The sequence below is a fragment of the Sus scrofa genome, chromosome 14, assembly GCF_054392235.1.
Source record: "Sus scrofa isolate SSC_HxYL_T2T_F1_AM1 chromosome 14, Sscrofa_HxYL_maternal_Yorkshire_Landrace_v2.0, whole genome shotgun sequence".
NCBI lineage: Eukaryota > Metazoa > Chordata > Mammalia > Artiodactyla > Suidae > Sus > Sus scrofa.
Window position 1 is genome coordinate 22,268,338 of NC_139396.1, and position 144,179 is coordinate 22,412,516.

Below are 144,179 nucleotides of genomic sequence, written 5' to 3' on the forward strand. Positions count from 1 at the left end.
CAACACTTGAAGATGGTTTTGGGGCAGCAGAACCGGAAGAGTTCTGTGTGTGCCGTGGGCTCCCGGAGGATGGGGGCTGGGGGAGGAGGGTCTGCTGAGAAAGCCTTTTCTTTCTTTCCTTTTTCTTTTCTTTTTAGGGCCATACTCACAGCATATGGAGGTTCCTAGGCTAGGGGTCGAATTGGAGCTGCAGCTGGCAGCCTACACCATAGCCACAGCAAGGGGGAATCCAAGCTGAATCTGTGACCTACACCATAGCTCACGGCAACGCTGGTTCCTTAACCCACTGATTGAGGCCAGGGATCGAACCTGAGTCCACAAGGATAGTAGTTGGGTTCGTTACTGCTGAGCCACGACGGGAACTTCGAGAGAGACTTTTCTGCTAGCTGCATCCATGCCATGCTGAAACCGGTCCCTTTAGGACGCAGTGAGCTCTGTGCATTCCTCCAGCGGGGCTGGAGGAATCTCGAAGGGGGTTGGATGGGAGTGCTCCAAGGTTTTCTGACTCTGGCACCAGGCTCTGCACCTGGGCAAAACAGCAGCTGCCCAGTGAGGACTTATATTACTAAAGCCATGAGTATTTCCTATAGAAACTCTAAGGAGGAGTGATGAGCACATTTCCACTTAGCACGTATTTTTTGAGTACCTGGTGAGCCCGTAAGTGTAGGGGACATCGGTCAACCCTTCCAGACCTTGGAGCTTATACTTTAGGGCCAGAAAGCAGGCTTGTGATGAATGTGATGAAGGAAATCAACCTTTTCAGGAGATGAAGATGAACAGGGGCCTGCAGCCACCTTAGACTTGGCCACCAGCCTGCACCCCTGTGAGGAGGTGACATGAGATGAGACCATGGGCCTGAGAAGGAGGAAACCAATGGGGGTGGGGGGAGTGCAGTGGCCAGGCCAGGAAGAAGGGTGACATGGCTGGACGTGCTGAGTATGGGCCTAAGTGGCCAAGATGAGAGGGGGCTCAGGTCAAACCAAGGAGTGCTTGAAGGCCAGGTGGGGAAGGAGGCTTTGGGATGTGACCGAGAGGGAGATGGCTCGCCCGTGTCAGCCTGCCTGCAGGGTGGGGAATGGACCATGAGGAGGGCCAGGCAGAAGGAAAACGAACTAGGTAAGGCTTCTATCCACGTGAGGACAGGTGGTGGGCCTTCCACCTGGGAGTGGCCGGGGACACAGAAGCCATGGTTTTGGAATACATTTTAGAGGAGAACTGATGAGCAATCCCTGCAGCTGGTTTTGTATATAAGTTCATTGGTACCTTTTTTTTTTTTTTTTTTTTTTTTTGATTCCACATGTAAGCAGTATCATATGGTATTTGTCTTTCTTTTTCTGACTTATTTCACTTATGATGCTCTCTAGGTCCACCCACGTTGGTGCAAATGGCATAGTTTCATTCTTTTTATGGCTGAATAGTATTGTATTGCATATGTGTGTCACATCTTCTTTATCTAGTCATCAGTTGATGACCATTTAGGCTGGTTCCATGTCTTGGCTATTGTGAATAGTGCTGCAGTAAACACAGGGATGCATGCATATTTTTTGAATTACAGTTTTGCCTGGATAGATGCCTGGGAGTGGGATTGCTGGGTCATCTGACAGCTCTGTTTTTCACTTTTTTGAGGAACCTCCATACTGTTTTCCACAGTGGCTACACCAACTTACATTCCCACCGACAGTATAGGAGGGTACCATTTTCTCCACACCCTCTCCAGCATTTATCATTTACGGACTTATTAATGATGGCCACTCTAAGGAGTGTGAGGTGGGACCTCATGGTAGGTTTGAGCTTTAGCATAAGATGGCTTTACATACGGTGAAAAATAACTGGCAATGTTGAAACAGACCAAAAGAAAAATAGGTAGCAAGTTCTAGGCACTGTTGAGGAGACTCTTATCCCAATGGTTTTTTGTTTTTTGGTTTTTTTTTTTTTGTCTTTTTGCCTTTTCTAGGGCCACTCCTGTGGCTTATGGAGGTTCCCAGGCTAGGGGTCTAATCGGAGCTGTAGCCACCGGCCTACGCCAGACCCACAGCAATGGGGGATCCGAGCTGTGTCTGCAACCTACACCATAGCTCATGGCAACGCTGGATCCTTAACCTACTGAGCGAGGCCAGGGATCGAACCTGCAACCTCATGGTTCCTAGTCGGATTCGTTAACCACTGTGCCACAACAGGAACTCCCCCAGTGGGTGTTAAAAAGAGTTTGAGCTACAGACTTCCCCTGGGGTCCAAGGAAGATTTAAGCAATGCCTGTGAGCAAGTGCAGGTGGGGAGGGGGGTGGTCAGTGGACACATGGAGGGGAGTACACAGCATGGGGAAGCTGCTGTCTATACCCACTTACCATCGTGAGCGAGACCTAGAATCTGAGGAACAGAGCTGAGAACACTGCAGTGTGTGTGGTAATACAGCTTCTCGGGACGGTGGCTGCAAACGAGGTGACCACCTCCTGTCCCCAAGACCAGTGTTGTGGAGAAGGTTCCAGGTGTTGCCTGGTGGGACCTGCTCCTGAGAAGGCTTAAGCAGGACATCACAGATGTGGTTCATCCTTCCCACACAGAAGAGCCCAAGAAGCAGTCCTCAGCTGTCCTTGAAATAAACCATCACTGCTGTCGAAACCGCTACCGACAGCAATGGCCCAGTGCATCTTTCTCAGGCCCTCGCCCAGCATCATTTCCAACACAGGAAATCACATGGTCAGAAAAGGGCTGCTCGGCCAGGCCTTGCTGACACGGAGGGCGGCCAGGCCTTCAGCCTCCCGGGGAAGCCGGAGAAGTGCACCCTCCTGGGCGGCGAGTCTGAAATGGACCATCAGCCATTCATGGGCCTGGAGGATGGGCCCGGCTAGCTGCCTCTTGGCCTGTCCCCTGTCTTGTCACATTGATTCTCGTCCACCTGAGAGGCACAGCAGAGGGCCAGCACCCATGTAAACAGTGGCAAACTGATGAATTTTAAAAGTGTTGGTCATTAAGATTTATATAAATTTAAAAAATAGTGATTAACACAATATTGTTTTGGAAGACTCGCAGTTTTCGTTGACCCCCATGAGGGGTGGCTGCTTTGTAAGAAGTGCCAAGCAGTGGGGGGAGCTGAGCACGAGGGTGCATCTGAGGCAGGTGTGCAAGACAGCGTGTCCCACAAGCAGAGAGAGCATGTGAGCAAGGAGGCAGGAGAGGGCAGCTGTGGCCTGGGGACCAAGCCTGCTTGGAATGAGGCTGCTGGGCAGAAAGGGACGGGGTGGACTGCAGGGCGCTGTGCTGTGGGGCTGCAGGGCAGATGAAGCAGGAAGGGGGGGCAGGGCATGTCCGGGCGGCAGGCCAGCGTGTTTACAGCCATGTGGCCAGGGTGATGTGTTAGAATGGACCATGGTAAAGGATACAGAGAGAACAGAGTACACCCCAAGGCCATTTGGAAGACAAGCCCAAGAGAAGACAAGGACTCTGGAAGGATTCTGGCTTCCTGGAGGGGGCAGCGCCTGGGCTGGGGAAGGCAGACAGGCAGGCTCAGTCTCAGATGCTGTCAGGGGCCCAGCATCAGCATCACCCCAGTTGTTGGCCCTGCAGCTTGACTGGCCACGGTGTTTAACAGAGTCCAGATGTGACGCATAGGTGCATGGAGGATGGAGAAGTGCCCAGCCTCAGGGGACAGGAGCTGGAAATGCAGGTGGGCTCACAGGCCAGAGCAGATAGGTGAGGCCCTGAATGTCCTATTGCAGGAACAGAGCGAAGCATAAGAAAGGAGTGCCAGGGGCTCACTCTTTGGAGGGGGGGTGAGGGCGGGGGCTGAATCTGCAACAAAATCGGCACAGAGGGATTAGCCTGAGAAGAAGAAAGAAGCAGAAAAGAAATATTGCTCCCCAAAGACATACCAACTCACTATCTCTCCAGAGATATTTTCTGGCTAAAAGCAGAAGTCTTTGGTCAAAGAGCAATTGTGGGCTGTAATTTTAAGAGAAAATAAAACCTTGCTGAGAGATGAATGTTCAGAAGCTTCAGCAAAGAAAAAGGAAGCATTGCTAGTCAAAAGTTAAGAGAAACAAACAAGAAAATTATTTGTACATTCAAACTGTAATAAAACCCCATGTCTTTTTAAGGACTCACTCAGGAATATTGATTTGACAATATTGCCTGGGGAAAATTCTGTTCCTCTACAAGGCAGGTATGTTCTACAGCCCTTTTGGGGTGATTCATATCGAGAAGAGGCTGTTTCACATAGTCGTGTGTGTGTGTGTCTGTGTGTTTGTGTGTCTGTGTCCCTGTGTGTGTCTGTGTGTTTGTGTGTCTGTGTTTCTGTGTTTAACATGAAAGGGTATGTGCTTTGCTCCCGAGATGCACATTTGCAGTCAGTTAGATACATTTCCATTGATGAAAAGCCCCCTTTGGTTATAATATACACCATTTTGGATACTTTTTTGGACTGGCAATATAGATCCTTCTCATCTACAAACACAGCTGCTCAGTCTTCTTGTCAAAAGTGCATTCCCTGGGAGTTCCCGTCGTGGCTTAGTGGAAATCAGCCTGACTAGCATCCATGAGGACACAGGTTCAATCCCTGGCCTCGCTCAGTGGGTTAAGGATCTGGCGTTGCTGTGAGCTGTGGTGTAGTTCACAGACGAGGCTTGGATCCGGCGTTGCTGTGGCTGTGGCATAGACCAGCAGCTACAGCTCCAATTCAACCCCTAGCCTGGGAACCTCCATATGCTATGGGTGTGGCCCTAAAAAAAAAAAAAGACAAAAAAAAAGTGCATTCACTGACTTCACACATCCACCCAAGCGTGTGCCTGTTGTGCACAAAAAGTATCTAATTTGGTGACAAGTATCCTCGTCGCATGTGGAACCTGCACTGTTTCTTCAGTATTGGCCTTGAGGATGGTAGCAAGCGGGCATCAGGAAGTAGTCTGGAGGGGACACCCTGTCGCCAAGGCCTGGGGCTCTGGGAGGATGTCAGTTTTCATACCTCAAGGCAGCTGCTTGCCCATCCTGCCTCCTGGCCAAACATTTTACGTGGTACATAAACGTGCCCAGCACTTCTCTCTAGTGTCCAGCTATGGGCGATGACACAGTTTCCCCCCCAATGTTCAGGCAGAAGGAGTCCAGCGACATCTTCAGTGCATGTAACCGACTATCCTGTTTCTTTCCAACTCTCTTCATCTGGTGAGAACAGAGGCCTTGTCTGGGTTCTGCCCCTGTGCCCCACTGCCCACTGGGAGAGGTTTTGAGCCCTGTTTTGCAAGGGGACTTCTCTTTTTAGTCAGTTAGAACGCTCGGTCCCCACCAAAAAAAAAAAAAAAAAAAAAAATTCAATGCAGGTTTTCTGGTTCAGTATTGAGAGGGCGTTTTTGGAAACCTAATGATTATGTGGGTGGAAAGGATGAGGGCACCTTCCAGGGCACCCAAGTCCCGCAGGGAAGAGCTTCAAGGACTAGTGGGCCAGGACTGGAGGGTAGGTGCTCTCACAACTACCTGCGCCCGGGTCCTGACCTCTGCCCCATCTTTGTTTTGCCAGGTGGACCCCTGTGTGTGCCGTAGGTGTCAGGAGAAGGCGCAGGCATGGCAGACAGTGCCAACCACTTGCCCTTCTTCTTTGGCAACATCACCCGGGAGGAGGCTGAAGACTACCTGGTCCAGGGGGGCATGAGCGACGGGCTCTACCTGCTTCGCCAGAGCCGCAACTACCTGGGTGGCTTCGCGCTGTCGGTAGCGTATGACAGGAAGGCGCATCACTACACCATCGAGCGCGAGCTGAATGGGACCTATGCCATCTCGGGCGGTAGGACCCACGGCAGCCCGGCCGAGCTCTGCCACTACCACTCCCAGGAGCTGGACGGCCTCGTCTGCCTGCTCAAGAACCCTTTCAACCGGCCGCCAGGGGTGCAGCCCAAGACCGGCCCCTTTGAGGACCTGAAGGAGAACCTCATCCGGGAATACGTGAAACAGACATGGAACCTCCAGGTGGGCGGCGGCGGGAACCCCTCGGCGCGCGGTCTCCTGAGTTCCCGGGCACTGGCGTTCACGCAGGCACCCAGCTCCATGAGAGCCAGGCAGTGGGGCCCCAGATAAGCACCCTTCTCCTTAGTCATCCACGTGGCCCCAAAAGTGCCTCACTCCAAGAAGACAGCCTTTCCTCTTTTGCGGTCGCATTTTCGAGGGTGGCCCTTTTGTGCCAGCGATGTGGGTTTCTCCACCGCAGGAAACCACTGTCACCCAATTCATGCTGGGCCTCTTGGAGGAGGCATCACAAGAATATACTGGTTTTTATTTACCTGAGAGGGTCATACTGTACACTCTTTTCGGCTTTGATCCTCTCGCTAGATAACATCTCTTGCAGAACTTCTGGTGTCAGCAGATACATGCTGCATCAGTCAGTTACTGACTGCCTGAGACTCCCTTCTATGCATCATAACTTATTTAACTAGTGCCAATTAACCAGTACCCATTGATGGACAACTTCGGTGCTTATACATAATGCTGCTAGTAACATCCTTCTAACCCTTTTTGCAATATCTACAGGATAACCCTGAGCAGGTTGCATTTGCCACAGAGAATGATTTGGACATGTTGATAAGTTGTCATCCAGAAAGGTCTCAGAGCTGTGACAGCTTACATTCCTGCCACACTCTCAACAGCACTGATATCAGGAGCCAGCAGGCTGATCGACGGCCTCCTGCTCCGACTTATATGCTCAACCATTTCCTTCCGTTTCCTGGATGTATGCCCCGGGCATTTTTCTGTGTTGTCTGATCCACAGGGATGTATGACAGCTCAGGCTTTTTCAGGATTCTGTACACCGATTCCTATATTGCTTTAATAGGTTCTACAATGAATGCAATCTTGCAGATAGATAATAATACTATGAGTTCAGTATTTTTCATTTAGTATTAATTGGATATGTCTTAAACCATCCTTTTTAAAAATTTTAAATTATTTTTCTTTTAAAAAAATTACTATTATTGAAGTATAGTTAATTGAAAATGTTTCTTCCTGTTCTGTTGTATAGCAGAGGGACCCAATCACACACATTTCCCTGTGCTATACAGTCGGCCCCCATTGCCCATCCATTCCAAATATAACAGTTTGCATCCAAAAAACTCCCCAAATGCCCATCCTTCCCGCCCCCTCCCCTTTCCCCTCTGGGAACCTCAAGTCTGCTCTCCTTGGCCATGATCTATTTTTGTTTTTTTAGATATAGGATCATCTGTTCCATTTTTTTTTTTTTTTTTTTTTTTTTTTTTGCTTTTTAGAGCTGCGCCCGCGGCATGTGGACGTTCCCAGGCTAGGGGTCAAATTGGAGCTACAGCTGCTGACCTACACCACAGCCACAGCAACACAGAATCTGAGCCGTGTCTGTGACCTATACCACAGATTATGGCAACGCTGGGTCCCTGACCCACTGAGTGAGTCCAGAGATCGAACCCGCATCCTCGTGGGTACCAGTTGGATTCGTTTTCACTGAGCCACAATGGGACCTCCTTCTCTTATTCTTTTTTAAGTCAGATAAGTCAGGCTTGTTGAAGCGTAACTTACAAACCATGAAATTCATCCTCTTTAAAAGTGTCCAGTTCTATGATTTTTCAGCAAACACATGGCACATGTAGTCATCCCCCCAAGTCAAATATGCATTTCTGTCCCTATAGTTTTTCCTTGTCAAGAATGTCATATAAGTGGGCTCCATAGCAAGCAGTCTTTTCAAACTGGCCTTTTATACTTGGTGTAAGGCATTTGCGAGTCAGCCATGTGTCAGTGGTCCATTCTTTGTTATGGCTGAGTAATATTCCACACTATTGCTTTTGCCCTCTGCCTACTTTGAACTTGATATCTCTTTGGTACATAACTGTTACTGCTTTTGTTTTTCACCCCATCTCTGAGGCATGAAAAAATTTCCAGACTCACCTTTTCTTCTGTCTTCCCTCCTTGCATCCATCTCCTCCTTTGGGTTGGTTATGTTTTGATTTTTACTTCTTCTGGTTCTTTTTGTAAGTTAACAATTAACTTGGGTTCTTCATTTTCTGCTGCGAAGGATCTCTGTTTCTCTCCTCCTGGAATGATGAGGAAGAGAATTCACGTGGCTGTCAACCTTTTTTTCTCCTTTTTCTTTCTTTCTGCTTTGTCATTTCTGCATTGTCAAGGGTCATCTCCTTTCTGTGACCTTACAGGCAGCAGCGTGCATGAGCCCTCAGAGTGAAACCTTGCAGAGGCAGACAGAAAAAAGCATGCCATCTTAAGGCTTCCTGACTGCTGTTAAATGATCAGAGTCTAATACAGAACAATCAGCTCTAAGAGGAAGAGGGCAGGAAAACCATTCTTGAGACCTCATGGACTATACCAGAAGGTTTCTACAGCTCGATGTGGCTTTTCTTTTTTTTTTCTTTCCATTTTTTTTTTTTTTTTATTGCTCAAATGAATTTATCACATCTTCGATGTGGCTTTTCAAAGGCCAACCTCTGTATTCTAAAATCTGTTTTCTTAGTTATTACACTTGAAGGTACTTAAGTAACGTAGTAGATCTATCGGCTTTATCTATCGAATGAGCAAATAGATGAGATTGCATTTTCCTGGGTCAGGCTTAAGACAGACTGGAAACGCTTTCTTGTCACTTTCACTTAGCATGGCTCCACTCTCCTCTCCTCGTGGCAGGGTCAAGCCCTGGAGCAGGCAATTATCAGCCAGAAACCTCAGCTGGAGAAGCTGATTGCCACCACAGCCCATGAAAAAATGCCCTGGTTCCACGGAAAAATCTCTCGGGATGAATCTGAGCAGATTGTCCTGATAGGATCAAAGACAAATGGGAAGTTTTTGTAAGTATTCTGTCTTTCCCTTCGCTCCTGAGCACCAGGCCTACTGGGGACAGTTAGGGGTAACTCAGCCTCCCCATTCCTGGACTCCTGGTGACCCTGGGAAGGGATCAAGTGCCATCCTCTGAGACACACGTGTTGGTCACATAGACACCTAAAATCAAAGCCATCCCATGGAATTCTGCATTTAGCCACTCGCCCCCAGGGCGAATACTCCTCTTGGGCACTGAGGGACTTCATGTAAAGAAAATCTATTCAGCCTCACTTTCTGCTTTTCACGACAAACATGGGATGTGTAACACTGTCTCTGGCTCGCCATCCAAGCTAAAAATGCCGCAGTGTGTTTGCTTGCATTGGCCCTGAGATCTCAAACTTTACTTCTCTTTTTACTTGGAGAGGAATGTCCCTAGGGTGGAGAGTAAAGCGAATTTGCTGGGAAAGGTTAGTGCAGGTGCTTGATCCCAAGCACGCATGCAGACACCAGCCTCATAATCTCGGGAATGAGGTGTGGGCGTTCCCTGATGGCCTAGTGGTTAAAGATTCAGTGGTGTTATTGCTGTGGCTCCGATTCGATCCCTGGTCTGGGAACTTCCACATGTTGTGGGTGTGCCCCCCCCAAAAAAAGAAAAGAAAAGAGATGTGCATCTGGAAGTCTGTTCACTGTTATCCTCAGTGGTCAGTGCACCTCCATCCTGGAGGTTCTGGAGACACAGGCCATCCCAGGGTGCGGTCATTGGTCCAGAGGAGGGAAGGAGCTGTCTTGGGCAGGTGTCGACCGTATTCCCCCAAGGTGCTTCCAGCTGAGGCACACTCACCTGTGCTGGTCACTGCTCAGTGGTCACCACTCCCTCCCCCCGCCCCCCGAAGAGGGTCTGACTGGGTGCCGCGTCCGCATCTTGGACACTGACCCAGCAATGCAGCCCCATGACCAGCAATATGGAGTCACATCACGGGCATTATAAACTTTTCCTAGAAACAGAAGTGTTTTCTCTGAATAGCCATCTAAATAAGAATTTTCTTTAGACTTTACCGTAATAGTTCTTGTTTAAGAAATGATTTTAGGGAGTTCCCATTGTGGCTCAGTGGTTAACGAACCCAACTAGTATCCATGAGGGTGCAGGTTCGGTCCCTGGCCTTGTTCAGTGGGTTAAGGATCTGGCATTGGGGTAGGTCAGCTTGGATTCTGCGTTGCTGTGGCTGTGGTGTAGGCTGACAGCTGCAGCTCCGATTCCACCCCTTCGACCCCTACCCTGGGAACTGCCATATGCTGTGAGTATGGCCCTAAAAAGACAAAAAAAAAAAAAAAGGAATGATTTTAGGAGTTCCCATCGTGGTTCAGTGGAAACAAATCAGACTATCATCCATGAGAATTCAGGTTCAATCCCAGGCCTTGCTCAGTGAGTTAAGGATCCAGCGTTGCCATGAGCTGTGGTGTAGGTCGCAGACAAGGCTTGGATCTGGTGTTGCTGTGGCTGTGGTGTAGGCCGGTGGCTATAGCTCCAACTGGACCTCTAGCCTGGGAACCTCCATATGCCACAGGCGGGGCCCTAAAAAGACAAAAAAGAAGAAGAAAAGAAAAAAGAAAGAAAAGAAATAATTTTAAACACAATACTCTTTTTTAAAAAGTGACCTAAAAAAAAAATACACAGCAGACCAGGTTGGCACACAACATGACTGGTATGCAGTAGCAGCTGCTGGCAGAAATCCTGTGGCGGGGAGACATTTTTTTCCCCCTCAGTGTGGCATTTACTAGCTCATTTTCCCCCAAGGTTTGGACTTTTACCACCTTCTCTGGAGTGATTTCCATCAGCAGTGTCGTGGGACTGCATCCCAGCCTCTTGGTGTGCTTTGTCAGCCCCACGTTGTGTCATCGGAATAGCCAGGCCAGCTGCCCTCTCATAGGTTCCCACGCCTGCTCCCAGCCAGGCTCGCTGGGGGACAGCTGTGCTCAGGGAGGCCACGTGCTCCCCACTTAGACAAAGGGAGCAGCCGCCCTGGGACGGACTGCAGTTTCGGAGTCCTTCCCGCGGGGTCTTCTTGGTCCTCGTCCAGGTTTTCCTAAAGAACATGTCTCCTGCCCACTTTCCCATCATCTACGACAGCTTGTCCCTCTGTGGATCAGCATCTCCTGGTGTTCGCAGTTGTATGAGGCACTGGACGCCAGTACCGTCATGGGCGCTGGGCATCTGCCATGGGGAGCCTACATCTCAGTGGCAGAAGTAGCCACTGGACAAGGGAACAAGAGCTGCAAAGTATGTCAGAGCATTTAAGGATGGGACTAGAGCCTGCCGTGGTTGAGGTACCTGGGTTCTGTTTTATGCTGGGTGGTGAGGAAGGAGACATTTGAGCAGAGACCTGAAGGCAGCTGGGAACCTGCTGACACAGGAACAGCATGTGGCAGGAGTGTGCCAGGCCACCAGGAGGCCACCGTGGCAGATGCAGAGTGAGAGGGGGAGGATGGAGATGAGGGCCAGGCTGCCCAGGGCTCTCGGGCAGTAGGAGAACTTTGCTTTGGACAGATTGGTCCATCCACCTTCAGGAAGGTATTAAGGCAGATCCAGCTGAAGCTCAATGGGGTTCCATCTGGCTGGGTGCAGAGAAGAGCCCGTGCAAAGGTGCATAGGTGAGCACGCTCACCGACCACACTGTGTGTGTTTGTATCCATTTGACCCAAAGTGCAATGTCCATTTTCCTGTAGTGATTTGGGGACCTGCCCCTTCTTCTTTGTGAGCAAGGAACCTTTTGTGCCTGTTGGAAGAAGGCATGGCCTGGGTGCTGACGTGCAGCCCTGCTGCTTGGCTTCGCTCTGCCCCAAGGTCAGGGCCAGGCGCTGTGTCTCCTGTGTGTGCAGGCAGGCTCTTACTGTTGGGAGCAGCAGTTCATTTGTATCCTCTGTTGTCCCCAGTGAGGAGGAAGGCAGATTTCAGGATACGTGGTGCTGCACTTGGTCAAAGGGCCTGACACCAACTGTCTCTTATCCTGATGTTGACAGTTCTTTGTCCAACCGCGCCCACCCCCCCCCCCCCGCCGCCCTTTTCTCTTTAGGGCCACACCCGCAGCATATGGAGGTTCCCAGGCTAGGGGTCTAATTGGAGCTACAGCTGCCGGCCTACACCACAGCCACAGCAATGCCGGATCTGAGCCGCATCTACAACCTACACCACAGCTCATGGCAACGCCAGATCCCCGATCCACTGAGCAAGGCCAGGGACTAAACCTGCATCCTCATGGATACTAGTCAGATTCATTTTCACTGCGCCACAATGGGAACTTCCTGTCCAACCCCATCTTGCTGCTTGATTTTACCCACTTGGGGTGGATGATACTGGTCGTCATTGCTTACAGTCTATACTGGTCCATTCCCAGCCCTTCCGGACACGGTTTGGCTCCAGTTGGCCACCTGCCATGTGCTTCTCACACACCCTCTGCTCCCCTCATCCCTGCAGACTCAGAGGTGCTTACTTCCTGTGTGACCCTATCAGAGACTTTTCAAGGCTGGTGGCCTTTCCAGGACCTGCCTGTAACAGACATTAAGAACCTAGGAGGCTTTCAGATCCAGACACAGAACCTAATCTTTGTGATTCCTAATCTGGGCTTCATTAGATTTAAAATAAGTTAATGCATATCGAGCGCTTTGTAGAAGGCTAATAAATATAAGTGATTTTGTGTCATTAATAAACATAGGAGGAAAAGCCAAGGGACACCCATGGCTGATGGAAATGCCTGCACTTCCCATTTAGGAATAACTTGGAGAGTCAAGTGTGAAGATTCATCTGGAATCTCTGATTTACATTACAGTTCAGTGTAGCAAGACACCCTCCTTGGGAAAACAGTACTCTTGCTGCCCACAGAAAACATGGATGGAAAGACAGCATATTTCAAAAAGTCTGAGACCTAGATGAGGTTCTAAATCTTCATTAAGGCAAAAAAATAAAGGAGTTCCTGTTGTAGCTTCATGAATATGAATCCAACTAGTATCTATGAGGTCCACGCCTTGGATCCGGTGTTGCTGAGGCTGTGGTGTAGGCTGGCAGCTACGGCTCTGATTTGGTCCCCAGCCTGGAAACCTCCATATGCTTCGGCTGCAGCACTAAAAAAAGCAAATAAATAAATAAATCCTCACTAATGCAGCTTAAAATGCAGATAGTATGTCCTGGAGATTTCTAACCATCCAGAAGAACTGTGCCTGGGGAATGCTGGCCAACTCAGATTTGTTTGTTTTCCTCTTGAATTATGGCATGCAGTCCATGTGCAGTGGCAGAACCCCTGAGCCAGAAGGAACCTCACTGCTAAAGGTCTAAGTCCCTTGATTTTTACACAAGGACTTGGGCACAGGAGAGCTTACCCCAGGCTGTCAGGCAAATAGGAGCTGAGGGCTGGAATGCAGGGTCCCTGAAGTGGCAGAGCTGAGAGGAGGCAGCAGCAAAAGCCACACCCAGGGTGTACATAGTGTGTGGTTGCCTCTTCATTGTCAAAAATTTGGTAATATTTTCTGGGTATCAAGAAAGAAAACAGAGGAGTTCCCGTTGTGGCTCAGCAGGCTAAGAACCTGACTAGTGTCCACTAGGACAAGGGTTCGCTCCCTGGCCTCGCTCAGTGGGTCAAGGATTTGGCATTGCCATATGCTGCGGTGTAGTTCACAGATGCGGCTCAGATCCAGCATTGCCGTGGCTGTGGTATAGACTGGCAGGTGTAGCTCTTATTCAACCCCTAGCCTGGGAACCTCCATATGTCACAGGTGCAGCCCTAAAAAGGGGAGAGAGAGAGAGAGAGAGAGAGAGAGAGAGAGAGAGAAAGAAAGAAAGGGAAACTGAGTCCTTCCTGTAGGTTCACAACTCATTCTGAGTAATACATGTATATTTTTAGGATTGTTGTCAACTCTGGGAAAGGAAATTGGAGTAGCAGAGGGGGTCTTCTCTGGCTGCGATTAAATATCTCTTACAAATCGTACAAAACCCTATGGCCACGTGGTCACATTGCTGGGCCCTGCTTGGGCCGGATGAGGCCAAGAGGACGGGCCGTGGTCAGCAAGCCTCTGAGCATCCCATGCAGAAATATCTCACCCTATGGTTCATGCAGGGCAGCTTAGAGCTCTGGTGCACAAAAGCTTCCCTAAGCACCCATCATGTCTGCTGAAATGTAACGTGCTGTGCACCCTTTATGTCATCGCGTAATGTATCTCAGAATGAAAAAGCTCTGAAAATTCCATGTTCTGCAAATGAAAAATGATAGAATTGTCACTATCATTGTGTTTAGCACTCAGGTAAATATTTTATTGATTTTTGGCTAAAAGTCCTTACAGGTCGAGCGAGTTGGACGGGACCTTTAAAATACACAGATAAGGAGTTCTTGTGGCTTAGTGGGTTAAGAATTCTCAGTGTCCAGGAGGATTCAGGTTTGATCCCTGGCCTCACTCAGTGGGTTAAGCCAAAAGCTGCAGCTTAGGCCACCCATATGGCTCAATCCAGCATTGCTGTGGCTGAGGCGTAGGGCTACAGCTGCAGCTCTGATTCAACCTCTAGCCTGGGAACTTCCATATGTCGCAGGTGTGGCACTAAAAATTAAAAAAAAAAAAAAAAAAAAAAAAAAAAAAAAAAAAAAAAAAGCAAATAATGGCTCTCCAAATGCTTGAATCAACATCTCACAGAAAAGGAGGGATTTCAGATTTGTCAAATGAGTCATCAAACCAATGTCACCGAGGCCATATTCACTGTCGTTCCTACTTTCTGACTTTAGAAAGATGCTATTTAAAAAAGAAGCTACAGAGTTCCCTTTTGGCACAGTAGGTTAAGGATCTGGTGTTGTCACTCCAGTGGTTCAGGTCACTCCTGTGGCATGGGTTTGATCCCTGGGCTGGGAACTTCCACATGCCCCGAGTGTGGCCCAGAAAAAAAAGAAACTGCAGGAATAGCTTTTCATTCCACAAAATATCAATGCATTCCACCAGATGGGTGCCATGCATTGTGATAGGACTGTGACAAACAACACAGGTTTTGGTCCCTGCCCGCACCATGCTTACAGCCTAAGGGGAGATGTTAAATTCAGAAAGATGTACGGCAAAGCGTGTGATGGGTGATGGGCAGGTAGGTCCTATTCCATCCACTATGGTTATCGCTTCTAATTAGTGACGCTGTTGACTGTCCCAGTGGTATCTTTATTTTATTTCCGTTCACTTGTTTACTGTCCATTAGTCTCACTTGTTCTGAATGTCAGCAGTGCCTTGTCATGGATTCTACTGCTCAGAACAGGGACTCAGTGGTAGGCATCTTTCTGGGGAAAGGGATGTTTCAGCTGTGCTCTGAGCAGTGAGGAGAATAGAATTAGTGGAGAAAGAAAAGAAAGTGGTCCCAGGCTGGAGGACGTGTCATTGCAGAGTCTTAGAGGTCAGCTCTGTGACCCAAGTGTGGCCTGGCCAGGAGCGGGCCAGGAGTGACAAACGGTGGTGGGGAGGCAGTCAGACCAGACAGGAAGTCTCTACTGATCCTAACAGGTGGAGCAGGGAATGGATTGTCCACTTGGGGAGTGAGAGGAGGCTCCTAACGTGATGGGAGGGGGTATAGCACTGTCTTGGGGTCAACAGGACTCTCAGGCTGGATGATCATCCTATTTATGCGCCAACTGTAGGATTTGCCAAATGTTCCTTAACCTGGCTGATTCGATCTAGCTGAGGGTGAGGGGGTGGAAGGGCAGGCCTGGAGTCCAGCAGGAGGGAGGAAAAGCTATAGCCGGACAAGTGTGTGTGTAGCAGGGAGGGGTCGGTATGCCTGAGATACTGGGCAAGAGTGGTGGAAGGTGAGAGGTGGCATCACTGGTGCTGACTGCAGGTCTTATTTTGGAAAGGCCTGGTGAATGCCAAGCCAGTGTGGCCATTTGGATAGGAGGTGGAGGGTGCTGAAGGTGAACCCAGGAGAGAAGGGTTTCGGGGTAGGGGTGACAGAATGTCTAGGGAGTAGGTGCTGCTAAGCCAACCCTCCTGGGCCAAACAGGCGGGGCTCTCAGATAGGGGAGACTCCTGAGGTCCTCAGGAAAACTCTGACCCCGGGCCTACCCCCTAGGGAGTGAAGAATAGGGATGAGGGTTCTGCAGAGGGAGAGATGGCAGAGTCAGGTCTCAGACCAAGCACAGTAGTTTGCAGATGTCAAGAACCAATGTTGCCTATGCAGTAGCTGAGTGAGGTGGGCGGGGGGGCAGGAAGGGAGAACTGAGGCTGAAAGGTATCCGGGAGAGTGGGGTTCTGAGAGTCAGAGAGGCACACCTGCTGGGGAGTGTGCGTGGAGGATGGGAGATGTGGCCTGTGGGCTTCGCTGGTCCTGAGGTCATAGAGTGCTACATCCCCTGCGCCCTTTGCTGGCCTGTGGTTGTGGTACGTGATGGGTGGGACTCCTTAACACACTCCTTTCCCATGACAGCTCTTATTGTAACGTATTCAAATTCTCCCAAGTAGCCTGGGGCCCTATATGCACAGAAACAAGACAGTGCAGAGGCCTCTGGAGCAGGTACCAACTGGGGGTGCCATTTGCCCTTCACAGGCCCTCAATAGTCAGCCACCTTTCCAGCCCCCCTGGGACACCTGAGTCCCCTGTGTGACATGTTCTTAGGTGCTCTGCAACATTAGCCATTTGCCGTTTTCCAGGCAGAGTATGACACTCTCATTATTTTCTCCCTTCCTCTCTGCTTTTCCTTTCCCTTCCCCACTGTATTCTTTTCCATTACAGCCCTATACCCCTCCCATCGTCTCCTCCCTTACACACACACACACACACACACACACCCACACACACGCACACACCATGCCTCTTACATTGCCAGCCCTTTGGGAGGCCCACTAGGAGAATCTGCAGGTACAGCCAAGAACAGGCAACAAGCATAGGTGGTCCAATAAGGGTATAACCAAGTGGGCCCTAGTAGATTTGGTGATAGTGGCTTTCTAAGGAAAAGGTTGCGTCCACTCAGAATCACGGATGTGCAAGACCACGTGACGCTTGTCCAGAATGAACCTGGCTTGGGAACCCCAGATGACATACCTGCCACCCTTGACTCTTAGAATAATACCTTTGACCAGGGCCCTCCCCACTGACCTCATCCTGTGGACTGGGTGGCAGGTGGATGCCTCTCTTTGGAAACAGCTCTTAGTAATCCTTTTCAGTGCAAGTACAACTTGGTAATAAGGTAGCCATAAAAAAATGTGTTCATGATATGGCACATTTTTCAGAGACATTGAGATCAATTGTAAGAATGTACACTTATATTCCCAATGAACAGGGAACAAATGTAAATTAGGAGAAAGGATGAAGAATGCAAGCAGAGCCTTCAGTTGGGTTCCATAGGATGGACATAAAGTCCAGAGCAGATGATGTAAGCATTAGTCCTCAACCTTCTGTGTTTATGTGAACCACCTGGAAGCTGGTTAAACCCCCCTGCCCCACTGCCCACCAAGTTTTTAACTCACTATGTCTGGGTAATGGCTCAGGAATTTGGATTTCTAATAAGTTCCTAAGTGATGCTGAGGCTGCTGGGGTGGGGACCACATTTGAGCCTGTTCAAGATGCTGAATGCCTACCTAAGCTATCTGATTAAGAATAGTGATCATTTAAGATTTTCCAAGTTCACTGAAGGGTCTGTAACCATGTGTGCAGTAGGGAATGTTCCCATGACACACTGCAAATGCTGTATTATTTGACTGGTTGAGACAGAGTTAACCTTGAAACTGCTTCTATTTGTAGAAACTTTAGTTCAGACAAGCATAGCCACCTAATAATGCTGTGATTTAGACAGTTTAATTCATCTCTCTGACCTCAGTTTACTGAATGATAAAAAGAGGAAACTAGTGTGTTACCTGAGTTGTTATAGAGATGAACAAGATAAAAAGTATTTAAAGCTAAGCCAGTGGTTGTCCTCTATCTGTACTTCCTACAATCATGGATTCTTTTCTTTTATCCTTCTTTCATATTTCTTCTTTCAGAGGCTCTTATTAAACATATGTTAGACCTTTTTAATTCATCTTCTGTATTCATTCTTATTTTCTGTTGCCTTTTCTCTGTGTGCTGCACTATGTAATGTTCTTGGATTTGTCTTCCAGTTCATTAATTTTCACTTCATCTGTATCTAATCTGCTATTAAATTCATCCACTGTTTTTTCCGCACTAATTATATTAAAAATTTTTTTCTAACAGTTCTATTTGTTATTTCTTAAATAGTCCTATACATTTTTGAGATTGTTTGCTAGTTTTTGTGATTCCATCCTTTGGTTCTTTGAACATTTCATTTTATATTCCGTAAATAATGATTTCAAAGTGGAAAGTCCTTGGCAGTCTATATCTCTGTCTCTCCTGCTGTCTTTCCTGCTCTGCCCTTTTTCTCAGAACGTATTGTTTCGTTATGTTTCGGGTAATCTTTGTGCATTAGTATTTGATTGATATTCATCTGCAGGACTCCTGAACATCCTGTGCTGGGAATGTTGACTTCCAGAGTTGAAGAGGTTTTCTTCCCAGTCCTTGCTTTCATGGGGCAAACTCAGGTTTGGGTGCCCACCTTGCTGCTGGCCCAGGATGTTGTTCTCCTGTCCACTGCAACACTGATATTGGTGTTTGTCCTTAGGTGAAACTCACATTTTTTTTTGGCTTGTATTTGCTACTCATTTTCCCCGGCTCAAGTTTTAATTCACTTTCTATTATAGACTTAAATTTTGAAAGCAATCTGTGGGTTTAGAAAAAAACCTTACTCTGTTCATTGTTGAAGGAGACTGGATGACCCTCATATGCCACAATAAAAGCTGAGTTCTGTGAGCACTCTCAGGTACCGGAATCCTTGATCAGAGTGTACCATTTTATTTGACATGTGTGGTTGTGTCGCCACAGGTCTGCATGAAGAGACGAGATGTGTCTGAAGTCAAAAGTTTAAAGGGGGTTGTGAAGTGATGTCAGCGTCACTTCGTTGGTCTGACCAAGGTCCCCATGAAGCTGGAGGAGAAGCAGCATGACCTAGTTTCACCTTATGATCTAGAGCCGAGGGAGAGAGAAGGGAATTTGTGATGAAACTTTTAAAAAGGCAGAGGTGTGAAAGAATAGCTTGACCTGTGAACGCATTTGGCCCTGTGTTCCATACTGATCCTGCTTGTAGGGAATGCTCACGTGTCTCGGTTTTTCTACAATACAAGGCAGAAGCACCAGAGAGTTGCATTTTCTTTGTCTTCCATGGATCATGAGGGCAGGTACCTCTCCCGACTCTAGGGGAGGGGCTCTTGGCGTTACACTGGCAAGCACACTTCTGGGCATGACACTTTCACATCCTCTCCTTGCCAGCTCTGCAGCTCTTGTCTTGAGAAGCCCCTCTTGGGCCCAGGCGGCAGTATCTGACCACCTGATACGGTGTCGGCCCCGGAAAGGAACCCTTCCCTGTCTCTCTGTACAGCCCATCCCAGCCATAGGTGCACAGCTCATCCCAGCAGCCTCCTTCCCCTCTAGCCAGCCATGCGCTGCTGTGCCATGGAAAAAAACATGCATGGGACAGGAATGCCTGGTGGGCTAGCATGCACCCTAGACATTCTTTTCTGTGTGCGGCAGACACATGACAATGTCCTGGGACCTTGGGGGTCACCTTGAGGGTCCTGCCACCTCCCAAGTCCTCACTCCCTCCTCAGTGTCTGGGCATCATTACCAAAAAGTTTTCTCTGATCCAGGAGGTTATAGGAGAGCCAAGAAGGAGTTCAGCCCCTCCAGGCGGTGCCTGGCAGAACACTCTCCCCACCTCAACTTTGCCAAGCGCCTTGTGTCTGTGAGCTGCAAGGCCTGATCATTGCAGAGCCTGAGACTGTCCACCCCCAGAGGCAAGGTAGCTCTCTTGCCCTCTCACCAGCGACCTCAATTCTGTCTTTTTTCCTTTTTAACCTTTAAAGCACTTGGAGTAACCACCACCAGATGTAGTTTAGTTCCTTATGCTATAGTTGGGAAAAAATACTTCTTCTTTTTTTTTTTTGGTCATTTTAGGGCCACACCCCCAGCATATGGAGGTTCCCAGGCTAAGGGTTGAATCGGAGCTGCAGCTGCTGACCTACACCACAGTCACAGCAATGCCAAACCTGAGTTGCAGCTTTCAGCAACACCGGATCCTTAACCCACTGAGTGAGGCCAGGGATTGAACCTAAATCTTCATGGATACCAGTCGAGTTTGTAACCCACTGAGCCACAGTGGAACTCCTGACGGTCTTGAGGCCAATTTGGACAACTTCACAGTTCAAAGCACTGAAGTCCTACACCCTCTAGTAGCAAGATACACATCTGTTGTGAGCCTGCTTCTTCCAAGAGGCTTATTAAGAAAAAATATTCTAGGGCTTCTCAAACAGTTGACCTGGAGGGCAGAAGCCAGCAACCCCAGGAGAGTCTCTTTGGGCATCTGTGTGACAAACCTCATGGGTGTCCCCAGGGCAGAGGGGAGCTTTCTGAGGACCAAGAGGGGGCCAAGATGAGGAACTATTTTAGCTTCCAAACCAGTATTTTCCGTATATTAGAGTAAAAATAGCCCAGCCCAGGATGCGCCTGCTGCCAGCAGACACTTCACAGTTGCTGGCCGTTAGTGTCACCAAGCCTCTGGTCTTTGCCACCTACAGATGTTGGGCCTGTGGGTTTCCCTTCTCTGCCCTCGTTTCCTGCCAGCTGCCTTGGGGGCTGCTCAGACTGCATGTCCAGGGCCTGTCCCTGTATTTTCTGGTCCTTAGGCTGTGCTCACCAGGTAGCTGTCACTGCTGGCATCCTGGAAGTTGGCTGTCTGGCTCTGGCTGGAGCTCTGGGAAAGAAACTCCTCTGGGACCTGTTCTCTGGGGAAGCCAGAAGGAAATGTGTGCCTGTCTAAAAGCAAAAGATGCTCTATTTCTGCCTTGCACCAGCTCTCTTTTAATGCTGTTTTTATTAGGAAAGATCAAACACACAAAAGAGTGCATCACTCTACAGGTGCAGCTTAATGGATAAATGTAAGGCAAACGCCACTGGAGTCAAGAACTAAAACATGACCAGCATCGCAGAAGGCCCTTCACTCAGACCCCAGCTCTTTGAGGACACCACTTCCTGCACCCTGTGTCCAGCATGTCCTAGCTTTTTTCTTCTCTTCTCTTTCTCTGCCACCTAGACCCTAGGTGTACATCTTTCAACAAAAACATTTGCTTTTGCCCGTTGGGGAACTTCATGTGTACGCAGTCACAGTCTATGTTTTAATGCTCGGGAGAGTCATCTGCGCTTTGTATCATTGCCATTGGTTCATTCTATTCTGTGACATCCTGTGGCCTGAAGACCCGACTTCTTTGCACCTGTGCGGTCGGTAAACACTTGGATTGTTTACAGTTTTTGGCAATCACAGATAAAGCTGTTAGAAGCATCCTAGCACATTTTATAGCTGCAGAATGCACACATTGTGTGTATCTTGGAGTGGATTGCTGACCTGCAGGGGATAAATAGGTTCAAATTCAAGAGAGAATTCCAAATCATTTTCCAAAATGATTGAACCAATTCAGGCCCCACTGGTAGGATACAAGGGTGCCTGTTACCCCCCCCCCACTTCTCAGCAATATTTAGGATTTTCAGTCTTTTTAGTTGTTGCCAGTCTGAAGGGTATATGATGGTGTTAATTTGCATTTCCTGATTTCTAATGAGGTGATTGCACCGTCTCCCCGAGCATTCTGCCATCCTCTGTCTCAGCTTTACCAACAAGAGTCCATCAAGGTTTAAGGCAAAATGGACAGGTGGAGACTGGACATGGATCCAGAAAACCAGAGTTCAGTTGATCGTTTCCAGGACCCTGAGGTCCAAGACTCAAAGGGCTCTAAATCAAGGAGAGCAGAATTGTGGAATGGCCTGTGGACATTGCTGTCCCAAAGTCCCCTTTTATATGCATATGCATAAATTCTTAATGCTTCATAGTAAGAATTTTTGTTGTTGTTGTTGTTGGTTGCAAAGGAAAGGTTGCTTTATTCAGGAGGTCAGGAACCTGGAGAGAAAGGAGACTCATGTCCAAAAACCAACCCTAAAGATTCTGTTTGACTGTGAAAGTTTTGCCTTTTTGCCTTTTTCTAGGGCCGCACCTGCGGCATATGGAGGTTCCCAGGCTAGGGGTTGAATCGGAGCTGTAGCCGCCCGTCTACACCAGAGCCACAGCAACGCGGGATCCGAGCCGCGTCTGCGACCTATACCACAGCTCACGGCAACGCCGGATCCTTAAACCACTGAGCAAGGGCAGGGATCAAACCCACAACCCCATGGTTCCTGGTGGGATTCGTTAACCACTGAGCCACGATGGGAACTCCCGACCATGAAAGTTTTTAAAGGGAGACTCATTTGGGGGGAAGGTCAGAGTCTTCATTATCTGCCACTGTGTGCAGACTTTCTTCTGATTAGTTGGTGGTGAGGTAACAGGGTGGAATCTTGTGCTCAGCATGAAGTTGCCATCCTCCACCAGGTGGGGGCCTTAGTTCCTCGAGAAGAGCTCAGAGGTATTGTTATGCATATTCCTTGAGGAGGAACTAGGACCCTGCCCCATTTTTTGCACAATTTTTTTGATGCTAAATATAAACAGATTTATTTTTATAAATTTAATTGTTATTGTTATTTCCCCCAACACCCTTTTTTTCCCCCACTGTACAGCATGGGGACCCAGTTACACATACATGTGTACATAAATTTTTCTCCCATTGTCGTGCTGCGTTGTAAGTATCTAGACATAGTTCTCAGTGCTACATGGCAGGATCTCATTGTAAATCCATTCCAAGAGCAATAGTTTGCATCCTTTAACCCCAAGCTCCCAATCCCTCCTACTCCCTCCCCTGACCCCAGGGCAGCCACAAATCTATTCTCCAAGTCCATGATTTTCTTTTCTGTGGAAACATTCATTTGTGCTATGTATTAGATACCAGATATGAGTGATACCATATGATATTTGTCTTTCTCTTTCCGACTTATTTCACTCAGTATGAGAGACTCTAGTTCCATTCATGTTGCTGCAAATGGCATTATTATTATTATTTTATGGCTGAGCAGTATTCCATTGTGTATATATACCACATCTTCCTAATCCAGTCATCTGTTAATGGACATTTGGGTTGTTCCCATGTCTTGGCTGTTGTGAATAGAGCTGCAATGAACATGTGGGTGGCATGTGTCTTTTTTAAGGAAAGTTTTTTCCGGATAGATGCCCAAGAGTGGGATTGCTGGGTCATATGGTGGTTCTATGTATAGATTTCTAAGGTACCTCCATAGGGTTCTGCATAGTGGCTGTACCAGCTTACATTCCCACCAACAGTGCAGGAGTGTTCCCTTTTCTCCACACCCCCTCCAGCTGTTGTTATTTGTGGACTTATTAATGATGGCCATTCTGACTGGCATGAGGTGGTATCTCATGGTAGTTTTGATTTGCATTTCTCTAATAATCAGTGATGTTGAGCATTTTTTCATGTGCCTGTTGGCCATCTGTATATCTTCCTTGGAAAAATGTCTATTCAGATCTTTTGCCCCTTTTTCCATTGGGTTGCCGGCTCTTTTGCTATTGGCAGTGTATAAGTTGCTTGTATATTCTAGCAGTTAAGCCCTTGTCAGTTGCATCATTTGAAACTATTTTCTCCCATTCTGAAAGATGTCTTTTTGTTTTCTTTTTGGTTTCATTTGTTGTCCAAAAGCTTGTCAGTTTGATTAGGTCCCATTAGTTTATTTTTGCTTTTGTTTCTGTTGCTTTGGGAGACTGACCTGAGAAAATATTCATAAGGTTCATGTCAGAGAATGTTTTGCCTGTGTTCTCTTCCAGGAGTTTGATGGTGTCTTGTCTTATATTTAAGCCTTTCAGCCATTTAGAGTTTATTTTCATGCATGGTGCGAGGATGTGTTCTAGTTTCATTGATGTGCATGCAGCTGTCCAGGTTTTCCAGCAATTCTTGATGAATAAATTGTCCTTTTCTCATTTTATGTTCTTGCCTCCTTTGTCAAAGATTAATTGACCGTAGGTGTCTGGGTTTATTTCTGAGTTCTCTATTCTGTTCCTTTGGTCTATATGTCTGTTTTGATACCAGTACCACACTGTCTTGATGACTGCGGCTTTGAAATATTGCTTGAAGTCTGGAAGAGTTATGCCTCCTGCTTGGTTTTTGTTTCTCAGGATTGCTTTGGCAATTCTGGTTTTTTTGTGGTTCCGTATTAATTTTTGGATTGTTTGTTCTAGTTCTGTGAACAATGTCATGGTTAATTTGATAGGGATTGTACTGAATCTGTAGATTGCTTTGGGTAGTATGGCCATTTTTACAATATTAATTTTTCCAGTCCAGTAACATGGAATCATAGTAATAATTGGTATCATTTTTGACCCCGCCAAACTATCTTATTTGTTGGCCCCTGAGGGTTATGCGGCTGATATATTAAAAAAAAAAAAGCAAGTGTGGAGAGTCCCACGTTATCAAATAGCTTCTGCACAAGATAGGATCAGTTCTCCTCTGTATAAAAATATGTTTTACTTTTACTGTGTGGTTATGTTTTGGTTTGACGGCAACCAACTGGCCTTAATGGGCCATGTGACCGTGAAAGGGAACTTATGCTTTGGGGTGACGGTGAGCCAGCTGGGAGGAAGGAGCTGTCTTCACAGCGCAGAAGGTTTTAGAAGCAGCCCTTGCTGAGGCTGAGGCTCTGGGTGTGCCCCACCACCCACACCAGCTGCCCTGAGCCCTGGGGCGTGGAGGGAACCTGTTCCTCGCGCACAGCCAAGCACGACTTAAATTTATTTTTAAAACAAAGTTCCAACCCCACATGACACAGCGCAGCCCTCAAGTCCTGGGGTTAGCTTTATGAGATGAACCTATGCAACCAGGAAAGTGTGCCTTGTCAGCTTCCAAAGCCCGGCTGGTGGACGTGGCCTCTTGCACGCAAGAGGGGGCATCAAAAATTGCCCTACAACATGGAAATCCCACGGCAGCTTAGCACATTTGAGCTTTTCCCAAACTACAGTGCAGTGGGCGCGTTGCTTCATATTTGGGGGCCTTGGTTTCCTTATTTTAGAAGATGTTGAGGAAGAAGAGGCTTTCTGGGACCTTCTGGGGAACCTCTGTGACTCACCCTCTCTCAACTCTTGTGATCCGAAGGGCTTGAATGGCCGAGAGGGGAGGATGGGCCGAGGATGGCCATGACTACGGAGTTCCAGTGGGGGAGGGGTGCACCTCCATCTGTGCCTTTGCAGCCCCCCGCTTCCGGGTCTGTGCCCACCCTGGGTCCCACAGGCCTTCCACATAGGTCCCTCTCCTCTCTGTGGGCAGCAGGCCCCCTGCATCACAGCGGGTATCTCTATTCTCAGTATCCAGACTTACAGGTCCCATTCCCAGGATAAGGGAAGGCGGTGGCACCAAGGACCACCCGATAGGACGAGGAGGCAGAACCTGGGCCACCACTGTAGCCCTCGTTTTGCTTGCTGGTCCCCACCCTGCAGTGGTTGACACATTCTTCTCCTACTGACTTTGTCAGACAGGATCATAGGGAACAACATTTTATTTATTTTTATTTTTATTTTTTTGTCTTTTGTCTTTTTAGGGCCACACGCGCGGCATATGGAGGTTCCCAGGCTAGGGGTCAAATCACAGCTACAGCTGCCAGCCTACACCACAGCCACAGCAACGCAGGATCCGAGCCGCGCCTGTGACCTACACCCCCATTCACGGCAACGCCAATCCTTAACCCACTGAGCAGGACCAGGGATCGAACCTGCAACCTCATGGTTCCTAGTCGGATTCGTTTCTGCTGTATCATGATGGGAACTCGAGAAACAACATTTTAAATCCCAGTCCCACACCCTCCTCCCTGCAAAGGAGGGAGTGAAGAGGGAGCTGGGGTGTGGGAACTTCCACCCCTCCCCCATCTGGTGTCTAGAGGGTTCCCAGTTAAGATGCCCTGCAGACACCCCCCCCCAGGCCACACCCTGGGCTGGACGGTGGTGGAGCTGCACCGCCTGGAATCTGACCCTCACGCAGACCTCACTGAAGAGAGGAGGTGAATGTGGAAGGCTGCACAGACTCCCCAGTCCGGGGATGCTGTGGGTCCCATGTGCTGTTGCCCTGAGCGGTGCTGCTGCTCCAGGTGGCAGGAGGAATCAGCCCCTAGAGCCCAGGGCTCTGATGTTGGGCTTGGCTACTGCCAGTCCCCCAACCATAGCACTTCCCTATCTAGAGCTCGCCGTGTCCCTGAGCTGTGGGCTGGGCCTCCCTGGGTACAAAGCCCTGGACCCCAAGGTCAAGGTCAGGACACTGGTACAGGCTGCCCTCCCAGGATGTTCCTCCCCACCCGCGGGAGGAGTGCTGGTGATGCTCTGGCTCTTCTCTTCCAGGATCAGGGCCAGGGACAACGGGTCTTATGCCCTGTGCCTGCTGCACGAGGGGAAGGTGCTGCACTACCGCATCGATAAGGACAAAACTGGGAAGCTTTCCATCCCCGGCGGGAAGAACTTCGACACCCTCTGGCAGGTACACATCACCCTTAGAAAAGCGAGGAACCGGCTTCTGGACCTTGTTAGAAATGCCCCCCTGTGTCTTTGCAGAGACCTGCCCAATCAGGACTTGCTTTTCCGCCTCCGGGGTCATTATGTTAGGTGACTGAGGCTCCATAGCTTGTCCAAGGCCCCTCAAGTACCCGCCCAGGACTGTGCTCAGTTTAATAGGACACACTGCCTTGGGATACTAGAAGCATTTCTTTCTTTTCTAATTAAAAAAAAAATTTTTATGGCCACACCAATGGCATACGAAAGTTCCCGGGCCGGGGATTGAATCTGAGCTGCAGCTGCATAGTTGCAGCAATGCCAGATCTCTTAACCCACTGTGCTCGTCTGAGGGATCGAACCCATGCCTCTGCAGTGATCCAAGCCACTGCAGTCAGATTCTTAACCTCCCGCACCATATAGGGAACTCCTAGAAGCCTTTCTTCTTAAAATGTTCTGCCTGGAACCCAGAGCAGCCTTTTAGACAAATACACATGAGAGGAAGATATGTTGGCTGGGAAGGGAGGGATAGAGGCAGCTCATCAGACTGTTCTTTGAGTTGTGAGAGACTAAATTAAATATAAAAGTCAGGTGCCATGCTTGCTGCAAAGTGAATCTTGCTACAAAAGTGAAGGTGTCCATTTCTGTAGCATGTCAGGGCTGGTCCGATTGAAACATTTATTATGAGGGTGGATCTCATGCTGTGTTCTTTCCACAATAAAATAAAATTTAAGAAATTCCCACTGTGGCACAGTCCTTAAGAACCTGACAGCAGTAGCTTGGGTCACTATGGAGGGGTAAGTTCGATCCCCAGCCCAGTGTAGTGGGTTAAAGGATCCAGCCTTACTGCAGCTTCAGCTTGATATTAGTCCCTGGTCTGGAATTTCTGCATGCTGTGGATGTGGCCATAAAAAAGAAAAAGAAAAAAAGAAAATTAACAAAAGAATATTCTGGGAAGGATAACATATGTTCATTCAACAAACATTCGTATAAATAGGTAGGTAAGTTTCGAGAGGAGAAGGCAGGAGCAAAGAGTCCTTACCTGGAAAAGGCAACAAAACACAGATAAGAAAGAAATACCAGATATGAAGATTTTACCTTGTCTGAAGAAGAAATATCTGTGTGAGAAAATAAAATGTGGAAATGAAGACTCTCTTTCCATTGCATAATTTTGACTAGATATACATAAATGTACTTGCAATTAATTTACTTTTAATGTAGAAATCAGACATCACAGTTCATTGTTTTCTGAGAGCCATTAGCCAAGGATGTCCATGTTCTGTCAACATACGGCCATTCTCCAAAGAGTCAGCTTTCTCCATAGCCCCACTCTTAGGTCCCCTGTCCTGTGATGTCTTCTCTCTGAATCTTTTGGGCTGGATTATTCAGTCCTTCCAAAGCCTTTGCTTACAGCACGACTACAGCATTAATAGCTCCACATCATGATTCATTTCTATCACTCTGCACCAAGAACGTCAACCCCTCAATGGTAGGAAATGTCTCATTCCCCATAGTTTACCTTTTGTCCTACCTCCCAGCCTAGCACACAGCAGAATGTTTGTTGAATGACTAAATAGAGGAATGAATGTTAGCGTGCTGAATTCATTGTTATAATATCATATGGATATAGGAGAATGTAAACAAATAAACGCAACTTACTACTGAAAGAAGAAAGAAAGAGAAAGAAAGAAGAGGGAGAAAGAGTGAAAGAAAGAAAGAAAGAAAGAAAAGCAAAGAATTAAGAGAAAAGTCTAAAAGGGAAGGTAGCATGTGGATTTCTGTCAAGCCTGAGCTGTAATAAATTCACTAAGTAATTAAAAAAAAATCAAAAACAAGAACAACAGCAGCAAAAGAAGTCTGAGGATGGAGGGATCAGGAAGAGCAGCAAGGAAGCGCTTTCTGTTGTTAAGGGCTGTCCTTTAAAGTCCAAAAGGGGAGTCATCTGCTCCTCTGCTCCGGCTCAGAATTTTTCCATTTCCTGCCCCCATTATTTATTAAACTTTCTAACTTTCTCCTTTTTCAGCTCGTGGAACATTATTCTTATAAATCAGATGGTTTGTTAAGAGTTCTTACAGTTCCATGTCAAAAAATTGGTGGGCAAACGGGTAAGTAGCCAAGACATGAGAGTCTCACTTTTTCAGATGTTGATGTTGATCAACCTCATTTTATTTATTTTTATTTTGCTTTTTGGGGCTGCACTCGTGGCATATGGAAGTTCCCAAGCTAGGGGTAGAATTGGAGCTGTCGCTGCTGGCCTACACCACAGCCCACAGCCACGCTGGATCCCCGACCCACTGAGAGAGGCCAGGCATCGAACCTGCATCCTCATGGATACTAGTCGGATTCATTTCCGCTGAGCCACAAGGGGAACGGCCATCAGCCTCATTTTACATTTGGTCTGTTGCGGATGCAGGTGGGAATGGGTCTTGTTTTGACTGATTGATTTAAATGAAGTCATATGACTCCAATTTTATACATATTGTTTACCAAAAAATAGCCAATAACTTTGACTTAAAAAAAGGAGATTCATTTAAATTGCTTGTGTGAGAAAGGTAAGAAGATAAAAAGAAATGCATGCAGAAAGTGGGAGCTCAGAAGGTTAAGAACCCAACATAGTCTCTGAGGATCCGGGTTCTGTCCCTGGCCTCCCTCAGTGGGTTAAGATCTGGCATCACTGCAAGCTGCAGCATAGATTGCAGATGTGGCTCACATCTGGCATTGCTGTGGCTGTGGTGTCGGCCGGCAGCTATAGCTCTGATTCGACCCCTAGCCTGGGAACTTCCATATGCCACAGGTGCGGCTCTAAAAAGAAAAAAAAAGAAAATGTATCTACTCCTCAAGCAGTAATTTTTTAACATTGATTGGTCTGCAAGAGGAGGGGGGAAATATGTGGTTTTTCACTGACATAGCAGTAATTGTCCCTGTTCCTTCTAACCAGGAAATGATAGTTTTCGTCCACAACTTCCAAGTGCTCATCCTGCGGTAAGTGTTACTTAGCAGTGCTGTTAAAGGCAAAGCCATTGTATGTTAGCAAAATGAAAAGCATGTTTTTAGATAACGGGAGTAGTGGTAATTGTTATTTTTCCCCCCTTCCTCCTCCTTTTTAAAAAATTAAAGTATAGTTGATTTCCAATGTTGTGCCAGTTTCTGCTGTACAGCAAACTGCCCCAGTCATACATATAGTAATTGTTTCCATCACCCTTGATGAGCTGGCATTGCGGGTGTCTGCTGGAGTCAGCCTATTTGCAATTCCAAGCCAGCCAGCTTAACTCCTCTGGGAGATTAGATTCCCTCTATTTTTTAAAAGTGTCCAGAATGACCATGCAACCCAGTGCCACATCAGAAATAGGTCTCCTGGCAGATCTGGGAAATGGTGACACATTGCTGGGGCTCAGGTCTGACCCACCAGCGTGGAGCCGCGGGCATGACGCTGGTGACCATGTGGGTGATGGGGTAGCGAGCCTGGGGTGTAAGATGTGTCACTGAGGTTGACTGCCCCACTCTTTTGGTTCAATCAACCAAGACATTGTTATCAGAAAACTCCCCCTTTCCAGGAGAGCTGCTCTGGCAATAGCTTGGTGGAGGAAGCCTTGGGATATAGGGTGCTCCGTGCCATCACACGAGAGAATGCCCTAGAGAAGGATAGAGTTGGGGGCTGAGCCAGAACCCACCGCCCCCTCTGTGTCAATGGGAGGTGAGAATGTGGCCCGACCACACTTCCCCACATGGGTTTGCCCAGTGTCCACAAAAAAAGAGAGAATTCCAGCTCCTTCCTCCCTTCAGACTCTTAGGAGCTGATATACAGATTTTATATGCAAAGCAGGAATGATGCCCTACTTTTTCGAGGCATGGACCTCACTGTGCGCCTTTGATGAGGTGTGAAATTTCACCCATCATGAGCTGTGCACTCTGTACCTCATTTTCTGCCTATTCACCCTTAAAATCTGCAGAAGGCAGAATGTACATTCTGCACGAGGTAGGAATCATTAGCTGCTCAGAAGCTGTACCTACACTGGACCACAGAGGCTCTTAGAGGTGGCACTTGTCAGATTGGGGGAACCTGGAATTTGCTAAACTACCAGTAAAATTTGGGATCAGCCATTACAATATAGCACCTTTATAGAGTCATCATTTTATTTTACCCTTGACACAGCTCGTGAGCCTGGCGATTCGACTTCAAGGTTGTACCCACCACGAGACGAGTTAATTTTCCTCTAAGAGGCATGAGGCTTAGGGCTGAGAACTCTTAAAAGAATATCAAGCCCTCTATCTAGCCATGCATCACCTAATGGCTTCAGAAAGACCATTTTGGAGAAACTTTTTATTGACTAGGAAAATAGGTACAGGAAAAAAAAAAATGCACTTTCCACAAAGGGTCCAGCTCAGGAATTTTCCACAAACACAATGGAATCAAACCCCAAAGAAGGAGCAAAATTGGGCACACAGGTTTACTTTTTTCTTTTGGGCAATTTGCCTTCAGTTGTGACATGATCATTCTGTATAAAATGTGGGTTATTTCATGGGAAAGCTCAAATTTTATAACCTTCCATGGAATATACCACCAAAGTATTTTTTCCAGATCCTTCTGCTCCAGTGGCAGGCTTCTCCTGAAGCTTTCCAAATGATCAAGGGTTTCCCCTAGTGCCTCCCAGCAGGAGAATCTGGAGGGGACGCGTGTAATTAAAGAACAGGGTAAAATAGCATATGTCGTGTAAGGTAGCCTGCGTTTGTTTTCTGAAACATTTACTGTTCCTCTTTGCCGTTATGGTTTCTAGACTTGGTCAGCGGGTGGAATAATCTCAAGAATCAAATCATACTCCTTCCCAAAGCCTGGCCACAGAAAGGTGCTAAAGCGTCCCCTGCTTGCTGTCCCTGACTAAGTGGTAGGACTGACCCGCACTCAGCGCCCACGCGCTGCCCTCCGGCTGCCCCTCCGTGTGCATTGCGGCTGCTCTTCCTGCTGCGCTGGCCTCACGTCCCTGCCACGTGGCCCTCACGGGCAGCCCTCATCCCAGTATTCACTGTGCTTTCCATGTGGGTCCCAGTCACTCTGCTGCAAAGTCCATCACCGTCAGCGCGCTCCCTCTGCTGAAATGTGCGCTTGAAAGTCGTTTTGGTCCGTGTGATGGGGCGGGAGGGAATTCTCAGATGGGAAAGTGTTTTCAAAGCCAGCCAGGTTACTTTCGAATTGCCAGAATCACATGCTGCAGTTAAATAATTTATGTAGATAAATTATGTGTTGGAAGAAATGCCAGGGTTGTGTGGGTCCTGCCCAGGGATGACACAGGGCCATTTATTTTCTAAACATCGAGTGCCACAGTGGCACTCTAGAGTTCCAACACAGAACTTTAAACATAACATGGTTAGAGACAAGACAGTGTGTGAGGATTAGAAACACCATTTTAGGAGTTCCCGATGTGGCTCGGGGAAACGAATCTGACTAGCATCCATGAGGATGCAGGTTTGATCCCTGGCCTCACTCAGTGGGTTAAGGATCCGGCATTGCTGTGAGCGGTGGTGTGGGTCGCAGACATGGCTCGGATCTGGTGTTGCCATGGCTGTGGCGTAGGCCAGCAGCTACAGCTCCAGTTTGACCCCTAGCCTGGGAACCTCCATGTGCTGCAGGTGCAATCCTAAAAAGTCAAAAAAAGAAAACATGATTTTAATTTGAGACAGTAAAGCTGACAACAGTGCATTTTCATATTTTGCCATATGATTGGATTGAGATAAATAAAATAAATTCTTATTTAATGACTTATCTATAATAAATCGCCTCCCTCAATATGTATATATATGTATAAGTGTATATATGTGTACATATATATACACACGTGTGTGTAATTATAATACATAAAACATGTATAAGGATTGCTTACATTTTTATATATACATATATACATATATTATATTTATGCATGTTTTATATATATACATGTTATATAGATGCATATATATAAAATATGTATAAGGATTGCTTTTTTTACTTTTATCATTGTGGTATAAAATTGATTATTAATAAGTCTTTCCATTCTTGTTTTGGTACTTTTGAAACATTTCAGCATGTAATTGGGCATCTGTTCATGAAGCGGGTTGCCTAAAGTACTTATTAGAAACAATGGGAATAGAAAGCATAAGAAAGCCTTGCGATTTCATTCTCAAGTGGACAGCTATGTTCTACATGTTCTCTGTCTCGTTGACCGTAGAACGGAGAAGTGAGTTGAATGTGGTGTTTCAGGGGAACATTGTGTGATAAACCTGAATGGAACACCTGTTTTGATGTCACCTTCATAGTCAGTGTGGATCAGCTCATGGGCAACATCGGCCACAATGGGGCTTTTGAGAGGTGACAGTGAGGGCTGCCCGTGTTAGGATGGCACACAAGGAGCCCGGGACCAGGCAACACATGCTCTATGTCAGTGTTCCTTTTGCCCTATGGACCTGGTGTTTGTCTCAAGCCACCAGGGCCAGTAGGTGATCACTGGCCTTGAAGAAATCAACATTCCCCAGGAGCCAAGGCAAAGTGCTCCACATTGCCACCTTCCAGCACACCTAGCCCTCAGCCCTGTCAGCATCCACCCCTTCTCCTTGGAGAGGGCTCACTCAGCTGCCAGGATAGCATCTCACAGGACCATGGTCCAGGGGAGATGGGCCAGCTGGTCCTCTGCCAACAGAGGTGGTTTAGAATGTGTTCTAGTTCAGGGTGCTTTCCAATCATGAGTCAGCTTTTCAAGAGTCCTTAATCCAAGGCTGTACTGACAAAGCTTCAAGGAACAACTCAGGGTGGGATACCAAGCATGCATGGTGCCCCATTAGCCAAGAGCCCTCAGTCCACGTGCAGTCCCAGAAATGAGCAGTTTCATTGCAAACTGAGTAGACACAGCATTGCACGTTTATCTTAATTCTGTGGTTTCCCAGGGCATCATTGAGGGTTCAACCAGGGGAGCATGACAGGTCAGAAATTTATGCATAAAGCAGAACCTGGCACACACACTTATACACATACACACACACACATAGGCACATATGTAACATACACATACATATTTATGTATACACCTGTCTAGATGCATGTACACATACACACATAGATTTATCACCAGGACTTGACTTACACAAGCAAAGTGCCCTGCACACAAGTACAGGTCATCAGGGAGGTGAGATGAGCGGGGTGGAACCTCTCAGACAAGGCCATAGCTGTCATTCACAGCCAGGGTTCAGTCTTGCCTCCCCCCACCCCCCTACCCCCCAACACTCACTCTGCCCTTTCTCTCTTAGGAAAGCCTCAACTCTCTTCTAAGCACTGTCAACTGATTAAGCCAGGCCCACCCAGGATAATCTCCTTAAATTAAGTCAACTAAATAGGGATTTTAATCACCTCTGAAAAATCCCTCTGCAGTACTTTCAAGATCACAATTTGATTCAATAACACAGGAATGTAGTTCAGGCTAACTAGATTGACACATCAAAAAGCCTTCACCCCCAGGAAGCAGTAACCCAGCACTTTGAGGAGACGAGCCCTACTCTCACCCCTGTCCTTGTCCCAAGCAGGCTGAAGTCAGCTCAGGTCACCCACAGTGACTAAAGAAATATCCAGAAAATAAGTTTTAGCAGATCTTTAAATGAAAGAAGAACATGTCCAAAGAAAGCTGAAGAAAATATCAGTAAGGCTACCTACAAAAAAAATACAATGCATGGATAAGATCATCAAAAGGAAGATAATACATTTGAAATAAATATTAGTAATACTGATATGTATATAAGGTTAATAGGTTAATATCATTAATATTTAAAGAGAATCTATAGATAAGTAAAAGTTTTAACTAACAGATTAATGGACAGAGGATAGTTGAGGGTAAAGCAACTATAAAGAGCTCTTTTTTTTTTTGTTTTTTTTTTTTTTTTTTTTTTTTGTCTTTTTGTCTTTTTAGGCTTATACTCATGGCATATGGAGGTTCCCAGGCTAGGGGTCTAATCGGAGCTGTTGCTGCCAGCCTACACCACAGCCACAGCAATGCGGGATCCGAGCAGAGTCTGCAACCTACACCCCAGCTCACGGCAACGCCAGATCCTTAACCCACTGAGCGAAGCCAGGGATCGAACCCAAAACTTCATGGTTCCTAGTCGGTTCGTTAACCACTGAGCCACGACAGGAACTCCAGCCTCTTAACATTATTTAACCAATTTTAAAAGATAATTAAATATTAGAAACTAATTAATCTGAGTAATACTGTAAAAGTACTTTAAAAAAATTATTATAGCTTATTTACAATGTTCTGTCAATTTCTGCTGCACAGCAAAGTGATCCAGCCACACATCCATATACATTCCTATTTTCACATTATTCTCCATCATGTTCCATCACACGTGATCCTATATAGTTCCCTGTTCTATATACAGCAGCATCTCATTGCCTATCCATGCTAAATGCTGTAGTTTGTATCTATTAACCCCAAACTCTCACTCTGTCCAAATACTGTGAAAATACTTTTCTGACAAAAAGAGGGCTGTTTTCTATTTAAATTTATAACAACAGGAGTTCCCGTCGTGGCGCAGTGGTTAACGAATCCGACTAGGAACCATGAGGTTGCGGGTTCGGTCCCTGCCCTTGCTCAGTGGGTTGACGATCCGGCGTTGCCGTGAGCTGTGGTGTAGGTTGCAGACACGGCTTGGATCCCGCGTTGCTGTGGCTCTGGCGTAGGCCGGTGGCTACAGCTCCGATTCAACCCCTGGCCTGGGAACCTCCATATGCCGCGGGAGCGGCCCAAAGAAATAGCAAAAAGACAAAATAAATAAATAAATAAATAAAAATAAATTTATAACAACAATGAAGTATGCATTGAATTTCCCTAAGTGCCCCAAATATCAATAGTTAACTAATTGAAGGATTGTGGGATTTAAGCAGTATATTAAAACTATTTTTATTACTCAACAGAAATATTTTAGGAAAACCAATGCTCATATTTGCACAAGCAGAAGGGGAGTTTTCCATTATTTTACCAGTCCTGAGAAAAGACTTGTGGGAATTATGTCAGATATCCCATCTGTTCATCCAAGGGACACAGAACTTTCTTAAATTTGTTCATTTGATCAATATAAATAGTTGTTTTTGTAATGCAGCCACAGAAAGAACATGTTAGAACATGAATTAACCCTAACCTGTAGGTAGTTTTTGACAAGTGTGCTTTGATTTGCAGAGTATTGTTAATTAGATCATTTAAAATTTCATAATACGTTTTTCTTTTTTCTTTTCTTTAGAGATTAGTAACATTTTAACATTTAACTTATAAATGGATTTAACTGAAGAAGACAAATATAATTCACCCTCTTCTCATTCCCACCGTACACTTACTCTGAGGGCTGGTAGTCCTGACCCGAATAAAATTCCTCCTATTATTAGCATTGGAATATTTTTCTTTGCTACTTTAAGTACATAGACATAGCCTTCTGTTAAGAAGAACAATTGGCAGAGTTTGAGCAGCAGCCTTAAAGACCGTGACTCTTTTTCCCAGTTCCAAGGCACGCTTTCTAAAATGAGACATAGCATCCCCATTTATCTTCATTGTGGAGAAATGTCCCAGAATTTCAAATGAATACCCATTTTTCATGTCTTATTCCAACACCTACATTGAGGACTGGAATATTTAAAGACATTTTAATGCATGATTCACTCGGGTTTAGCTAGGAGAGAGAAAGAAAAACTTCTAAAATCAGACCTGTTTACTTCTGGACCAGACCCTTGAAAAAATGTTTCCACATCCTTATAAAGGGCCAGATTTTATTTTATTTATTTATTTATTATTATTATTATTATTTTGTCTTTTTGTCATTTCTTGGGCCGCTCCCGCGGCATATGGAGGTTCCCAGGCTAGGGGTTTAATCAGAGCTGTAGCTGCCAGCCTACGCCAGAGAAGGGCCAGATTTTAGATCTTTGCTTCTAAGGGGAGGGAAGATGAAGTGTGAAAGTCAAGTGTTTCTTGGCATGGAGCCGAAGCAAACCTCAGATTAGCTCATGCCCTGGCCAAGGAGAGTGTGCCTTAGGACCAGTCATTCCCCCAGAGAGTCAAATCCTGTCTGATTTGGGCAGCCAGCATCTCTCAAGCCTACTGGCCCCTTTTGTCACTGCCGTTGTGACACGTATGTTGTCATCTTTATTACTGCTGCTTCCTGATTTGAAAACATCTTTTAAGAAATCTGCAAATGAAGATCTAAAAGTGAACCAGTGGACATGGCAATACTCCCAAACCAGGAAACTTTGAATTAGTCTACCAACTCTATAACCACAATATGTTTTTTTTTTTTCTCTTTTATTCACTTGTGAATCATAGGCACTCAATGAATATGTGTCAAATATATTTTCTACTGTCAGTTAAGCCTGGCCAATATGAGAAAAAGCATTATAATTTATAACCTAAATTGATTTTCTTTTTATTACTGTGGAGTGATCTGTTTTTACTCAAATTTATAAAAATCACAGATTACGCCTTGGAAGTGGAACTCTAAGATAGCTAGTGCCATCTAGTGGTGTCCTGCGGGTTTGACTTCTGTTTCAAATATTAGCAAAAATAGGGAGAAAAGCAACAGTGAACATTTCATTTACACCTTGTTCTCTATGCAGAAAAGGTGATGCTATTGATTAAGGCAGAATAAGTGATCAAATGCAAAGCAGAAAGAGTATCATCAAATGATAGAGTGGACCAGCAATGTTTTTCATTACATTAAAATTTCTTTAGGCGTTCCCATTGTGGCTCAGAGGATAAAGAAACAGACTGGAATCCATGAGGATGCAGGTTCGATCCCTGGCCTCACACTCAGTGGGTTAAGGATCCAGTGTTGCCATGAGTTGTGGCATAGGTTGCAAACGTGGCTCAGATCTGAGATTTCTGTGGCTGTGGTGTAGGCTGACAGCTGCAGCTCCAGTTCAACCTCGAGCCCTGGGAACTTCCATATGCCACAGGGGTGGCTGTAAAGAGAATTCTAAAAAATACTTTAAATTCTAAGTACTAACAATACTTCTATAATTGATCATTTTGCCCTAGAGCTCATTCTTAACAAAGCCTTCACATTCTTTTCAACTGGGCATTTGATTCAGAGGGTTTCTTTGGGCAAGAGGAAACTTCACATAAAGATGAATCCTCATATAAAGTCAATATGACCCCTTTAAAAGACACAGCAGAAAACCTCGCATTTCTTCCAAAGAACCTTCTCTGGAATGCAGTTCCATCTTCTGTCCCAGTCAGGGCAAGAAGGGCTGAGGGATCTGGGCAGGGAGTTCAGGGCTCTGGCTGGAAAGGCTTGTGACCACATGGTGGTCTGCGTGGGTAGCATTGAAATGAAGCTCTGAGCCACCTCGGCTTGAACAATGGGGCCCTCCCTTCCAAAGGAGGACCCCCCTTCCAATCTGTTTCGTTATCTGTGGCCAAGACAAGCTAGGGGTGAGCACCACACAGTCATTTGGAGTGTGTGTTCCTGTGTCCAGGGCTTTAGGCAGACTCTCTTCATCATACTGTTCTTTTTTTTTTTTTTTGTCTTTTCTAGGGCTGCACCTGCAGCATATGGAGGTTCCAAGGCTAGGGGTCTAATCGGAGCTATAGCTACCAGCCTACACTATAGCCACAGCAACACCAGATCCTTAATCCACTGAACAAGGCCAGGGATCAAACCCACAACATCGTGGTTCCTAGTCAGATTCATTAACCACTGAACCACAACAGGAACTCCGATCATACTGATTCTTACATCTCAGGCCCTAGAATCCTTTTCAGTACTTTTTACACCCCGACGTGTTTTTAAGTTCTTCCCCAGAGGATTCATACATTAGGTAATTGCATTCGGGCTCAACTGTAACAGGCTTTAACGAAGTCCTCCTGCTCTGGAGAAGATTCCATCAGGGGGGAGGGGCTGCAGCCCCAGGATACGTCCCTAGATAGGCAAAGGGTGGGAGGTCTTCAGGTCAAGAGAAGGCGGGCTGTGCCCTCTCCTTGTCCGTGATTGGCTGGTCCTGGTATCTTGAAGTTTTGTCTTTGGATTCAGAAAACTTCCTACCTGGAGGGAAAAATCAGAAAAGTTGAAATGAGAGTCAATATGAACCTAAAAGGGAATTTTTTTTTTTTAATCTGAAAACTATTTCCTTCTTGGAGTTTAATTGCCAGAAGGAACCGAGCAGAGCGGGAGGCTGGCAAGCCTTGGGAATGACAAGTTTTTCCTGGGACCGTTCTGTTGAGTCAGGGTAATGATACCACACATGAGACATGAACTTGCACCACGTCCAATAGTCTTGTCATGATACGAAAATTTTTAAAACAGGCACATTGTCATTTGGAATTATCCACATCCTTAATATAAAAACTTGAGAGAGAACTCACTTTATTTTTTTTTTTCTTTTTAAGGCTGTACCCTTGGCACATGGAAGTTCCCAGGCTAGGGGTCGAATCGAAGCTGCAGCTGCAGGCCTACACCACAGCCACAGCAACATAGGATCTGAGCCACATCTGTGACCTATGCCACAGCTTGTGGCAATGCCACATCCTTAACCCACTGAGCGAGGCCAGGGATCAAATCCGCATCCTCACGGACACTACGTCGGGTTCTTAATCCACTGAGCCACAGTGGGAACTCTGATAACTCACTTTTAAATCACATTAGTATGCACTTACATCTCCCAGGTTGAAGGTTATCTTCATTCATTCATTCGTTCATTCATCATGTGTTTGTTCAACACATTTTCGTTGAGCACCAATGGCGGGCATGGCAAAGCTCTGATGCAGTGACTAAATGGCTACGCCTCCTGGAACTTATATTCTGCTTTCATTCTTGATATATCCCAGCTACTTCTATTAAACAGTTCAATAACGATGCTGAGCTCGTCGTCAGAAAATGGATCTGACAACATCTCATTGACATATAAGAGTGGATGTCCTTTCGCCTGTCAGAAGGGCCTTTGCCACAGAGAGCAGTGGCTCTGCAGAGCTCTGTAAGCAGCAGGAAGAAGGTTTTGGAGACAAGTGGCCAAGTGGCAGCGGTGATGCTCTGTGACTTGGTTACCGGACTTTTGGTTCCTGGACCTGGGTTGTCAGGAAGGCAGCTAAAGGCTCAGTGTGTGCCGGGAGATAAGTGACTGTGTAAAATTAAGCTTAATGTCTCTGTTTCTTTAAATTTCTCCAAAATCTGGCAGTATCTCATTTCTTCCCGGCCAGTGTTTGGGCACTGCTAAGGGAAATGGATATGTAAAATTTCCACTCGACTCAGGCCAAAAGGAAAAAAAGAAGTTCGAATCACCCGTGAGCCACATTTATAGCCATGCCCTTGTTTTAAGTCGAGGGCGAAGGTGGTTCAGGCAGACTTGAGATAGAAACTTTGGAAAGGGAAAGTTATAGGCCTATAAGAGTAGACCCCTCCTCCCATGGTTTCCTGCTGCAAATCGATGCAGATCACATAATAGGGAAGCTTGCCATTGATAAAGGCCAGCAAAGCTTTGTTTTGATATACTTGAGTTACCTGCTCTGGGTAGAAGGAAAACTACTTTTCTTTGGATTAACAAAAAGAGGCTGCCCCAACTGAGCAGGGTCCATGACAATGAGGAGGAGGAGGAGGACAGAGATTAACAGCAGCAGCACTGGGCCCTGGGCTGGTGGCAGCTGCTTCCTCTTGGGCCCTCTAGCTTGCTGAACAGTGCCACCCTCTGACATCTACCCAAATGTTGCTACATCTCCACAGCTGGTAAAGATACAGGAGGATACTAGGAAAGCATAGATGCTTTAGAGTTGGAGAGTGGGTGGAAGCTGGTGGTGGATACTTAATGTTTTTATTTTTTGTCTTTTTGCCATTTCTTGGGCTGCTCCCGCGGCATATGGAGGTTCCCAGGCTAGGGGTCGAATCGGAGCTGTAGCCACCGGCCTACGCCAGAGCCACAGCAACGCGGGATCCGAGCTGCGCCTGCAACCTACAGCACAGCTCACGGCAACGCCCGATCCTTAACCCACTGAGCAAGGCCAGGGATCGAACCCTCAACCTCATGGTTCCTAGTTGGATTCGTTAACCACTGAGCCACGACGGGAACTCCCTTAATGTTCTTTTTAAATAACTTCCTTATAATATAAAATGAATAATGTGAAACGAATCCAAAGGGATAGTGAAAATCCTCAGCATCTTTTAGCAGATATATTTCAAATATTTAGAAGAAATATTTGAAAGAGCGTGTACATAGGAGGGAATTCCATCCAAATTGTTATGCTTAATTCTCCCACAACACCCCCTGAGACTCTCGCAGGCCCTGTCTGTTGTAGGAGCATGAGTTTTATTTAACCCTCCCAGCATCCCATCAGTTGCCCGAAGAATGAGATAAGCCATGCTGCTGTTTGTTTTTTTTGTTTTTTTCCCCTGTGTCTTTCTCTCATTCTTTCTTGCATAAGTCTTCTCTGCATAAGTTTAAATGTGATTATTTGAAAATAAAAATAATTATACGGATCAACTCAAGAGCATTATCCAGGAAGAAAAGTGAGCTGTTATCATTTGTGTGCCTCAGGCCTCCTCGCCCCAAGGGAACCGGCCAGAGAGTTTGGTGTCGTACAACCCTTACGAGTCAGACCGAGGGCCCTGGGCCAACGAAAGAGGTGAGACATGCACCCTCAGTCCCTGGATGTTCATAGCACAGAGGCGCTTCCTACAGTCAGGTTGCAGCGTGGGCTCCACCATTCACCCCACTGTCAGCAGCTGTGACATAGAGGCGCTTAGCAGTGAGTGCCCTTGTCATCTGGCAGATGCCACGTGTCTGTGAGCGGTGGTGTCTGTTGCCTGAAAGGGTCTGAGTGGCCTCCCTCATGATAAAGTGGCTGTGTTGAAAATAGCCTCCAGTCCTGCTGCTTCCGAATTTCTCATCTCTTTGCAGCAGTAACTGATATTCCTCAAGGTTTTCGTTGCTAAGATCCTGTTCTGGGAAAGAGGTCCGGGTCCATGAATAAGTGTCAGCAGGAGGCGCAGTCACACCTGGCTGGTAAAAAACGAAGGACTGGGTGACCTGTTGGGATTCTGGACATGTTTAGGGAATTGTGGTGATTCTCAGAGGCCAGGAGAGAGCATGGTGGGGAAGATGCCACCTTGAACTCAAGAGCCCTCTACTAGGCTTGTCAGACATGCGGCCTCTGGGTGACCTTCTTAAGTTTTCTAAGTTTTGGGTTTTTTTTTTTTTTTTTTTTTTTAGTTGTTGAACTTTGTTTATCACTACCGAAAACGTACCCCTAAACTTAGTAGCTTAAAGCAATCATCATTTAAGTATCCCATGCAGGTCAGGAATTTGGGCGAGGCTCAGCTGGGATTCTTGCAGGTAGATTGGGGGTGGAGCTGGGTCAGCAGGGGCAGAGGCTGCACTGAGACTGGGGCCTGGGCTCTGGGAGCCAGCATCTCCCTATCTCCACAGAGCCTCAGGGGCTCTCCATCTGGCCTCTCCACCTGGGCCTCCTGGAGCCTTCTCACAGCATAGAAGGGGTCGGGGCAGTTGGACAACTTGCATGGCATCTGAGGCTTCCAGAGCCAGATTTCCAGCAAACCAAGGAGCAGGTGCCTGGTCTTGTATGCCCTCACTTGAATATATCACAAACATCACTTCTGATCTGTCCTATGGGTTGACATGATTACAAAAGCCACTGAGGGAGGTGACATAGATGGCACCTCTCAAAGAAGGAGGGTCAGAATTTTCAGACATAGGTTAAAGTCACCAACGGCCCATTAGGAAGGCCCCATCCATCTTTGCCTCTGTCACAAAGACTCTTTCTCAGCACATTAGTGCAAAGACAAGGGTCCCATGGAGTTCCTGTTGTGGCTCAGTGGGTTAAGAACCTGATGTAGTCTCTGTGAGGATGCAGGTTCGACGCTGGCCTTCTTGGTGGGTTAAGGATTTGGTGTTGCCGCAAGCTGTGGCATAGGTCACAGATACACCTTGAATCTGGTGCTGCCGAGGCTGTGGTGTAGGCCAGCAACTGCAGCTTCGATTCAACCCCTAGCCTGGGAACTTCCATATGAAGTAGTGTGGCCCTAAAAAGAAAAAAAAGAAAAGAGCAGAATAAGGAGCTTTTTCCTGCCTGACTACCAGCTGGGAGAGACTTTTCCTTGAGGCTCACAGGAGCCATAACTGCCCAAGGTAACCACATCTTGAAGAGTGAGGTGTGCCCCCCCCCCCAGGGTGGGGGGAGCAGGGGATGATGGCAGTTTCATGGGGGATGCAGCCCCACCGTTGTGCATTTCTTGTCTTCTTTTTTTTTTTTTTTTTTTTTGTCTTTTTGCTATTTCTTTGGGCCGCTCCCGCGGCATATGGAGGTTCTCAGGCTAGGGGTCGAATCGGAGCTGCAGCCCCTGGCCTATGCCAGAGCCACAGCAATGCCAGATCTTTAACCCACTGAGCAAGGGCAGGGATCGAACCCGCGACCTCATGGTTCCTAGTCGGATTCGTTAACCACTGCACCACGACGGGAACTCCCGTTGTGCATTTCTTGACTGCATTGCAGAAGCCCAGAGAGAAGCCTTACCCATGGACACCGAGGTCTATGAAAGCCCCTATGCAGACCCCGAGGAGATCAGACCCAAGGAGGTCTACCTGGACCGGAAGCTGCTGACCCTGGAGGACAAGGAACTGGGCTCTGGGAACTTCGGGACTGTGAAGAAGGGGTACTACCAGATGAAAAAGTAAGTCAAAGCTTTTCACTGTCACATCATGTGAGCTCGCATTGTAGAAACCACCACATATTCATGCACTGTGTTCATTTAATCCCAAGCATAAACTGTCACTTGGCATGGCTAAATTCTTTGTTATCAACAGCATAGCTTTTGTTCATTTCTGGTACAATTTCCATAAAAGCATCCATTATACATTCACTAGGTATATAATAATTATATATGTATGTATTAGGTTAGAGGTATTATGTGTGCCATAGAGAGACTTAGGAAGTAGAAATAGGCAAAACATAAGAAAATAAATCATATTTTACCACCCACACACCAGTATTGTTAACAAACCTGAGTGGCTATATCTATATCTATATATCTATATATCTATATATAGATATATAGATATATAGATATATATAGATTTTTTTTGTGTGTGTGTGTTTTTGCCTTTTCTTGGGCCACTCCCGCAGCATATGGAGGTTCCCAGGCTAGGGGTCGAATTGGAGCTGTAGCTGCCAGCCTACGCCAGAGCCACAGCAACACGGGATCCGAGCCGTGTCTGCGACCTACACCACAGCTTACGGCAACGCCGGATAGTTAATTCACTGAGCAAGGGCAGGGATCGAACCCACAACCTCATGGTTCCTAGTCGGATTCCCTAATCACTGCGCCATGACGGGAACTCCATATTTTTTTGATCTTTATATACACACACACACACACACACACACACACACACATATATTTATTATTTAATTAAAATGCAATCATTCAAAGATAATGTAGTGCTTCCACTTATTTTCTTTGAATTTTGAAAATTGTCTCATTTATCTTAGAAAATTCTTGATTACAAGTATCACTAGTGTAAGTATTCATTTGCCTTATCCTATAATTGCAATTAACAATACATATTATACAACAATTAGAACTGCTAAATTGCTAAAAATCTCTTCGTACTTCATTTGGTCTTTAGGAGGCATCCCACATCCAATGTTCAGTAAAATACTGGTTTCTGAAGTCCTTTGAAACAAACCCTTTCTTTGAATATCTGTATTCAAATTAGTGTGTTACTGATATGAACATAGTTGGGAGTGGTTGTTTGATGTTATTTATTTATTTTTTTTTTTTTTGGCTTTTTGTCTTTTTAGGGCCATGCCCATGGCATATGGAGATTCCCAGGCTAGGGGTTGAATTGGAGCTGTAGCTTCCAGCCTACACCACAGCCACTGCAATGCCAGATCCTTAACCCACTGAGCAAAGGCCAAGGATCAAAACCGCAATCTCATGGTTCCTGGTCAGAATCATTTCTTCTGTGCCATGGCGGGAACTCCTGATGCTTTTTAAATTTAAGGAATTTGTGGTTTTTTTTCTTGAGTAGCTAATTTATATGATTCAAGGGTCAAAATATAGACAAAGGTACATATGCACGAAAACTTCTGCTTTTATTCCTACCCCTTCCACCATATGTGTGTGTACCGTGTTTATATATATGTGTATATGTGTGTGTGTGTGTGTGTGTGTGTGTGTGTGTGTGTGTGTGTGTAGATGATTGCTATGCTTGTTTTTTGAGCTTTTTTCTTGGTTTTTTGGCCTTTTTAGGGCCACACCTACCACAGATGGAAGTTCCCAGACAAGGAGTCAAATCACAGCTGTAGCTGCCTGTCTACACCACAGCCACAGCAACATGGGATCTGAGCCACGTCTGTGACCTACACCACAGCCCACAGCAATGCCATATCCTTAACCAACTGAGTGAGGCCAAGGATCGAACCTGTGTCCTCATGGATACCAGTCAGGTTCATTAACCCTGAGCCATAATGGGAACTCCTGTTATGCTTGTTTTTAAATGTGTGTGTGTGTGTGTGTGTGTGTCTGTGTGTGTGTGTGTGTATCTCATAGTTATTTTGCAAAATGAACATGAATTATCCTTGTTAAGACATAATTTTTCTCAACCAGTTCATGTTACTTAAATTCCTCACTTATTTAAATATGTAAATTAACATAGACCTGACTATATACACATAATTTCAACCAAAGGTTTGGGGAGAGGAGAGGCCATGTAGGTCAACTGGGGACAAAATGATGACTTTACGATATTGAGTCTTCCCATAACATGACCCATCCGTCCATTTACTTGGGTCATCTTTAATTTGTCTCCGGTTTCTCTTGGCAATGATGTTTAGTTTTCTGTGTTGGGGATTTGCACAATTTCTTTGTTGGCTTCAGTCATAGGTATTTAGTACTTTTTTTGTGTGTGTGTGAATTCTTTATTATTTATTTATTTATTTATTTATTTATTTTTTAAAATAATTTTTTTATTTTCCCACTGTACAGCAAGGGGGTCAGGTTATCCTTACATGTATACATTACCATTACATTTTTTCCCCCACCCTTTGTTCTGTTGCAACATGAGTAATCTAGACAAAGTTCTCAATGCTATTCAGCAGGATCTCCTTGTAAATCTATTCTAAGTTGTGGTATTTAGTACTTTTGATATGAATATGTATGGTATAATTTTAAGATTTTATTTGCTATTCCTTGGCGTTGCCTGAATGCAGGAATATGACTGGTTTTATCTGGTGGCCTGATGCCCTGCAACCCTTTCTGAAGTACCCTGTTATTTCTTACTTATTATTTCCAGTAGTTTATCTGTGTATTCATTGACCCAGCATCATGACAGTTTTATTTCATCCTGTCCAATCCTTGTAATTTTGTTTTTCTTCCTTGCCTTATTGTATTAACTAGGAACTGTGGTTCAGTGTTAAAAGTGACAATAGCCTTGTTCCTCATTCCTTAGTTCAGGGGGAAAACTTTCAATATTTCACCATTAGGTTTATTGCTACTTTTTACCAGATTATGAAAGTCTCTTTTTATTTCCACTTCTCTGAGAGATTTTCTTTTAATCATAAATGTGTGTCACATCTTTTGTGTCCTTTTTTTCTCTCTGATAGGACCACAGGCTTTTTCTCCTTGATTGTGTTTGTGTGGTGGATTACACTGGTTGACTTTCAAATGTTAAGGCCATCTTTCATTCATGGAATAAACCCACCTTGTTGGTGACTTATGTATTCATTATATCTTTTTCAGAAATCACTGAATTTAAGGTACTAATATTTCCCTTAGAATTTTTACGTCTATGTTCAAGAGAGATAGCAATAATTTATTTTTTTGTAATATCTTTGTCTGGTTTGGACATCAGGCTAATGCTGGCTGGCTTCATAAAATGAATTGGGAATGTCCCTTCCTTCTTTTGTTTCTGGAAGAGTTTACAGGTGTTCTTTCTGCCTTAAGCATTGGGAAAAATCAAGATCGAGAGGTTTGCTTGTTAATTTTGATCCCTACCTCACACCACACACAACACCAGTTCCAAATGGATGGTATACTGAAGGGTGAAAGGGAAAACCATAAACTGTCTAAGATAGCATGGGAGACTATTTCCTTGGTCTCAGATGTGGGGGACTCCTAGGATGCTAATAAGATTCTCGTGTTCAATGTGTAAATATCCTTTGAGTTCTACACTGGATCTATATGTGCTTCAGAATGTAGATCAGACTTACTCTGTTATTCTATTGTTTTACCTATTTTATTGGATAGCTCTGTTTTTATTCTCCCATTTCAGAGTTTATATCACAGAGAGATGCAGTTTTTCAAATCATACCCAGTTAAGTTCCATTCATATAACCCTGCTATATCAGAATATTTTCAAGAGTTCAAACATGACCTATGTGATATTTTTATTAGCAAATGGAAAAGTTTCATGCAAACTTGTTGAAGTGTGCTTAAAATGAACAAAGCTCAAAGCTCAGTTTTATAAAGTGTTTTATAAATTATGACCTTTCACAGCATATGCTTTTTAATTCTGCCTCTAGAAATTCTTTGTAACATATATTAAGGGAATGTTGTATTCACATACATTGTGCATAATCTGAGATGGTAAATCTCAAGATGTTACCGGAATTTTTGTACATCATCGTTTGTAAGGTTTGTTTGAAAGTTCTTTACACATTCTACTACATGTCAGCTTTCTACTTGGTTGGGGCATTCTTCAGCACGCTCCCGTCATTTCTAACTAATTAGGTGTTACTTTCTTTGTCTATCACATGAGAGAACATGATTGGACAATTAGTCATGTATAACATGGTTTCTTAAGACACATTTCCACTTTGTGGCAGGTACTTCCATAGCACCATTTCTAGCATGAGAATTATGCTTTACAAAAGATAATTATCTACACGTGAGCTACTTGGAAAAGCTTCTTCTTATGGTTTCTTTGGCAGAGTTGTGAAAACAGTGGCTGTGAAAATCCTGAAAAATGAGGCCAATGATCCCGCTCTTAAAGATGAGTTATTAGCAGAAGCAAACGTCATGCAACAGCTGGACAACCCTTACATAGTTCGCATGATCGGAATATGTGAAGCCGAGTCCTGGATGCTGGTTATGGAGATGGCTGAACTTGGTCCACTCAACAAATATTTACAGCAGAACAGGTATGCTTGCTCATGCTGGAAGGGGCAGAGCCCACCTGCTCCATGCACATTTTAGCCTGATTTCCACAGGAAACCTTGTCTACCTCCTGGTCTTCCCAGGGTTGGTTCACACCTTGTACAAGGAAGCAAGAGAGCTGTAGTCTTCAGATCAAGTGCTCTTTAGTTTTTACTGTGCAAAGGAAAACTCTCATCCAGCAATTTAGTCTCCTCTGCTCATTCTGTATTGGTCTGGTAATAGAATAAGACAGAATATCTTGGCAAGCAGTGTCCCCTCACCAGGCAGAATGAATGTGCTCTTTTTCAAGAAATATTTATATAAGCATTTTAGGAGTTCCCGTCGTGGCACAGTAGAAATGAATCCGACTAGGAACCATGAGGTAGTGGGTTCGATCCCCGGCCTTGCTCAGTGGGTTAAGGATCCATTGTTGCCTTGAGCTGTGGTGTAGGTCGCAGACATAGGTCAGATCTGGCGTTGCTGTGGCTCTCGCGTAGGCCAGCAGCTACAGCTCCGATTAGACCCCTAGCCTGGGAACCTCCATATGCCACAGGTGTGGCCCTAAAAAGAAAAAAGACAAAAAAACCCCACATTTTATAAGAGCAAACATGGTGTTTTACATGTCTGACTGACCTCTTTATTCCCAAGAGTAATTACTTCTGAAAATATCCCTTGCTATGAACTGATTACAACCTTCAACAGAGAAATCACGCTGTGCTTATTTACAACCATAGTTGAGATGCAGGAACTCATGTGGAATAAGTCCCAATAATAGCCACTGGTTATTTTATCCCTCTTGCTACATTACATGTGTACTTTTCTTAGATTGTGCCTTTTCTCTGTATAGAAGGGAGGTGTTGTTGCTTCATTTCGCAGGTAAGACACTGAGACTCAGTGTAGGTTTTGCTACCTGTCCAATATTGAAATGGGGATCCAGCCGAAGCCTGGCTTTCCATGAGCCAGGTGGACCACCCGATTCTACTGCTTTTATTGCAATTCGAAGCTTTCCTTGGAAATTTTACCATTTGAACACCAGGAGAATGGTATTCAGTTTTGAAGAACTAGGTTAACTTGATTACTTGTCACCATTTGAGACTTTTGTTTAAGAAGAATAGGATTTAAAAAAAAAAAAGGAGTTCCCATTGAAGCGCAACAGAAATGAATCCAACTAGGAGCCATGAGGTTGCAAGTTCGATCCTTGGCCTTGCTCAGTGAGTTAAGGATCTAGCATTGCCATGAGCTGTGGTGTAGGTCGCAGACTTGGTTTAGATCCTGCATCACTGTGGCTGTGACGTAGGCCAATGGCTACAGCTTGGATTGGACCCCTAGCCTGGGAACCTCCATATGCCATGGGTGCAGCCCTAGAAAAGACAAAAAAAAAAAAAAAAAGGTGTTCCTGCTGGGGTGCAGTGGGTTAAGAATCTGACTGCAGCTACTCAGGTTGCTGCAGAGGTGTGGGTTGGATCTCTGGCCTGGTGCAGTGGGTTAAAGAGTCTGGTATTGCCGCAACTGTGGCTTAGGTCACGGCTGCGACTCAAATATACAATCTCTGGCCCAAGAATTTCCATACACCATGGGTCTGGCCATTTAAAAAAAGAAAAAGAAGAATAGGAGACGAGTGGGTTTATATTGTGTCTGCATGAGGAGCATGGTTGGTTGTTCCTGAAATGGACTACTATTCACTGTCACTAATGACACCTCTGTGGCTTTCAGGCACGTCAAGGATAAGAACATCATAGAGCTGGTTCATCAGGTGTCTATGGGAATGAAATACTTGGAAGAGTGCAATTTTGTGCACAGAGATCTGGCTGCAAGGAATGTATTGTTGGTTACTCAACATTATGCCAAGATCAGTGACTTTGGACTCTCCAAAGCACTCCGTGCCGATGAAAACTACTATAAGGTAGGAGCAACTTAGCCAGTATTCAGAGCAGCAGGTAGTAAAAATCTGGTGTTGTCTTTATTTTATTATAGTGGGTTTCAAAAAGCAATTTCCCTATTTAAAAATAAATATGTAGGAAATAGTCTTTTTTTAATTGTAATACTGAATTTTTATTGAAGTAAAGCACACTAAATCAAACCAATTACAAAAATACATGAGTCACACCAAGAAAACATTTTCAGTTATGCTGACAGCCCGAAATGCTTTTAATTTTTCAAAGACAGTTTTAATGCCATGGAAAAAATGCTCATGATGTTAAAATGAAAAAAGCAAGATATAGTACCGTATATGCAGTATGAGCTCAACTATGAAATAATTTAATATTTATACATTGAAAAAAAAAAAAGGCTGGCAGAAAATGCACCAAACATTAACTGCAGTTATCTCTGTAGCGTGGGAGAACAAGATACTGAATTTTTTACTTTTTGGAAATTTTCAAATTTTCCAAGAAATCAGTATTTATAAATCAGAAAACTAGTGGAAAAAAGTGAACTTAAATGTTGTAGGAAACAGTCTTTGAGCCTTGACTCTATGGTTTAAAAAATGGAAATACTCTACTATATCACAACTTGAGATTTACTCAGAATAATATCTTCCAAACTATGTTCCAAGGAACCATAGGGAATCAAGGTATTAATGATGATTCATTTGGAAAAAAACAAGAATAGAATTCTTTTGTTAAATTACTCTGGAAAATATGTGCTGAACAGGTTGACTCTTGTAGGATTTTTCAAAGCCCCTCTCTGAACCCTCGTATGTACTAATAGCAACTAAAAGAAGGGGAGGGTTTCCCCGATGGCACAGTTGGTTGAGGATCCAGCATTGTCACTGTGGTGGCTTGGGTTACTGCCATGGCACGGATTCTGTCCCTGGCCCCTGAACTTCCATGTGCCATGGGTGTAGCCAAAATAAATAAATAAAGGGAAAAAATAAGAAAGTCCTCATACAAACTCAATCACAGTGTGTATGTAGAGTCTATGTTGATCAATTGAGAAATATAATAGGATTGAGACCAAGTAGTAGAAGAAGGTGCCGAGAACCGATTCCCAACTCTTGAGGTCCCTGGAAATGTCCAGCATTCTCACAAATAGACCCTGAAGGTCCACCTAGTTAATGGCAGGATGGGATGCTGTGGGATTGCCCTGAATGTCACATCCCAGAGTGACTGGAGAAGCACACCTAAGTGACCACACCCATCCACCCACCCTTTCTCTGAGGGGCCAGCCATGTGGACATGGCAGGGGGCAGCATCTAGCAGATCTTGGTCAGCTACAGGTCAGGATGAATGATGGGCAATAGGAGTAGAGCTTCCATCACAGCTCCTCGCTCCATTCTGCATAAAAAAGTTGGACCCTGAGCAAAGCTGCTTCAGATATGAGCCATCCTGAGAAAAGCATCCATCCTGGTCTATCCCAGGAGACTGGATATAGTTCCCTGTGCTCTACAGTAGGACCTTGTTGTTTATTCACTCTAAATGTAATAGTTTGCATCTACTAACCATGATGGAAAATAATATTTTAAAAGAATACATATATGTGTGTGTGTATATATATACACATATATGTGTGTATGTGTGAGACTGAGTCACTTTCCTGTACAGCAGAAATTGGCCCAACATTGTAAATCAGCTATATATATATATATATTTTTTTTTTCTTTTTGCCTTTTCTAGGGCCGCTCCCGCAGCATGTGGAAGTTCCTGGGCTTAGGGGTCGAATCGGAGCTGCAGCCACCGGCCTACGCCAGAGTCACAGCAATGCAGGATCCGAGCCACGTCTGCAACCTACACCACAGCTCACGGCAATGCTGGATCCTTAACCCACTGAGCAAGGCCAGAGATTGAACCTGCAACCTCATGGTTCCTAGTCGGATTCGTTAACCACTGCACCACAACGGGAACTCCTCAGCTATATTTTAACAAAAGATAAATTAAAAAAAAATTTTAAAAGAAAAGCATCAAGTGAGCCCTTGACATGGACTGCTGGGAAATGGAACAAAGGGAAAAATAGCTTAGAATAACAACTGGAGTACACATCAGAAAAAAATAGATTTTAAAACTGGAGACACTTTGGAACATTCACTTCATCATGATAATTAGAGAGAAGAGAAAATAGACTATCTCAAGCAAAGACTCAAAGAGATGGAGAAGTAGAAGTAATAAATAATCTGAAAACTTAGTGCATTAAAACAATGCCAAGCATGTATTTACTCACAGTTCTGCAGTGTGGGCAGGGCTTGGTGAGAATTGTGCATATGCGTTCCACACAGTGTTTTGGGGGCTGGTGCCGGGGGGGACAGGAAGATTTATTTCCACTCTGCTCACTTGCACAGCTAATGACTGATTTGACATAGGCCATGGTCTGGAACCTCCCCTGGGCTGTACCCTTTAAACAATAACTTATCTACATGTGGCCTCTCCATGTGTCCCTGGGCTTCTTCACAGCATGGCAGTTGGGTGTTCAGAGCCAGTTACTCAAGAGACAGGAAGTGGAGGTCGCCAGGCTCCCAAGTTCAGGACCCAGGACTGGCTCAGTCATGTCCACTTATTCTATTGGTAGAGCAACCACAGACCACTCTTATTCAAGGGAGTGGGGAGGAAAGTCAGAGAACAGAGGGCCAATTTTTTTCAATGGCCACAGATATTAAATAACATACCATTGAAAAGTAAACTAGTGAGTCCCTGAAAATCAATAAAGAAGAGGAAGAAAATATAGAAGACAATATAAATGTAAAAGACAACAGATTAGGAACAAGATGATGCAGTAGGAGACTCTAGCACTTGCCATTATGTGTTGTGCAACCAGCCCCTGTCACTACAGAGGCACCTGCAGCCAGCCCCCACAGCTAAGTGTAGGTGCAGCACTGACTCTGTCTACTATCAACACACCTGCCCTGGTTCCTAGCTGCTGGAGCACTAGTGAGAGCAGTTAGGCAAGAAAAAGAAATAAAAGGCTTATAAACCAATATTGCCTCGATTTTAAAGAAGAAATAAAAAGCACCCATACCTAAGAGGTAGAGTAGAATAGTTTCTATGTGTAGATGACATGAAATTACATGGCTGACCCTTGAACAACACGGATTTGAACTACCCAGGTCCACTGACACATGGATTTCTTTCACTAAGTTCGTGTTACTGTACAACACAATCCACGGTTGGTTGAATCCATGGTTACAGAGGGCCACACCGTAAGGGTTATACATGGATTTTTTTTTTTTTTTTACTGTGTGGAATATCGTTACTCCTAACCCTCACATTGCTCAACAGTCGACTGTATCCAAAGACCATCAGAAAAACTGGGAAAACTAATCAAATTCAGTAAAGTAGCAAGATACAAAATCAACATACAAAAATCAGTGGCATTTCTATACACTAACAGTGAACTACTTGAAAAAAGAAATTTAAAGAAATCTCATTTGTAATTGCATCAAAATAATAGAACACTTAGGTATAAATTTAACCAGGAAAGTGAAAGCTCTATACACTAAAAATGATAAGAAATTGATGAAAAAATTGAATACATAAATAAATGAAAAGTTATTCTTTGTTCATGGATCAGAAAAGTTAATATTGGAGTTCTTTTCATGGCTCAGTGATTAGCAAACCCAACTAGGATCCATGAGGATGTGGGTTCAATCCCTGGCCTTGCTCAGTGGGTTAAGAATCCAGCATTGCTGTGAACTATGGTGTAGGTCACAGACATGGCTTGGATCCCCTGTTGCTGCAGCTGTGGCGTAGGCTGGCAGCTGTAGTTCTGAATTGATCCCTAGCCTGGGAACCTCCATATGCCATAGGTGTGGCCCTAAAAAGCAAAAAAAAAAAAAAAAAAAAGAAAGAAAGAAAAGTTAATATTGGTAAAATGTCCATACTACCCAAAGCCATCTATAGATTTAATGCGAATCCCTATTAGAATTCCAATGACATTTTTTACAGAAATAGAAAAAAATAATCCTAAAATTCATATGAAACCCCAAAAGACACTGAATGGCCAAAGCAGTCTTTAGATAGAACAGAGCTGGAGGCCTTATGCTTCCTGATTTCAAACTATAATGCAAAGCTATAATAATCACAATGGGGTGGCACTGTCACAAAACCAGATACGTGGACCAATGGAACAGAATCAAGAACCCAGAAACAAAGCCAATGCATGTATAGTCAACTAATATTTGACAAAGGAGTCAATAATATTCAATAGGAAAAGATAGTCTCTTCAATAAATAGTGTTGGAAAAACTGAATATTTGGGAGTTCCCATCATGGCTTAGTGGTAATGAACCCAACACTGATCCTTGAGGATGTGGGTTTGATCCCTGGCCTCACTTAGTGGTTCAAGGATCTGGGATTGCTGTGAGCTGTGGTGTGGGTCACAGACTCAGCTGGGATCTTGCATTGCTGTGGCTGCAGCATAGGCCAGCAGCTGTAGCGCTGATTCAACCCCTAGCCTGGGTACTTCCATTTGCCTCCGGTGTGGCCCCAAAAAGCAAAAAAAATAAATTAATTAATTTTAAAAATAAAATTAAAAACTGGATATTCACATGTAAAATAATGACACTGGACCCTCTATTATAACATTCACAAAAATTAATTCAAAGTGGATTAAGGACTTAAATGTTAAATCTTGAAATCTTAAAACTCCTAGGAAAAAAACATACAGAAAAAGCTCCTCAACATTGGTCTTAGCAATGATTTTTTTTGGATAAGACACCAAAGCACGAGCAACAAAAGCAGAAATCAACAAGTGGGAATACATCAAACTATAAAGTTTCTGTACAGCAAAAGAAACTATCAGAACAAAACATCAGCCTAGAGAATGGGAGGAAATATTTGCAAACCATCTAATCCAATGATTGGTAATTATCCAAAATACATAAGAAACTCATATGACTCAATAGTAAAAAAAAAAAAAAAAAAATCAGATTTTTAAATGGGCAAAGGACCTGAATAGACTTTTTTTCTGTATTTCTGTGACAAAAGAAAACATACAAATGGCCAGCAGGTAAATGTAAAGGTATTAGACATAACTAAGCATTAGGAAAATGCAAATCAGAACCACATTGAGATGTCTCCTCCTACCTGTTAAAATAGCTATGATCAAAACGTTTAGAGGTGGCAAGTGCTGAGTGTGTGAAAAAGGGAACTCTTGTGCATTGATCGTAGGAATGTAAATTGGTGCAACCACTATGGAAAGCAGTATGGAGGTTCTTCAAAAAATTAAGAGTAGAATTACCATATTGTTCAGCAGTCCTACCTCTGTTATATATCCAAAGGTAATGAAAGCACTATCTGGTAAAGATATCTGTAGCCCATGTTCATTGCAGCGTATTTACAGTAGCCTACAATAGCCAAGACATGAAAACAAGATCCATCAACATAGGAATGGATAACAAAGGTGCTGTGATGTGCATGTATGTGTTGGCTTAAAACTCTAGGCAGATACATGGAATATATTCAGCCATAAAAAAAGAGGAAATCCTGGGAGTTCCCGCCCTGGCTTAGTGGTTAATGAACCCAACTAGTATCCATGAGGACATGGGTTGGATCCCTGGCCTCTCTCAGTGGGTTAAGGATCTGGCATTGCCCTGAGCTATGGTGTAGGTTGCAGATGCAGCTCAGATCCAGCATTGCTGTGGTTGTGGTATAGGCTGGCGGCTGTTGCTCCATTCAATTCAACCCCTAGCCTAGGAACTTAACATATGCCGCAGGTGCGGCCCTAAAAAGACAGGGGGAAAAAAAAAAAAAGAAGAAGAAGAAGGAGGAGGAAATTCTGCTATTTACAACAGCTTGGATGGACCTTGAGGCATTATGCTAAGTGAACTATCTTCAAGAAAGACAAATATGCTATGATCTCGCTTATATGAAGAATCTAAAAAAGCCAAACTCATAGAAACAGAGTTAGATTTTAGTTGACAGGGGCTGGAGGTGGGGGAAATGAGAAGATGTTGGTCAAAGGGTACAAACTCCCAGGTACAAGAGGAATAAATTCAGGGATCTAACCTACAGCGTGGTATAGTTATCAGTACTGCATTATATACTTGGAAGTTGCCAAGAAAGTAAATCTTAAATGTTCTCACCATTACAACCACAAAAATTGATCATTTTTTTATGGGAAGGATGCCAACTAACTTTATTATGTAAACATTTTGCAATATGTACGTGTTTGTGTGTGTGTGTGTGTGTGTGTGTGTGTCTTTTGTCTTTTCAGGGCTGCACCTATGGCATGTGGAGGTTCCCAGGCTAGGGGTCTAATCGGAGCTGTAGCTGCTGGCCTACGCCAGAGCCACAGCAACACCAGATCCAAGCGACCTACACCACAGCTCACAGCAACGTCGGATCCTTAACCCACCAAATGAGGCCAGGGATCGAACCTGCAACCTCATGGTTCCTAGTCGGATTTGTTTCCGCTGCACCACGATGGGAACTCCACAGTATGAACATGTTTCAATCATCGTGTTGTCCCCCCCAAAATGAAAGTCATGTTAGAAGCAGCAAAAAGAGACTGAACACAATTGAAAAGATGAGAACATGGAGGATTTCTTTAGGAAAACAAAGTGAAGTGGAAAACCATGAAGGGTTAAGGAAGATTGAAGAGAAATGATGGTGCTGGAAGCAGATTAACTCAGCGCTCGGAGAACTATAATGATGGCATGAATTTGTGCAGTCCCAGACTGTAAACACAAATGCCCTTTGATCCAGCAATTCCTTACAAGTAGTCTCCACACTAGGAAAATACACAGTCAGTAATGTTCATTCTAGCAGGATGTGTAATAGCAAAGCTCAGGAAACTGCTTAATGACCTCTCAGTGGGAGGCTGGTTAAATCAGTTGTAGCAGATTTAAACAAAGCATGCCATTAACTCTCCTAAAAGGACTTTCTTTGCCTATGCTGACAGAGAAATAGCTCTATGACACATGGTTAAAGAGAAAAATGAAAAAGCAAAATGCAAAAAGCGGATGCAGTACCGGGACTACCCTTCAAAAAGTTTATATTACCTATTACCTGTATATAAATTTTCCTGGAAGCATTCAAGAAAAGCTGTCAAACATGCTGTCTCTGTTGATGAAGATTTGGAATTTGTGATGGAGAGAGGCTCATTTTTCATCCTGTTTAGGAGTTGTCAAAGGTTTATCTTGTGATCAGTTCAAAATTCGGAATAAACTTGGAACAACACACATGACTAGCTTGTGGACAACTTTTGAAATTAAACATCTAAAAATAATGCATACTTGGAGTTCCCGTAGTGGCGAAGTGGTTAATGAATCCGACTAGGAACCATGAGGTTGTAGGTTCGATCCCTGGCCGTGCTCAGTGGGTTAAGGTCGGGCGTTGCCGTGAGCTGTGGTGTGGGTCGCAGACACTGCTCGGATCCCACATTGCTGTGGCTCTGGCGCAGGCCGGCGGCTGCGGCTCCAATGTGACCCCTAGCCTAGGAACCTCCATATGCCGCAGGAAGCGGCCCTAGAAAAGGAAAAAAGACAAAAAAAAAAAAAATGCATACCGTGAATGAGACAGAAGTAGAAGCAGCCCATCATTTGGAGACGAGCCATGGCACCTACGGTCTCAGATCAATATCTCTGAGTTGACCCCTTCTGGCCACTGTAGGGCAGTTCATCTCCCTCCTTTTGCCCCAAGAGATGTCACCCAGGCTAGAGTGATATCCACAGGTAGTAGCAAGAGTCACCCACACTGCATTGAACCCCAAGCCTCAAAGAAAGGGCTTTACTTGGTATGATATTGGTGTCTTTACTACCCACTTGCTTTTTTAGAAAGTTTAAAACTTTGTTTTAAAGGATACTAGCAAACCATCTACCCCCCACATAATTAGTGCTGGCTTAAAACTGTAGACAAATGCACACTAATAATTACATATATTAAGAGCAGTCCAGTATTTTTTGGAGCATAACCATGAAGTCACATTCAAGCCTGATTCCTGCATTGCCCACTAGGCTCAGTGAAGCTAGGAGTAGCCAATGGAAGAGGTGAGAGAAAGAGACTAAAAGATGCAAGAAATTCAGTCTGAATCCTTTTTCTTTCCTTTTTTTCTATTTAAGGCTGCACCAGTGGCATATAGAAGTTCCCAAGCTAGGGGTCAAATCAGAGCTGCAGCTGCCAGCCTGTGCCACAGCTCCAGCAACATCAGATCCAAGCCGTGTCTGTGACCTACACCCCAGCTCATGGCAACGCCGGATCCTTAACCCACTGAGTGAGGCCAGGGATCAAACCTGCAACCTCATGGTTCCTTGTCAGATTCGTTTCCACTGTGCCATGAGGGGGACTCCCAGAATTGTGTTCTTAATGGGCCATCTCTGTTTGCTTGGTTTTCAGGCCCAGACCCACGGGAAGTGGCCCGTGAAATGGTACGCTCCGGAATGCATCAACTACTACAAGTTCTCCAGCAAGAGCGACGTCTGGAGCTTCGGAGTGTTGATGTGGGAAGCGTTTTCCTATGGACAGAAGCCATATCGGGTGAGCTCCCGGCGCTTCGCTCCCTAATTACGCAGCCATCAGAACAGATGGGCAGCGGATGATCTTTGCAGGACCCTGACAATCATCAAATCCGGACACTCTTTCTGGGTCTTTATCTTTTGAAAGTGGACAGTAAATATAATCTCAGTTTATTCTAAATGGAAAGAAACATTTGAAGCTGTCTGGACAGTATGTGTTTTTCATTGATGCCCACATATAAATGGGCATAAAATATATACCCGCATCAACATTAATTAGAGTGGAAATAGAAATAATGGCTATTTCCATTATCAAGTGTGTGGCTCGGTTACTTTTTTCATCAAAATATATATACTGAAAAATGCACAGATCCTAGGATACAGCTTGATGAATTTTCACAATTGGGGGACCATGAAACCAGCCCCCAAATGAAGAAACAGAACAGAACCCCAGAAGCCCCCTTCTCTCCCTGCACACACAAGCCTTATCCCAAGGGGTGACCCCATGTGGCTTCCAGCATCACAGCTTAGGTGCTCCCGTTTTTGTATTTTTTACGATTGAAATCACACAGCATGTGCTCTTTCGTTGCTTTGGGGGAGTGGGAGGTATTTGTTTTATTTGCTGAATGATGTGTTTAAAAACCTCGGGAATATTTTGCATGTTTTAGGGGATGAAAGGAAGCGAAGTTTCTGCTATGCTGGAGAAAGGAGAGAGGATGGGGTGCCCCCCGGGGTGTCCAAGAGAGATGTATGAGCTGATGACGCTGTGCTGGACCTATGAGTAAGTACCCAGCCCTTCCTGCTATTTAGCCCAACATGTGGGAGGCAGGCGCTATTGCCAGGCACCAAAAAGGAGCATACATTCTGTCTTGGAGTTCCCGATGTGGCTTGGCAGGTTAAGAACCTGACATAGTGTCCCTAAGGATGAGATTCAATCCCTGGCCTTGCTCAGTGGGTTAAGGATCCGGCATTGCCGTGAGCTGTGGTATAGGTTGCAGACGCAGCTCGGATCCTGTGTTGTTGTGGCTCTGGCGCAGGCCAGTGGCTACAGCTCCAATTCGACCCCTAGCCTGGGAACTTCCATATGCTGTGGGAGCAGCCCAAGAAATGGCAAAAAGACAAAAAAAAAATATATATATATATATAATAAAATATATATATAATAAAAGTAAAAAAATAAAGATTGCTGCAATGTCCCTGTGCTGCCTCAGCACCAAGTCCTCTGCCTCCAGGTGCCCCATCCTCTAAGAGCCCTGGGCATCTACTTGGCCCACACTCACCACCCAAGCCTGCAGCATGCCAGCGTGCAGCATGCCTACCCTGTCTCTGGTGCTTGGAGTGGTGGTCAGCAAACCTCAGCAAGGCCCATACTCTGTCCCACAAAAGCCTACAGTTCAGGGGAAAGGCAGGCAAGCCACAAACAAGCTAAAAAATAAGAACATCTATACCGTGTTCTCAAAAGGTAGCAAATCCACTGGCAGCTCAGAGCCTAGGAGGACTGAGAGCCAAGGGGGCCTGCACGTGTGTAGGAAGACCTCCCATGTTGGGTAGTTGCTCCAAAAGAGGACTTGAAAACTGATCTGGGGCACAGCTGGATTCAGAGAAGCAAATACAGACTATCTCTGTATATTTTCAAACCATTTTGAGGGTTTTTTTTTTTCACTATCACCTCCATTGTAGTCAGCCACCTTCACCAAGGAGATAGATAGATGATAAATGGCTAGATTGATATATTGATAGATAAATTGATCAGTCAATATGTATGATGGATAGATGGATGGATGGATGGATGGATGGCTGGATGGAAGGATGGATGGATGGATGGATGGATGGATGGATGGATGGATGGATGGCAGGCCAGATATTTTGACATACAGGGATATATGTGTACCCTTAGATTTACCACCGATGCACTTTATCGACTGTCCTGCACATACTCAATACCATGAATAAGCACTGGTTGACACTTTTCTCACGGATGTTACAATCCTGGGCTGGACCAACAGGAAACAACCCCCATGTAAAATGCATGATTATGCACTGTGGTGGATGCTATAAAACAAACCACAGGGAGCTTTGAATGAGTGTCATACTTCCCCTGGGGCATCCCTGTTGGCCTCTTTAGGAAGAGGCATTACAGCTGAGAACTGCAGGATGGGGAGCTTGAGTGCAGGACACAAGGAGGGAGGAAGGCAGCTGCTGGTCATAAGGGTCAGAGCAGAAAAAGCACCCCAGGCCCCCGTAGGTAGAAGTGGGCAGAACACCAGCACACACACCAGACACTCGGCCACCCTCCTCTGCAGAAGCTCAGCGTTGTCCTGTCTTCCTGGAGGCAGCCTCCCCTCTTGTGTCAAGGAGAGACTCTCCCTGGGAAACCTGATCAGGCGTCTTTGCTGGGGGCCAGTCTGCATTCCTGTTTCCCTGCACTAGTTTGTTTGCTTGGTGCTAGACTGCTGGGTGCATGAAACCCTCACAGCAAGGCTCAAAGGGACTCTTTGTGCATTTGGATCCCCCTGGTTGGAGCAGAACACCCTGTTTTGCTAAGATGACGAGTCTGTGTTCTTTGGCTCGAGAAGTCGGGTAACAGGAGGGAGCTTTTCCTCTCTGTGGACACAGGTTTCTGCATGAGGTCCCACATCCCAGGTTTGGCCATCACTTCCCCTCCTGCAATACGCTTTGGTGGTCGGAGACATATTTTCCCACCGTGAGGCAGAGGAGGCATTCATCTCCAGGCGTGACCACAGATGGCTGATGTTTTCAAGCAGTTTTGTTGCTCGTTCTTGAAAACTCTAGGTGCAACCATTTACTTGATGCCACTTGATAAAATGACCCATTTTGGTTTTGGAGACACTATTCTGCCCTTGTAAGTGTGAGTGCTGCTTGGTCCACATGTGCTGTCCTCACCTGCTTTCTCAGACCTAGACTGAGCCATGTGAAATTGCAATTGTTGCAGGTCAGAGAGGCTGATTGTGGACAGTTCTTGCAATTTCACTTAAGTTCTGTTTCACTTACCGGGCAGTTTTACATCTCATAGAAGAGCCAAAAATCTTGCAAAATAAGAAAAAGAAAACTTCCAAGCAAGGCTTGAGTCTCAGAGTTTTAAGAAATACTTGCTCCCAGCTGATCCTGTTCAGCATTGTTAGAGGAAGCAGAGATGTCTGTAAAAGTTTATTTAAAAAAGAAAAAAAAAGTGGAGTTCCCATCATGACTCAGTGGAAACGAATCTGACTAGTACCCATGAAGATATAGGTTCAATCCCTGGCCTCGCTCAGTGGGTTAAGGATCTGGCATTGCCATGAGCTGTGGTGTAGGTCGTAGATGTGGCTCAGATCCTGCATTGCTGTGACTGTTGTGTAGGCTGGTGGCTATAGCTCTGATTCGACCCCTAGCCTGGGAACCTACATATGCTGCAGGTGCAGCCCTAAAAAGACCAAAAAAAAAAAAAGTTTGTTTAGAGGTTACAGATTGTTAAAAAATTTTCCCTGTAGTTTCCATGCATCATCACCTCACCTGCCAACAGCGACAGCAGTAAGGTTTTGCCACAGTAGGGTTTAATAATAGCATCATGTTTTCAGAAAATCCATAGCCATACGATGAGGAGGGAAAGTCGAAATTGTGACCACAATTTTTTTTCTTACTGAGATTATGAGTCATGAGTTCCCGTAATGATTCAGTGATAAAGAACACGACTAGTATCCATGAGGATGCAGGTTGGATCCCTGGCCTTGCTCAGTGGGTTAAGGATCTGGTATTGTTGTGAGCTGTGGTGTAGGTTGCAGATGCGGCCTGGATCCTGTGTTGCTGTGGCTGTGGTGTAGGACAGCAGCTACAGCTCCAATTCGACCCCTAGCCTGGGAACCTCCATATGCCGAGGGTTTGGCCCTAAAGAAAAAAAAAAAAAAAAAAGATTATGGGTCAAATGTTAAATATATGTCTGTAGTCCACTGACCAACTCAGTATTTTCAGACACATCCTGTTTTGCTAGATCATGAGGCAGGCAGTCTCTGAAGCTGGGGTTAAAAGCTCCAATTTTTTTTTTTTTTTTTTTAGGGCCACACCCAAGGCATATGGAGGTTCCCAGACTAGGTGTCTAATTAGAGCTGTAGCTGCTGGCCTACACCACAGCCACAGCCATGCTAGATCCAAGCCATATCTGTGACCTACACCACAGCTCACAGCAACGCTGGATCCCCAACCCACAGATTGAGGCTAGGAATCAAACCTGCGTCCTCACAGATGCTAGTCAGATTTGTTTCCACTGAGCTGCAACAGGAACTCCAAAAGCTCCTATCCATGAGTGTAAAACTTCCACATCTTTAAGGTGGACATGAGTCACCCAGGGTCCTTGCTGGATGCAGACTGGGCTCTGTAGGTCCGGGTTGGGCCCCCACCGTGTTCCCCATAGGCTTCTGGTCACCTGTGCCTTGGAGCAGGGATGTGCTGAGCTGCAGGCTCATGAGGAAGCCAGCAGGGGGCGCAGCCACTCCACTTGCTGTTGGCCGGCAAAGGCCCCAGGTGGTATCAGGGCTTTTTCACCAGCACTGAAAACACACAGTGATGCCTCTCTTTCCTTTCAGCGTGGAGAACAGGCCTGGATTTGTAGCGGTGGAGCTCAGGCTGCGCAATTACTACTACGATGTGGTTAATTAACGTCTCCCACGCCCGTCCGTGGCTGCCTTTGAGCAGATGAGCAGTCGCAGGAAGACCATTCCAGTGCCTTGATTTTGAGTCTCCATCTCCCTCTGCCCATCAGGAGAGCCAGCTCAGGTGGAGCATATCCGTGACTGTTGTTCCCCAAAGCCTGTCCCCGAACAAGCCTTCCACAGAGCAGACCCCTCCCGGAGGAGGCCCAGATTGATGGATGGACACCAGGATTGCAGGACCGGTGGATTCATGTTTCTTGTCTGGGTGGCAGGTTATTTGCAGGATCGGTTTCCAAATTCCTTTCTGTCTTTCCAGTTCTGGGGCTGTGGGCTGCACTGGAATCACCATAGGGGGTTAAGCGCCCGTTAGCTGCTCTTTCAGTGGCCAGAGGGTGCCACTGGCCGGTGATGCCTGCAAGGAGGGAAGGAAGGAAGAGACGGGCTTTGGCTGCCACTGGAACGTGGCTCTTACAGGTCCCAAGACTGAGTCCTGCCACTGGAAAACTTTCCCCCATAAAAGTGCTTTGAGGCTTAAAAAAAAAAAAAAAAAATCAAGCTGGACCAGTGCAGTTTCTAAGCCAGTAGCTCAGTTAAGGGAAAAAAAAAAAAAAAAAAAAGTATGGATGCTGCTTTTGTTCTATGTGTTCTGAGGCAGAAGACTCGCGTCTACATTAAAAAAAAAAAAATTTGAACTGTTGATGTGTTAACAATAATTGTCATGGCTTACTTCCCCCCATCCCAAAGCCTCTCTCTTGCAGACTCTGAAAACTGTGCTTGACCAGAGACTAATAAAGGTCTCCATGGAGACCCAGTAGGGCAGAGGATGTCCATTATCTCAGGTCTGACCGAAAACAGATGCTAGAGTGCTATAGGCTGTCTGCTTAGTGTGGTCCAAGCTTGCTCTCCCCAGAGAGGGGGCGCCACCGGAATTCCCCGACTTCTTCTGTGCTCATAGCGGGGGACAATCTGTGGCCACGCCCATCTAAAGATGAATTTCTAAGGCAAATATTAATTCATAATAAACCCACCGACCCTGACCCTCCCCAAGTAAGCCTCACTGAGTGTGACTTTGGGATGAAGACATAAGACGCAAGAAGTCTTTTCTAGTCCCAGAGTCTTAGTTAACCCTTGACTAACGTTTGATCTTCTGCAAGTCATCAGCCCGTTGATAGCACTTTTGCTGTGGCCCTTGAAAGTGGGAGAGAATTAGCCATCATTCTTAGCTCAGTCTAGACACAGACACTTAGGCTGTCTCACCTTCAGCTGCACGTAAGATATTTTAAATGGTACATTCACGGGCATTCCTGCTGTGGCGCTATGGATTAATGATCCCGTTTGTCTCTGTGGCATTGCTGGTTCGACCCCCTGGCACAGCCCAGTGGGTTATGGATCTGGCATTGCTGCAGCTGTGGTATAGGCTGCAAATGTGGCCTGGTTTTGATCCCTGGCCTGGGAGCTTCCTTATGCCGTGGGTGTGGCCAAAACCAAAAAACATGCTATAACAAAAAACTTTAAAAATTGACACAACATTGTAAAATACCATACTTTAATAAAAAATTTAATAAGATAAAATAAAAAATAAAAAAATACATTGTGCATCCAGCCTATGGTGGGGAGAGGAGACTGAACTCCTAACAGGGAAACGGGGCATGGAGGAAGCCAGCCGTTGCTGGCACCCCAGCTTAGCCAGCAGAAGGCAAGAGTCCACTCTCCCCCACTTTCTGACAGCATCCAATCCAGAGCAAAGCCTTGCTTCCTTAAAACCTCCTCAGATCACCCAACTAAAGCCCAAATACTCTACAAAGTCTTTCCTTTTCTTTCTTTTTCTTTTTTTTTTTTTTTTTTGTCTTTTTTGCCTTATCTAGGACCGCTCTGCAGCACATGGAGATTCCCAGGCTAGAGGTCCAATTGGAGCTGTAGCCACCGGCCTATGCCAGAGCCGTGTCTGCAACCTACACCACAGCTCACGGCAACGCTGGATCCTTAACCCACTGAGCAAGGCCAGGAATCAAACCCACAGCCTCATGGTTCCTAGTCGGATTCGTTGACTACTGAGCCCCAAGGGGAACTCCACAAAGTCTTTTCTAACAACACCCTTATACTGAGATGCCCCATACTGTATGATGTGTGTTCCCTTTGCTGCAACGAGTAATAAACCCAATTTGTTCAAAACAAAAACATTGAGAAGCCACCCAGGTTTTTTTTCACTCTTTTTTTTATTACTGAATTTTAATTACATTTATAGTTGTACAACAATCATCGCAACCAAATTTTATAGCATTTCCACCCATGCTTTTTGGAATGGGGCCACCTGGTGGTTTAATCACTATGTTAACGCAGAGATCCCTATGTGCTAAGCAGATAGATGCTCAACACAGGGGCCGTGCACAGAGTCCCTGAGACCCAGAAGATCAGCGCCCCCGTCTCTGTGGTCAGGCTTAGGTAGAATCATCAGAGGGAGGGTTTAGTACGGCGGCGATGACAGCTGAGAAAGAGGCCGTCCATCCATCCGTTCTGCTGAATGCCAGGTGACCTCCTGCCCCAGAGTGGAGCTATAGCAAAGGCCACACACTTACAGGAATAAGGGGCACGCCTGCAGTAAGCACGTGGCGCCCCCTTTCTTTCTGGTGTGGAGCTCCCCACCTCCACGCTGTCTATCAGCTCCCCGCCCCCTCAGGAATCTGGAACATCTAGAATGTGGGTGGGCAGGAGGGGAGCAGCCTCACTTTCCCAGAAGCCAGCCCCAGAGGCAACGCCATCTCCACTCTGTCCCTGCCTGTACAAAATCCCCACTGTGCAAATCCACCCCCCCTTTTTTTTTGGCCATGCCCATGGCGTGCAGAAGTTCCTGGGCCAGAGATCACATCTGCGCCACAGCAGTGATAACGCCAGATCCTTAACCGCTACATCACCAGGGAACTCCCTGTGCAAATCTTGTGTAAGGATAAGTTGTATCCCGTGTTAGGGATAATTTTCCTTTCCCCTGGGGTCACAGAAGAGGGCAGTACGGAAAGGCATCTTCATGCAAGAAGAATTTATAACTACAGGAGCAAATTTGGAAGGTCAGGGCTTCCTGCAAGGCATCTGTGCTGCCCTCATGATGGTTCCAACTGTGCCTTTGCCTGGGTTTGGGCTCATTCCACGTGCCTCACCTTCCAGTCCACGTTTAGCAGGAACACGTCAGACACACAGCCCTTGCCAGCACCGATTGTCTGCTGAGGCCACAAACACCTGTCCCCTCCATGGGACAAAAGGTTTCCGTGACAGAAACATAATTCGTTCTGTGCTTAAAATGATCACCAGTGCTTTTTGTTTGGACGTCTTTCCCTGCACGTGCCGGCACCAGCCTTGTCTTTGTCTGTGGGATAGAACTTCACACTGACACCAGCCCAAGGACTGCAACTCCACCTGGTTTTCACACCGGATTTACAGGACCCCAGACCCCCCCCAAAGAGCACACTCCACCAGTTAATCCAGGCATTGTATTTTCCCTCCATGTCAGAAGAACAATCATTTTTTGTCCCTGGACTTTTTGCAACTGTGATTTTTAATAAAAATTTAAAAAGAGCTTTGATGATTTTCATGCATGTTATTAAAATGTGATAGGTTTACACTCTCAAATACACTGGGTCCAACAGCATTGTCAGATGTGCAACGTATTGCAAAAAAAAGTTAAGTCCCCAGCCATGTCCTAAAAAGGTGGGTGTGTGCAGGCCCATTGGAGCGGGTCTGCGAGCTTCCGCTATACACAGAAGGAAAAGGCCAGTCGAGGAGGGCCCTGGCCCTCCGTCATTCTCTGCTCATAGGCAGGATCCCCCACCCTACTGGGAGGTGAGCTGACAAGACAGAAACCCCCAAAGGGGCCAGAGCAGGGTTGTGGGTGGTGAGTGTTCCCTTTCTCTATACGGATAGCTTAGGGAGCATTGAGGGTCTCAAGGAAAGAAAACCAGAGCGCTCTGGGTTTTTTTGTTTGTTTGTTTGTCTGTCTTTTTGCCTTTTCTAGGGCCGCTTCCCGGGGCATATGGAGGTCCCCAGGCTAGGGGTCTAATCGGAGCTGTAGCCACCAGCCTAGGCCACAGCCACAGCAACATGGGATCTGCGACCCACACCACAGCTCACAGCAACGCCGGATCCTTAACCCACTGAGCAAGACCAGGAATTGAACCCACAACCTCATGGTTCCTAGTCAGAATTCGTTAACCAGTGCACCACGACAGGAACTCCGGGAGCCCTCTGTTTTAAAGGAGGTTGCACACATATGCATGGACAACACATACATGCAGACACACTCCACATACATACACAGAGCCACTGAATCCGATTCCCAATGCCCACTTCACTGCCAATGTGGGACAGACATCCTGCCTGGGGATACATGTTGCTGGCCTTGTTCGCATCTCTTCCACCTGCTCTGAGCCCAGGGTAAGCACTAGAGTCTGTCCTGGCCACCAGCCTCCTTCATAGCCCCACAAAAGGTCCTCCTGCTCCTGACAGACGGAGGTTTCGAGGAGAGCTGGGTTGGCTGGCCTCACGCTTTCTTGGTGGCTCCAAGACCCAGACAGCTCCGGGATGGGAATGACACAGGCTATCAAAGATCCCCTTGGCCCGTTGCCCTGGAAGCAGTGCATGACAGGCGGTAGCCATCACTGACCTTGGGCAGCTCATCCAAACTCAGCCTGCCGAGGTACATAACCGCAAGTGAGAGTTACTACGGAACTGCACTGACACATGTAAGTGTGAGGTGCAGGCTTGGGGCCATGTTCTGAAAATGTCCTTTGAACTATATTCTGTATCTTGTAATAACCTATATTGAAAAAGAATATTAAGGGGTTCCTGTTGTGGCTCAGTGGGTTAAGAACCAGATGTAGTGTCTGCAAGGATGAGGGTTCAATCCCTGGCCTCGCTCAGTGGGTTAAGGATCCAGTGTTGCCCTGAGCTGTGGTGTAGATTGAAGACGTGGCTTGGATCTGGCGTTGCTGTGTCTGCGGTGTAGGCTGGCACCTGCAGCTCCGATTTGAGCCCTAACTTGGGAACTTCCATATCCTGAGAGTGGGGCCCTAAAAAGAAAAAGAATATATATGTGTATGACTAAACCATTATGCTCTACATCCAAAACTAACACAACATTGTACATCATTTATACTTCAATTAAAATAATAATAAAATTAAAAAAATAAAAATGTCACCAGGCACCCCAGCCTGTGCCCTTGCGGCTCTGGGCTCCCTGGCTGGTGGGGATTCTGCAGGCCAACAGGTGGCGCTGTGTGATGGCTCAGGAAGTGACTTGGGAGCCTTCAACCCCTGGGAGGATGCAGAACGTGTGTGATCATTGGAAATAGTGATGCCAAATGGCTTTATGGTTAAAGTGAGTTCGGATAGAGAGAGATTTTAAGAGCTGCTTGTCTTCCAAGGTGAGCTAGGGACTTCAGAATCATCAATAAACGAGTTTCCATTTCAGGGAAGAAAGGAAGCATTTTGGAAGAGCTAGACTGAGATTTTGTTTCTCCAAATTCCCTTTCAGTTTGGGATAAACGATGCTAGTGTTTCCCACTGTAGGGACCAGCTGCTTCCTTCGCCTGGACTCTGGCCTGTGGCCTGAGGATGGAAGTCATCCCTGCCTCAGGGAAACCAAGTCCTCATGAACTGTGGCCTTTCTCAGGCATTGGGAACTCAGCAGAGGCAAAGCACCATCACGCGCCCCCCAACCTCGCCCCGCCTCACCCCTTCTCCTCCCTGCCATCCACCCAGAGAGAAGCCCAGGAAACATCTCCCAAGGATCCGCCTGTGAATGTTGAGTCTGGAAGACAGAGCCGTGCTAGGTACCCGGCAGTTCCCTCATCCAATAACTCTGGAAAACACAGCGAAATGCACTCCCACGTGCGGACGCCTTAGCCCAACATTCATGGAATATTGCAACAGAGACTATGCACCCATTTTTTTCTAATTCATCATTTTTCCAACTCCTTCGAGCACACAACCACTCTTAGGCTCAATGCCTGTTAGCACGTGGAAACGGGTGTTCCTCACACACTTTACGAGACACACATGTGCCACACAGGAGGGCGGGATCTCCACAGCGGGTTACTGTGCTCTTGAGGGGAGGTCATTCTGCCCATGAACTCAGCCAAGGAAGAGGTCACCATGCTTTTATTAGCTGAAAAACCAGCCTTGTGCTGTCCTCAAATGTGGGTTATTTATATATCATGTTCCCTCCCCCCTACCTCCCACCACACCCCAGTACACATACAATCCATCTTTCCTTTAAACAAAAAGAAATTAAATGATAGCCTTTGATACGGAAGATGGACCCAGGGCACAGGATTTGATGTTTCACGAGAGCTCTTTTTAAGCGCTCTTTTGAAGAGCTCTCTTTCTTATTTGGTAGTTTTACAAAAGTAACCTAGAGGAAGAAAATGAACACATTTGCACCAACTCCAGTAAGCATCTATCCACCTGGACGCCCAAGCTCTGATGCATCCGGTCCCGGGCTTGTTGGAACTCATCATCTCACCAGCTTGGCGTTGCTGGTCCCTGCCCCATATGGGGCGTTAACTGACCAAGCAGTGCTCTCAGCCCACATGCCTCTCTGCTGAGGCTGTTTCCAGGAGCTATTTTTTTTTTTTTTTTTTTCTTAAACCAGGCGTTATTTTGCCAAAGCCATGAGTCATACGACTTTACGCCTTTTGAAATCTCTGAGGTCCTTGAATGACTCAGTTTTCCATGACTGCCATTCAGCTGTGGAACAGTGAGTGGAAAATATATCATGTTCACAAACAACTCTTCCTCATTCATGAAAATGAAGTGTCAGTGTCAGGTACTGTTGATTCTCCGCAGCTCGTATGAAATGACATCATGAGTTTCTATAAACTGCCGAGGATGTCAAAGCTCTTTGGAAAAGAGGGTTGAAAATACTCACTGCTCATGAACAGCAGCTCTGAGTCCCTCCTTCCCTGACAAAGGGGCAGAGGGAAGCCTCTCCTTCACAGGTAGTGAACAGGTAAGGAAAGGTGGGAATAATCATTGATTAAGAAAACCGGTTTGCAGGAGTTCCTGCTGAGGTGATGCGAGTTAAAGATGCAGCGTTGTCTCTGCAGTGGTGTGGGTTTTATCCTCAGCCCCATGAAGTGGGTTAGATCCAGCGTTGCTGCAGCTATGACATAGGTCACAGCTGCGGCTCAGATTCGATCCCTGGCCTGGGCAGTTCCACATGGGGCAGGTGCGGCGGAAAAAGGAAAAAAAGAAAAGGAAAAGAAACCATTTTGCTAAGTTCAAGTCCTTATGAGGTGAGTTGTGCCAGAAAGAAAGTGATGTTTCACAGCAGGGGGCAAGTCACTGCACCTGCTCTGCGATGCCCCTGGAGGTTCTTGGAGACCATCAAGAGCAGCGTCTCCTCTAAAAGCTGGATTGAGAGTCCTGGTGGATAAGGGACTTGAACTTGACCCTGTGATGTAGGGTGGGATGGAGGAAGGGGCCTCCAGTCAGTGGGGAGCCTGGAGCAACATCCCTGGGGTTCATAGGAACCTTCTCGTTCTGGAGACCTCAGGCTCTGGGCTGGTTTAGGAAACCCTGACTCAACATACTTCATGACCATTCTCTGGACTTCAGCATCCTCTTCTGTGAAAAGAGGAAAAATCATTCCAGTCCTTGCTCTCTTAGGGATGCTGATGGAGAAAGAAGGGATAAACAGAGCCTGATAATCATCCTGTGTGTGAAACCCGCAAAAAAAAAAAAAAAAAAAAAAAGGAGTAGCATCTCCTTTCAGACTGAAGGCCCCTGGGAGAGCACGACCTCTGGACGCTGGATGTGGTCCCACGCATTCCAGGGAGCTCTCTGCCTGCCAGCAGCGCCCAGATGAGCAAAGGCACCCAGCAGCACACTGCCGCCCCAAGCACCTGTCAGAATTGAAGGCCATGAGCTGCCCTACAAACCCCCAGCCCACCACCTCCCTCCCCACTTCTTCTTGTTTTTGTCAACATTCGGCCCAAGAACAAAGACAACAAGATGCTTGATAAGCCGGTTCCACCGACCTCCACTGGGTACTTCGTGAGATCATGTACATGGTGGGAAAAGCAGGCAAAAGGGAGGTGACTTAAACGGGTAGCAGGCACCGAAGCAGACCCCCCTCCAGTCAGAGGAGGGGATCGCTACAAAGAAAAGCACCACCCAGTTTAAAGCCGCACACAGAACCAACAGCCGTGTCAATCGGCTTTACCGGGCCATTAAAACATTTAGACACTTGTTCGTCCTGGGCCACTCTTCTCTTCAAATCAGTATGACGTCCCTTCCTGCATGCTCTGCTATGAGATTTTCTTCCCTCCGCGTTATTCCAGTGCTTTATTCTTGTGCACTGAGCAATATTCTCCTCTGGGCTGCTTTCTCACTGAGGGCGAGGGGTTGCCTTAAAGTGCCAGCGAGTCCACTCTATTCTGAGTCCCTCCTGCTTTGTGTTATCATTTGGAAACCTAGTGTCCAAAGTTGACTCATGGGGCTGTATCCTTGTGTAATGCTCCCCAGGAATGGTGTGTGTGTGTGTGTGTGTGTGTGTGTGTGTGTGTGTGCGTGTGTGCGTGTGTGTATGAGAGAGAGAGACTCTGTGTCAAACAGGTGTCTGTGTCTTTTTTTTTTTTTAATCGGACCTTCTTGGATGTTGAATACTCCTCTTTCTGTTATCAATCAACTTGATCACTGCTTTTCCCACTTCAGTCCAAAGTGTGCAGAACCGGCTTCCCCACTCATTGGCATGGACCTTGGGCCTGATGCACTGTCCCTGCCATCTCTGTAAGAGCCAAGCATTTCGGTGAACAAGGGAAGGTCTGCTTTTCCTACACCTCGTGGAGATTGGCCCCTGTTCTGACCCCTCTGGAGTGAGAGGGTGGGGCCGGTGCTGGGAAGCCCCAAGTCTGGCAAGAGGTAGGTCCACAAGGAACAGGTGGCATATTTCTACATCTGCAGGCACTTCCTCAGTGGAACCTGAACTTTTCTTTTTTAGGGCCGTACCCGCGGCATATGGTAGTTCCCAGGCTAGGTGTCAAATCAGAGCTGCAGCTGCAGCCACAGCAACGCAGGATCCCAGCTACATCTGTGACCTACACCACAGCTCATAACAACACTGGATCCTTAACCCACTGAGGGGGGCCAGGAATCAAACCCTCACGGACGCTATGTTGGCTCCTTAACCCACTGTTAAGAGAACTCCCGGAGTTCCCGTCGTGGCGCAGTGGTTAACGAATCTGACCAGGAACCATGAGGTTGTGTGTTCGATCCCTGCCCTTGCTCAGTGGGTTAAGGATCCGGCGTTGCCGTGAGCTGTGGTGTAGGTTGCAGACGCAGCTCAGATCCCGCATTGCTGTGGCTCTGGCGTAGGCCAGCGGCTACAGCTCCGATTTAACCCCTAGCCTGGGAACCTCCAAATGCCGCAGGAAATGACAAAAAGACAAAAAAAAAAAAAAAAAAAAAAAAAAGAGAGAGAGAGAGAGAGAACTCCCTCTTCAGGGATATTTTCTGTCTTAAGTCTGAAAATAATGACCTTTTGAGATGGCTATGATGATTAACTCCTATTTTACAAACGGAAAGGCCATGGCTCAGAAAAGAGCATCAGCCAAGAGGCCAACCCAGACGTCTCTGTCTTATACCCCTGGTTCCCTGGCCTGACTGCACAGTAGAGTCAGCAGGAACCTTAAACAGACTGAAGCCCAGGCTCCCTTCCCAGAGCATGGTTGCTTTGATCTGGAATAAGGACCGGGGGTGCCTGGGCATGGACAGTCTTTAAAAGTGCAACCTGTCCCCATTGTGTGACCCATCACTGGTGCTCCTGGACCTGGGGGACTCGAAACCATTTGGGGTCCTAGAACAAGAAATTAAGGATCAGAGCTGCATCTGGGTTCCAGGAGGTTGGGTTTCTCCACTGGAGGCTTGTGGCGTTGACTGATGTTTTCTCAGATGGGTCGTTGAATGTTGCCAGGACAGTTCTCTGGGGAGCACCGGCAGTCCCCAAATGGCTTAGTGAAGACAGAAGGTCTTGAATTGTCTTGGTTGATAGAAATCTGACTTGGCGGTTTTGACTATTAAATCTCATCATTTTTCTGTGATTCGGATTCCAAGCTTTTTCATGGAAGAACAGGGAAATCTTGAACATGGAGAGGTCAATGTCATGACCAGCCTGTCTGTGCGGACTCAGCAAATTGGGGAATGACATGGAACTGAAATGCCTCCTTTGCTTCCTCTCGGTCTGCAGAGTCTGATAAAGAGGCCAAGGGAAGGCCTGAGAAGGCGTCAGAAGCCGTTGTCAGCCCAGGATGACTCAGAGGAACCTGTGAGGTCCGGGCCTCCTTCAGAAGAATCTGGGAGATCTCAGTCTCAGATGCCATGACCAGGACCTATGTCCCTAGGTGACTTTCAGGATGACCAGAAAAAGGCAAAACCCAAGGTCTCTTTGGGTCTGGGCTGCGGCCTGAGTAATGACAACATTTGAAAGCCCCTGGGTGAGTCTGATGTGCAGCCTTCAGGAGAAAGATGCTCCTTGGATGTTCAGGGTACTGGGGGTGCAGAAGCACCTCGAGTTCTATGGGGTCTGAATCTTGTCTGGTCCAGGATCTTTTGAAAGAGTAGACCATGTGAATATACTTGGAAGTTACAGAAGGGAGACCACAGGCTCATGCACTGTCATCAGAGGGGTTCCCAGGGCCTGAAGTCATAGCTCGGGTTCCCCAGGGGCCAGAATTCGTCCAGTGGGAAGTTTAAGGGCCTGGCAGCTTCATGAGGGCGGCTCGGGATGGATGTCCATCCAGATGGGCTGTCCAGGTTTGTGTGAGTCTGGCCCACCTGGGACAGCTCTGCTGGGCCATGCGAGCCCCGAAAACTGCCATGCCCCTTCCTCTGGCCATTCCTGATGGATGTGAACTCTGCAGCCCTTGCTGACAAACGCCGGCCCCCACACTCCATCAGAGTTGGCTTCCTGAAGGACTGCCTGCCTCGAGGTCCTCCAAAGAACCCAGTGCACACACGACTTCATACCTGCACGCCTGTGCTGCAGGGAGTGTGGACTGGTATGGGGTCAGAGGGCACATGCAGCTTAGATACTGGTAGCTGATGTCCGATTGTCCCCAGGACTCCACTGCATGTCGCCTTGCCTGTCCACTTCTGCTCACTCTGGCACTATGCCACTTCCCGAGGCCTGAGCCAGGAGAAGAGCCTGGGTTCCTGCTGCGCAGAGCCCCCATCCTTTGGGCCTACAAGGTTGTCAGCCTGTATCTCAAGCTGTGTGACAAGGCTCACGGGCACCAACGGCTGTCCTGGTTGAGGACCATGTCCACAAGGCCCATGGGCACCAGCTCTAGGTCCACCTGGGTGTGTGGGATGGCAGCTCTGTGCAGTGTCATGTTCGGGAGGGTACCCCCTCCCCTGGCAGATGGGTGATTCTTTCTGAAGCCAGCAAGTGACAACTCGGTCAGGTTGTGCTGGGCCCTGGGCACACTGTTATAATGACCTAATGAACTGGGGACAGGGTGGGGTGGGTGAAGGGCAGAATCACAGTCCCCAGGTGAGTGTTATTGCTGAAACCCTCAGGCGGAGGGGCCTGCTCTCAGGAATCTAACGGTGTAAACCTGACCCGCTGGATTGAGGTTACCCGTGCCAGGTCCATGCCCAGGGTAATTTTTTAGAGTTCTTTCCGAGTAAAAACCTTGCCACCTGACTCAGAGGGGGTTTATTTTATTGGGTTAAACCTCTTTTTTTAAAAAATTAAAATATAGTTGATTTCCAATGTTGTGCCAATTTCTGCTGTACAGCAAAGTCACCCAGTCATATATATGTGTGTGTGATGAGAAAAAAAGCACATATATATATATACATGTACATATATGCATATATATATGTACATTTTTTTCTCATCTTATCTTCCATCATGCCTCTCTTAAGAGGGAAGAGGGAAGAAAAAGACGGGAGAGACAAGAGGGATGACCATTGTGTCAAGTCTCTAGTTTAGGTGGCCTGACCCTGACTGTGGCAGGAAGGCAGCGGGTCCCCGGGGCCCCTCCCACGGACAAGGCTTAGGGTGCCCTTTGCCTCTGGACAGGCGCTGTGTGCGGCCATTTCCCAAGTGTCCACTAGGTGGCAGCCTAACACCTGGGCATGAGCTCACCAGTCCTGCTGACAGTGACTGAGGTTCTGCTTATTTTCACAAAAGCCTGAAAGTCGCCAACTGGATGCAGTATTGGAAATCACATTTCGGCGTGTGTAAAAAGATGTAGCAAGTGATTTATTTTCGAAGTAAGTAGTTGGCAGCTGGCTACTCGATTCAGGGAAGCAATTTCTGATCTTTGCCATTAGGTATTGGCCAGCTGAGAGGAATTTAAATGTTTCTCTCTGTCCTCCTGTTAAAAGATCTGCCTGCCGTGGGCTCGTGCCCACTGGCTTGACCTTGAGGTGGGCTCATTTTGATCTGGGATGCTGCATGTTTGAGCTGGAAGTGCCCCTCATCCAGGCTTGTTCATTTCCAGCCGACAGTCCTTGAGAAATGAAAGGCACATCACATATTCCTGGAGAAGGCCACCCAGACAACAAAAATGCTCAAGCTGCTTAATTTGGGCTCAAATAGTCCAGGCTTTTCTTTCTTTCTTTCTTTCTTTTTTTGGCCGTGCCTGCGTCATGCGGGATTTCCAGATCCAGGGATTGAACCGGAGCCACAGCCGTGACAATGCTGGATCCTTAACCCTCTGAGCCACACAGGAACTCCGAGGTCCAGGCTTTTGATTAAGAGAACGACTGGAATCTATGAGTTTACTACAGAGTCAACATGGTTTGGTTCTAAGGAGGTAGCACGGAGTATCTCTGATTTAATCCACCCTGTTTTACAGGGGAAGCAACTAGGTCCTCAAAATAGGTGTGGACTGAGCCATGGATCTCATAACCACTTGCTCGGAGCCCTCTCTGCTCCATTCCTCCTGGGTCATCGAGCCTCAGGAAGCAGAGGAAATTCCACTGCAGGGCTGAGCTGTCATGTCTGGATTCCCGGACACAGAGCAAAGCCAAAGAAGAGCCACCTCATCAACATGCCCCCAGATACTGGAAAAATGTCAAGTGACCGGTGACACTTCTAGGCTGGCGAAAAGAGATGCATTTCTGCATCTTTTCTCACCTCTTTCTAGTTAAGTGACAACTGACCCACAGGTAACACTACACAGAGGGCGTGGATTTTGACCCCGAATGAATGTGCTTTGTCCACCAGTTTCCCCTGCACTGGGGCTGACTGCTACAAAGTGTTTCCAGCGACTATGCTCAGGAGTTGAGTCCTAACCCTCTCACCACAGCACCTCCAGGAAAGTTCCAGTCCACACCTGGGGAGATTTGGCTCGGGAAGTAAGCTTTTATATTCTGACCAGGGCATCACATTTTATCGCGTGTTTCTGCAGCATGAGAGGGTGAGGTTAGACTTGGAACTTAGGCACAGGCTGTGGAAGGGCTTGGAGAAGGAGAGGCAAGCTTTTACCACAGAGGGTGGAGGCTCCTCAAACTTTACTTCCCAGGCATCTAAGGAGCCTGGCCCTGCGTGATGAGTCCAGCACCTGGGGGACAACTCCGGGACTGGATTCCAAAGCATAAGGGCAACTGCCACTGTGCTTTTGCCCGGGATTCCCAGGTTGGAGGGCCGAAGGGCTGTCAATCCACGTGGACCCTAATGGGGGTGCCCTGTGCCAGGGTCGGGGGCATGGCTATAACACAGGGCCAAGCATGGGCCTGGCCTCTTTGGATGGTCCAGGGGGAGTCACCAGACCACAAGCCCAGCACAGAGCCTGCTGCTGCCACACAAATACAGCCTGACCTGCTCCCACATGAGCAGAGCTGCCATTCACAGAGCAGGTGGTCAATATGCACTTGTTCCTATTTTGTCGTCTTTTGGTTTTGTTTTTAGGGCTGCACCCAAGGCATATGGAAGTTCCCTGGCTAGGGTTCGAATCAGAGCTACAGCTGCCAGCGTATGCCACAGCCACAGCCATGCCAGATCTGAGCTGCATCTGCAACCTACACCATAACTCACAGCAATGCAGGATTTTAACCCACTGAGCGAGGCCAGGGATCGAACCCACATCCTCATGGATACTAGTCAGGTTCTTAACCTGCTGAACCATAACGAGAACACCTGTTCCTGTTTTTACACGGCTGGATTCGGAGATTTTACTGTGTGTGTTCTCTTTGCAACCACAGAGAGGATGATGAAATAAGATGTGTTCCCTCATCCCTTTCATCCCCTTAGCACCTGACTCAGCCCTTTACCCTCTAAGGCAAGTCCTTGACCATACAAACAGGAGCGCTACAGGAGGAAATCTTTTTCTGCAACGATCTTTGGCACGTGGATGGCTCCAAGGCATTTTAAGGCAATGACCCCCGCCTCCTGTGTTCTGCTCTGCAGAAGAGTCTGTGGCTGAATTCTTAGGGAAATCTGTGTTGATTGCCGTCCCCTCTTGGTGGTCCGAAATCATATAAGGATCATAGTAAATGAGGTAAATCAGCAAGAGAATGGCGAACACCATGTGGTCTCACTTAGATGTGAAAGCTAAAATATGACACAAATGAACTTATTCTCAAAACAGAAACACCCTCGCAGGCATAAAAAGCAAACTGATGGTTACCAAAGGGGGGATACGGGAGGAGGAGAGAGTAATGAGGAGTTTGGGGTTAACAGATCCATAGGACTCCGTGTCAAGTCGAGAAGCCGCAAAGGTGAACTATATCCATTCTCTTGTGACCAACTGCAGTAGAAAAGAAAAAAAGTTAAAAGCCCAAACTGAACAATAAAATGAGATGCGCAGCACTCCTGCAGCACAGAAACCTGTTCACGTGACCCGGTGTGTGCCCCGGGGTCCTTGGCGGGAAGGCATCCTTCACGCCCGCCCGGCCCTGCTCACCCCGGCTCTGCCCGCCCGGCTCTGCCCGCCCGGCTCTGCCCGCTCTGGCCTCCCTCTCTGGCCTGTGCTCTCCCAACTGGAAAGCCACCCCACGCCTCTCTCCCCATAAATCTTTCCCTCCTTCCACTGCCGCCCGCCCACTCCCTCACATTCCCTCAGCTCTCGCAGTGCCTGTAACACGATGTACCATCCAATTGGAGGCATGTGTTTTACGGACATTCGGCTGTAAGTCCTTTCAAGCAGGAGTCACGTTCTGTTCCTTCCTGAGCCTGGACCTGCGCCCTGAGATGGAGCTGAGCGCGCACCTAGCAGGGCGGCCAGCATCCCCCGGCCGGCCGGCTGGACTTCTTCCCAGTGCTTTGTTGCTACGTGTACCCTCCTCCTGGGTAGCCTGGCTGTGTTTGATCCTTAGTGCCTCTAACAGGGGAAGGAGGAAGGGATAAAAGGCAGAACCCCAACTCTCCAGGCCGTTTACCAGCTCCTAACCGTTTACTTGGCCACGGCGACTTATTTGTATATTTCCATTTTGAAGAGCCAAAAGAGACATTTCCATGCCATGTGTGTCTGTGTGTGTATCTACTGACGTGTATATATATGCCTATGAATACGTCTGCATATGTGTGTGTCTCTGTGCCTGTGTAAGTACACGTCTGCCTGCATCCACGTGTGTCCATATATATACGTGTCTGTGTCTATTTTGTGTCTGTGTAATGTATGTTTATGTATGTGTGGTGTGTATGTCTCTAGGTATCTGTGTGTGTCTGTCTGTGGATGTTTTCGTGTGCCTGTGTGTGTCTCTGTTTGTAGTTTTGTGTCTGTCTCTCTGTCTCTAGATATGTGTCTCTCTGTCTATAGATATTTGTGTATACCTGTGTGTGTGTCTGTTTAAGCTTTGCGTCTGTCTGTCTGTCTGTAGATGTGTGTCTCTGTGCGTGTCTGTCTGTAGATGTTTGCATATGCCTGTGTGTGTGTCTGTTTAAGCTTTGTGTCTCTGTCTGTAGATGTGTGTGTGTGTGTGTGTGCTGTCCACCAGCACATGAACCCAGGGTATAAACTCAGAGTTAGTCTAACCATCATCTGATACGGGTAACAGGAGTTTTCCAGGTGGCCCAAGTGTCCTTCAGTCCTGGCCACGTCTGTCACAGCCTCCCCCACCCGCTCTATCCTCCTGGGCTTCCTGCTGGGCCACGGGGTCCAGGTGCCAGGCAGCAGGACACTTTGTTCCAGCATGTCCTCAAGCTGCATCCCACCTCTGCGGGGAAAGCCCGGCTGAGGTGCATCTCTGCACGTCTTGGGAATCTGGCCTGGATCCAGAGCCAGCCCTGCCAGTTCTGTGAAGAGACAGCCTGGAGTTTCACAACCAGCCCTTTACTGCCCCAGGATGCCGGCGTCTCCGCTTCCTTTGCTTTCTAGACCAGAAGAGGATGAGATGCAGCCTGCGCCACCCGACTGTGGAGAGGCTGTGGGCCTTCCCGGCAAGGCCTCACCAAGTGGGCAACCTGAAGAGGGAGCCCTCAGTGCCACATCTAAGGCGGCACAACCTTGGTCAACGACAGACTCCTTACCCAGCTCGGCCATCCCGAGTCATGCCCACTTTCATTTCTTCTAAATGAACTCCTTTCTCTCGTTGGAAACCTCAAAAATTCCCCTTTACTTTTGAAATTCCAAATTAAACGTGGTTAAAGTATATTCTGCTGTGAATTTGCCAGGACTTTTACATAAGTCCAGTTACCTCATTTGCAGCACCTGGTACACAATTTAAATGTGGGACCCTTGTTCAAAAAGTAGGAAAGCAGAGAACTTGAAGGTACCAACATGTAAAGCTTTCCTTTCCTTCACAGTCTTTCTGGATTTGCCGTGGTGTTTTTATTTAATGTTGTTCCAAATAGAGAAAAGTTAACATTTTAAATTATTAGCATGAATTTTAGCATTCCCCTTTATATGGCACAATGCCAGTTTTAAATGCAAATACAAGAGAATTTAAGTCACGTGAAGAACCACTGACATTACGTAGTTTAAGAGAGAGTGTGGAAAGAAAGGAAACCTTTGGGAATGTACAACGGAACAGCCACTACCGAGAGCAGTGTGGAGATGCCTTTAAAAACTACACATAGAATACCATGTCATCCTACAATCCCACTCCTGGGCTTATATCTGGAGAAAACTATAATTCGAAAAGATATATGCGCCCCAGTGTTCACTGCAGCACTTGTTACAATAGCTAAGACGTGGAAGCCACCTAAAAGCCCATTGACAGATGAATGGATAAAGAAGATGCGATACATAGATACAATGGAATGAATGTTATGCAGCCAAAAAAAAAAAAAACCGGAATGAAATAATGACATTTGCAGTACATGGATGGACCCAGAGATGACCACACCAAGTGAAGGAAGCCAGACAAAACCAAATACATGATATCACTTATATGTGGACACAATCTAAAAAAAAAAGACACAAAATAACCTACTCACCAAACAAAAACAGGCTCACACACATAGGAAAAAAACTTATGGCTGCCAAGGGGAAGACGGAAAGGGATAAATTAGGAGTTTGGGGTAACCTATACACACTACTACATGTAAAACAGATAACCAACAAGAACCTACTTATAGCAGGGGGAACTATACTTAATATTTTGTAATAGCTATAAGTGAAAAGAATCTGAACCATCATTATATAGAGAGATGAATCACGTAATCACATCTATGTATGAATCACTGTGCCCTATACCTGAAACTAACAAACATTGTCCATCGACTATACGCCAATTAAGAAAAGAAATTAGATAGTTTATTTTGTAGCTCATACATATGTGTGTATGTCACTCATAGCAGAATCTTGGAAATACCGCGCAAGACTCACGCACGCCTTTTCAGTTTACTTACGGACACTTTGGCTTAGTGAGGTGGAAGGAAGGGCTGGACAGGAAGGTTCTTGCCTTTCCTGTGGCACCATCCCTTTGGAGTAAGCGATGGGCTGATACAAGGATATAAACAGGTGAGAGGGGATAGGCCAGGATGCCTTAGTGGTTCACGTTGCTGAGAAAGCTACTGCCTTCCATGTGCATTTCAAGCAAGTTCTGGTTCAAGTGGAGACCGTGGCTTTTCAGAGCTGTCAGTGCCCCATTCTCGGCTGGAAAGTCACACACTCAGCTGTACTCATTTTGAGTCTCGCCGAATGAACTCCAAGCATCCTGGGTGCCCAGCAATCCTGTTGATGGAGAACTCTGAACTCGAATTTAGCAGAAGAAACTGGCAGACACCAGTGCTACACGATGTCTTCTCTGCTCACACACACACTCTGTTATCCCATCAGACCTCACTTAGGAAACACAAGTTCAAAGCTGAAATAAGTGACAGTTTCTTTCCTAGTTCTTTATCATAGCAAACCCTTCTTGTTTTATGGATGGTTTGTACCCTTTAATCTCCTTAACTCTATTAATTATAATTACCTTTGAGACTTGGCTGTATTGGCTCTTTCTGCTCATTGAGTGGCATTGTCACTTTTTCATAGGGCTCATTTTTCTCTGATGTTTGACAGTCCTTGGCCCTCCACTGGTCTTCCTGTTGGGGAATCCCTGATTGGCATGATTGTCTGTGCCAGGTTTTTTCATTTGTAAAATAAAAGCCTCAGGTAGCTCAGTGGTTTTCAACCCTCTTTAGCTTTGGTACATGGTGTCAAATGAACACTTATTTGTGGAAGCAGAGTGTGACATGTGTAAATGGCGATGGTGTGACAAAATTTGTAGCAAGTGCCAGCCCTAGAGGCACCACATTGGAGCTCCCTTCTGTAACTCCACCTCAAGGTGGACTTGGGTGGGACTCCTGAGCCAGATGACCCAGCAGCCGTGACCAGACCTGGTGGTGCAGATGGTCATTTCTTTCTTTTCTTTTTTTTTTTTTTTTTTTGTCTTTTTAGGGCCGCACCTGTGGCATATGGAGGTTCCCAGGCTAGGGCTTGAAGCTGCTGTCCTACACCACAGCCACAGCAACAGCAACGTGGGATCAGAGCCGGGTCTGTGACCTACACCACGGTTCATAGCAATGCCGGATCCTTAACCCACTGAGTGAGGCCAGGGATCGAACCCGTATCCTCATGGATGCTTGTCAAGTTTGTTAACTGCTAAGCCACGATGAGAACTCCCAGATGGTCACTAATTGAAATCTTGTATGATCCCTTGTGGAGAACAATAGCCAGACTTGAAATCTGCGAAATCCCTTCCCACACCTTCCTTCTGGCTTGGTTCTAGAAATGGAAACATCCCCCTGGCAGATACACTTGCAGTGACTTGAACACCATTGCACGTTGGATGAGAACGCACCTCCCATCAGCAGCTTCCAGATAATGTCCTGACAAGGAGAGTTGGTCCCCAAGGAACACAAAATTCAGTCTCTTTCCTTTAAGTGGACCTCCTGATTTCAAAGGGATCCCTTCCAGAAAAGACTGGGCTAAGCTCCAAGCGTGGCCTCTGCGTGTAATATCAAAGTAGACGCTATAAATCAGGAAATTCACAACATTCGATCGTAAAAGAGCAAAATGGCCTTTTTGGCTTGACCCCAGGCTGCTCTTTCCCGGCCGCCACGCCGAGCAAATTCTAGGTAGGATGCAGTTATGTGGACCTGCAGCCCAGTTTCTGGTCTAGAAATAAGTCAAAGTGTCAATGGGGAAATACCTGCTCTTCTTAAAATAGGTCCGTGTGTCTCAGTGTTGTTTTTTTTTTTCCCTTAAGTTCACTTGAGATTCGGCAAGAGAAATGAGGACGTGAAAGTTTTGAATTGGTTTGTCCTCTTTTATCTCAAAGAGAATGGTTCTTTTTTTAAAAGGGTTTCTGGAAGGGAAATTGAACGCATGCCTCTTAAGAGGTTAGTTTTACACGAATCAAACTAATAACGACAACCACAACAACAGTAAATCCTGGATCAGAACCTCAGAAGAAGGTGGCCACTGGAAGCCCCTTTCCTTGGCTCCAGGAGGTTTTCAGTTCTCATCCTCTCCCAGGATCCTCCTCCTAGAACCCTGGGACCGGAGGGTGCCCCTCAAGTCTCTGCGTCTTTATATACTCCGGCATCGTTGTCTTTCTGCGTGCATTCTGGAAGAACCCTGGATCTTGAACATTAAGGGCCAAAGGGCTCCTGGGGGGTTCCGCTCTTTGGGACAATCGAAAGGAAAATGTTGAAAACAGCGACAATGATATTTTTCTTTTTGTTTTCCCTTTTGTCAGCCAGCTCAAAACCCTGATCCCTCTGTGGGGAACATTTGGGGTTCCACCGCAGCCTGCCCTGGCCATCCCCTCCTCTGCCCAGCTTGTGCCTTACAGCTCGCGGAGAGGAAACACAGACCAGAACACCAAGCAGGAGGGAAGCGCCAGTGGACGAGGAAAGTAGTGTTTTTAAGGGCCTCATCTTTCCAAAAGCCCACAGTGGTTGTCCGATCTGCTGGCCCCATGAGAGATGCAGTTCTTGTTTTTTCTTTTTTAGGGCCACACCTGGGGTTTATGGAAGTTCCCAGGCTAGGGGTGGAATAAGAGATGCAGCTGCAATCTACACCACAGCCACAGCGACACTAGATCCGAGCTGCATCTGCAACCTATGTTGCAGCTTGAGGCAATACTGGATCCTTAACCCACTGAGTGAGGCCAGGGATTGAGCTTGCATCCTCACGGGGACGCTATGTCAGGTTCTTAAATCTGAGACACACACACACACACAAAGGGAGCACATTTCCTAAGTGCATGGTTTGTGGAAGTCGCGCTAACAGTTTGACCCATGCATCCAGCCCCAGGACAAGTGAGAAGCACCAGGGAAGGATCATAAGGTTACAGCCAGCCCTGGGGCCATCATCATGCTGACTTCTAACAGCAGAGCTTAGTTTCTCTTGATTTTGTTCTTTGCGTAAATGGAATCACACAGTCTGTACTTTCTGTCCAGCTTCTGCGGCTCATGTTACATTTGCAAGTTTCTCCTCCGTGTTGTTTCATGAGCTTGTAGATCACCGTGTCCTCATTCCAGAAGGCGCTCCCTTGCTGGGAAGGGTGGGAATGCAAGGTGATGTATGAGTTTCTTCCTCTGCTGATGGGTGCTTGAGTGCTCACTCCCACTCGCTGGGGTGAAAGGCCCGGTGCTTTCAAGAGTACTTTCAGGTTGACTCAGCTGCTATTGTCTAAAGAATTTAAGAAACTAACCAAACCTGACCCCATTAAATGTATGATTCTCTCAGTACAGGAGGGGAATAAAAGCCACTTCTGGATCCCTGGATCACGGCCCCTTTCCCTCTTTCTCTGGGGCAGGCGGTATGGACCGAGCTTATAAGGATCTTAGCATATGGATAGCTGGGGATAACTGGAAACTGCTCCCCCATCCCCACCTTCAAGTCACTGCAAGAGCTCTTCAGAAAAGGAGGGATGAATGTGTGGGAGATGGGAAAGGGAGCAGATGACTTCACTCAAAGGGAACATTTTTCAGAAAACTCTGTATGCTTGACTCCACAGACGTTATTTCCAACCTCACTGCAGAGAAAGTGGGAATAGGCTGCTCATCCTCTCCTCAAAACCGTCCTTGGATTCAAGGAGTCGGCCAGGGGTCAATGCCAGGAACCTCCAAAGATGCCATGCCATTTGAGGAAGCCCAGGGCCATGCTGCCTAGAAACTTCGGACTGGAAGTCAATCCCCCCCTCCACCCCAGGAACCCCTCCCCAAAGGAACTATCAGAAGCCTTTGACATTGGAGAATTCAAAATTCTGGAGTCTCACATACTTTGGTTAATGCAACTATAACATGATACTACTTCTGTTGAATGCATGTAAACTACATGCCATTTTCAGAGTTCCCTTTGTGGTTCAGCGGTTAACAAGCCTGACTAGGCTCCATGAGGATGCATGTTCAATTCCTGGCCTCACTCAGTGAGTTAAGCATCCCGCGTTGCCGTGAGCTGTGGTGTAGGTCGCAGATGGGGCTTGGATCTGGTGTTACTGTGGCTGTGGTGTAGACCCGGCAGCTGTAGCTCTGATTAGACCCCTAGCCTGGGAACTTACATATGCCTCCAGAGCAGCCCTAAAAAGCAAATACAAGCAAGCAAACAAACAAAAAACCTACATGCTATTTTCTGATATTTGCAGGTTCCAGGGCATTTTCTTTTTCCCCAAGAGAGCGCCATTTTATAAATGTATTCAATGAACACAAAAGTAAATGGATCTATTTAATGAAGGAGGTGTTTCTGCTCCCAGATTGACCTGACTTCCAGCTGGAAAGTTGCTTGAGTTTCAAGATGCAAGTCACTCCCCACTGCCCCACAGGGCAGTTGCCTTGATTCTTGGGTCTACAGCCGGGTCCCCCCTGTCCCAGGAGATCTGTTGCCCAGGCAGGTGCCTTCTTCTCATGCAGGAGCCTGGCTTTCCTCTGGGGGGTGTGAGATGGCTCACCCCAGGCTCACAACAGTTTTCCTGGCTACACTAGTGTGGCAGTGTCCTAAATCCAGAGCGTGCGGGGCCACCTCACCCCAGGGCAGGGGACCCGGGGCTTGAAGGCTGCTTGGATGTCTTCTGGCCAAGTTCTGTCTTGTCCAAGTCTCCTCATGTGATCCACAGCCACCCATGTCCTTGTCACTGCAAAACTTCCAATCGCGCTCTGTTAACTCTCAAGACAGGGTATTGAGGAGTTCCTGTAGTGGCTCAGTGACTACTATCCATGAGGATATGGGTTCGATCCCTGGCCTCGCTCAGTGGGTTAAGGGTCTGGAATTGCCATGAGCTGTGGTGTAGGTCACAGGTGCAGCTCAGATCTTGCCTTGCTGTGGCTGTGGTGTAGGCTGACAGCTGTAGCTCCAATTCAACACCTGGGAACTTTCATATGCCACATGCGTGGCCCTAAAAAGCCAAAAAAAAAAAAAAAAGGAATATTTTCAGATTTTTTTTCTTTAAAAAGAAGCATTTTGATATTTTTTCTGATTTCCAAGCCAATGGAGACATGTGAGAAAAAGTGTTGCTGCCACAGAAGGATTGAGAAACTTCTTTCCTTCTCAACTGAGGGAACTGAAGACCCTGAATAAAAACAGCAGAAGGCGCAGCACCTACGTCAGAACTGAGAAAGGGCTAAAACCATCCACCAGGTCAGAAGACTCTAGGGAAAACATTCAGAACTCATTGCTAAATGCATTATCCAGGGAGGAAGGTAACAGAAACCCCTTCTCTGATATAATGTTGACACAGGGCCCATTAGGGATGGAAGAAAACCTACCCAAGACACAAGATTGTGTCTCCTGATTCAGGAGGCAAGTTGACGGCCCAGATATAACTTCTTCTCATGGTGCACAGGATTTGAGCTTAAAAGACAAAATAAATATGGAGAATGTATAGGCAGAAGGCTGACCTCACATTTGAAAGCACCCCCCTTCCTGTGTGCCAGAAGCTCACCTTGGCCTGGGCATTTTGTAGGAAGAGAACCTGCAGCGTTGAGAGGTATTTTTTTCTCCCCTCCACCCCAGGTCCCTTCCTCTGCCTGTTAGATGTGTTCTCAAGGAGGATGGTTTTCATGGAAGGAATTTATCAAAAAGAAAGAGTCCATGTATAACCTTTGACCAACAGGAAGCCCACTGCAAGAAATTAGTATCAAAAGGCAAATCTTCCAGTCTGTCAGAGAAGAGCATTTTGACATAAAAAAAAAAAAATCATTTAAAAGGGTTTGAAAACCCAAAGACTTGTAAGGAGGGCATCACGGTTGCCATAAATAAGAAATTGAAAAGGTAACAGGTGAGGAACGGGCCTACCCAAGGCTGGGTGATGGGGTAGGAAGGAGGACCACCTGGGGTTGCGGTCACAGCATCAGAGGAGGAGGCTGCTGGGCCCTGTGGGACATGAAAGGACAGGGTTGCACGTGGCCAAGGCAGGACTGCCAGGCTTGAGGGAGCAGAGCCCGTGCCTGCCAATGTCCATCTCCTCCAGGGAGCCTGGAGCACATATCATGTGCAGAGGAGTTACATCAGCAGCCTTCTGGCCGCTGAATAGCAGAGCACCTTGCAATGGTCCTCCTATTGGCTGTTTCACTGGAGTGACCCTCGGGTCTGCCTGAGGACCAGCCTCAGCTTATCTCAATAAGCCCAGGTGGCTCAGATACGTCTGAGCCCTTAGCGCAATGGGGAGTCCTTGGGTATGCAGGACTCATAGCTATGGGGAGAAAAGTTAATTTTATGGGCCGATTTGCCTGGGCCATGGGATGCCCAGGTATCTGCTTAACTACGATCCTGGGTGTGTCTGTTGGGGTCTGTCTGGGTGAGATAAGCCTCTGGATTGGTGGGCTGAGGGAAGCAGATTGCCCTTCCCCATGTGGCGGGCCATGTCCAATCCGTGGAAGGATCGAAGAGAGTAAAAGGGTGGAGGAAGAAAGAATTTGGGCACTGTGACTGCCTGTCTTGGAGCTGTGCCACTGTCCATCATGCACTTGGAAGAGGACCATTGGCACTTCCGGTTCTGGGGGTTGCAGACTCAGATATCGGCTCCCCATGCAGAGAGCAGATGGCAGGAGCTCTCAGCCTCCATTATCGTGTGGATCAATTCCTCAAAGAAATCCCTATCTATCTATCTATCTATCTATCTATCTATCCATCCATCCATCCATCCATCCATCCATCCATCATCTATTTGTCATCTGTCTATCATCTCCTACCGGTTCCGTTTCTCTGGAGAACTCTGACGAATAAAATCTCTATCACTTGTTCTGCTGGTGGTAAAGAAGAGACTCTAATCTCCTGTCCTCCCCCTCCCCCATGCCTCCATCCTTTTGCTCCCCTGGACAGAAGGGTCAGAATGGACTGGAAGCCGAGAAATAATACCAAGCTTATTGTCATGGATGGGTTGGTTAAGTTCTTTAGGAGTCAGAGTAGCCAAGCTTGAGACTTGGCTCTGAAATCCCAGCCAGCAGCTGCCAAAGCGGTCCTGAGATCCCTATAGGAAAAGGCAGCCAGGAAGGTAAACTTGCAAAACTGAACTGCAGGAGTATTTGGTGCACAGCACTGATGGCTGTGGGGCCAAGATGGGGGTCTGTGAGTATTTGTGTGTGTGTGTGTGTGTGTGTGTGTGTGTGTGTGTGTGTGTGAAGAGGGCACAGGCCAGAGGGCCGATCTATACAAGATGGGGTTTGGGGAGGTGAATGCTGTTGCAACTGAGTTCCCCCAAAATAGACTCTGATTTGCACAGGAGCAGTATGTTGGTGGTGCTCTCAGGATCAGTCCCCATGGGGAGTGAGGGAGCAGGTCAGGGTAGAGGGACAATTTGAACTCTGGAGGCAGCTGCATGGAAAGGTGTCACCAGGGGCCCTTCTGTCTTGCCTCAGCAGAGGAAATGGGGCTGGGCTTCAATGCTCCCCCATGCGCACTGGCTGAGGAGGTTCCTGGGGGGCCTTAGCTAGAGGCTGCGGCAGTGAGGGGTCTGTGTGTGCACAGAGGCCACAGTGTCCAGCACTGGAGGATCACTGGTATCCCTGAAAGACCATGGCTGGAGGTCCCCTGCCGTAATTCTCATAGAGTTCTGGACCCACAGGGGCAGAAAATTCCAGAAGTGCCAATTGGCAGTCCTTCTATAGATGTTAAGCAGGATCTGGGCTTTTGAATAAAGACATATGGTGTAAAAGTTTAATAACACAGTGACAGTTGCAACTGAGCAATAGAAAAAGCAGCAGTTTGTGTACTATATCGTATCTGTTTCAGATTTAAGACAGCCATATGCAGAAAAACCCAAAAGGGCCTACATTTCTGCCCCAGTCAGGGTCCACTGGAGCAGGCCTGGCACATTTACGCTCATCTTCTCAGTAAGACAAAATGGCCATCCATGATAATCATGCAGCAGACAGAGTTCGCATATGAACCAAAATCTGAATTTACCAAGCAAAAATATTGCACTCACAGTTTTAACTTGGGCTGGTTTGGAATTTTAAACACAGACAAAAATGCCAACTGGCTACAGTGAGGAATTCAGTTCTGTTTCATCTTTTTTCCAATCACTGGACCATCCTGACGCATTTCAGATCTGCTGTTTTGACACAGGGGCAACATCGTCCCCCAGAGCTGGGGATCCCAACTGTGCCTGAAGTGAGCTTGAATAAGCAGAACCCTTAAGAATGTGCTTTCAGAGCCAGGGTGTAGCTGGGTCCAAGTGTCCAGGATCGAGACACCGTCCAGGGTCCTCTGACTCGTATGATGCTTATTAAATGGTCAGAAATGACCACGTGCTCATCTGTAGCTGACCTTACATCCCCGAGGCTCTGGGAACTGCAGTGGGGCTTTAGGATCTGCACCGACAGATTTTCAAAGGAAAGAATATGTGATCACTGGCATTGTTTAGAATTCCCAGTGTGTCAACTTAGAATAGATTTACAAGGAGATCCTGCTGAATAGCATTGAGAACTATGTCTAGATACTCATGTTGCAACAGAAGAAAGGGTGGGGAAAAAAACGTAATTGTAACGTATACATGTAAGGATAACCTGACCCCCTTGCTGTACAGTGGGAAAATAAAAAAACAATAAAAAAAAAAAAAAAAAGAATTCCCAGTGTGTGGTGACAATATAAGTTTGTTGTTTTTTTCTTCTTTTATGACCACACCTGCAGCACGTGGAAGTTCCCAGGCTAGTGAGCCAATAGGAGCTACAGCTGCCGGCCTGCGCCACAGCTACCACAAGGCCAGATCCAAGGGGCAGCTTCGACCTATACCACAGCTTGCAGCAATGCTGGATCCTTAACCCAATAATGGAGGCCAGGGATCAAACCCACTTCCTCACAGAGGCTACATCTCTATGTCAGTTCTTAACCTGCTAAGCCACAAAGGGAACTCTAGGAACTGCAATCAACCCACCAGACTCACATTTTACAGAAAAGAGAGGTTCGGAGGAAATTCAGTGACTTGCCCAAGGTCTAGTGTCTCGGAGACCTGAACATGGATTTTCTGCTTTAAACTCATTATTCAGTTCTGGGTTCTAGGCACACCAGATGCTCTCTCAAATATTCCTGCTCTCTCTTTCTTCACCAAGCATCTAATCACCAAATCTATTTCCCGGTACCTCCGCATCTGGGCTTACCACAGTGACTTTGGATCCATTCACCTGTGCATTCACCATCAGCCCAGAGGGGCAGATGATGTTTCTTGTTGAGCAAGAACACCCATCTGTGATTAAATACTGATGCTGCACAAGCAGTATTGTGCTTCTGAGTCAAACATAATTCTCCATCACAGAGGGAGCAGACTGGCTCTCTGCTCTCCTTTAGTAAGAGGTGATTGGCATCCTTAGTCCATGAAGAACTTTGTGGGCGCTCTGGCTCTCAGAGACAATGGACACTGCAAGGCTAGGTGGATACGGAGATAGTGGGTGACAAACAGGAAAGTCCAGGCTCTCTTCAGAGATTTTACAAATAGGAACAGAAAGAACTATTAGAGTCTGACTCACCCGCTGTGTAACTCCATCAGAAATTTCCAGTGCAGTTACTTAGGCTGCAAATCAGACTCAGAAGACCAGATGCCTTATAAGGTCGGAGAGAAGATTCAAGTCTGCCTTTCCCCTTCGTCAGCTGTTATGAAGAGATTAAAATGTGGTGCCTCACGTTTACTAAAAAGGGCAACTAACAATGTCATTGACAGGGTTTCAATTAAATAGTAAGTTAAGACGAAAGGAAAACTAAACATAATTTTATAGAATTCTTTATTCCATGGAAAAGTGGCACTGTTGATTAAGTTAGAACAGGACTTGGCAAACACCAGCCTGGGGTTCAATCCAGCACACTATGTGTTAATTCATTATGTTTTGTGGGAGCCCAGCAACGCCCCCTCATTTAGAATCTGTCAGTGGCTGTTTTCATGCTACACAATAGGGTTGAATAGTTGGAATGCAGACCGTAAAGACTTCAAAGACTAAATTATTTACTCTCTGGCCCTTTACAGAAAACATTTGCCAGCCCTGATCTGAACCAGTTTCCAAAAAAGGTCCTGGGATGTGACAGACAGGTATCTGTGGCGCTGTCTATGGGCTTAGCATCACCTGCTAATCATCAGGCCACAGGGCCAGGGGTAGTGTTCACTTCTGGGGCAAGTCGGCTCAATGGAATGGCATAGAATGGAGACCAAGCTGATCCCCAAGTTGGAAAGCATACCGAGATGACGCTTATCGGACCAGTCAACTAGAGTCGCAAAGAACCAGTTCAACCCAGATCTGCCAATTCCAAATAACACAAAGCCACAGCCTATGCCTCCACTTACGCTAGGCACCTCTGTATCGGAATTACTGCCTGAACCTTGTGCTGTACAGATGGAGACTCTGTCATGCTTGGGGAAGGGCCAAACTAGCTACAACAGCAATGGACAAGCCAGTTGAACCTTTCAGGAAGCTTAGCTAGTCCCCCAAGACACACTCAGAGAGGGGTAGACCTCAGCTCAGGCATGAAGGGTTATCTGGATCTGAATATACAGGTGCTGTTGGGGTTTCCATCATCTCCAAGGGGTGGCTGCCTCTGAAGAGTCCACAAATGACAAAGGGCCTCCTCAAGCTTGATTTATTTCAGGGTTCACATCCTTCTGGGTGGTCCTGGGCCTGCACTATTGGCAGCCTCACCTCTTAGGACACCCAAGACTTTTGTTTAACATGAGTCCATCCTACGACCACCCCCCCCCCCCAAACCTCTGGGTCTGCAAACTGGGAATAGGACTGACCTACCTGCCCAAGGAAGTTGGTGGTTTAGGCCCAGAACCCTGGAGATTGGCTTGATGGAACATTCCAGGTGATGAAAGTAGGGAGCAGAAGGGAGACGAGGCTAAGAATGCTTGTCTTAGGAATTGAGCAACTCTGCTGCTACCACTTCTTACTCGGTGGCTGTCCTCATTCCTTTTCCTTTTTGTTGCCTTCTTTCCTCCATCTCTCCTCCCAGCTTTCCTTCCCTTCCCTATGTTAATGGGCCTACCCCTGGCCTGGACCTTATTAACAGACCTGCCTGTGCACCAGCTTCTCTTTACCCATGCATTCGGCAGAACTGTTCTTACTGTGCCCTCCCAACCTCCCACTTCCCAGATCTTTCAGAGATGCTGGTGGGCACATCCTAGTCCCAAAGTATGAGTCTACCAACCACCGCAAAGGTCCCACCCTCTTTCCAGGGTCAGATAAGGCTTGGACATCCCAGATCACTGGGGAAACTTCTAGAGGCCTCTGAGGAAGGCTGTCCTTGCTGTTGAGAAGAGGCACCACGGGGAGGACAGGGAAGGAGCAGTGCCTCCCATTTCACTATCTGCTGCTGTCTCAGGATGTGGGGCCAGGCCAGTGCAGCAGCTTGTGGGGAGCCCACGCACGGTGGGGCCAACATGCTAAGGAAGGTGGAGAGAACTCCAGTTCTCAGTGATGTTACTGGTGATGAACTCATTGACTCTGGAATCAACCTGACTGCAGAATTTGCAATATTGTGAGAAAATACACTTCCTTTGTCATTTAAGCCATTTTGAATTAATTTGCATGTTACTTGCAGCTAAAATCACCTTGGCTGAAACAAGCTTTGGAGTCCCTGACACCTCAGGAAACGACCATCCCTGAACCTGGGCATGGTGGCCTCTACCCTGTAGTCCCCTGGAGGGGTATTTATCTCACTTCCCAAAGCTAACACATTCCCTAAACCCATACAAGGCATCACTGTGGGTTTTTTTGTTTGTTTGTTTTGTTTTGTGGCTGTACCCCTGGCATATGGAAGTTCCCAGGCCAGGGAGAGAATCCAAGCTGTAGCTGTGACCTACACCACAGCTGCAGCAATGCCAGAGCCTTCCTTTACCCACTGTGCCAGGCCTGGGATCAAACTCGTGCTGCTGCAGAGACAATGCCGGATTCTTAACCTGCGGTGCACCAGCAAGAACTCCCATTGCTGGATTTTTGAGCTTTCGTGTTCTTCTGCCTCACCCTCTCATTTCTCTTGCCATGTCCAGAGATATTGCAAGTATTATTTAAAACAGAATCACCAAACTTCTGCTTCTAGTAATGGTGAATGAGGTCATTTGAAATAGAACTCCTGTGGAAGTCAAGATAAAAGCTGAGTACGATATGAAAAACATGAGTTTGAGAGCAGCAGAGAATGACAAATCAGGTCCAGAATTACTGAGCTGGATCAGAGGGAAGCGCTCAAAGAGGCTGCTTTTTCTCAGGGTGTTTTTCAGTTTCAGAGAGGCCAGGTGGGAGGCAGGGTAGTGTAGTTAACAGACTCAAAGAGGAGCAATTAAACTCAAAATATGAACAGACTGCAACGCCAAGGAAAAACTGGTTTAGGTCAGAGAAAACACTTTTCACTACATTGTGCTGGGTCCATTGGTGATGCACGTGGTAAGAGAAGGAAATTGGTGCTGCTTCACCCACATACGCATTTGTAGGTCTAACTATAAAAGGCAAAACAACACTGCTTTCAGACAAAAATATGGAAGAATATTTTCTTGCAAACGAGATGCAAAAAGCATTATCCATAAAGGGAAAGATTGCATCCATGGCTCTGCAATAATCCTAAGACTCTCTGGTACCAAAAGACACCAGTAGGAGGGGAAAAGATGAACCCTAAAAAGAGAGGAGACAGCTGCAGTGACTGGATCTTACAAAGGGCTCTTTCTCAGTGTATTTAAGGGATTTCTATAAATTAATTAAGAAAATGACAGTCAAATAGAAAGTTGAGTAAGAGACTTTAAATGGGTAAAGCTATGAATAGCTACTTAAGTTTAATAATCAAGCACAGTTGGAGTTCCCACTGTGACACATTGGGTTAAGAATCTAACTGCAGTGAATCTGGGGGGGAGTCACTGTTGGAGGCATGGATTCGATCCCCAGCCCGGGAAATTCCATATGCCATGGGTGCAGCCATAATTTTGTTTTAAATCAAGTAAAATTAAAATCACAATGTGATGGCCCTACATGCACCAGAATGGACCAAAATGGAAAATCCTGACAGCACTAAGGCTTTCATGTGACGTGAAGGGACAGAGCTCTCACCCCCTCTGGTAAGAGTCCATCAGCACCATCATTTTGGAAGACAGCTTGGCATCATTTATCAAAGTCAAGCAGACAAATAACATAGGACCCAGGAGATGTGTATATATATGTACGTTCCCAACAGAATTGCATGAATATTTACACAAGACTCATTGCAGCAGTATGTGTTCCAGCACCACACTGACAATAACCCCAATGACTATTAAGAAGAGAAATATGTTCATAAGTTGTGCTAGACAGGAATGAAAAGGAAGGATCTATAGCTAAATATAGCAAGCCAGATACCAAAGAATACTTCCTGTGTGCTTTCATTAAGATAAAAATCAGAACCAACTAAATGAAACCATAGTATTCAGTTGCTAAGGGAAGCAAGGAAGTGATTTTCATCAAAGCAAGGTGATTGTTACCTTTAAGGACAAGGGCAGATGGGAGGTCCTCCAAGAGGGGCAATGTTATCCTTCTTGACCTGGGTATTGGTTACGCAAGTATTTACTTTGTGGTAAGTGACCTTGGTTCTGTGTCATTTTCTGGTTGTGTTTTGCATTTCACAATAAAAGGAGGATGAAAGGAAGATGTGCATCAGCAGCATTCAATGAAGCTGCGGGGAATAGTCTGCCTGGCTTCTTACTCTCCGGGCTCAGCAGTGATGCTCACTGTTTACTCGTAGACGGAGAGTCCAACAGGGTGTTGCATTTTTCCCAGTGGACACTGCCAATATCGTAACTGGTCACCTCTCCTCATTTGGTTTTCTTTTTTAGGGCCCCACCCGCGGCATATGGAGGTTCCCAGGCTAGGGGTCAAATCGGAGCTATAGCTGCCGGCCTACACCACAGCCACAGCAACACCAGATCCAAGCCGAGTCTGCGAACTACACCACAGCTCATGGCAAGATCCTTAACCCACTGAACGAGGCCAGGGATCGAACCCACAACCTCCTGGTTCCTAGTTGGATGCGTTTCCGCTGTGCCACAATGGGAACTCTGCGTCTCCTCATTTGGTTTCAGTGTAGGAAGCTTAGGACATCGGCAACCGCTTGAGATGCAATTGCAAGCTTTTCTGTGAGCTGATCTTACTTAGGTCTTTCTTATTTTTTCCTATTCTTTTGATCCTTTCTGATTATGGGTATTTTAATCATTTTATCTTTTTTTCAACTTACAGTAGTTTTTACAAGTAATACTGTCTCATTTGTCTAGTATTGTGCAACCAACAACAGTAAAATCGAAGGAGTTAAAACCATGGTGATTGGAGTTCCCGTCGTGGCGCAGTGGTTAACGAATCCAACTAGGAACCATGAGGTTGCGGGTTCGGTCTCTGCCCTTGCTCGGTGGGGTAACGATACAGCGTTGCCGTGAGCTGCGGTGTAGGTTGCAGACGTGGCTCGGATCCCACGTTGCTGTGGCTCTGGCGTAGGCCGGTGGCTATGGCTCCGATTGGACCCCTAGCCTGGGAACCTCCATATGCCGCGGGAGCGGCCCAAAGAAATAGCAAAAAAAAAGACAAATAAATAAATAAATAAATAAAACCATGGTGATTGATTACTCCTCATGACTCAGCTTTCTGGCTTGGGTACGAGGACCTGCTGGGACTAGATCCTCCAAGGTGGTTTCTTCAGGTGGCTGAACATCCGTTCCCTCCATGTGGTTTTCCCAGCAGGGTAGCTGCATCTTTCCACATGAAACTCAGGGCTCCAAGAGACGGTGCTCCACGAAAAGCCCAGCCTAGAAGTTCTTACCAAGTCTGTTTGTCATACTTGCTGATGGTCCATTGTTCAAAGCCAAGCACGTGGACAAGTTCACTGGGAGGGAACAAGAAAAGGATGTGAATATTAGGGCTCATCAGGGCCCACCAAAATGAATACATGCCCTTCATCATCAGAAGTCATCAATACATAATAAATGTGAATACATTGGAATAATCAAATACTTATATTTAGGAATACATATGGCAATGAAAAGACTTTAAAAATATTTGTATATTTCTGTGCACATTTTCCTTTGACGGTTTGGCCAACAGCTCTCTAGGGACAAAGCTACGCTGTGACACACTCTCCTTTTGTTGCATAACTGGTTAAAAGCTTTCCAAGTGTAGGTGCTTTTATGAATACTGCAACACTCACACACTTCAAAAGGGGGAGCTCCAAGTGGTAGGTCTTGGGGGCCATGGATGTACCATTAAAGGACATAGACCCTTCAAAAAATGTACGGTGAGCTGAGAAATCAATGCCTGAGATTGAAGGATCATGTTGCCTTCCCTGAAGCCTGGCTCTGACTCAGCACAGCCCCTGAACCTCTTGGAACATTCCTCCTGATCAACCTGTCCCACTCTTGGAAATCCCTGCCTTGGTATTTGACAGAGGCCACCCCCAAAGTGTAGGAATTACTGGGACTGCCCATCTGAACAAAGAAGAGCATGAGAAAGCCCAACAATAAGGCATCAATTTCAGAAAAGAGACAGTGTAGCCTGGGTGGAAAGTACCTGGGCTCTTCAAAACTTTGAATTGCTAATCTGTGATCACCCAGGGGGTGCTTCCTGGAAAGCCTCTGGTGGTGTCCCTTCCCTCCCCACCTTCCTTCCCAGGCAATTCTGAATCTGGTGCGTGGGTAGCCAGCAGAAAGCTCTAGGCTGCATGTTGCTCATGCTGCCGGACCTCACAGGCGGCTGAGTTATTCCTTTTGGGATTTTCCTGGAGCTGCCAGTAAGTGCTCACCATCACCTCCGATTCTCCGCCTGCCTGCCTGGGATGGGTAGCATCGCTTCTCTGAGATGGAGTGGTCCCCACCCAGGATATAACCAAAGGCATCTTATTCTGTGTTCTACATAAGCATATGCTTCATGAATGATGCTACAGGGCTGTTTAAACGACAAATAACTGTACTTTAAAAGTCCTTTCGGGAGTTCCCTGATGGCCTAGCAGTTAAAGTTCCAGCATTGTCACTGTTGTGGCTTGGGTTCCATCCCTGGCCAGGTAACTTCTGCATGCCATGGGCATGGTAAAAAAAAAAAAAAAAAGAGTCTTTTCATTTGGCCAAAGGGAGAGAGGGAACCAACACAACCATATAGGATTACCTTATGCCAGATGCATTATTTATTACCTGACCTAATCCTCACAATATTTGAAAAAGAAATCATTGTGCCTATTCGCACAGCTCTGCAAACTGAGGCGCAGAAAGGCTAAGTTACAAGGCCAAGGTCAAATAGCTAGGAAGCAGAGGAGGACTAAATCTGCCTCTCTTTGGATGGTAGCCTAGCTCAATTCTTCCCACTTATTATTCTCTCAGGCATGGCGCCTAGCCCAGAATTCAGAAATGAGCTTGGGCTAGTGTCTAGAACAGTACCATTCCATAGACATATAATGTAAGTCACGGATGTGAGCCACATAGGACATTTTGAATTTTCTAGTAGCTACATGGAAAAATTAAAACAAAGTAAGATGAATTTTAATGGTATATTTTATCTCAGTATAAGAAAATATTATTTCAAACACAGCCAATGTGAAAAATTACTGGTGAGATCTTTTACTTTCTATTTTTACTGTATACATCCATCCCAACTTGAAGAAGCCACATTTTAAACATTATCAACCTCGTGGGTGCCTGGCTATCCTGTTGGATAGTCTTACACTGAGATATCATGGCTTCTCAAAAAGTTGTCAAAACAATGTTGATTGTAAGGATGTACTTGTTCTCCAAAACACGTAGGTACAAGAAGAAAAAATTAAGACGATAAATATGATCAAAATCAATCAAAAGTAATGCACCACACCTCCTACGAGTTCACAAAACAAAGCTGAAAGACTTGGGTCCTGCCTTGCCTGCAGGCAGGGTTGTCTCCAGCTACCAGGATTCCCTTCATGAAAAGCCCCAATAACACTGGGAGAAACATACCTGAAAATGTTTCTGATGAGTGTTCTGCACTGTCTAAAATATTCGAGCTACTTTGAAAGAAAGAAAACTGCTGACCTGGAAACTTAGGGAGACTTTTTTGCTGGGTTTTGTTTTGATGCTCGGGGCAGTTTTAGGAGAGAAAATCGATCATCTATTTGATAAGGATAAAGACATAATCAGCATCAATAAATAAGACCAACAAGATTAATGAGGGTCACCTTTGGTTCTGATTCACGACAAAGAGTCAGAGTGACAATGATTAGGATGAATATGCCTGCTGTGTTTTCTCCAAGGATTTTCTTCCATTATCTGTGACGCGAGAAGGCAGAAAAGAGTGAATGGAAACACTAAAGCACTGGGAGTCAAGATTTTTGCTGGTTTCCCAACAATGAAAAACAGAGCTGCCGGGGGAAGCCCTCCTCTAATCTAGTTAGAGAGGTCAAACAAAAAGTTCGACTTGAGCAACAGGCAGCAAAGACAAAAGTGGCTGCAGTGTCTTTAGGACCAGCCTGGAGATCACACAGCCTGGAGAAAATACACCGTGGGATGATGCAGAAGGAGGGCTTCGAATCAAACAGGTGTTACAATAATGGCTAGAGTCTGGTTACATTTATCTATTGAGTACTTAGTATGTGCCAGGTTTTGTGTGCTATAGATACAAAGATGTTATCTTTAAAGAATTTAAAATATACTCAAGAGTGCAGCAGTCCTGAGCACTGAAAATCTTGAAAAAATGCAGAATGTTTACTTGTACCTCATAATATAACTATAACCATTTTTATGCTATTTAAAGAGAGAGTTTCCTAGGAAAAAAATTCCATTTGCCTTTATTCACCTAAGTATCGTTTCCTGATTACATTTCCTCACTGAGTGTATACAACATTAGCAGGTGCAAGGTTCTCCTAGAGGGAGTGATGTCTAGGAGAAAACACTCAATGTCTTATGATCTATTTGCAAACCCCTTTCTCTTGAGAAATCTTGGCTTTAACAAAAACATATCAAGAAACAGACTTCGTGGCTATCTTCAAGTGATCGGTGAAGTACCAGGAGGGACATGGCAATCAAATAAAGGAGAGCAGATCCACCAAAACAAGCTATTCTAAATTCAGCCTGAACTTCACAAGTTCTGGTTATAACGTGATGGCACACAATTGTTGTTTCTCTATTTCCTTCTGAGAGATCCAAAAGCAACGAGGAATACGGGAAACAGGAACTATGAGTCCAGTAAGCCTAGAGATATTCAAAACCCCAAACTATAAGATAAAAGGAAGAGTTGTTCAGAGGCAAAAAGATGTTGGAGATATGGGAGGGAAGACTTCAGAAAACCTGGAGGTTTTCAACATAAGAGATGCACATGAAATGCCATCCACCAGCCCCGTTTGCAGTAATGAGAATAGAAAGGTAGAGATGCTATGCTATAGAGCCCTTTGTGCAAGTACTTAAGAAGCTATAAAAGCAGAAAAGCAAGTCATGTTTGCTGGGAGCAGTTTGTTGGCGAGGAGGGCTAGAACATAGAGGTTCTGAGCTGTGAGCTGAAATCTCTACTGGAAGGGAAAACAAAAGCTAAACCAACTCCATGGCATAAACAACCTTGCATCATGAAAGAAAGTTCTGCTAACTTCAGCCCAGGCCCCTTCCCCTAAGAACAATTTTCCAATGATCTGTCCAGGAAGAGCTCAGCTCTTTTCAAGTTACCTAATGAAATGAGTCAGGTACAGGATCTAATCAAATAAACCATATGAAACAAAAGGAAGAACAAAACAGGAAAATCAAATTTCGGACAAAGGACAGTCCCCTGAAAAAATATTGTTACAGATCAGATGAATTGTGAATAGACATATTGCCATGAAATCCACAAAGTGATGAAGACATTACCCTTATAAAGCAAATATAGAAGTGATAACAAGATTGCCACTGTGAAGTTCCTGGTGTGGCACAGCAGAAGTGAATCCGACTAGGAACCATGAGGTTGTGAGTTTGATCCCTGGCCTTCTTCAGTGGGTTAAGGATCCAGCATTGCCATGAGCTGTGGCGTAGGTCACAGACATGGCTCAGATCTGGTGTCCCTGTGGCTGTGGTGTAAGCTGTCAGCTACAGCTCCGATTGGACCCCTAGCCTGGTAGCCTCCATATGCCTTGGGTTCAGCCCTAAAAAGACAAAAAAAAAAAATTGCCAGCTCATGGGAAGATGACAGAAGGAGTTGAAATGCATGCCAAGAGAATTCAGGAAAGAAACGTTCTTCCAGGAATGAAGGCTACTTTGGAAGTGATACAAAGGCATATAAATGCTGCAGAAAGGGGCATGAAAGACAAGACTGAACAAACTGAAAACACTGAAATAGAAAGGAACTTAAAGTTAAGGAATTTGTGAGAAAGTAATAGATATGTAGGAGCCAACAGAGATCTAACATATACATAACTATCACTGGGAGAGTAAATAACAAAACAAAACAAATACTTTTAAACATAATGCAAGAAAACTCTCCTGAAATAAAAGACGACACACACTTTTCTATTGAAAGGGCACATTGTTTCTTAGGAAACATGGGTAAAGAATATTTAACACTAAGACGGATCCTGAAAAATGACCATGTTTTTGATATCGAGGTGTATAGGCTGGCCTCTGACATTTCTGTAGCAATCGTTGATACCAGGAGACAGTAAAAGTAAAGGCTACAAATCCTCAAGGACAGAAAAAGTCACCTAAAATATTTGAACCCAACCAGGTGGCTATTTAATTTAGAAAGCAAGAAGGAAAAACATTTTTCAAATGTATGATAATTAGAAAAATTGCTGCAGCAAACACTTGAGGCAAAGACTAGATGAATGAAAAGTCACGCTAGAGGATAGGCTGTGAGCCTTGTCTATTTCACTGTTGGACTAAGACTAAAGCAAAACTAGGATAATGAATACATAATGGAATACAACAGAAGTGTTATAATGTGGTAAAGGTTTACAGAACAATAATTGAGAATGGAAGGTAGATGGAATTTAATAGTTATTGTAAGCGTGCTTGTAGAACCAGAGATCAAGAGAAGTTGATAAAACGGATGAATAAATTCAAAGAGAAATATGCTTTTTTTAAATCCAAAAGGAAACATTAAGAGATATAATTCAATAAGATTTAAATGGCTTGTTGGCGGGAGGAGGAAGGGAATTAAACATACCAAGTTTGTCACTGCTCATGGTAAAGAGTCAATGGATTTTATCCAAAGAAATTGAGCCTTAAGAGTATTGTATTTAATTATGATTAAAAGTTAATCATTTTAACAAATTATCAATGGAGCTTTTAAATACCAAGATTTAAAAGCTATTAAAAACAGAATGTGTGGCATAAAACAGAAGTAAGACTGTATCGAATAAATGCATACAAATACATTAAATTCATGTTTAAACAGAAAAAGACTCAAATATTGGGTCACAAAGCAAAATCAAATAATATGCTTTCTATTAGAAACATACCTAAAGTGAATCAAAATGTTTGAAGGAAAAATGGCATAATTGAGTAGAGACATAGCAGGCAAATGCAAAAACTAAAGAAAGCAGGGCCCCAATCTAACTTGGGACAAATTTAAGGAAAACAGCTTCAAGAAAGAAAAAGGAGGGAGTTCCCACTGTGGTGCAATAGGATTGGTGGTGTCTCTGGAGCCCTAGGACTCGGGTTTGATCCCTGGCTCGTCACAATGGGTTAAGGAACCAGTGTTGCCACAGCTTGGGCGTAGGTTGCAGCTGTGGCTCAGATCTGATCCCTGGCCTGGAAATTCCATATGCCTCAGGGTGGCCAAAAATGTAGGAAAAAAAAAAAAAAGACAAAGGAGGATGCTTTCTACCGATGAAGGCACAATCCGTTATGAAAACACAACGGTCCGTGTTCATAACAATTATGGCTAACCATCCACCCATGAAAGAGCATCAACACCCATAAAAGATGAAACACAGCTCTGTAAGGAAGGCTACACAGAGCATAATAATAGAGACTTTAACCACTTTCAGTCCATAAGAGAGTAAGTGGAAAAAATATAGTTTGTAGAAAACCCAAATAGCAGTCACTTCTTCAAGTGTCAGTGATAAGTAAAAATTGACCATTTAATAGGACAGGCAGAGAACCTCAGTGTACCCCAGAAATTAAACATATGCACAAGCGTTATTCTCTGACCACACTTGTAGTAGAACAAAGGAACAAGAAAACTAATAACAAAAACAAGAAACAAACAAAATAGCCATAAACAAAGAGCCCCTATGATCTGGAATTTCTTAACCCATCTCTTGATCCAAAAAAAGAAATTAAAACCAAATAGTATCTGAAGATAATAAAAGTTCAACGTACCAGAACCTATGAGTTACACCTAAGGACATGCTCAGAAGAACTTTTATAGTTTTGAACAACATATTGTATTCATTCATTTGGATCCATCAGTATCAATATTGAGTATCTACTCCATGTTGGGGCATTATTCTAACAGTACCCAGAACAGATGAAAGCCCTATACCCATTATTCTAACAGTACCTAGAACAAATGAAAGTGGAAGGTACTTTCTAGTGAGGGCAGACAATGACAAAGCAATAAATATGTATTCACATAGAAGGTCATGTGATGATAAATGTTAGAGAAGAAAATTAGGAAAAGTTGGGAAAGGGAATTAAAAAGTGCTTAGAGGAAAATCAGTTTGAATCTTCAAATAGGATGGTCAGGAAGGCCAAATTGAGAAGGTGACATTTAAGTAAAGAGGTGAGCCATGTGCCTCTCTGAGGGATAAAGGGCTCCTTAGCAGGAGGAATAGAATGTGCAAAGGTCCTGAGGTACGAAAAAGGAGGTCAGGATGCCAAGGAAATACTCACTTTTTTTTTTTTTTTTTTTTTTTTTTTTTTGTCTTTTTGCTATTTCTTGGGCCGCTCTCGCGGCATGTGGAGATTCCCAGGCTAGGGGTCCAATCGGAGCTATAGCCACCGGCCTACGCCAGAGCCACAGCAACGCAGGATCCGAGCCGCGTCTGCAACCTACCCCACAGCTCACGGCAACGCCGGATCGTTAACCCACTGAGCAAGGGCAGCGACCGAACCCGCAACCTCATGGTTCCTAGTCGGATTCGTTAACCACTGCGCCACGACGGGAACTCCGGAAATACTCACTTCTAAATGAGAACTCCATATTTCTCTATTCTCCGAGTATTATGAGAGTTCCTCCCAGTGGTGGAATTTAACCAGAACCCTGTTGGCAGGGATTGGGGAAAGGTAGTTCCAAGGCATTCACCTCCTATAATACAGGGGAGCACATAGACAAATATCCAGCACAGGGCTATAAGAGTTTTGTTGTTGTTATTGTTTTTCTTTTAAATGATAAAATTACAGAGCACTGCTATAATGGGTGGTAATAGTGCACTACAGTGGGAAATGTTTAATATGCAAGAAAGAAGGAGGTAGAATTTCTGGAGCCCTGTGCTGGGGGCATAAGATCCAGTGAGCAAGTGGAGACATCTTTCTAGATGAGAGAATGACAGTTCATAGTGGCAGGAGGGAAAATAGAATATATTGTTAGATGTGTCCGTGTGTTGGTTTATGCAGTGGTGGGAATTTGCTGTCATTGCTCCTTTTTTTTTTTTCCTCACTGAAATAGGAAGCAAGGTGATCAGCTGAAAAGAGCGATGGAGAAGACATTTGGGAGGTTTGAGGAAAGAAGTACTTGAAATCATTCAAGACATGAGACAAAATGGACCGGGACATCTAAAGTGACAGCTGGTAACTTGAGGGAGTTTTTGATGTTATGAAATTAAAGTGAGGCCAGTTATCACATTGGAGGATATTTTTCCAGCCACCAGCAGCTGCATGGGTGCAGGTGCAGAGGCAGTGGAAACTTCGCTTGGTGAACTTCAAAACATCTAACAATCAGTGTGGCACAGCCATTGACCAGCCAGGGTACACCAGGGCCATGCTGGTGAAAACCAGCCAAAATGCCAGTCCTGGGGAAACCAGCTCAGGGCTTTTTCCGAATGGATATGACAAAGCAGGAGAGAAATGTGAATTAAGGATACATGGAAGGGTGTTTTCATGATGATGGATTATTTAGCTGAGGTAGGAGACACAGTGAATGGGGAGCCTAGTGTGGCTGAGGAACTATTTATAGCAGCAAATGATTAAGAGAAAGTGAGCTGGGAAGGCAAGAGTAGGTGACCTAAAAAGCAGGATACCTTAAACACCGATTGTAGCAGTATTGGAGGGACAGTCGGTAATAAGGAGATTAGTAGAGTAATTACGGTAGGACCCTGGAGCAGAGTGGCCGAGACAGATAGAGAACAGAGCCTTGGAGCAAAGGGAGGCCAGTGTATTCCAAGGATCTTCTCTATGGCCATTGCAATTGGCCAACATTCTCATAGGAGTGATGCTGAATGACGGGGAGCCAAGAGATGTCTTTGACGATGGAGCGGGAATAATTATAACAGGAGTGGGGTGGAGATGACTGCAGGGAGAAATAATGTGTGGTCAGACCTGATGTCAAAAGATCAGATCTTCTGGGGGAGGGGCAGTTAGAGAAGAAGATGGATGGATGTCCTGGCAGTAAAAGTGAGGCACACAAATTTGGATTCTATCGCTGTTTTAACTAAATCTACCCAGAATCACTCTGATATGCAAATATCCTTAAGTTTTAGCAGTTGCACAACAATTTCTGTTATGCTAATCCTATGACTTCTTTGTGGGTAACAAGAGGTTAAAATGGAACCGTGTTGGTTCCAGTCTTACCTTGTGCAGAAGGGATGGCAGAGCTGGGAGATCACAATGTCGTGTGGGAGCCGGCGGGATGACCTGGGGTGACAGTCTGCAGAATGTGACTCTGGGGCAGCACTTCTTCCAAGGGCAGCTCTGAGGTTTACTCGAAGACCGAGTCTAGTGTGCTGGGGGCTGATTCTTGATCTTGGCTCAGTTTTTCACCAAAGGCAGACACTGGGGAGTGTGAACAATGAAATCCAAATTGCCCCATCTTCCTTGTTGTGTTGGAGTTTTTAAAATCAGCCGAGGTGACTATAGCATTGTGCCAGTACCAGCAGGAGCTGTTCATTCATCCGAAATGTGTTTGCAGAATCCCCACTCTGCCTTTAGGGGCCAAGCTTACAGATGTAAATGAGAAAACAATGCCTGGCTTTCTGTGCCTTCTGTTATAAGGAGGGGAAAGAACAACACATTATCAGTCCTACAGAGTCAGGGGGTGTAAGGAAGATGAAGGAAGTGACACAGGTGGGACAGAGAGTGACAGAGGGGACGATTTTAGACGGGATGGCCGCAGAAGTGGCTCTTGGCAAGGAGCATGGGCAAACAGGAGGCGAGGAACCTGGGCAGAGGCTTAGCAGGTGCCTCCAAGCCAGCCAAATGGCCAGTGTGGCAGGAGCTGGGGGGAGAGGAGGTCCAACATCCAGGGGACAAGTCCTGGGGTGCCTATGTCACCATGAGGAATTTAGATTCTAATTCTATGAAATGGGAAGTGATTGGAGGTTTTAAATGTCTCTACACGTCCCCTGTACCTGCTGCTGAGTTAGCAATGGCTGGAGGGGCCCAGGAGAGCACTCAGGGCCAAGTTGGAGGTTTGGGAGCTGAGACTTGAGGATGGTTCTGACTGGTCAGAAGTGGCGATGCTGGAACTGTCTCCAAGGCAGAGCTGACAGGGCCTGGGAGTGGACAGGCTGGGGATGGTGAGGGAACGAGAATCAGAAGCAAGTCCTAGTTGGGGCCAGTGACTCGGCCAAAGATTGTGGGGTTCCCTGACCCTGGTTGCATGTCTGATACTTTGGCTGCTCTGTGGGCACCCAGCATCACTGTGAGGTGGCCATAAGCACAAGTTCAAGGTGTATATCTGGGATTTGTCAGCCTAGAGAGAACAGTGGGCCCTCTGGGAAGTAAGTGCTCATATAGGACCAAGAATGTTGCAGGCCCCCTGAAAACATGGCCATTTCAGTGTCACCAGGACAGGTTGGGTGTGAGATGGTCTGGCCCTGCCCTTGTGCATGTGGACCTTGTGTCCACAGCCAGGTCCCCTACCTCTCAGTCCAGCCTAGTCCACCCTGACTCTTCTTACTGTCACTCTAAGCCAACCTCCCCACAAATAACTTTATAACTTTTGTTAAATTTTATATTCTTCCCTATGAGTTTGCCATAGAGGAATTAAGATTTTTCATTTAGTTTTTATTTTTTAATTCTTTTTTGTGTGTGTGTGCTTTTTTTTTGTTTAGGGCCACACCCATGGCATAGAGAAGTTCCCAGGCTAGGGACTGAATCAGAGCTGCAGCTGCCAGCCTACCAACAGCCACAGCAATGCCAGATCCAAGCTGCGTCTGTGACCTGCACCTTAGCTCACGGCAATGCCAGATCCCCGACCCACTGAGCGAGGCTAGGGATCAAACCCGCATCCTCATGGAATTCATTTCTGCTGTGCCACGAGGGGAACTCCTGTTTTGTAATGCATGAGAAATAAGACAGGGTTTGGGGGGAGATGGCAAACTATAATATTTTGGAGTTGGGAACTCCAGAAAGGAAAACCCAAAATGTTTTAAGAGATGAAGTAGGACCTCCTGGGACCACAAGCTTCAGGCTAAAACTTGGTATCATAGACCCAAGCAGGCCCACAGACAAGCCTGTATTTTTGACTGGAGTTTTGCTGACTGTGCCCAGTAGGCATTGCTCTGCATTCCAAACACTGTCTTGTTTAATGCGGATCACCTGCCTTATGCTGAGGCAGCTATTCACCTCCGCGTTGCACAGGTGAGGAAACAGAGACAGGGAGAGATTATGTAACTTGTCTCCTAATAACTCACCTGGCTAGTCAGAAGGCCTGGGGGGCTGGGGGCTGGGGGCCGGAGCAATCCAGGCGGCGTGACTGCACACTGTACAGAACTCCCACCACCCCACCATGAGCTGGTGGTGTCTCATGAAAGAGGCTTCGGACTCAAGGTGGGGAGATAGAGCCTACTCCTTCCACCCTGAAATATGACAAAATGCCTACAGCCAGCAGCACAAGTCCTTTCAAAGCACACACAGTTTAGAGGGCAGATTACATCATACCTTGAGGCAGATGTGGGGGGTGGGGTGGCCACAGACAGAGATAGAACCGAGATTTTTAGCCTACCAAGAGATGGTCTGGCATCCCGGAATCTTGACCTGGTTGGAATTTTTTTTGCTTTTTAGGGCCCCACCCACAGCACATAAAGGTTCCCAGGCTAGAGGTCTAATCAGAGCTACAGCTGCCAGCCTATGCCAGAGCCACAGCAACACTAAATCCGAGCCGAGTCTGCAACCTACACCACAGCTCATGGCAACGCCAGATCCTTAACCCACTGAGTGAGGCCAGGGATCGAACCCACATTCTCAAGGTTCCTAGTTAGATTTGTTAACCACTGAGCCACAATGGGAATTCCCCCTGCTTGGAATTTTTGTCCCTCCAACTGGAAGAGGGCCTGTAGGGAAGAGAGGCTCCTGGGTGAGATTTGTGTTTGCACAATCAGCACAGTTCTTGCTCAGACCTGAAGAGGGCCCTCTCCTTCCGGCTTTCAGCTAATGGCCCTGGGCCGTTTTCAGAGCTCACTAGGGCACAGGATTCGCTGAACGTTTGCTAGCAGCTGCAGGGTGGCCTGAAAGTGACAGTGGCCCAAGAGTGTCTTACAGGAGAAGGAGTAAGCAAAACACACACCAGCCTGGAAGAAGGCGAGCACCGTGAGAGAAGGTGGACAGGGGTCAGAGGCGGTGAAATTCTTAAGTAGCAAAGAATCCCATATAAGTTAATGATGATGCTCCCCTGTCACTGGAGAGCTTGGTGTGTGGAATGTTCCTGCGCTCTGGGGCCATGTAACACTTACACCGCAGACCTGGGTAAGGTTGAAATAGAACATTCTTGAATCCGTGCCATAATATGGGCTTCTTAAAAGTGTGTAATTTCAGGGAGTTCTCCTGTAGCTCAGTGGGTTAAGGATCCAGCGTTTGCACTGTTGTGGCTCAGGTTTGATCCCTGGTCTGGGAATTTTAGCATGCCGTGAGTGCAGCAAAAAAAAAAAGCATCCTTTCAGTCCTTTTAGGAAATGGGAGGACAGTTCTAGAGCTGGGACATTTCTTCAGGTAAGTAAGACCCTGTTCGTCCTTGGAAATAAGTTTCTCAGGAACACTTTCATACATGTACCCAACGTAAAATGAGAGAGAACAAGGAAAATAAAATTACATGTATACGTGTGTGTGCATGCATGCATGTGAAATTTGCTGAAACAGATCAATTTCTCATCTTTAAGATTTTCCAAAGTGATTCAAAATGCGACATAAATGTTGTAACCTAAAAGATGTGCATTTATTTTGGAGAAGATTATATATGTGTAAATATATATATATTTATTCACATATATATGTATTATATATGTGTGTGTGTGTATATATATATATATATAAATAACCCACAACTAATACGTCAAACCTATGCTTTAGTAGTGATGGAATGTTGTCTTTATAAGTTTACATAGAAAATATCATTTTCAAGATAATATGAGATAATGTCACCTTGATATATGATGGGGGCTTGGAAAACTGTAGAGATGAAATGAATCTTAGGCAGAGGCAGGACCTGCCTACCATGGCTCCAGAGAGCTCCTCTTTTAAAAGAGAGTTTCTGTTGTTGCACAGCGGAAACGAATCTAACTAGCATCCATGAGGATGCAGGTTCAATCCCTGGCCTTATTCAGCTGGTTAAGGATCTGGCATTGCCATGAGCTGTGGTGTAGGTTGCAGACATGGATTGGATCCTGCATTGCTGTGGTTGTGGCTATAGCTGGCAGCTGCAGTTCCAATTCAACCCATAGCCTGGGAACCTCCATATGTTGCAGGTGCAGCCCTAAAAGCAAAAACAAAAACAGAGAGGCACTTGGTTTTAGGTATAGTTTACCCAATTTGAACAAATTACAGTGAATCAATCCAGTGTTTGTTTTTTCCTCATACAAAGCAAACATTTATTTAAAGGTACGGTATTATGGGCAAATTAAGAAATTAATGAAATTCTCAACCCTTGTCTCTGGAATAAATACTGGACCAACATACTGAAATAATCCACCAAATTTCTAGGCAATAGGAACAGTGCTATAGTACGAGAAAAAAAAAATATAAATATATATATATATGACTAGGTCACTATGCTGTGCAGCAGAAAATGATACAACATTGTAAATCAACTATAATAAAAAAAATAAAACCAACCAAATATTTTATATTTTGGTTAATAGGAATTCTCTCATTGTCTAAGAAGATCAATACCAAGATTTTGTTTGAGGAAAAGAATCAATCCAGTATTTTTAGTATTCATTCAGAGGCTAGAGGAAAAAGACACAGTCTAAGACTATTAGGGAGTTCCTGTCGTGGTGCAGTGGAAACAACTCTGACTAGGAGCCATGAGGTTGTGGGTTCGATCCCTGCCCTCACTCAGTGGGTTAAGGAGCTGGCGTTGCTGTGAGCTATGGTGTAGGTCACAGATGAGGCTCGGATCCCACATTGCTGTGGCTGTGGTGTAGGCTGGCAGCTACAGCTCCAATTTGACCCCTAGCCTGGGAGTCTCCGTATGCCTTGGGTGTGGCCCTAAAAAGACAAAAAAAGACTATTAGGACACAAGTTAAATGCTTGATGATGTTTTAAACCCCTGGGGTGGGCTTTTCTACAACATCGCCTGGGAATTAGCTCCCAAGCAATTGCCTATAGCAATTTTCCTAAGGAACCAAGGGGGCCTCTGGGCTCAGCAGGGCCTCAGAGAGTACTCTGCTCAGCAAACACAGAGGAGGCTGCAGGAGCAAAAGCAGGGCTGTGAGCGTGGCAGGTTGGTACCCGCCCAGGGACTTAGAAATCCCTAAATTTCGACAGAGCAAACCCCACAGAGCTCCCACTGTGCAGGAGTTTGAAAATGTTTTCTGAGCTCAGAAAATCTCCAATTTTCCCACATCCTTTATGCTGAAAAACATAAGAGGGTTGTTTTGATGTTGGGGGTGTCTGTGTGCAAACAATGGAATCCAGTTGTACTGGACAGAAGGATGTATGGCTGGGGGATGCTGGCAGAGAGCCTGTTCTCGGACCCAATCCCATCAGTTCTGCCTCTCCTTTGGAGCACGGCTTACCTGGGATGCAATGGGCTATCTTGTCTGTGATGATGGTCCATTCTATGGCTGGGTCTCACCTAAACGTGTGAGGCTTTTCCGAGCACAGAGTTTTCCCTAGTTGGTGGCAAAGGAAGAAGTAAGGAACAGGCTTCCACTCTAAGTGGAAAAAGAGGCAACAAGCCTGCTGCCAAAGGCCTATGGGAGGCTCTGGGAGCTGGGAGGGGTCTGGCTGACAACTACTGGGGCACCAGAGAGTCAGTCCTACTGTCCAGCCATCACTCGACCTCAGCCTCTGACACGCAGATGCGGGCAGACTCTTGATGGAAATATGAGATGATACACCGGCGATGTTTTGTGCCACAGAGTTTGTGGCGTTTGTTTTGTAGCTAGGGAAGAGGTCCTCAGGAAATGCAGCATTTGTGCATGGCTTCCCACCACAGGGACACACAAGAGGAGAAGCAGGGTAGATCCATGTAAGGACACTTCAGTGGAAAGCACTCCTGTGTTTGCCTGGATGACAGGTCTTTATTGATTTTTTCCTAAACCAAGAACCAAATTGACTTTGGAGAAACAATGCTGCAATCCACCCAACACAGCAGAGACCATGACTTTCTCAGGGTCTGGATCCTGCCAGGGGATGTAATTTTTTTAAAATTGAAGTAGAGCTGATCCAGAGTGCTGTGTTAATTTCAGGTGTACAAAAATGTGATATATGCGTATATATATATATATATATATATATATATATATATATATATATAAATTTATATAGTATATTATTTTTCAGATTTTTTTCCATTATAGATTATTACAAGATATTGAATACAATTCCTAGTGCTATAGAGCAGGTCCTTATTGTTTAAGTTATGCAAATTTTTTTTGTCTTTTTGGCTCACACCTGCGGTATATGGATGTTCCCAGGCTAAGGGTCGAATCGGAGCTGTGGCTGATAGACTAGACCACAGCCATAGCAATGCCAGATCCGAGTGGCATTTGCAACCTATACCATGGCTCATGGCAACACCAGATCCTTAACCCACTGAGTGGGGCCAGGGATCGAACCTGTGTCCTCATGGATACCAGTCAGATTCATTTCCGTTGAGCCGTGACTGGAACTCCCAAGTTACACAATTCTTAAGAAAGCCAAATTTGACAAGAATATACTTTGAGAAACCAGAGCACATTTCACCCTGCAGCATCTCTGCTGCCGCCCAGTTCAGCCAAGGCTCGCAGCTCTGCTTTAAGGGTGTGCCCTTGAGATGGGGACAAAGGTGACAGCTGCCCAGGCTGGGGCCCCTTTGCTGAACCATCACCCCCCACGTACACAGCTGGTTGGAAGCCAGGTTGTTTTGGTGTCATTGCTGACAAGTCACACTCCCGACCCCACCACAGCACAAACCAGGCATGTGTTTGCCTAAAGGGTCAATAAATGACTTGCCCCCTCCCTCAAAGATTTGAATCCATCTTAAGGAAAACACAACAAAATTAGAAATAAAAAAATGTATGAAATATTGCTGGTGGGGATATTTACTAAACCTTAGCAAGGTGAGAGCAGAATCTGGGAAGCTTTGAGCCAGTAAAATTTACCCTGTGTGTGCTGGCCTGTGCTGGGCCCTGACTGGCAGCAGGATTGGTGGGGGAGGGGGGAGGTACGGGAGGCGGATGTGTCCTCACAGAAGTTCCTGACCTTCTGATCGAAGCAGGCCTGAGATCACTCACTGCTTTGCACGCATTCCCTCTGTGCCCACAGAGCTGGCTCTTCTAGATCTCACAGCCTCGGCCTCAGCAGGAGGGCCAAGCATCTCCTGGGGAAAGGCACGCAGGTGACCTTCACCTTGTGATCCTACTTGGACCCCTTCACCCATGAGGCTGGTGGCCTCAACAAGGTAGGTGCCTGGAAATTAGCAGGAGAAGCTGCATGCAATTACCATGGGCTAGAACAAGTATGTTTTAAGGGAGCATGTGTGAGCTCTCTGAGCATCTCCACTCTGGGGTCCCTGGGCCTCAGGTCTGTCATGTTGCTGCTCCTTCCGTAAGGACCAAGACAGGACCGGTGAGCACACGGAAGACCCTTTCACGGGGCTCCAGGGTGTTGCATTTCTGCCCTCATCCAAAGGGGCCCTTTCGATATTACTACCCCATGACCTTTCTTCCAGCCACCAAATATCTGCGTGTGGGATGATATTTCCACCCTGATATTTTAGCTAGGAAATTTCCAGATGACTAAGAACTCAAGATATTTTTTCTCAAGATGTGCTTTTCCTGTCACTCTAAAACCATACTTTGTGGGAAGAATGAATTCTGTTCAGTAGCACTGCAGTATGACAAGCCACCCCAAACTCTGTGGTATAAAATAACAACTCACGCTCAGAGATTCTGGGATCCTGGGACAGTGATGGAGGCTGGAATCATCTAGCAGCCTCTCTCACCTGACCCAGAGGCGAGATCCCCCTGGGCCTGTACCTCAGAGATCCCGCATGTGGCTTCTTCCACGACTGGGGCTTCTCACGGCCATGTTCCCTGCAGGGGCCTCTGAAGACTCAGTTTTCCAGGCATCATCACTTCAGAAGCCACACATGCATCCTCACTTCCGCACAGGCCATGGGTCTGTCACTGGCCTGTCCTTACAGTTCGGAAAGATGCAGGGGAGAAACTTGGATCCGCAGCTTTTGAGAGAAAGGTGGCAAAGTAATACTGCAGACAAGCTGGAGGGTGAGGGGATGGGATTAAATCCATCTTTGGAAAATCCAAGTCCCTCCTCCCCCCACCCTGTGTTGGTGCGTGGGGAAGGGTCCTTTCGCCTTCCTTCTGCAGATGTCACCGAGGCCCTGAGCAGGAGCTGGCACCTGGGGGTCCAGGCCTTCAGGCTACCGTTTCTACTTGGCCACCCACACTCCCCATTTACATTTCAAAGAGAAATCATTGTTTGCTCTTCGCATGTTTCCTTCTGCCTTCCTGTGCTCTCCGGATCAAATGAAGAAAGCCTATTTATAATTTATTGTTGTTATGTCCCAGAGGCCTACGATTTCTGCTCAGTGATCATTTAAGACAAAAATGAGGTGGAAGAGAGGTTTTTATTTTTTCAATGAGAGGCAAGTGACATGTTTGGCTGTCAGTGGAATGGTCAGTGGAAACATGATGTTTGGCTTCTGTAATCCCTTAATGTCTGCCATCAAGATCGCAATGGTGGCTCAATGGTAATGAACCCAGCTAGTATCCATGAAGACTTGTGTTTGATCCCTGGCCCCACTCAGTGGGTTAAGGTTCCTGTGATGCTGTGACTGTGGTGTAGGCCCCACAGCTACAGCGCTGATTCTGCTCCTAGCCTGGGAACTTCCATTTGCCGCAGGTACAGCCCTAAAAAGACAAAAAAAAAAAAAAAAAAAAAAAAAGGATTGTATTTTAGTGAATTAACTGGGATGTGGAAAGGGGAGCCCCTGCATAGGCTCAGACATACAGAAGACAGCCAGTCAGTGTTTTAACATCGAGAGAGAGAATGGGGGTCAGGGGGAGACAAAAAGAGAGAGAAAGACAAAGACAGAGGTAGGAGTGAAAAAGTCTCATACTAATGATCCGTTTGAAATCCACCTTGACCGAAGAACTACATGAGTTAGAATATAGACTTAATGTCCATAACAGAGATCTCAAAATATGGTGGCTGAAATCATTTTATTTCTAATATAAGATGTCAAAGGTAAATAGCCCAGGCTGATGCCATGGATCTGTCCCTTTCAACACAAGACTTCCATCTCTGGTTGCAAGTAGCTACTCCAGTTGTCATGATTTTCCAGCTGGCTGGCCAGGAACAGGGGCAGTAGTGGATAATCCCCTGCTTTTCTAATAGTATCACTTCTTCTCCCATCTCATTGGCCCAAATTTGGTCACATGACCATATCTAGCAGCAAAGGAGGCTGGGAAATGCAGTCTCTTGTCCATGTGCCCAGTTAGAAACTCTGAGGGCTTCTTTTATTAAAAGGGAGAATGGATGTGGAGGAGAGCTGGCTTCTATCTCTGCCCTGCCCTTGTATATGTCCCTTCCCCATTTCCCATGAAGAAGCAGAGTTGAGGTTGCCTTGGCATTAGACATAAGGAAGCACTTGTTATTGGCCACTGGTACCAATGATCATGGCAACTTCACTGACTGCCTGGCACTTCCCACAATGTCATTTTTTTTTCTGCCACTTTTGCATAAATGACTTCTCTAAACGAGCAAGTCTGGAAGGAAAAATTGCTACGTCCTGAATGCCCGCTGTCTTTTGGTCTTTGTCTCTTGAGGGCATTGTTAATCTTGATCTTTGGTCTTTGTGGATGAAATCTGATTGGCAGGTGAGAAACAAAAACACGATTTACTAATACTTCCCTCTCTGGGTGTCTTGGATGAACGTTGACAGGCACATGTCGAGCCCATCTTGGCAAGCTGTATGTGTGTTGGGAGGAGAGGGGGTCCTATAGGATAAAGCTTGTCCTCTGGGCCACATTTCTCACTTCAACAGTCTTTCTTTGCTTTCACCTTTCCAAATCTTGGCCCTGTCCTTATTTACCCATAACTTTCCCCACCCAATACATATATTTACTTTCATCTGGCATTGTACAGAGTCACGTTCTATAGGCAGCTGTTTTGTGAGCTGCTAATAGAATCCAGGGTAAAAGCATTATTGCCACATAATTTATGCAAACAGCATCCACTCTCCTAGACACTCACAGTTCACTAGAACACATTAGAGGCTCTTCATGAAAAGGAATCATGTTATAGTTTACACTAAGTGTTTGGCAAATGTATCTGATCAGAAAGCTCACGTTGAAGACCACCTGTTGGGGAAGGTCCCCCCCCACCCATCTAGTGGCAGGGTAGTGCACAGATAAAGCCTGAACTTTAGAGCCAAATACACCTCCCAGCTCTGCCACTGACTATACATGGGCCTCAGCTTCTTCACCTAAAAATTAGTCATCTGCTTACGTACCACCTAGGATCAGTGTGAGAATTAATGGAAGATGAGAGAGAGAAAGAGAGAGCAAGCAAGAGACAGCGAGCAGAGTGCCTGGCATAAAATATAAACCCAATAAAAGAGTCTTTATTATTTTTATTGGATACGACATCATCTTATAATAGCCCAGTATTCCAGTCTGATAAATGGCTTGTGTCAGGTGTGGTGAAGGACTCCTCCAGAGCCCTCTTTCATGCTGATTATACCAGTGCTTGTTGGGTCTACATTATACCCATGGAAAGGGCTTGGGATGGACCCAAAAGTCTGTTCAAATACATTCTGCCTGGTTCTCAGCTTCCAGTGTTGCCTAGTACAAGCCCCAAGGACAGTACAGACCCCACGTGGCTTCAAGTCGAGCATCCCTGGAACACAGCTGGTAGCCAGTTGCTGGCTTCAGGATGCAGTTAGACACAGAGAGAGGAGCCAGGAGGGCTCAGGGCTTCCCTTTCCTCAGGAGTCTTGTAGAGGCATGCTCGGCTAGTGAGGCATTGGTGAGACATGCAGCCTTTGTAGGAGTCTGAGACTTAGAGATTACCCTCTTCGGCTCTATGTAGATTTTGGGGAGACCCCTATTGAGCTTCCCATATTTAAGAGATACCTTAGCCAGTGTAAGGGCATTTGCTCTGACGTCTCCATGACAACCCTGGGAAGCCCAGACTGAGCAACCAACAGGCCTGCCAGTAGGGAGACCCATCCCATTAACTGGATGGTGCCCATGGAAGAGCCAATCCTACCTGGCACTCAAATCAAAGCATGAGCTCAGCACTCATGAATCATGCCAGCTTTTTAAGTAGATAGACGTGAGTTTATTCCCGGCATAGGAGCGGTCCTGCTAGTAATTAACAGTCATCCCTAATGTCTGTGTAACGCCCATAATATTCCCCAAGAGGAGTGTTGTCATTCCCATTCTGTAAAGTAGTGAGACACAGAAGTTGATGAGAGCAGCAATAAAAAGAATGGAATGGAAGAAGGAGGGAAGGAAGGGAGAAGAAAGGAAGGAAGGACCTGGTTGTGAGTTTGTATTAATTCACAGACGTTAAAAAAAAAAAAATTGGCTGCTACTGCTACCTCTTCCCATCACATGTGCAGCATCTGAGCCAAGAGAGTTTGCTCAGAATGTCTTAAAGGACAGGTAGCAACATTGATTGCCACCCCAGGGCCACCATTGTTCTAATCTCCACTTAGATGGTTGACAGCTTGAGGGCACCCCGCACCTGAAAGCCACAGGAGAGCAAGGCCATGTGGCTACGTGGGACCCGCACCATTGGCCTCTTTTCCTGCCTCTCGCAGTGCTCAGATGATGCCTAAACCACTTGAAATCCAGGTGTCCATTCTGGGGGCCTTTTGAGCTACCAAATATGGGTAAGGTATTAATAAGTAACAAGCCGTTTTAAAAATATATATATATGGTGTAGAAAAGATAGTGTATTTTTAAAACAAAAGCTAAGATTTCGCTCTGGGTACAAGTTAACGTTTTTGTTGGGTTCATTCTAAAATTAGAAAGTGGTATCTGATAGTTTATGGGCACAAAGGAAACAAATCACTCTTGGGCAAAACTGTCTTTGGCAAAATGTTACAGCTGACTCAGAAATTCTTAAAAGGCAGGGGGTGATAATGCGATGGAGATGATGTGGAGCTATTTTCTGTGCAGCCTGGTGAAATTCTAGAGGCCAAAACATCAGAAGCGACCAGAGAGGCTGAGCTTCACATTAAGAAACAAAATGTCACTTTATCCAACGGGGGCAGGGTCTCACCCCTGCCTCACCAGGACGTGACGCATCAGCCCTTCCGCGCCCTGATGCACTCAGAGAAGCCCACGTGATGGCTTCAGTGCCAGGGTGCCTGTGCCTAGCAGATGCACCTGCTCTGCCCCCAGGCTCCAAGTTCATCGTCCTGCACACAAAAGGCCAGCGAGTCTCAACCGGGTTTAACAGTGGCATCTCTTCCCCACCAATGTGAAGTCATTTTTTTTCTCTTGCAGCTAAGGAAGGCTTACTGCTGCCTTACGGGAGTTTAATAATGATAATGGGAAACACTAGCAAACTGAATTACACTGGGATCTAATCCCAAAGGGGATTCTGTTATTTGTGTTATTGTCCCACATGCTCCCCAGAGGGATGGTCCTATGTTCCCTTAGACACAAACAAAACACTAATGGCTCCCATTTATTGAGCATTTGCTATGTGACAGGTGGCTTGTATGCATTTCGTCTTCAACCCTGTGGTTACTTTAATCAGCAAAGAATAGAGTAGAGCGTTCCAGTCTGTGTTTCACAGAGGAAGTTGAATAATTAACAACATCTCCCAGCTACGGAATGAAATTCAAGTGCCAGCCTTTCTGACCCTCAGACATCCTGCTGGCCAGTATCAAGAGCAGCCCACACACCACACCGTCCCCGCCAGGCCGCCTCTTGCCTCGTATAAGAAGTGTTCAATCTTACGGCACTTCTACAAAATGCTCCACTTTGTTCAAATCGGGAACAAAACCAGGAGAGGTTAAGAATGTATTACCCTGAGAATCATTGAAATGATCCCTATGTAAGTGAAGAAAACGTATGGCAAGGGGACTATGATAAAAACAGTCACATTCATTTGGCAAAGTATTTACTGCACGCAAATATCCTGCTAACTCAATTTCAAAGATGAGCCTAAGTTAGGAGTGATGAGTTTAAAAGAATGAACTGTCATTAGTCCTTTGTTTGTATCCATAAATGTCCCTAGACAGTGGTTTTCTCTTAGGCTTATCTTACCTGCTACTTGTCATCATATGTGCTTCTTCACACACAATAAAACTCACCTTCATAGAAACCTAGTTTTATGGAAACCTGAGTTGACAGATACCACTGCAGAAGAGCCATCAGAAACCAGTGATTTCTGATGTCCATGCTCTCACTTCGCCTCACGACCCAGTGGAAAGGGAAAGATGGAGGAAGTGGCACGCCTATTAGGAAAAAAGGTGCCAGAGGGTCAAGGTTAAAGACTTTTAGGAGTCCAGCAGCTTCTGCATCTGAAGAAATGATAGAGAAAAGCTTCAAGGAGCCCTCCAACTCCTTGACCTGGGATCATCTGCCCTGGGAGCAGGTGGCAGGGGGGTTCCTCTGGGTACCAGTCCTGCCAGCTGGGTGTGGTCGCTATTATTCAACTCAGAGCCAGGCTTGCTGACTGTGCATCCTCTGTACAAGGAGTCCTCTGGCCTCTTACCCAGGCCTGAATTGATTTAATTCCCTTCGCAATAGGAACCCTGGTCACAGGTAAGCTGACCTGTCCAGGTCCGTAAGACACCATCCTCAGAAGACGGGTGGGGAAAATGCCAAATCATCTATGGGAATATTGCAATCTTGCTCTTTGAAATGATCCTCCCCTCCCTTAAAACAGATCAGTAAGAACTGGTTGGATTTGCACTGATTTCAACATGGCGGCAACTCTACAAGAAAGGCAGCCTGGAGGCAAGAGAGCATCCTTAGTGGCCCCCTCAGTGAGAGGCACCACCCACCCGCCTTCAATCTCAGCTGCCTGAATTGTAGGTGCAGCCAACCAAAGGGAATCAAAAGCAAATCTAGGAGTTCCCATCATGGCTCAGTGGTTAATGAATCTGATTAGGAACCATGAGGTTGCAGGTTCAATCCCTGGCCTCGCTCAGTGGGTTAAGGATCCAGCGTTGCTGTGAGCTGTGGTGTAGGTCCCAGATGTGGCTCGGATCCTGCGTTGCTGTGGCTGTGGCAAAGGCCGGCAGCTATAGCTCCGATTTGACCCCTAGCCTGGGAACCTCCATATGCTGTGCGTGCGGCCCTAAAAAAGACAAAAAAAAAAAAAAAAAGAAAAAAAGAAAAGAAAAGAAAAAGCCAAATCTATCCAGTTGTCATCCGCTTTACTCTCTTCTTACCTTCCTCTTCCGCTTCTTGCTTCTGTTTTAAACATGAATCTAATGAACTCTTCTGCAAACCAAATGGCCTTTCATACATTCAAGGTCAGTTGGTCTATGGACCAGCAGGATCCTGCTTCACTGCTGGTGGAACACAAGAGGTTCAGCCACTGTTAAGGTGAGTGTGGCAGTTTTTTTCACAAAACTAAACATGCTCTGACCATATGCTCCAGCGATCATATAGTTTGGCATTTACCTAAAAGAGCTGAAACCTCCTGTCCACACAAAATCCTGCACACAGATGTTTATAGCTGCTTTATTCATGATTGCCAAAACTTGGAAGCCACCAAGATAAGCTTTAGTGGGTGAATGGACACATAAACTGGAATATATCCATTCCAATAACTATGGAATGTTATTCAGAGCTAAAAAGAAAGGTCCTATCAAGTCATGAAAGAACACGGAGGGATGAAAAAGGCATTACTAATGGAAAGCAGCCAGTCTGCAAAGGCTGCATACTGTATGATTCCAACTGTATAATGTTCTGGAAAGGCACACCCATGGAGACAGAAGAAAGATTAGTAGTTGCCAGGGTTTGAGGGCAGGGGACAGATGAATGGGTGAAGCACAGAGCATTTTTAGGGCAGCAGAACTCTTCTGTAAGATACCATCATGGTGGATACATATCATGATATATTTGTCCAAACCCACACAATGTACACCAGCAAAAGTAAACCCTAATGTAAACTGTAGACTTTGGGTAATGACAATGTATCCACGAAGGTTGGAAGATTGTAACCAATGTCCCCGCATCTGCTGGGGGATGTTGATAAGGAGCAGAGGCTGTGCTTACAGGAGCAGAAAGTGTACAGGAAAATCTTTGTACCTTTCCCCCAATTCTTCCGTGAACCTAAAACTCTTCTTCTTCTTCTTCTATTTTTTTTTTTAAGGGCCGCACCTGTGGCGTATGGAGGTTCCCAGGCTAGGGGTGCAATCAGAGCTGTAGCCACAGCCACAGCAACACGGGATCTGAGCTGTATCGTGACCTACACCACAGCTCACAGCAATGCCGGATCCTTAACCCACTGAGCAAGGCTGGGGATCAAACCCGTATTCTCATGGATAATAGTCGGGTTCGTTAACCCCTGAACCATGACGGAAACGCCCCTAAAGCTCTTCTTAAAAAATTGTCTTAAAAGAAAAGTCAAATGGTGGATTCAGGAGTCAGGAATAAGGAGCTGATTTTGGAGAATGTGATTTTGGGAGTGAAAAAAACAAGAGTGGCCGAAAGAGGGGGCTATTACCCCGCCCCCACCCCCATCCCAGAAACCTTTCTTTCTCTTTGACAGAGATGGAGGAGGAAGAAGATAAACAGCCTGAGTCCTGGAAAGGCCCTGAGCCTATGATAAATCTAGGTCACTCCTGGGCCTGCCTCAGAGCCTGAAGGGGCTGACCAGCCAGGGGCCCTGCCTCTGGCCCACTCCGCCCACCCAGTACCTTCCACCAGTTTGCTCATCTGAGGGCAAGAGCTGGCCAAGGGAGAGAGGCCGAAAAAGCAATTTCACAACGACTGTCCCCCCAGTTTGGAATTATAGGTGCTCTCACGTAGTCCACCAAACTAAGTCTGAAAACGCAGCCGAATTTTTATAAGTGGTTACTGGCTATTGGTTTTCAAAGTAAAAGCGTTGGTGGTTTCTCCTTATACGTAGATTTGCATAGGGCAGACTCAAAAAGTGAAGCATCCAGAACACACAAGACCCTGAAGTTTGATGTTGTGAAGTAAGGGGAACAGAACAAGAAGAGTAAGCCTGGTCCCCGTAGATGTCCCTGCAGGAACTGCAAGTTTTGTGGTGGTTTGGAAGCTTGGCCACCCCACAGAGTCACTGGGAGCTGTGAAATTCCTGCTACTTGGGCCCCCGCGCAGACTCATGGGGTCAGAATCTCTGGGATGGGCAGCACCAGGCATCTGTGTGATTTGAATTCTCCAGAGGGTCATACTGTCCGGGCAAGGCTGGGACCACTGCCTGCAGCATTGACAAGGGAACATCTTGTCCGAGAAATGCCAGCATGGCCGTGAGTCCTGGCTGAGCTCTTTACTCAGGGGGAAAGTCTCTTCTACCAGAAATTAGAAATCAAGTTATTTTGCAGCTCAAAAAAAAAAAAAAGCAGAAGTGGCATCACCAAGAATGCTTGTTTTCCCCTCCATGGCAACTGTGAAACTGTCTCACCAGAAAGAGTGACAAACTGATGCCCAGGAAGCTTTTACTGCTTCTGTTTTCCGATCAATCAGAACACTGTGTCCCTGGGTTTTGTCACAGAAGAAGAGAACCTGGAGGCAGGGGACAGCCAGAGAGCTGGGAGGAGCAGGGCTGTGCAGTGTCTCCGTGCTTCCCAGGGGACACAGCAGGTGCACCCCAAGCACCCTGGAGGCTGGAGGTCTCCTCTTGGAGGGATCAAGCACTTCCATTTGCAACTCACACCATTACCACCTGCAGGAGCACAGGGGAAGCTAGAGCTCAAAAAATCCTGAAAGCACGGGCTGATGGGGGCAGGAGATGAGTTGAAAGATAATACACCACGTGACAAGAACAGGAATGCCAAGAAAACCAGCTTCCTAACCACATGGCAGTTTTAGCAAATGGATCATACGTTATCCTGACGTAGCACTTTCTCTAGGACACATGGCTGAAGGAGTCTTCACAGCATTTTTTATGAGCTGTGTAAGGGTCAAGAATTGATGCAACTAGAAATTCTCATACTAAGTGAAGTAAGTCGGAAAGAGTTATGATATCACTTAGATGTGGCATCTAAAGTACGGCACAAATAAACCTATCTACACAACAGAAACGGGTCACAGACATGGACGACAGACTAGTGGTTGCCAAGGGGGAGGGGGAGGGAGAGGGATGGACGGGTAGTTTGAGGTTAGCAGATGCCAACTAATCCATTTAGAATGAACAAGTAATGAGGTCCTACTGTACAGCACCGGGAACTATATCCAGTCTCTTAAGATAGAATATGATGGAAGATAATATGAGAAAAAGAATTGTGTATATATGTATATTGGGGTCATTTTGTGGTACAGCAAAAATTGATAGCACATTGTAAATCAACAATAATTTTTTAAAAAGAACTTCATAAAATGCTTAAAAAAAGAATTATCTCTTTTAAAAGTAAAAATAAAATAAAAGTGAGGACATGCTGGAGCACAGGATGTGTCAGAGGCATCTTCCCTTCTGGTCCCCACGAAGAACCTCTCATATTCCAGGGCCAGCCTCAGGAGGAAGAGTGAATTCAGCCAGCAGAGGCTGGAGTTAGGCTAGAAATATACTGTCCCCTTTAACAGTGTGGACTTGATCTCTAAGGAGTCTTCTCAGAGCCAGGAGCCCAGCTTTTGTTATGTAAAAAGATGTGAGCAGTGTGTGTGTCTCTCCCGGACACTGTGGACACCAGCAGATACCCCAGCTAGGTTGTGTGTATCCCAAGGTCGCAGCCTGGATTCTGGTTTATAGCCTCCTGGGAAAGTCTTCCAACCTCCTCTTCCCAGCACTGCTCGATGCATGGTCTGAGAAGTCTCAGGGTTTTCAGGACACACGATGCTGTGGCAAAGAAACACACAGGGGATCAGGGTCCTGTGACAACCCATGGACTGTGTATATCTTTAGAAATATTCTGAGAAGGAATCCAAAGGCTTCACGCTGCCAAAAGGAGCCCTTGGTTTAAAAGGCAAAACTGCATCGAGCAAGGATGAATAAGGCAAGAACACAGCTCACCGAGGCATCAAGCATGTCCACACCCCTTGAAACTCTAGAACGCACTAGTTAGAATGGAACTCGCAAGGTGTAGTTTACAATGTATTTTCAGACTTTATTCTCTGCTCATTGCAGCCCTCCCAGGGAGGCAGAGTAAACACCAGGCAGGTTTTGTCACCCTCAGGGCCCTGAGCACAGAGAAGCCTGGTGACGCCCAATGTCACACAGCTGGGGAGCGGCCAAGTGAGACTTTGTCTCCTCGCCCACGGCCCTTCTCAGACTGTCAGCCCCTCCCAGGTGGAGGTGAGAGGAGCTGACCCTTTCATCTTTCTGTCTGCTGTCTAACACTTTATCAGATCCTGATCCTCTCGATTTATGGCTCTCGAAGCCTTGGATTGGCGGCTCCATCACATGTCCTTTCCTCCCAAGTGCTGCACACACAGTCTGTCCTGCATCTTTCTGGGGAGGATGGGGCTTCTCTGGGGAGAACCACGGCCCATTTCACAGATGTGGCTGCTGAGTGGGTCCCACGGGAAAGCTGAGTCTGCCCAGAGGTGGAAAGTGTCAGCTACTCTGAAACAGGTGGGCCAACCAAGAGAGAGGCAAGATGAGGTGGAAACAGGAAGAAGGAGGGAGGGAAAGTCAGACCAAGGGAGGAGCAGGGGCTGGGAACTCAGAGGCAGGAGAGGACTCACAGGACACAGGACAGGACTGAGAACAGACCTGGTCTGAGGGAGGGGAGCTGGAGGAGCGAAAGTGAGGCTCAGTAGCTATAGCTTGAGCTTGTCCTGCCCTCTTTGCTATTTATCCAGGGTAATGTTTGTGCTTTGCTATAATAGAACTCATTAACCTATACTTTTCTTTTCTTTTTTTGGTTTTCAGGGCCAGAGGTACAGCATATGGAAGTTCGGAGCTGCAGCTGCCGGCCTACACCATAGCCACAGCAATGCAGGATCCAAGTGGCATCTGCAACCTACACCACAGCCGGATCCTTAACCCACTGAGTGAGGCCAGGGATCGAACGTGCATCTTCATGGATACTAGTCAGGTTCATAACCCAATGAGCCACAACGGGAACTCCCTAATCTGTACATTTTGAAATCCTCTGTCTCTCTCTCTCTCTCTCTTTTTTTTTTTTTTTCATTTTCAGAGAAGTTCTCTTCCTGTGTTTCCCTATAGGAGACCAGGAAGACCTGGCTCAGATCACCTCCTGCCGTCTCCAGGCAGCAGCACCCTCAGCCTCAGTTTCCCCATCTGCAAGGTCCTCACCTCTCCTGTGATGAGGGCTGTGTCAAGAGTGGAGGAGGGACATGAACCTCAGAGGCTGGCCGGGCTGGCCCCATCTCCATCTGCACCAACACACCTCCCGGGCCTTCCCCCAGCTGTAGTGGGAGCGCCCCACAGTCACCCCAGCCCATGTCACCACCTTGGCCTTCACTCCCCGGGGGTTTTTTCTGTGGGACCTCTGGCACTATCCAACATACTATGTTGTTTAGGTATCTGCACCCTGGTCAGGCGTATGAGCAAAGCAGTCACTCTGTAGTCCTTGCCATGTCCCAGCCCCAGGCCTGTGCTGACCCCGGGGTCCCCAAGAACCAGCTGGCAGGTGCACACGCTGGGTGTGGAGGGGCCAGATGTGGGTGCATGTGTTGGCTATTAACTCTGATGTGTTCTCCCTGGTCCTGCTCTCAGCATCCAGCTTGGCCTTGGAAGGGAGAAGGGGGCTAACCAGGCAGCTTGCCTCCTTTGTTCAGGGCCAGACACTGCAGAGGTCCCAGGTGACAGGAGTCAGGGAAGAAGAGGCTTGGGCAGAAAGCCCAGGGCAGCTGTCCTGGAGAAAAGGGATTCTCTGGGTTGAGGGCTCAGCTCTGCCTGGATCTTTCCACACTCCAAGCTGGGTGCAACCATCCTGTGGCTGGCAGGTCACATTGAGCAGACCTTTTTTTACGCAACCATTTTTTGTGGTGGGTTCTCTCCCGCCTGGTATCTGGGACACATCTGCCGGAAATCAGGCACCGTCTGTGGGATTCCGCAGCCATCTCAGCTGGCGTCCTGCTGCCGTTGACTGAAGCCACAGCCTGGGCCTGCCCCTCAGCAAAGGGGGTGCAAAAGGCAGCTTGGTGTGAGCCATCAATCAAGCCTGGTGTTGCCATCCGAGGTGCATCGCATGCAAAAATAAAATCAAAACCCCAGTCCAGAATATCCTCCGAGGGAGGCGATGGGGGGGTCTGCCTGCGGTGGGCCAGCCGGGACCGCAGCATCTGGGATTCCTAATTATAGGGGGACTCAGGTCCGAATGTGTCACGTGGAAGCAGAGATGTGCCGGTCTGTGCAGCCTCCCAACTGTCATCCTGGCCACCAGCTTCCTCACAGCATCAAGACAAAAATGAAGACTTCCCTGTACCCCAACGGGCTTTCCCACACCTGTGGGAGTGATTTTTGCTTTTCTTTTAAGGGTCAATTTTTAGATTTGGGGTCAGTTAGCACCACACCCCCCCTTCTTAGATGAGGCCTGCATGACCTAAAAGAGCAGTTCTCTTTTTAAGTTCTCACTGCAGGCAAAAGACTTATTCACTAATATCTTGAGGGGAGAAGCATTTATTGACAATGTATTGGCAAAGTAACACCTCCTTCCAGCCTCTTCCACCCAAGGAGCTTCCTATGTCTCTTCCTGCCATGTCTTCTAGACCAGGGTTCTGGGATGCGGCCAACAGGAAGATGCAGAAGGTGTCACAGAGCAGGAGGGGACCACAGGGGAATTCTAAAGACCCAAAGAAGCATTAGCCTCGACTGGAGTGTGACCTGAGGGAGGAAGGGGCCATGGCTGTGGCCTGGGGTCCCTCAAGTAAAGAGGAAGAAGGGCTGAGAATGATGCCGGCCCAGAGGTACCACACACATGTGGGGCACCAGACCGGGTCCTGGGCATGAAGCCATGACAACGTGAGTCTCAGATGAAGGGAACACAGGACATGAGAGCGACAGTTCCCTGAACAGTGAAGTTCGAAAGGCGATACGATTGAGGAAGAGGAGGGTAAACCTGTTTCGGGGACCATCAGAATCAAGACAGTGGAGGAGACATTGGTGTGGAGAGTGAGCTGATGTCGCAAGAGGAGGCAAGGCTTCCAAGGATGTGATGGTTGGAAAAAAATGTGATAAGATGGCAAAGTACATTCCATGCTCATCTGAGATAATAAGAAAGTTATTCACAAAAATAAGCCCAGGAAGCAGCAGAAAATAAGAAACAGTACCATCAGGAAGCCAGAAGTGATAATAATTATTGTCAGAGAGAAAGGAAAAGAGATCTACGTTGATGGAGAAACAAGAGTAGAAATAAAAACAACCAAAGGTGTGGAGGAGCAAGGGGTCTTGGGTGACGTAATCCACATCCCTGGCCCGGGTCCAAGCAGCCAAAAATAATAAAATAAAATAAAATAAAATAAAATAAAATAAAATAAAATAAAATAAAATAAAAAAGATAAAAAAGGAAAAAATCAGGCTTTTCTCTACATAGCAATAGCCACTTAAAAAATGTAATGGCCTTGCTGTACAGTGGGAAAATAAAAAAAAAAATGTAATGGGAAAAATTCATAGTAGGAACAAAATTATATAATACCAAGAGAAACTGTGCAAAACCTATCAAAAAAAGCAAAAAGAATTCCTGAATATAGGGAGATACACAACATATATCTTAATGTAGACTCAATATTGTAAAGACACCAATTTTCCTCCAACTAGATCTGTAAATTCAGTGGAAAACTAATCAAAACTCAACAGGATTTTCTCCCAATATTTTATTATGAAAAATTTAAACAAAGAAAAATTGAAAAACTTTTACAGCGAACACGCATATATTCACCAACTAGACTTTTTTAAGATTTTACCATATTTCAATGACATCCTGTTGCATGGCACAGGGAACTGTATCCAATCACTTGTGATGGAACATGATGGAGGGTAATGTGCAAAAGAGAATCTATGTATATGAATAACTGGGTCACTTTACTGTACAGCAGAAATTGACAGAATATTATAAATCAACTATAATACATTTTTTAATTAAAAAAAGATTTTACCATGTTTGTTTTTTCACAAAGTGTCCATCTGTCTATTCCTCAATCCACCCATCAATTTGTCTTTTTTAATGCATACCAAAGTCGCAAACATTATTACATTTCACTCTAAACATTCCATGTACATATCACCAGCTAGAGCCAATATATTTTTTATAGTTTTTCTAAGAAAATTTGCAGGAGTTCCCATCGTGGCGCAGCCGAATCGAATCTGACTAGGAACCATGAGGATGTGGGTTTGATCCCTGGCCTTGTTCAGCGGGTTAAGGATCCGGCATTGCCGTGAGCTGTGGTGTAGTTCACAGACTCGGCTTGGATCTGGTGGTGTTGTGGCTGCGGTGTAGGCCGGTGGCTACAGCTCCGATTCGACCCCTAGCCTGGGAACCTACATATGCCGCGGTGCGGCCCTAAAAAGACAAAAGACAAACAAACAAAAAAGAAAATTTGCATAAAATTAAATGAATAAATTTTAAGTGATCATTTCCTAAGGTTTGGCATGGATATACCTGTATGACTTAAACAATGTAACATATCAAGTATAAAATATTAATATCACCCCAGGAGATTCTCCCACATGCCTCCCATTATGAGGCAAATATTTACTGATTTTTTTTCCATCATGGATCTGTTTTGCCTCTTCTAAAAGTTTGTATAAATTGAATTTTAGGGGTTCCCATTGTAGCACAACGGAAACGAATCCAACTAGGAACCATGAGGCTTGATCCCTGGCCTCGTTCAGTGGGTTAAGGATCTACCGTTACCGTGAGCTGTGGTGTAGGTCGCAGACGTGGCTCAGATCCCGAGTTGCTGTGGCTGTGGCATAGGCCAATGACTACAGCTCCGATTAGACCCCTAGCCTGGGAATCTCCATATGCTGCAGGTGAGGCCCTAAAAAGACCAAAAAAAAAAAGAATTTTACAGCATGTGCTCTTCTGTGTTGAACTTCTTTCACTCGGTGTAATTATTTTGAGATTCAGCCAGGGGGTTGTATATGTCCATAGTTCAATCCTTTTTTATTTCTGCCTAACATTTCCCTGTGTGAATGAACCACAGTGTAGTTATTCACTCAGCAGTTAATGATTACCTGGACTAGCTCAAGGTCAGTGTTTAAATGGAATTTGGCAAGCTGGAGTTCCCACTGTGGCACAGTGGGTTAAGAATCAAACTTTAGTAGATCAGGTTGCTGCAGAGACATGTGTTGGATCCTTGGCCAGGAGCAGTGAGTTAAAAGATCCAGTGTTGCCACAGCTGCAGCTTAAGTCTCAGCTATGGGTAGGATTCAATCCCTGGCCTGGTAACTTCTGTATGACATGGGTATGGCCATAAAAGAAAAAAAAATGGAACTTGATAAGCTAATTCTAAAATACAAATAGAAGGAAAAATCATAACAATAGCCAAACAGAGATTTCTGAGAAAGGGCACTTGTCCTACTAGATATGAAAGTATATTATTAAGATATACTAACGAAAAGAGTATATTTTGACACAGAAAAGGCAGACAAATCAGAATAGAATTTAAAAGTCCAGAAGCAGATTGATGTATTGAAGAGAAATGTGCTTAAATAAAAGTGGGCATTTAAACAGCCCTTAAATCACATAGATATAGATTTAAAAAAAGAAAAGAAGGAGTTCCCGTCGTGGCGCAGTGGTTAACGAATCCGACTAGGAACCATGAGGTTGCGGGTTCGGTCCCTGCCCTTGCTCAGTGGGTTAACGATCCGGCGTTGCCGTGAGCTGTGGTGTAGGTTGCAGACGCGGCTCAGATCCTGCGTTGCTGTGGCTCTGGCGTAGGCCGGTGGCTCCAGCTCCGATTCAACCCCTAGCCTGGGAACCTCCATATGCCTCGAGAGCGGCCCAAAGAAATAGCAAAGAGACAAAAAAAAAAAAAAAAAAAAAAAAAAAAGAAAAGAAAAAAAGAAAAAGGAAATGAAAAAGAAGGTGTTCCCTCTGTGGCTCAGCAGTTAAGGAACCTGACTAGGATCCATGAGGATTTGGGTTCGATCTCTGGCCTCGCTCAGTGGGTAAAGGATCTGGCTTTGCTGTGAGATGTGCTGTAGGTTGCAGATGCAGCTCGGATCCTGCATTTCTGTGGCAGTGTGTAGGCTAGCAGCTGTAGCTCCAAATTGACCCCTAGCCTGGGAACCTCCATGTGCTACAGGTGTGGCCCAAAAAAGAAAAAGAAAAAGAAATATAAGTGGAAGAGAATTTCCTAAGAAAATTGTTAAAACCAGAAGTCATACAAGGAAAACTGAACTAATTGAACCACAGAAAATTTAAAACCATCTGCACAAAAAAAAAAAACATAAAAATTAAGACTATAAGAGATAAATTGGGGGAAAAAGCATAATGTCCCTAAACTCTTACAAATCAATAACAATAAGATAACTCCTAGAAAAGAGAGCCGATGAAATGACCGGTGTCAGGGAAAGGGAGAATACAAATACAAACAAAATAAAGCATTGTCCTAAATGTTCAATCTCACTCATAAATAAAACATTGCAAATAAAAGGCTACCAACTGACCAAAGTTTTGAAAATTGAAAATAAACATTCTTGGTAAGACCTTGGGGCACTCTCATATATTCTGTTTGCTGGAGAATAAATCAGTAAATCCACTGTTATAAATAACTCCTGGAATCTCCCTGGACCTGCAGCTCCACTTCTGGTATCTAGTCTTGATATATCTACAGCAATTGCTGGAACACAAACACTGTGCCATCACCAAATTGAAAATAATTAAAATGTGCATCAAGAGGAAACAGGCAAAATTAAATATGGTTTATCCATACTACAGAATATTATTCTGCTCCTTAAAACAATATAAGATGAGGTTACAGACTAGCCTCAAAAAACTATCTCCAAGTTATGTTTTTAAAAAGAGAGTCAGGAGTTCCTGTTGTGGCTCAGTGGTTAACAAACCTGAATAGCATCCATGAGGATGCGTGTTCAATCTCTGGCCTCGCTCAGTGGGTTAAGGATCCAGCATTGCCATGAGCTGTGGTGTAGGTCTCAGACATGGCTCAGATCTGGTGTTGCTGCGGTTGTGGTGTAGGCTGGCAGCTGTAGCTCTGATTTGACCCCTAGCCTGGGAACCTCCTTATGCCACAGGTGCGGCCCTAAAAAAAAAAAAAAAAAAAAAAAAAAAAAAAAAAAAAAAAAGACCAAAAAAAACAAAATAAAGAGAGTCATAAAAATTATGTCTTGTATGTACTGAGCCGATTCTGGTAAAGATGATCCATTGTGTGCCCATCTACAGGGTTATCAATGCAGAAGAAAAAAATTTTGATAGCTTCTCAACAAAGCCATTTCCAAGAATTCGATTTTTACTCTATTTCCTTTTCTATTGCTTGGTCCTTTATTTTTTTTAATTGTTATTTCTCCAACACAAGTTTTTTTTTTTTTTCACTGTACAGCATGGGTTATTGCTTGGTTCTTTTACACCGAGACTGCATTACTTGTCTGATAAAAATATGTGTGTGTGTTTTAAATAGGGGAAAACAAGTGGAGGAAAGCCCATTTTTCTATGACTCTTGAATCCTAATAATTACAAATTATTCATAACATTTACAAATAAATTCTTGGCCCCTTTAATTTCTTTAAAACTAGAAACGAAGGATGAGAAAATAGTGAAACCATCGTCTTCACCTTCGTCACCCTCCTGACATGCTGTCACTAAGCACCCCCATGTGGAGGGCATATTAGATAAGTCTTTTTTTTTTTTTGGTCTTTTTAGGACTGCACCTGAGGCATATGGAAGTTCCCAGGCTAGGGGTCTAATCGGAGCTGTAGCTGTTGGCCTACACCACAGCCACAGCCACAGCGATGCCAGTTCTGAGCCATGTCTATGACCTTACACCACAGCTCATGGCAACAGGATTGAACCCACATCTTCATGGATATGCCTCAGGTTCTTTCCCGCTGAGCCATGGCAGGAACTCCAGATAAATCATGTCTGATGCCCACCAGGACCCTGCAACGGGGATCTTGTTATCTCCACTTGACAAAAGAGAAATCTGGGGCTCAGGGATGTCGCACCACTGCCCGACACCTCTCGGGCACAGAGCAGGGACTAGGTCCAAAGCCTCTCCAGGTTTCCTCTTCAGCCCTGCAGCCTTTAGAAGACACAGCACCATGTCGTGGGTGCGGCCCTAAAAAGGACTAAGAAGATAAAAAAAAAAAGAAGAAGACACAGCATTGTTAGGACTCCTGCAGAGGCCCTAGCTTCCCAGCCAGACACACTAAAAATACTCTCACACCCCTGGTTGCATAGCCCCACATCTGCCTGGAGCAGAAGTCACAGGGGCATTCAGCTGGCAGGGAGGCCCCTAGATATTCTAAAGTCAAGTTGACCCTGATATGTCACCAAGACACCACCACCTTCATACCCTTATGCATGTAGTACACACACCTATGTATATACATTTATTACTAGAATCTTGGCTCCTCTGGGTCCCAAAGCAGTCATATTAAATGATATTGTCCCTAGACAAAATTTTGAAGAATAAGATAAGAGTGCATTCTTTTTTATTGAAGTATAGTTAATTTACTGTTGGGGGAATTCCCCCCGTGGTGTAGTGGGTTAAGAATCCTACTGCAGTGGCTCAGGTCACTTCAAAAGTGTAAGTTTGATCCCTGGCCCAGCACTGTGGGTTAAAAGGATCTAGTGTTGCTGCAGCTGCAGGATAGATCACAGCTGCAGGGTAGATCACAGGATAGAGTCAATCACTGGCCTGAGAACTTCTATATGCCGCAGGTGTGGCCAAAAATAAAAAAAAAAATTAGAGTATTGTGTTAGTTCCAAGTGTACACAAAGTGATTCAGTTGTACATACATATATATGTATTTTCTTTTTCATATTTTTCTATTATAGGTTATTACAAACGATTGAATAGAGTTCTCTGTGCTGTACAGTAAATTCTTGTTGTTTACATATTTTATATATGGTAATACGCATAAATTAATCCCAATCTTCTAATTTCTCTCTCCTCCCCCACTATCTCCTTTGGTTTGTTTTCTATGTCTGTTTTGTAAATAAACTCATTTATGACATTTCTTGGGATTCCACATGTAAGTGATATATGTGATATTTGTCTTTCTTTTTCTGACTTACTTCGCGTGATATGATCATCTCTAGGTGCATCCCTGCAAATGGTATGACTTCATTCTTTTTTATGGCTAAGCATATATATATAGACACACACACACACTCTACCTCTTCTTTATCCATTCCTCTGTTGATGGACATTTAGGTTGTTTCTATGCCTTAGCTATTGTAATTTAATTTTTTTTTTTTTTTTTTGCAGCTTTGGTTCTCACTTAAGATCCAGTAAATTTATTTATTTATTTATTTTGTTTGTTTGTTTGTTTGTTTTTTGTCTTTTTGCCATTTCTTGGGCCGCTCCTGCGACATATGGGAGGTTCCCAGGCTAGGGATCAAATCGGAGCTGTAACCACCAGCCTATGCCAGGGCCACAGCAACTCGGGATCCGAGCCGCGTCTGCGACCTACACCACAGCTCACGGCAACGCCGGATCGTTAACCCACTGAGCAAGGCCAGGGATCGAACCCGCAACCTCGTGGTTCCTAGTCGGATTCGTTAACCACTGCGCCACGACAGGAACTCCCAGCTATTGTAAATAGTGCTGCAATGAACATTGAGATGCATGTATCTTTTTGAATTATGGTTTTTCTCCAAATACATGCACAGGAGTGGGACTGCTAGATCCTGTGGTAACCCTATTTTTAGCTTTTTAAGGAACATCCATACAGTTCTCCATAGCGGCTGTAACAATGTACATCCCAACACTGTAGAGGGGTACCTTTTTCCCCACACCCTCTCCAGCATTTATTATTTGCATCCTTACAATTCCTTATACTCCATATTCAGCACATGATGCTATCTGATGCCCGTGGTGGGGGCAGGTGATACAGGCATGTGATGACCCCTTGGTTGAGCTAGACCAGCTGTTCTTCCAGCCCTCCCACCCCATCCTTCTTTGCAGGTGGCTCGCCACTGCACCACTCCGGGTGTTGTTGTTGGTTTGTTTTTTGTTTTTTTTAATTAACAGTCGGTTCTGAGCTAGATTCCTTCCCACTTTTATTTCTATTTAGCAGCTCTCTCCTTGCCCGCCTGCTTTGCTTTCGGGAGTCCATGGAATAGGCTGAGCACCCACGCCTCACTCATAGGATTAAGTCTTTCTTCAAGTTCTCAAGGCTTCCGCCACTTCCCTCCCTCCTCCCAGACTCTTCCTCTTTCTGCCTCTCCCTGGGCTACCCACCCCCCACCAGCTTCTCCAGACAAACTATTTTCATGCTTATACACTGATGACAGGTGATGGTTTCAAGTAGTCCCTACCTTGTTATATACCTGAAACCTTCACGAGCCAAACCCAGGAAATTCTGGTATCAATAAGCACCTGTGAAATCCAGAAGAAGGAAATATTGGGGGTAAGTAAGCCTCTTTGTCCCCAAATACCATCACTTCACTCTTATTAGATCTGTCACTACTGCTCTAGTACTGTGGAATTAAAAGTGCTCAAGACAAAATGCCATCAAACTCCCCCCATGTAGTGTCTCCCCTGAGTCTCCTGGCCTGAAATGCAGAAATCTATATGCAGTCACCCATGCCCCAAACTTGCTGTTCATCATCTTTCTTAGACATTCCATTTTCATGGAGATGCTAGAATCTATTTTATTCATAGCTGCCCTCTATTAGCAGTGAGTACATCCCAAGTAGACCCACAAATTCCTCACTAATTTGAAATCATATTGTCTGTTATCTTGGGCTCTCAGAGAATTTTCTTGGGTTCCAGTCAATACAGAATGGGTACCAAAGCATCACTCAAGAAGCAGAGATGGAGAGAGTATGATGGCCACAACTCCTCTTAGGAAGAGCAGCGGTCCTTTGCTTGCAAGGCTTGTTCTCAGCAGCTCCTGAGGGGCTGTGTGAGTGTGCAGAGGAATGAACAGTGAGAATGTGGTGCTTGAAGGTAGACGCCAGGCTGAAGCCAAGCAGAATTGCTCTGGACATCCCAGGAGGAGGAGCTGAGGAGGCCAGCAGGGGGCCCCTTCCTTTGCCATCCCCCTTGTAGAGCTGAAAGTGCCTCTAAATTCATGCTGGACAAATTGTCAAAGATTTTTCCTTGTCCCCAGATATCCTTGGTCCAGCTCATAACCCAGATTTGTTTGACAGTTGATGGTTTCAAGTGGTCCTTACCTTTTTATATACCTGAAACCATCAAGAGCCAAACCCAGGAAATTCTGGTACCAGTGGGCGCCAGCCCCCGATGCTGTTAGCTCCCCTCCTTAGTGGGATAAAACCACCGCTGACTTTTCCTTCAGGGTGGTTTTCTATAACGATCTATGCGGATGCCCTGGTCTGGTCCAGCCTTGTCCTGGGCAGTGATTCATGCACTTGGGCAAATGACTTCTCTTGCCTGCTCTTCGCACTGGATACACAAACATGTGATTTCTGTCTGAATGTGTAGAAAACAATTATCTCATCCACTCATTGTCCTGGCTGCCAGGACTCGCCCTTACAAGTCCAAGTCCAGCTGTGTTTCGTCTTCAGTTACCACGTGATTGATTTAGAGGACAGTCAGTCTTTTCGGCAAATTGCTTGAGGGTAGAAAACAATGATCATCAACAATTTAATTTTTGTTTAACTTTATTAATAGGGATTTATGTTTATAAACCCATGCTGGGACTATAAAAGTAGAGGCTAAGAAGGGGAGCCTTGTCATTACCTATAATTTGGGTTCCACACTGGACACCTGTTCTCTTATTTCATGTACGCGCTTAACCCACTATTAACCTCAAGCATTTCCTGCGTCTTTCATTTTCTTGTACTTGAAAAAAAATATTTTTCTTTACACTCAGATTTCTTTGAGGCTTTCCTATTTCTTTCTTTTCTCTTCTTGGCCACAGTGGCAACATGTGGAAGGGCCAGGGATCGAACTCACACCACAGCTGCGACCCGAGCCACAGTGGTGACAATGCCAGACCCCCAACCTGAGGCACAAAAGAGGAACTCCTTCCTATTTCTTGACATGCTTCTTTTTGTTGTTGTTGTTTTTGTTTTGGCCATACCTGTGATATACAGAAGTTCCCATTTCAGGGATCGAATCTGCACCACAGCTGTAACCAGAGCTACAGTACCAGATCCTTAACCCACTGAACCACAAGGGAACTCCTTAGCATAATTCTTGATATCAGAACTGACGTTCTCCCAATGTATCCAAGTTATTCTCTGGTTGAATATTGCATGAATTTATTGACCTCCCCAAATTAGAGTCATTTCCAAGCTTGATTTCTTTGGAGACACACACACACACACACACACACAGACATTTCTCTAAGCATCTTTAGCAGACTCTTGGCTTCATACATGCTATGTCATTGTGCTGTTTGGATCAGAGGTAGAGATCTCCACTAGGCTCATCCAAGAACCTAGACAGAATACAGAGATCAGTTTCTGAGATCTCAAAGCAGAAGCTTTCATAAATATAGGTGCTCTTACCAGGAAAATTGAATTATTTTTTAGTTGAGTGTGAGTGCGGAAATCTAAGATATATGATAAACACTGGCTTGGTGTCCTTTTCATGTCCCAGTCTCCTTTAATGTTTTTTTTTTTTTTAATTTATTTATTTATTTTTTTTGCTTTTTTAGGGCCGCACCCGCAGCATATGGAGGTTCCCAGGCTAAGGGTTGAATTGGAGCTACGCCACAACCACAGCAATGCAGGATCTGAGCCACGTCTGCGACCTACACCACAGCTCACGGCAACACCAGATCCTTAACCCACGGAGTAAGGCCAGGGATTGAACCTGAAACCTCATGGTTCCTAGTTGGATTCATTTCCACTGCTCCAAGATGGGAACTCCTCCTTTAATGCTTTTAACCTATTGCTATGAGTTTCCCAAACACTCCAGTATACCTTTAATTTGTTGTCCACATTATTCTGGATGACAACAGTTACAGGTTGGATTCCCCAGGAAGCAGCTTCATGATCAAAATAAATGATTGTTGGCGTGTTACGCCACTGAGTTTGGAGTGTTTGCTATTCAGCTGAAGCCACTTGAACAGGTATTTTTGTGAGCCCTGGGACATCCCAATCAGTTTCCTGTCTTCCTATTTCAGTAGGTTATCTTCACTCTGTCCAAACCTCTTCTTCTGTGGGCCATCAGACAGTTTATTATCACAGAACACAGTAAAAGATGATTGATTTCATACATGCAACAGGCTCAAAAATTTGGCTCCCAAATCCCTGCTGTAAAAAGTGTAAGGAGGGAGGTCCCATTGTGGCTCAGTGGTAGTGAACCAGACTGGTACCCATGAGGATGCAGGTTCAATCCCTGGCCTTGCTCAGTGGGTTAAGGATCCGGCATTGCCATGAGCTGTGTTGTAGGTCACAGACATGGCTCAGATGCTGCATTGCTATGGTGTAGGTTGGCAGCTACAGCTCCAATTCGACCTGGGAACTTCTATATGCTGCGGGTGCAGCCCTAAAAAGCAAAAAAAAAAAAAAAAAGAAGAGAAAGAAAAAAATGTAAGGAATCATGATATCTCACAACAACCAATTTAGTGCATATTTGAAATTAATTTCAAGCTGATATTTAAAATGATATATAAGATATGAGTATATTATGCATTGATCTGTTAATAATTAATATATAAGATAAGAACACTTAACATGGAAACTTCCTATGAGGCTTCTGGGAGCAAATAACACTGGCCCACACTTCCTGGCAGAGAGTAAATGTAAAAATGCCTGCACTGAGTGAGAACCAGTTCCGATAGCATATGACACGGCGGCTGGTATCTGATATGTTAGCCCAACAAGGAGAGTAAGAGTGTTTCTCAGAATGAGTATCTCTTGGGTTTATCAGGACATTTTACAAGCCATCAGTCTTTATGTGGAAAAGGATGAAGATAGGGGAGGGGACGTACCAGGATATCCACTGCAATTAGAGGTACAGGGGTTTCACAGAATCTTCTCCACTTACAGGCATGTGGATTTGCTCTAAGGCTGTGACTCACCGCGGTGTGATGATAAGTCCATGAATATGCTCATCGGTAAAATCAGGTGAGGGATCAATCGTCATTACTTGCCTTCTTCCCACCTCTGCCTGCAGAAACATGGGACCACTCTTGTGTTGGAACATTCCCAGCAGCTCTCCAGACTGATGGATGATTAGACGCTAAGGTGACTGGCAGGAGATAACTTACGTAGTTGCTACAGCTAAGAAGAATGTCTCTTTGGGTTTGTTATGCAAAGTCCTAATGGAGAGGTCCACATTATCCATGGGGACCCCGATTCTCTGTGTGTTGACGTAATGTAAAAACTCATGTGTCTGCACTGCTGCTCTTCAGGTTATTTCAGATATTGCCTACCGCTATCCCTACTGCTGAAGAAAGATTTTTTTTTCCTCAGGGGACTCCATGGTAGACTGTATTGTGCAAAGGGGATTCCAACAATATGTTCCAATCCTCAGTTTCTCCTCAATGGGATGGTGAGAACTTTGGACTGCTTTGCCCAGTAGAATATAGCAGAAGGGTCCGTAATTGGTCTGGCAGCATCTGCTTCCTGTTTCTTGGAAGCCACCCTCCTGAAAGAATTAGGGCTGTCCTGAGACCACCATGCTATGAGTAGTCCAAGCTCCACTGAGAGGCCCTGAAGGGGTGAGATGTCTCATGGAGAGGGAGCAGGGAGAGTTGGGTGGCAAGGAGCAGTACTAAATCATTAGATGTGGAAGGAAGGCGCCGTCTTGGACGTAGATCTTCTGGCCCCAGCCAGGTGGAGTTGAAGTGAACCATCCCAGCCTAACCTGTTCCAAATTTCAGACCCACAAAATCATGGGGTTAAGCCATTAAGTTTTGAGGTTGCTTGTTACACAATAAATACCTGAAGCAATCTCTGGTATTTGACCAGTCCCAACTTTTCTGCCTTTTGTTGTTGTTTTTTGTTTGTTTGTTTGTTTGTTTCTTCAGGGCTACAACCACAGCTTATGGAAGTTCCCAGGCTAGGGATAGAATTGGAGCTGCAGCTGCCAGCCTACACCACAGCCACAGCAATGCTGGATCCTTAACCCACTGAGTGAGGCCAGGGATCAAACCCATGTCCTCAGGGATACTAGGTGCGTTTGTTACCATTGAGCCAGGACAGGACCTCTCTTTGGCCTTTTTGTACTATCTATGTTCCATTTAGTCCAAGTTGGTAGTGTTTCTGCTGATATAATTTTTTCTTTTTTTGAGACTCTGTGGGCCTTAAGTGTAATTTCACTGGATTTTGCTTAAGATATAACCACAGACCTTTTCCTAAGAATTCCTTCTCTACCTTTGGCTTCTGCTGAGAGGACTGAGGAAGAATGTGCTTAAGTTTCCCTGGGCCCTCTGGTTTCATTGAGAATCTCTAAGAACACTCTTAATATCTTGCAAGTGTTAATTATGTGGCTAAATACTTCTATTTTTAAACTATAGGGGTTTCAGCAAAGAGTTAGACCATCACACACTTAGCTTTTTCTCTATGGCATGATTTTGGCATCCATTTCTTTCTTTTAGGATCTTTGGTCATCTGCAGACACTTGAGAATTTTCAAAATCATCAAATCCTGTTCCTTCAGGAATTCTTCCTTCAATTCCTCTTTTTTCTCCCATTTTACCATAAGCAGCAAGAAGAAACCAAGCAATAACTCCAAGCCTTTGCTTGGAGATCTCCTTAGCTCTGTGTTCAGGTTCATTGCTTATGAGTCCTGCTTTCCACTAACTGCACGACACAATGTCACCGAACTTCCTGTGGCAACATGACCAGCACCTGCCTTCCTCACTTCCTTCTTTATCCTCAGCAGTCATATGCTTTAAGTCCAGATTTTACTACTAATCTCTTCACAGTGACTCAGGCTCTCGCTATGATGATCCTCAATCCTTACCGGCAGAGTCTTTAACATTCATATTTCAGCCAACAAAACAAACCAGTAGAGTTCCTTCTAGCCCAACACTTGAGGACCCTGAATCCAGAATCACTTCTTAGCTTATATCAGTAAATCCAGGCTGAACCAACCTACTATTTCTTTTACCTTGATGTCACACCCTTAAGATCCACTCCTAGGCATCTTCCTGAGAACTCTGTCATTATACACTAATAGAGTCACCCAGTTCTCTGGGTGCAAACCACACCTCCCTGTGGGTAAACTTTGTATCTTACCCTTTAGGTTCTGCTGGGACTTGAGTTTAGTCATAGGTCTAGAAACAGAGAGTGGAGGTGGGGGTGGGTCCCAAGGAGAATCAGCAGTGCCTTCAGAGCCTCTGCTTCCAGGGAGGCCATTGCAAGTCTTCAGGCAAAGGGGTGTTAGTGTCTTGGGTGAGGGAAGGGCTGCTTCTCCCATTGTGCCAGGGCTCCCCAAGACCAGCCCCAGACCAACTCTCGGGACTAAGCCTATCAGTTGTACTCACTGCTATGATTTATGACCTCAAAGGGATATGAATCAAAATCAACAAAGGAAAAGACATGTGGGACAAAGTCTGGAGGAAACCAGGCACAGCCTCTGAGATTCCCCTCCCAGTAAAGTCACACAGGATGCATTTAACTCCTCCAGCAATGAACTGCGATGACATGTGGGAATGTCATCTACCAGGAAGTCAGAAGCTCAGCACCCAAGGTTTTTTATCGGGGGCTGGTCATTATAAACCACTCTCCATCTAGCACAGGGCAACATCTCTGAGTCTCAGAAGGAAAACAGGTCCCACATAAATCTCATTGCACAAAACGTCAAGCATATGAAGACACTTTTTAATCAGTTAAGGAAGAAGGGGATCCCTTCCCAACTCTCAGTTACCAGGAGTTAACCCAGGGTCAGCCTTGCAAGCAGCCCTTTCCAGGTTAACTCTTTCTCATACAACTGTTCAAGAAGACATGGTGGCATTTAGGGGCTTGATGTTCCCAGCTCCACTGCAGCTGTTCATATGTCTCTGTTCCAATTTACACATCCCTCTTCTACCCAATCAATGCAATGCTATGAGATTGAGAATCAAGTTTCACTATAGTTCAGCCCATAGAGAATAAGACTCTGGGTTTGCTTGGTTGTTATGATAATTGAGGGGTGATTCTAGCATTTGGGATGCTAACCATCCCACTATAAAATAACAAATTGCTCGGAGTTCCCGTCGTGGCGCAGTGGTTAACGAATCCAACTAGGAACTGTGGGGTTGCGGGTTTGATCCCTGGCCTTGCTAAGTGGGTTAAGGATCCTGCATTGCCGTGAGCTGTGGTGTAGGTCGCAGACATGGCTCAGATCCCTCGTTGCTGTGGCTGTGACATAGGCCGGTGGCTACAGCTCTGATTAGACCCCTAGCCTTGGAACCTCCATATGCCGCAGGAGTGGCCCCAGAAAAGACAAAAAGAAAAAAACAAAACAAAACACCCCAAATGCTCCTCATCTTATATATGACTTTTGAATGACCACTTGGATTTTCACATAGTTGGATATATCCGTTGATGATGATCTCAACCTTTCATCTAATGCTTTACATGTAAATACAAGGGTTATTTTTACACAAGATGAAAATACATTGAAAGTTTCTAAGAATGTATCTGTTGTGTAAATTGAGAGGAGATTATTCTCTATTTTGTATGGATCTTGACCGAAAGTGGTTTATCATTTTAGAAAATCACATTCCTAGGGACAAAACCACTTGTGGTATTTGAGTCACAAAAGCAACACCTGCATCATCAGTCTGCATCTATGGGTGGGGCATCCAAAGTGGTTCCGTGCGTGTGTGCGCGCATGCGCGCGTGCATGTGTGTGTGATTATTTCAAAGTGCCAACCATAGGGACAAAAAATTTCAGCTGAGTATCGGCTTTCTTCTCTCAAATCCACCTTGTTTACTGTAAATAGGGACAAAAATGGAGTTACCTCCTTGTCTCCTCATGAGGGTGCTTGCCTCTTTGGCCACAATGAGTGTCGTTAAGGAATAAATGTATTCACACGCCACTTCAGTTATCTATTTCTATGCAACAAACCACGCTAAAATATAGCAGCCTTTGAAACAACAAAAACGGTTCATTGTTACACACAATTCTGCCAGCTGAGCCAAATGGATGGGGTTGGTTTTCCAACCAGCAAGTTTTGACTGCAGACACCTGGAGGCCTCACCGGGCTTGGGCATCTGGAGTGGTACCTATAGCAGGCACTGACTATGCCAGCTGGTAACTTAATTGTGTGGGGACTGGAGGGCTTTGTTGGGCTCTGCATAGCCTCTTCCTGGTTCCTGGGTGCCCAGTACTGTCTGGGTTTCGAGACACAGTGTCCTAAGCCTGGAATGGCCCAGCCTTGGAAGTCACAGAGCATCAAGTCCACTGCACTGGATGACTCAAAGAAATCACAGCCCAGCCCAGATTCCAGGGGAAGGAAATGGGCTCCACCTCTCATAGGGGGTAGCAAAGAATTTTACCCATCACAATACCCAGTAAATACACTGGAGAATAAAATCACCTAATAAAACCCAAACCGAACAAATGAGTCATTTTCCATGAAGTGGGTTAGCTTTGTGCAGCTCTTCACTTGGCGGTGTAGGTGGCAAATGTCTCTGCTCAGTTCAAAGCAGTAGCCTTCTGAGAGCTCACACCTCAAACCCCACCATCCGTAGGCCATGCCAGGCCAGTCTGCTGTGTGGAGCATCAGAACTTCTTGGCAGAAGTAACCATCCAGAAACTCAAATGTGAATAAGCATTTTGGCTATAAGAACTCACGTATAAATGACAAAGGACAGCCTTGAAGATGGAGGAGAAGCTAGAAATTATAAAATATTTGATAAGACATGGAGATCGTGTGATATTCAAGAGAATTACACCTACAGGAATCCACACTGTACAACAGAGAGAAATGGCATTGAAAACAACAGTAAAATAAAATACAGTGAAGTAAAATAATATGATAATGCTACAGAAATCTGCTGCCTTAGATGTGACACAAAATCATTTGCAGTGGATGGAAGGTGACAACTCTAACGCTCAATACAAAAGGACTTCTACTTCAAGCCAGCAAGAAGACATAGAAATAGGAGGAGCCACAGCCACCCATTCTTTTGTCTGTTTGTCTTTTTAGGGCCGCAACCGAGGCATATGGAGGTTCCCAGGCTAGGGGTCCAATCGGAGCTGTAGCTGCCAGCCTACACCACACCACAACTGGGGATCCGAGCTGCGTCTGCGACCTACACCACAGCTCACATAAATGCCGGATCCTTAACCCACTGAGTGAAGCCAGGGATCAAACCCACGTCCTCATGGATAATAGTCGGGTTCATTAACCACTGAGCCACCGGGGGAACTCCAACACAGCCACCCATTCTGGTATGTTTCATCCTATAAACAACATGGCCCTTCCGTCTACCCTTTCTCCAAAAACCACGCCCACCCACCAAACTTCACGTGCTTGTCATGGTAAATGGCATATCGATGTGTATTTCTTTATTTAAAAAATTTAGGATGTTTCAAACTGCAGCAGAATTTTAATAAGGTTTCTCATCATTGGGTAATAAATTCATTGTAAGATTATACAGACATTGAGTATTCTGTTGCTAATGGTGTTTTCCCCATAAGCACTGTTATCGTCCACAAAATTCCGTAACATTGTGAATTTCAGGGACACATATCCTTCTTTGTAGGAGAAATGACTATATATTGAAATTCAGGTTATTTTTATTAAGAATTATTTTATTTTCACGTCTCCGTATTATTATTGTTCAACCCAAGTTCATGTGCCTGACGCACAGTGAGGCCAAACTGAAGGAAAGATGGGTGTTGGGAGCACAGAAAGGGTATGACAGGGCAATGCAAGGAGCATGGGACAACTTACGCTCTGAAGACCGGAACTCCTTATGGTTGGGGGAGGGGGGAGAGCTCTTATAGGTAAAATTTGAAGGGAATGGCTGCAGGGTGTGTGACCCCGATTGGTTGGTGGGGAGGGAACACGGTGATAATCCAGGAACCTCAATCATCAGCCTTCTGTTTCCAACTAGTCTGGGCTCCATGTGCTTGTGCTCAGCCTGAAGTCACCCTCCCCCACTTGGGCAGAGGCCTTGGTTCCAGCAGAAGAACTCAGAGCTGTGGAGCAGATTGTTCTGTGTATCCCTTGAGGAGGAACCAGGACTCTGCCCCATGGCTGCACTATTGCTTTTTTTTTTTTTTTTCCCTTTGTCTTTTTAGGGCTGCACCTGTGGCATATGGAGTTTCCCAGGTTAGGGGTCAAATCAGAGCTACAGCTGCTGGCCTACACCACAGCCACAGCAACCCCAGATCTGAGCCTCATCTGGGACCTACACCACAGCTCATGGTAACACCGGATCCTTAACCCACTGATTGAGGCCAGGGATCGAACCCGAATCCTCATGGATACTAGTTGGGTTCATTACCACTGAGCCACAATGGGAACTCCCACACTATTGTTTTGTGATGGGCTTTCCTCTCCACATTCCTTCTCTCCTCTAATCAGTAACTGTGTAAATCTACTCTTTAGAACCCAGGGAAGATCTAGGAGGCTGAAACCGTTTTCCTACAAAGAAATGAGGGACACAGAAAGGCTTTTGTCCCCAAGAGTGCCTCACAGGGCTCTGCTCCGTTTCCTTAGGGCCAAGTGTATAAATATATATGTATGAAGAAGTATACATATATATGTATATCGCAAACCTAGATAAATTGTATATGTAGGAATGTCATCATAGGAGAGTGAGGTATCTAAAAAGGTATGTATGTAAAAGAGGAAATTGGGGGAGTTCCTGTTGTGGCTCAGTGGTTAATGAATCCAACTAGGAACCATGAGGTTTCGGGTTCGATCCCTGGCCTCGCTCAGTGGGTTAAGGATCCGGCATTGCCGTGAGCTGTGGTGTAGGTTGCAGACACGGCTTGGATCCCACGTTGCTGTGGCTCTGGCGTAGGCCAGCGGCTACAACTCTGATTCGACCCCTAGCCTGGGAACCTCCATATGCCATGGGAGCAGCACTAGAAAAGACAAAAAGACCAAAAAAAAAAAAAAAAAAAAAGAGGAAATTGGGAATAGCGTTGGGACCTAAATGCCAGGATCTCTGAGGCTTAATCCCATTGCAGCTCATTCCCTGGGCGGGGTTCAAGTGGACCCTATATTAGTTGTCTGCTTAGCAAATGCCCCAAATATAGTGGTTTACAGCAATAATCCTTCTTTACGTCTCCTGGTCCTATGGGTCAGAAGTTTAAACAGTTGCCCCTGGGTGGTTGGTATCTGCCCCATGGTGTCCTCTGCAGGGGATTCGAAAGAGGGGCAGGACCATCTGATGGCCATCTCTCGGAGGTCTGGCGGTTCATGCTGTCTGGTGGCTTCTGGTTGGGAAACACACACATGGCCTGTCCACGTGGCTTGGGATCCCTCAGGGCAGAGGGGCTGCAATTCAAGGACAAGCACCCCAACAAAGCAAGGCAGAAGCCATCCCTCTCCATGGCCCAGCCTGTAAAGTCCCCCAGGCAATCTGCCTGCATCTGTTGGTGAGGCAGATACAAGGGTTCCCCTGGGTTTAAGAGGCGGGACTGTCTCAGCTCCCGATGGAGGAGGTCAATGCTGCGTTGGAAGAAAAGATGGTGGGGTGGAAGAGATAGCCGTGTGACCTTCTCTGCAACATGCAACCTGCCCAGCCACTAGCAAGGGCTTTGGGTAAATCCACAGCCAGAAACAGACATGGGAACTAAAAGAAGGTAGGGAGGAGCAGGGGAAGGGAGGAGGGGAGGGGGAAAGAGGAAAGGAATTCTGTAATGATGTGCATAAAACGAAAGCAATCGTCAAGCTGAATCTTCCTAGAATACCATAATGAACTGAAATCTCTCAGAATCTGTAATAAGCATTCCATGTTTAGAGCACATCTTGAAAGAAAGCAGATTCAGGAACTCCTTCATAACAGGGTATCACGTGGATTGTCTGACAAGTGGATTTTGTGCAGAACTGAACTTTCATGTGCCAATTTAGTGCTGGGGTGTTTTTTTTTTTAAATCACCTTTATCTTCACATACATTGGAGGGGGTACAAAGAAAAGCCATGGCGTTTGGTCATAATTCTTGCCTCGTGCGTGGCGTGTGCATGTGGGCCATGTGGGTGGGGGGGTGTATTTGGTATGTGTGAGTGGTGTGTATGTATACAAAATAGAACGAGTGAAAAAGAAGGAATGTTTGCAGTTGTTTAGTTGCTTGTGGGGT

General features: G+C 45.9%; 1 protein-coding gene across 1 annotated transcript; it reads left to right on the forward strand.

Moving 5' to 3' along the window:
- Positions 1–5,486: 5,486 nt before the first annotated feature.
- Positions 5,487–62,835, forward strand: SYK (spleen associated tyrosine kinase; the record flags this gene model as incomplete). Its single annotated transcript, NM_001104952.1, is given in 13 exon segments — positions 5,487–5,952; positions 8,635–8,795; positions 26,127–26,262; positions 28,297–28,378; positions 29,212–29,255; positions 31,049–31,117; positions 40,795–40,882; positions 42,770–42,947; positions 47,207–47,416; positions 49,125–49,314; positions 57,673–57,813; positions 58,460–58,572; positions 62,369–62,835. Coding segments are annotated over 13 exon segments (1,887 nt in total). The 3' UTR covers positions 62,442–62,835.
- Between the last annotated feature and the right edge of the window lie 81,344 nt (positions 62,836–144,179).